The sequence below is a fragment of the Mixophyes fleayi genome, chromosome 1 (assembly GCF_038048845.1).
Source record: "Mixophyes fleayi isolate aMixFle1 chromosome 1, aMixFle1.hap1, whole genome shotgun sequence".
In the NCBI taxonomy this organism is placed as follows: Eukaryota; Metazoa; Chordata; class Amphibia; order Anura; family Limnodynastidae; genus Mixophyes; species Mixophyes fleayi.
In genome coordinates this window covers 432,274,555-432,396,450 of record NC_134402.1, presented here as the reverse complement: position 1 = coordinate 432,396,450, position 121,896 = coordinate 432,274,555, and the positions used below count along the sequence as shown (strand labels likewise).

The 121,896-nt window shown below is 40.8% G+C and overlaps 1 protein-coding gene across 1 annotated transcript; it reads left to right on the top strand.

The window, feature by feature from the left end:
• Window positions 1-274: 274 nt before the first annotated feature.
• On the top strand, window positions 275-84,989 carry SLC1A3 (solute carrier family 1 member 3). Its single transcript, XM_075184245.1, has 10 exons — window positions 275-414; window positions 2,815-3,083; window positions 20,646-20,783; window positions 60,822-61,026; window positions 62,921-62,963; window positions 69,904-70,196; window positions 73,231-73,464; window positions 77,531-77,725; window positions 79,241-79,375; window positions 81,838-84,989. The coding sequence occupies exons 2-10, from the start codon at window positions 2,903-2,905 to the stop codon at window positions 82,037-82,039; spliced, it is 1,626 nt and encodes a 541-aa protein (XP_075040346.1). The 5' UTR covers window positions 275-414; window positions 2,815-2,902; the 3' UTR covers window positions 82,040-84,989.
• The last annotated feature ends 36,907 nt before the right edge of the window (window positions 84,990-121,896 follow it).

Sequence of the window (121,896 nt, the reverse complement as noted above, 5' to 3'; positions counted from 1 at the left end):
TACTCATAGGTTTCAGATTTCAATCTAATTTTCTGAATTCCAGAGTTCTTCAGCAGGACTTAAACTGCAGGTTTTCTGAAATTCCCAGGGAAAAAGTTTTGCCTTCCATGTAAATCAGGACTGACAAAGCGTGAAACTGGTCTAAGGATTAGAAAGAAAACAGGGATAAGACTGATCAATATTCTGTAGGCGATCAGTCTGGTTTCAGCTGGCACTTTCTCTCTAACATACTGTCTTTCTGTACTGCATGGTCTCCGCCCCCTGTCTTAAGTCATAGAGCCACAGTTGGTTGTTGTATGAGGGAGCACATGCTCGTTACCATAAGTTCTCTGTGTCCTGTGTGTGTGTGTCTCTGTCTTCTGTGTTCTCTCTGAAACCTCTTTATCGCATCTCCAGACTCCTAAACCAGCAAAGGTGAGTGCAGGGTCCGGTTTATCTGCATGTCCATCTCTCCAGAGCCTTCTACAAAACTTTAAGAGCAATGACAGAGATCTGTTTCAGAGCAAAAAGAGAGTTGTGTAATGTCATGCATGCTGGTGTATTAAAAGTTCCTGATTTATATAACAATCTGGGATTGTTTAGACTGCTGCAGAATCTTTGTATCTGTTTTATATTTTCCTTTTTTGCAACACAAAGCCACCTATTTACCTTACTCAAAATGAATTATTTATGCTACTGTGCAAAACTTTCATCTGCGAGTCAGATGAATCACGTTTTAGTTGTTTTTTTTAAAATAAACAAAACACATTTTGTTTTAAATCTGCTACTAATTCCCAAACAATCTGCCCTCTGTTGCTGACTGACACTGATGGGACAGGAAACTTTGTAGTTGATAATGTTGCTAGTGGTAAATGTATCACAGGAATAAATTGACTTGTGTTTGTGATCTGTAGCATAGAGTTATCTAACTTGTACTTGAGCAAAAGTTACACATCTTTATAGAATGTGCTTAGTACAAGCAGTGCTTGAAAGCAAAGATGTATCTGTAGGTTCCATACTCTATGTATATATGCTGACATTGTTTATTTTTATGGAAATAGGAATTTGAGATGTTTAGTAAGATAATACCACAGATTGACAGATGTTTGACAGAGACTCTTTAGTTAATGCATAAAAAGATTTAAGCGAAGAATGAACAATGTACAGTGTATGATTACTGTTCAATTAATTTTATGGTATTTATTGCACTTGGATTATTTTGACTGATGAAATGTTACAGCAAGGGAATCTTTAAGTGAAAGGAAAATAAGATTAAATTCCATGTGAGTGGCATACATTGGATACTCTACAAGACTTTATGTGAATCGGAAGCGATCTAATCATACCTACTTAATTTTTTGTAGTGATTTTTGGAGCAGATGTAAAAAAAATTTAAATAAAGTAGCGTATTTTCAGCAGCTTGTAAGGTGGGAAAAAGTGTGATATTATACATTATCTACAACACTAGTTAAAATGAAGTTATTCTGCCAACAAACTAAAAACTCTATCAATGACTGTTAATTTTGATTGCAGCTTTATTTATTTATTTATTTTACAATTAAAATTCTTAGAAAATTTACTAGCAAAGTTTAAAATTGCAGTATCTTAACTTTAATTGTCTTACTTTCACTAAATCAATCAACATGAATGGTTGATTGGTTTGCCAAAGATAACGGAGCTTTTGCAGTCTTATCTCTTATTAAATAGCCCTCTCTGTAGATTATCCGCATATCTAGTATATTTGAAAGTGCATAGGATCAGATATTGATTTCAGTTACTTAAACATACAAATTGTGAGATAGTGAAGTCATTTGTCTGTAGATTTATGGTCACAGAGGATGAATAGAAAGTCCAATTTGCAAGGTTGTAGTAGCTTAATCTGATTTTTGTTTCACAGAGAATTGGTCTAATAGATTGGGACATATATATTTTTGTTAATAATGATCTTTATTTTTGTTACAATGTATTTTCATAATAAAATGATTCTTCCAGTGCATTATTTAACCTTTAGAAGGTGCTAAAATGGAATGTTGTCAAACAAAATAAGAAAATAAATGTATTGCTTCATTATCAATCTGTTGCTAGTTTGACATGATAGAAACTAGTACTATATTCATATATTATCAACCCAATGGATGGATCATGGAAGAACTGAGGCTGGCTGAAATATTTGTCCAGAACAGTAGGATTTAGGGTAAAAAATGTTATTCTGAATAAGTGGCTTCTCTAGTAATGATAACGTAGAAGTGACTATATTTGTTTAATATGTTACCAATCCCACTAATACAGAAACCTATGATTGTTTGTATAAGTTGGAAGATGGTTGGCATTTAATTATCTACTTCACATAGCAGAAGAGTTAAGATCACTCTGGTTCACCCACCAATGTATTGGACCCTCTATAATGTAACTGTGGCCCCTCAATTGTAAGCACATAACAGATTGTTGGCAAAATGACTTATAGCACAGGAGAGCTCCCTCCATGGGAATGTAGACAGCACTGATGATACAAGGTTCAGGAACTTGGTTCAAACCTATATCTTGTTTTTTTTACCTTTATCATATATATGTAAGCTAAAATATCTTTTATTGTATTTATTTGATACATTTTGCATTGTGGCCCCTGCAGCATCTGTTCAATTTAGTGCAAGGTTATTGTATTTTTGTGTGATGATTTTTCTATTCACCATAAATTATTCATCTGTATTCTCTTGATTTCTCCTGATTTCATGTAGATAGAAACGATCCTGTAAGGTCGATATGTGGCATTAGATTGAAAGACTCTGACTTTGTGTCTGGATATTTATAATAGGTTATTCACATCTTGTATTACAGTTCTGCTTCGGCCGTTCTGCTGCCTTTGATCACCCGCTGGAAGTTCCAGCCATTATATTGAAAGGAGAGACATCGCTGACCTGTAAAAATGACTAAAAGCAACGGGGAAGACCCAAGATCTGGGAACAGAATGGAACGCTTCCAGCAAGGTGTGCGCCAACGCTCTATGAATGCGAAGAAGAAGATGCAGAATATAACGAAGGATGATGTCAAAGGTTTCTTCAAACGGAATGGATTTGTCCTTTTTACTGTATTTGCTGTTATTGTCGGTAAGACGTGTTTATTTCACTTGTTACTGTTTTACCATTTGTATAGTGTCATGCATGGATAACATACCCCAGAATATATAGTAATGGTAATATCCATCATCTGTCATGTTTGTAGCTGGAGCCCTATAATCTGGTCATAACTGTCTTCTTCTCGTGCATGTGTAAATGGAAGGAACACGTGTATGCAATATTGTAAATCATAAATATTTAAAGGCTCATCTACACAAATATGTTTTGGTGTATTTTGCTTGGTGCATGCGGAAGACATTGAAAACAACATATGAGAGTCATTTTCATTTTGATAACTTTCCCATGGCATCCATGGGTGAAACTACATACACTCACAAAGGGAAATATTCAGCATATTCAGTGAAACACCCCTACAGTATATGTGAAGCAAAAAAAAAGGGTACATGGTTACCATGGTAAACAACCAAATAACCATAATAATTGCATTGTAGATTGGTTGTCTGCCATGGTAATAATTTGCCCTTTTACGGAGGATTAGTCAAATTGTAAACTAATTGTTCCTGGTTAATTTTATGGTGTTTCTTGCCCCTAACAATCAGGTAAAAACACACATGTGTGTGTGTGGGGGGGGGGGGGGGGGTTAGGGGTTTACTAAAGCTTCTAAAAAGAAAAAGTGGAGGTGTTGTCCATAGCAACCAATCAGATTCTACCTATCATTAATCTAGTACATTTTGGAATGTGATAGCTGGAATCTGATTGGTTGCAATGGGTTACACCTTTGTTTTTCCTTTTTAGAAGCTTTAGTGAATCTACCCCCAGGTGTCAATTGTTTTTTCTCTGAGACTAGGAAAGACTACAACAGGGCCATACAAATCCCCGAAGCCAGTGTGCCTAAAACAAATATTATTGGTGCCTAATGTCTTGGAATATTTTTCATTGAAGTCAGTGGATGCACGTCTTCCCTGGTTTCTGTTGGCTCCTAGATTTGACTGAGTGGCCCCAGATCAGTGATGGGTCCCCTCTCATTCTTCAACGGCTACTTTCAAGGAGGCCGCACAGAGGAAGGAGGGACAGCACAATGCAATCCCTCGTCTCCTTCCCCACCTCCATTATGCAGCCTGACTTTCCTGCATTGTGCAGAGGAAGTCACGTGACGTGGCACTGCAGAGGAAGCCATGTGACGTGGCAGTGCAGAGGAGGTCACGTGATGTTGCAGTGCAGAGGAGGTCATGTGACGTGGCAGTGCAGAGGAGGTCACGTGAAACCAGAGATTAAGGTTGGGAGCAGTTACCTTAGGTGGCGGCTGGCGAAGGTCCTGCAGCCTGCCTGTTGCCCATCACTGCCCTAGATACTACATTATATTGTCCTTCACCTAGATTATTAATTGGAAACAATATTTTCTTCTTAGAAATGGCTTTGATTTAGGGGCATTTTATGAATGGAGTGGACCTGTGTGCAAGAGGGGTGAGGGCAAAGTGATTTTTGGGCTCCTAGAAGCTGGAAATCACCAGTATTATGCCTGCCTGGTTGTGTCTCTATGGGGCCAAGGTGCCCACAAATCAAGAGGAAGTAGTGGAGCACTTTTGATTCATGGGCCTGAGTGCACTACACACCATGCCCCCATGATAACTACAACAGTGCACCCTATACAACCAGTCATTGCTAACTATACAACAACAGGAGGAGTAAATTGCCAAACGAGTTTTCCACACCTGCCGAATAGTTTGAAGATTAGTTTTCCAGTAAATATAGCAATGCAGCAGGGGCGGCTGCATTCACAAGCAAAGATAAATCCATTATAATAAATTATTATCACATTTTCTATCATCTCCCCTAAACCAAGCAGATACTTTGTGAACGCTGGCATAGAGGAAGGAGGCTGGAAAAGAAGAGACGTAGGTCTGTCTGCATAACTCAGAGCTATGAGCCTCCTACAACGGCCTCCCTCCTTTACATCAGCGATTCCAGAGATCCTTAATGCTTTAGACATAGTGGTGGTGCTATGCGCTAGAGGACCAGGGCATTGCCAAGTGATTAGTAGCTGTGCACATTGGCATAGAAGGATCACCAGTAGTTATGGAGCCTCCTATAAAACTTTTGTGTCAGTTAAATGGCTCAGACCATTAGTTGGGGAGCATGTGTTCCCTAAAACATTATCCAAGGTGGAAGAAGTGAATCAGCATTTAAACTTTGTACATATCTGCCATTTGGTTTATTTGGATCTGCTCATATATATCTTGTCGTATTGTAACTAGTTTAACTTCTAAAGTTAATGATATAAGTTATAAAAAATAAAAAATAATCAAAAATAGAATATTTGAACATAAGAATTGAAATGAGCTGTGATGTACTGTGAATCACAACTCAGTTTTCTTGGTATAACTGGTATCACTGAGTGGCTTACTTGCATATGGAGAGATCAGCTGTCTTGGAAACAAGGAGGGTGTAATATGTAATGATTTCCTTACTTCCTGACCACCCAAGAAGCACATGGGTAAGCCGTTCTGACCAGGAGCACAATCTTATCCACTTATACACATACATGAAAGGACATTTTTTACACTTTGCTGGTGGAAATCATAATACCAATTCTTATATTCCTATCATTTATATTCAATTTGTTTCTTATTTTTAGTATGAAGAACTTTTCAATGAGAACAACAAAATTTATTTAAAGATGTTACATTTAATGTTTAACTGGTTTTCTGTAGATGACACCAGTAATGGTCCCTCATCCACAGTACTGCTATGTCAAGCCAGATGTCACCACACTCCTCAATCATTTGCAGGAGGAAGTGCAATGTGGCTAACAATCACCTGGACTTCATCCTGCAGTCAGTGCATGAGGAGAGTGGCTGACAGTGAAAGTAGTGTACTCATAGTAGAGGTAGTATAGTTATTTTTCTTACCTAGTACCTCAGCTTGTGCTTTCAGTCTCTGCATACTGGATACAGTGACTGCAGTAGGAAATGCAGGTGATTGGTCAGGGAGGCAGGGAAGATTTGTTGGAGAGTAGGCAGGGGAGATTTGTTGGAGAGGAGGCAGGGAAGATTTGTTGAAGAGGAGGCAAGGGAGATTTGTTGGAGAGTAGGCAGGGGAGATTTGTTGTTGAAGAGGAGGCAGGGAAGATTTGTTGAAGAGGAGGCAGGGAAGATTTGTTGAAGAGGCGGCAGGGGAGATTTGTTGAAGAGGAGGCGTAAGAGGTTTGTTTTAGAGGAGGCAGGGGAAATTTGTTGTAGAGGAGACATGGGAAGTATGTTGTAGAGGAGACATGGGGAGTATGTTGTAGAGGAGACATGGGGAGTATGTTGTAAAGGAGACATGGGAAGCATGCCACAACGGAAGAGGTTCATGGTAGACATGGCAAGTATGTTGTAGAGGAGGCATGGCAGGTATGTTGTAGAGGAGGCATGGCAGGTATGTGGTAGAGGAGGCATGGAAGGTAGTTGTAGAGGAGATGTGAGAGATATGTTGGGGAGGCGGCATGGGAGGTGTGTTGGAGAGGAGGCATGGCAGGTATGTTGGAGAGGAGGCATAGTAGGTATGTTGGAGAGGAGGTATGTTGGAGAGGTGCAGGGGAGTTATACTAGAGAGGAGGCATAGGAGGTATACTTAAGAGGAGGCAGGGGGGTATGCTAGAAGTATTCTATGGAGGAGGCATGGGAGGTATGCTAGAGAGGAGGCATGTGAGGAATACTGGAGACCTTCCCCAGAATTATGCCACAAGGGAAGAGGTTCATCCACTATGGTAGCAATAACATTCCCACATCCAAAGTCAATGACTTGAGTAAAGAAAATGCTCAGTAAGCAACAATGCATCACAATATTTTTATATATTTCCAAAACATATTAAACATATTAAAAGCATATACAATGAAAGCAAATGATTTCCACTATCATTGATCTATATACTACTTATTCTGATTATACAGAAATTCTACTCTGGGGAGAGTACCACAGGCTATTCCACATTAAAGGCTCTCTGCCTTCCCTTACTTTTATATTACTGGAGTCTATAGAGATATCAGTTCCTCTGTGTCAGCTCCGGGCCATGTGTTCTGGTTTCCGCATTGTGTCCCTTTGGGATTTTCTTTAGATACAGACAAGAACAAGACATATGCCTTTATTCCCACCAATTATATAACTGTTCCACTAGACATTACTGTAATTTGATTATAGTCTATTATAACAACTCTATTATACTCTATATGATCATAGGATACTACACCCGAACAGGACCTGACCCTGGGCATAATTATAATACAATTCAATTATACTCTATACAAGACAATACACCTTTCCAGAATGAACTGAATACTGGTTATTATCATAATACAACTTTATTACATTCTGTACAGACATCACACAGTACACCTACCCAACATGACCTGACCATTGAACATAGTCCTAATACAACTCTATTGCATTCTATACTGACATTGGACACTACAACCCCAACATAATCTGACATCTGGACATAATTATAATACAATTCTATTACACTCTATACAAACAAAGGACAGTACATTGATTCATTAATGTATTCCATCATCTCACCCTACAACCTGTCCCCTCGATCCTATTCCCTCCCAACTTCCCCGCTCCCTCTCTTCCAATGCATGCCCACCTCTATCTCACCTTTTCAACCTGTCTCTCTCCACAGGCACATTTCCATCCTCCTTTAACCATGTGCTCATCTCACCAATTCTGAAGAAACCATCTCTCGATCCAGCCTCTCTCTCCAACTACCGCCCTATGTCTCTCTATTCCCCTTTGGCTTCAAACTACTTGAGTGATTAGTGTACAAACGCCTGTCTCACTTTCTATCTTCTCATTCCATTCTCGACTCCCTGCAATCAGGCTTCTGCCCCCAACATTCCACTGAAACTGCTCTCACAAAAGAGATCAATGATCTACTTACTGCAAAATCTAAGGTTCATGTCTCTATACTCATTCTCCTGGACTTCTCTGCTGCTTTTAATGCTGTTCATCACCCTCTACTCCTACACCCCATTCACGCCACTGGCCGTCATGACACAGTTGTTTCCTGGTTCACTTCCTACTTAACGAACTGATCATTTAGCGTTTCTACCTCTGCCACATTCTTCCCACCACTCCCACTATCTGTTGGGGTCCCACAAGGCTCTGTTCCTGGTCCTTTACTTTTTTCATTGTACACCTCTTCTCTTGGGGCACTAGTTCACTCATTCGGCCTCCAATAACACCTCTACGCTGATGACACCCAAATATACTTCTCTTCCCCTGACTTCTCTCCTTCTGTACTATGTTGTGTAACAAACTGTCTTTCTGCTATCTCCACATGGATGTCCCAACACTACCCAACTCTCAACATGTCCAAAACAGAGCTTATTTTCTTCCCTCATGCCAGAGTCACCACCTGTCCTCAAATCTCCTTTACTGTCAATAACACCACAGTATCCTCAGTCTCCCAAGCCCGCTGTCATGGTGTCACACTCGACTCCACCCTCTGCTTTATTCCTCACATCAAGACTCTTTCCCATTCCTGTTGACTCCACCTTAAAACATGTCAGAGTATGCCCTTTTCTTACTCAGCATGCTACCAGAACCCTTATCAATTCTCTCATCATCTCCCATCTTGACTGTTGCCACCTCCTCTGGCATTTCTGACACCCATATATCCACACTTCAATCGATCCTAACGGCTGCTGTAATACTATTTTCCTCTCTCACCGCACCACATGGGCTGCACCACTTTGCAAATCCCCACATTTGCTCCCTATGTCCTCCAGAATCAAATTCAAATTACGCTCCCTTACCTACAAAGCCCTCAGTAACACTACCCCTGCATACATCTCAAATCTCATATCAAAAAACTCTGCCTCTGGCACTGTTAGATCTATCTCTGACCTGCGCCTTGTCTCGTCTCTAGTAACCACCTCTCATTCCCGCCTACAATACTTCTCCCGTGCTGCTCCCACTTATGGAATTCCCTACCACTTTCAATCAGACTCTCCCACAGCCTTCAAATCTTTAGATGCTCTTTGAAAACCCATCTCTCTTTTAGAGGTGACCTTACCCCCTATAACACTATTGTCACTCACCGAACTGTGAGTGCTTCTTCCCGGACTATTAGGAACCGTGGACGTCCTCTATCCTGAGGGACTGCGCATGCGCAGCCCTTTCCAAACCTTCAGTGTATGTTCCTTTAACTTAATTGGCAGATCAGGCAACCTCCCTATATTAAGCACCTGTGGTCATCACCACATTGCCTGATCTTGGAGTCTCATTCCCCATGAGTCTCTGAAGGTGTTCCTGTGTTTCCTCGTTTATTCAGCCCAGCTGATTCCTGTGGTTTCCAAACCACTTCTACCTCTGTGGTTTCCAAACCACTTCTACTACTGTGGTTCCCATACCACTTCTACCATCTACTGTATCATCGTGACTGTGAGCTGATTCCTATCCGCTGCCTCCGTGCACTACAGTCTTCTAACCACTTCTACTCTACCATTTATTATTGGGACTGTTAGCTGATTCCTATCCGCTGCCTCCGTGCACTACAGTCTTCAACCTGCAACTCGTCTGTGTTTCATCATCGTGACTGCTAGCTGATTCCTATCCGCTGCCTCCGTGCACTACAGTCTTCAACCTGCAACCCGTCTGTGTTTCATCGTGACTGTTTGGCTGATTCCTATCCGCTGCCTCTGTGCGCTTCAGTCTTCAGTCCTTGTCAACGCTCCCGTGTTTCCTTGAGTCTGCCTCCACTATTGCTACCCGCTATTCTCCGTGATCAACAGTGCCTGTTCAACTCTGCTCTCCCGTGTCCCATCGTTACTGCACCTGCTGGTTGCTATTGGCTACCTCCGTGTTCCCGCAGAGACCCGCTGCTGCTACTCCTCAGCACTACTCATCCATCTACTGCTGATCCGCTCTCCACGCTTTCCTGTGTTCCCTGCTGGTCTACCTACCCGTGCGCTGCACCTACTAGACCACCGCTTCACCCATCCAGGGACTTCGCATCCTGCCGGCCTCCTGCCGTTCAGGTATCTCTGCACTCCTGTCTGACTGCCTCCTGAACCACGGTATGCATACTTCTCATTGACTGTGCTGTGTATTGCATACCTTGCTGGACTGTGTTGGTTCTCCTCTGGAGTGTGCTATCCGCTGAGTCTATTGCCATCATTGACTGTGTTATCTTATGCTGGACTACTTCAAGAGACTTTCTATATTGGCATTGTTGTTCAGTCATTTATACATTTATATTGTGCATATTACTGTGGATCAAAGTCAAGGTGCCGTGTATATATTGTGTTGCAGTCTCTCCCCGTGCACCTCCTCACATATATATTCAGTGGTACAACTTGCTAGTGGCAGACCACTGACCCCTGTTTACAGTTTCACCTGTTCCAGTATCCTCTCACATAGCAGTGGTACAACTTGCTAACGCAGACCACTGACTTCCCGGATACCTCCACTTGGATTCCATTCCTTCACTCAGACAGCGGTACAACTTGCTATCCGCAGACCGCTGACTCTCATCACCTCCTCGTTTCTGTTGGACATTCCTCCTCACTATAGCAGTGGTACAACTTGCTACCGCAGACCACTGATTACCTTCACGTGTCCTTTGTCCATACAGTTCCTCGTGTATTACTACCTCCATATTGCCAGTGCTGCTAGTCATAGACTTTCCTGAGCATCTCATCATCTGCTATTTCCTGTTCCGTGATCACCCTGCTACCAGAGTACCATATTACCACCTATACTGCTCTGGTAAGCCTATCACCTGGTGATCCCTGGGTAAAGACTCCTAGTGCCCGTGACAGTAAGATCAGGCCATGACAGACCCAGATACGGAACCTACCGCTAAAGAGATGCTGCAGCATCTGGTCAGCCGTGTGGAGCAACAGGATGCTCGCCAACAGCTGTTACTTCAATGTTACCAATCATTAACCTCCCAAGGAACATCTGGACAGACTGTTACAGCTAATATTGAAGCTCCTGTGCTTTCCTCCGTTTCCCCAGTGCCATCCCAGGTGTCTACAGCTCCTACGCTTCACCTGCCTACTCCGTCAAAATATGACGGGGACCCCAAAACTTGTAGAGGTTTCCTTAACCAATGTTCAGTCCATTTTGAACTCCAACCTCAAAATTTTTCTACCCATCGTTCCAGAGTGGCCTATCTTATCTCATTGTTTTCGGGTCAAGCCCTGGCTTGGGCCTCCCCCCTGTGGGAAAGAAACGATCCAATTCTACAAGATAGTGCCAAATTCATTTCCACGTTCCGAAGTGTGTTCGATGAACCGGGTCGTGTGACCTCCGCTGCTTCCAGCATTCTTCGTTTGCGACAAGGCTCCCATACAGTAGGACAGTATGTCATTCAATTTAGGATCTTAGCCTCTGAACTTCAGTGGAACACTGAAGCATTAGTTGCCGCCTTCTGGCAGGGGCTCTCCGATAAAATTAAAGATGCACTGACTACCCAAGAGCTTCCTTCGTCACTAGAAGATTTGATCTCTCTTTGCCATCGTGTAGATATGAGATTTCGTGAAAGAGAGTCTGAGAAAACAACAGCTGTCAAAGCACCTCTTCGTTTAAACCCTCAATTTCGTCCAGCTCCATCCTCTGTGATTCCCATGGAGATAGGACGTTCCAAATTATCTTCAGAGGAAAGGAAACGAAGAGTAAAGAATAGACTCTGTATCTATTGTGCTGATTCCACGCATATGCTCAGCTCTTGCCCTAAGAGATCGGGAAATGCCAGGCCCTAACTAGTTCTGGAGAGGTGAAGTTAGGGTCCCTGGAGTCCTCTCCATTGTCTATGAAATCTAAAGTCTGCGCTTTTGATGTTACGATTTCCTTTGCTACCAAATCCTTTGAGTCACAGGCATTGATTGATTCCGGAGCAGCAGGAAATTTCATTTCTAAATCACTAGTGAATCAATGGTCCCTACCAGTGTTCACTTTAAAAACACCCATTACTGTGACGGCTATAGATGGATCACGCCTCATCAATGGTCTCATCACCCAGAGTACGTCTCCAGTAACCCTTCAGATTGGTGTACTACACCATGAAGAAATTTCGTTTTTAATTCTTCCTGTTACGACAAGTCCGATTGTCTTAGGCCTTCCATGGCTTCAGTGTCACTCTCCCCAGATTGACTGGCGCACCCCTCAAGTTACGTCTTGGGGGTCTGAATGTCACCATCGTTGTCTCTCTCAAGTTATTCCTCTTAAAGTACAGCGATCTTCCATCTCATCTTCCTCCCCGGGACTCCCTCCTCAGTATGCTTCATTTGCCGATGTGTTTGATAAAGCTCAGTCTGAACGTCTTCCTCCTCATCGTTCTTGGGATTGTCCGATCGACCTTCTACCTGGCAAGACTCCTCCCAGGGGTCGGGTCTATCCTCTCTCGTTACCTGAAACTCAAGCCACATCTGAGTACATACAGGAGAATCTCCAGCGTGGGTTCATTCGACCTTCCACCTCTCCCGCTGGAGCTGGGTTCTTCTTCGTCAAAAAGAAGGATGGATCATTACGCCCTTGTATAGATTTTCGTGGACTCAACGCCATTACTATCAAGAATCGGTATCCCATTCCGCTGATCACTGAGCTATTTGATCGCATCAAGGGAGCTCGGATATTTACTAAGTTGGATCTTCGTGGTGCCTACAATTTAATTAGAATCCGTTCCGGTGACGAATGGAAGACCGCGTTTAACACCAGAGATGGGCATTACGAATATTTAGTAATGCCCTTCGGGCTGTGTAATGCCCCCGCTGTTTTCCAGGGTTTCATCAATGAGATCTTTCGGGACTTATTATATGTATGTGTCGTTGTCTACCTAGACGACATATTGATCTTCTCACAGGACCTGTCGTCTCATCACCAACATGTGGCAGAGGTCCTCTCCAGACTACGGAAAAACTCGTTGTTCTGTAAATTGGAAAAATGTTCATTCGAGTTACCCCAGATTCCATTCTTGGGGTATATAGTTTCCGGAGTTGGCCTGAAGATGGATCCAGACAAAGTAAATGCTGTACTACATTGGCCTCAGCCAACTACTCTTCGTGCCATCCAGCGTTTTTTAGGTTTTGCCAATTACTATAGACGCTTCATTCAAGACTTTTCATCCATTGCATCTCCCATTGTGGCCCTAACTCGGAAAGGGGCTAATACTAAGCAATGGTCATCTGAGGCTCTCCAAGCCTTTCAAATCCTCAAAGAGGCCTTCTCGTCTGCTCCCATTCTGCGACAGCCTGATGTGACACTCCCCTTCTTCCTAGAAGTAGATGCCTCTAATGTGGGCTTAGGAGCTATTCTCTCCCAACGCTCGGAGCAACAAAAATTACATCCTTGTGCCTTCTACTCTCGGGGTCTTCTGCCCGCAGAGAAAAATTATACTATCGGGGACAAGGAGTTGCTGGCCATCAAAGCTGCATTAGAGGAATGGAGATACTTGTTGGAAGGAGCTCGCCATCCGGTGACGATCTTCACGGATCATAAGAACTTGTCATATTTGCAATCTGCTCAATGCTTGAACCCTCGTCAAGCAAGATGGTCTCTTTTCTTTTCCCGTTTTGAATTAATTATAACCTTCAAACCAGCCGCTAAGAACAAGAAAGCTGACGCTCTATCTCGAGCTTTTGTGACGTCCTCTGATGTAGAAGAGGTTCCCAACCATGCTATTCTAGACCCCAAATGTATTTCTCTGGCTGCTTCATCCACCAAAATGCTACCATTTGGGAAGACCCTCGTGCCTCCTACTCTGAGGAGGAAAATCCTTTCGTGGTTCCATGCCTCTCGTTTTTCTGGACACGCCGGTGAACACAAGACCTTTGAGATTCTCTCTCGTAGTTACTGGTGGCCTTCAATGAGGAGAGACGTCAAAGAGTTTATTGCTTCCTGTGATTTATGTTCTCAGTTCAAATCCTCCCGCAGAACTCCAGCAGGGTTGCTGCGACCACTACCCATTCCGTCCAAGCCTTGGACCCATATTAGTATGGATTTCGTTACTGATTTGCCACCAAGTAAGAATCACAATACTATTTGGGTAGTGGTAGACAGATTTTCGAAGATGGCCCATTTCGTCCCTCTGTCCGGTTTACCTTCCTCGTCTACTCTGGCTGAACATTTCATTAAAGAAATCTTCCGCATCCATGGATGTCCGTCTGAGATTGTGTCGGATAGAGGAGTACAATTCGTTTCCAGATTCTGGCGGGCCCTTTGTAAAACCTTGGGCATACGATTAGCACTCTCATCGTCTTACCATCCGCAATCTAACGGACAAACGGAACGAGTCAATCAAGATCTTGAGACTTTTATTAGGATGTTCTCTTCAGCCAACCAAGACAACTGGGTAGAATTGCTCCCTTGGGCTGAATTCGCCCATAACAACATGTACCATGAGTCATCATCCAAAACTCCATTCTTTGTGGTCTACGGTCACCATCCGTCTTTTCCGGAATTTCCTGCCCTCCCGCCCACCCAAGTTCCTGCTGTGGAGACTGCTTGTCAAACCTTCAAAAATATCTGGTCTCAGGTCAAAACCTGTTTAAAGAAGACATCTAATAAATATAAGTCTTTCGCAGATAAGAAGAGGCGGGCTATTCCACCACTAAAAATTGGAGATCGTGTCTGGTTATCTACCAAAAATATTCGTTTGAAGGTTCCATCTATGAAATTCGCCCCTCGTTTTATTGGTCCATATAGGATCATCCAAGTTATCAATCCAGTATGTGTTAAACTTCTTCTTCCTAAGAATCTTCGGATTTCCAATGCCTTCCATGTGTCCTTGCTCAAACCTCTCATCATCAACCGTTTCTCGACTCCTCCCTCAGCACCGCAGCCAGTTCAAGTTCATCAGGAGGAGGATTTCGAGATTACTGAGGTATTGGATGCAAAAATTTCGCGAGGAGTCCTCCGTTTCCTCGTTCATTGGAAGGGCTTTGGTCCTGAAGAGCGTTCATGGATCAAAGCTGAAGATCTTAATGCTCCTGCCCTTCTGAAGAAGTTTTATTCCAAAAATCCGGACAAGCCCGGTTCCAGGCGTTCTGTGCCCACCTTTAAAAGGGGGGGTACTGTCACTCACCGAACTGTGAGTGCTTCTTCCCGGACTATTAGGAACCGTGGACGTCCTCTATCCTGAGGGACTGCGCATGCGCAGCCCTTTCCAAACCTTCAGTGTATGTTCCTTTAACTTAATTGGCAGATCAGGCAACCTCCCTATATTAAGCACCTGTGGTCATCACCACATTGCCTGATCTTGGAGTCTCATTCCCCATGAGTCTCTGAAGGTGTTCCTGTGTTTCCTCGTTTATTCAGCCCAGCTGATTCCTGTGGTTTCCAAACCACTTCTACCTCTGTGGTTTCCAAACCACTTCTACTACTGTGGTTCCCATACCACTTCTACCATCTACTGTATCATCGTGACTGTGAGCTGATTCCTATCCGCTGCCTCCGTGCACTACAGTCTTCTAACCACTTCTACTCTACCATTTATTATTGGGACTGTTAGCTGATTCCTATCCGCTGCCTCCGTGCACTACAGTCTTCAACCTGCAACTCGTCTGTGTTTCATCATCGTGACTGCTAGCTGATTCCTATCCGCTGCCTCCGTGCACTACAGTCTTCAACCTGCAACCCGTCTGTGTTTCATCGTGACTGTTTGGCTGATTCCTATCCGCTGCCTCTGTGCGCTTCAGTCTTCAGTCCTTGTCAACGCTCCCGTGTTTCCTTGAGTCTGCCTCCACTATTGCTACCCGCTATTCTCCGTGATCAACAGTGCCTGTTCAACTCTGCTCTCCCGTGTCCCATCGTTACTGCACCTGCTGGTTGCTATTGGCTACCTCCGTGTTCCCGCAGAGACCCGCTGCTGCTACTCCTCAGCACTACTCATCCATCTACTGCTGATCCGCTCTCCACGCTTTCCTGTGTTCCCTGCTGGTCTACCTACCCGTGCGCTGCACCTACTAGACCACCGCTTCACCCATCCAGGGACTTCGCATCCTGCCGGCCTCCTGCCGTTCAGGTATCTCTGCACTCCTGTCTGACTGCCTCCTGAACCACGGTATGCATACTTCTCATTGACTGTGCTGTGTATTGCATACCTTGCTGGACTGTGTTGGTTCTCCTCTGGAGTGTGCTATCCGCTGAGTCTATTGCCATCATTGACTGTGTTATCTTATGCTGGACTACTTCAAGAGACTTTCTATATTGGCATTGTTGTTCAGTCATTTATACATTTATATTGTGCATATTACTGTGGATCAAAGTCAAGGTGCCGTGTATATATTGTGTTGCAGTCTCTCCCCGTGCACCTCCTCACATATATATTCAGTGGTACAACTTGCTAGTGGCAGACCACTGACCCCTGTTTACAGTTTCACCTGTTCCAGTATCCTCTCACATAGCAGTGGTACAACTTGCTAACGCAGACCACTGACTTCCCGGATACCTCCACTTGGATTCCATTCCTTCACTCAGACAGCGGTACAACTTGCTATCCGCAGACCGCTGACTCTCATCACCTCCTCGTTTCTGTTGGACATTCCTCCTCACTATAGCAGTGGTACAACTTGCTACCGCAGACCACTGATTACCTTCACGTGTCCTTTGTCCATACAGTTCCTCGTGTATTACTACCTCCATATTGCCAGTGCTGCTAGTCATAGACTTTCCTGAGCATCTCATCATCTGCTATTTCCTGTTCCGTGATCACCCTGCTACCAGAGTACCATATTACCACCTATACTGCTCTGGTAAGCCTATCACCTGGTGATCCCTGGGTAAAGACTCCTAGTGCCCGTGACAACTATTCACACTAATGCACCCTCACAACTGTTCCAATCTCCACTCTGAACCACATTTGCTCGTCTTGTTTCTGCTGTGCCCACTTACACTTATAATGTATAATCTAATAACTTATAATAAAAACTCTCTAATGAGCAGGGTCCTTCATACCCTTTGTTTTCATGTCTGCGTTTATTCTGTCTACCTTGTATGTACTGTTCTCCCTAATGTACTGAACTGCAGAGCACTGTGGCATCTTACAAAAGTAGGATAATAATTATTCTGTTACACTCTATATAGACATAGCACAGTACTCCTAGCCAACATGACTTGCCCACTGCCCATCATCATTACACTGTATACAGACATAGGGCAGTATGTCTACCCAAGATGATCTGACCACTGACCATGATCATAATACATATTTATTACTCTACACAGGTATAGGACAGCACACATAGCCAATATGACATGACCACTGAGTATATTTATAATACTATTCTATTACACTCTCAAAATGACCCTACCATTATTTTACAGCATTTTAGGGTGTATTTGACAAGGGTCAAAGCACATTTTTGTTAATATTCCTGCCCCTTCATGTATCCGTAGAATCGATATGGGAAGACATAGAACAGTATGTAGCCAATTAGTTATATATTATTTGTTGATGAAGTCATTTATTTATTTATTTATTTATTATTATTATTATTATTATTAATTTTTATTTATAAGGCGTCACTAGGTGTCCGTAGCGCCGTACAGGGACAGACAAAGTTACAATACAAGGTGAGACAGCACAGTACAGTAAACAATAAGCACAGTAACTCGGTGAGCTCGAAGCACAGCTAGAGGGGCGGGGGAGGGGAGAGGGGAAGGTCCTGCATACGGCTGAGCCCGAGAGGGAGGGCCCGGATGACAGGGAAACCCCCAGAGGGGAGAGGAAGGAGCGAGAGGGGAGAAGAGGGTCCTCGAGGAGGAGGGCTAGGTAGCTGGAGAGCCGAGTTAAGAGTGGTGAGGACAGGAGGAGAGATGACCCTGCTCAGAGGAGCGTACAATCTAAGGGGTGGGGTAGACAGACAGAGAGACACAGGGGAGAGAGGGAGAGATAAGGATAAGGGAAGGGGAATGAAGGGGAAGAGGTAGAAGAAAAGGTAGGAAATTAAGTGGGAGACTGGAAGGCTTTAAGAAAAAGGTGGGTTTTTAGAGCCCGTTTGAAACTGGACAGATTAGGGGAAGTTCTAATAGAGGGAGGGAGCTTGTTCCAGTGGAGGGGGGCAGCGCGTGCGAAGTCTTGGATACGCGCATGGGAGGAGGTGATCAGGGGGGAAGAGAGGCGACGGTCATTGGCAGATCGGAGAGGGCGGGATGGAGCATGAATAGAGAGGAGGGTGGAGATGTAGGGTGCAGTGGAGTTGGCGAGGGCCTTGTATGTAAGAGTGAGGAGCTTGAAGAGGATTCTGTAGGGGAAGGGGAGCCAATGAAGGGATAGGTAGAGGGGGGAGACAGATGAGGAGTGGCGAGAAAGGAAGATAAGCCTAGCGGCCGCATTGAGGACAGATCGAAGGGGAGCGAGATGAGAGTGGGGAAGGCCAGTAAGGAGGAGGTTACAGTAGTCCAAGCGGGAGATGATCAGAGAGTGGATAAGGCATTTGGTGACATCTTGGGAGAGGAAGGGCCGGATGCGAGCGATGTTACGCAGCTGGAAGCGGCAGGATTTAGCGAGAGAGAGGATATGGGGGCCAAAGGAGAGAGAGGAATCGAGGATGACACCGAGGCAGCGAAGTTGGGGGACAGGGGAGATAGAGGTGTTGTCGACAGTGATTTAGAGTGCTCTCAGCAGTACAAAGCATTTCAGGAGATGAGAGTAATGATATTGCGGGAGGCAGTGACCTGGTAACTCATGTGATTAGTGAGGACAGGACTGCATGTGACAGGGACAGTATAATGATGTGAGAGGTGGAATGGAGACCAGTGTGAAGCTACAGACTGAGTGTTAGGTAGTGGAAGAGCAGGATCCCCCAACAGCACAATTTTGAAGATATGAACACAAGTGGGCAGTGATCTTCCCACTTGTATGCTTGTGTGAATGAGTGCTGAGCTGCATCGTGAATTGAGAAGGGGATTGGTGACAAGTGGGACGCCACAGACTGAGAATTTGATAGGGAAAGGAGCAGGCTCCTCGACCACAACAGTAGATCAGTAATGTGAGGCTGCTGTAAAACTTATGTTGGAAGATTGTGGGGTGAAATGCACCTTTATATAAAGAATCCAGCTTGTTTATGTTAGCATTAAGTTTTATTTTGTGTAATCATATATACACATGCAACAATGGAGTTTTGCAGATTTTTTCCCCTATCTTTCTCAAATTAATACCAAATATACAATTTCATTTTGACAAAACATGTTTATGCTTTTCCTATAAGTAGCACAACACACAGAAACCGGCCGGAATAACAAGTTTCAAAAGACATCAAATTTGACACTTAAATGACAACTGGAAATAACGATCATTTAAATGCAAAAAACTTGAACCGACATGTAAGAAACAGAGTGGAATTCAGAAATTGTATTTTAACAAATATTTTAGGAATCTGTTCTTAAAGTTGAACTCACAAACAACTAATACATTACTGACATTATAATTTCATAATGAAAAAGTTGACAAAATAAGCAACTATTAATTCATGTTTTAGGGAATATTTTATTAATTTAAATTTTTTTCTCAATTATTTTACTTTTTTAAATGTAAATGTTTTGTTTTAATTCATAATACATTTTTTAAATTAAATTGAAATGAACACACTTCTAACAAACCGTAAGCCAGCAATTAATTCACTAAAATTACTCGTTGATAATGATCAATTACAACTCTTTTACATTTCAGTGTAAATAATGAATCATTAAAATACAGAGTAAATAAATTAGTGAATATCATGGTAATAAAAAGATTTAGGAAGATATTTGAGCATTCTTTAGGAAGAGTCATTTATGAATTTCCAAAAGCCTCTTCCTATGAATATTATCTTAAAAACTTCTTATCAATATGACAGAGATACTTACACTGTCTTGCAAATTAAACATTATTACCATGGAAAGTTTAAAAGTCAATGTAGAAATTTTATCACTATTAACTAGTAATGCTAGTGAACTAATTGGTAGATTAAAAAAATAGTCCTATAAAATAAATTAATGTGTAAAATTAACCCATTTAATAAAGATCACTTTTAACGAAAGGAAGTGTACCTTGTTTATTTGGGATGTAAATAAAGAAATTTTGGACAGCCTACTGACGAAAATACTGGTTACATATGTCTGCAGTTCGGCCATGGCCTCTTCTAGCATGTACCTTGGTAAACTGACATTTATGTTGGAAACACTTCATTGAATTGTGAATCCTCTGTTTCAGGCAAACCTGTTTGAACATATATTAAAACAGATGTAATCGCTCTGTGATCTCATTAGGGGCCATTCATAAACCGTCACAAAAAATGTGGACCAACCTACTACAACTTTAGAACCACCCCAGTAATTTAAATTTAAATGCTCTGTTTAGTTTTATTTATATCTTAAATTAACCATGAGCATAGGGGACTTCAGGACCGTCTTTACCACATGTGACACTTGTATGTGCTTCAATGGGGGCAAATGGAAAGTTAAAAATAGACTTCTGTTTCCGGCACCACTACCCAACCAGATAAGTCCTCCTGCAGAGAGGAAAAGGCTGTGCACCCACCTGTATGACAGGGACAACTCTGCTGTTGCTGGGATATTATATGGATCAATTGTCCCTATATGACTCTTCCTATGGTTTTCCTACAGGCATCATCCTGGGATTTTCTGTCCGGTCGTATAAAATGACCTTCCGGGAGATCAAGTACTTCTCCTTTCCAGGAGAGCTGCTGATGAGAATGCTGCAGATGCTGGTGCTTCCTCTTATCGTATCCAGTTTAGTTACAGGTAAGGGGAACAATATCATTCTTCTTATTAAATATCCCTTTATTAACCTCCCCCCACGTTTATACATATCATTATATCAAATAAAAAAAAAAACATTGGTGTCAGATCATTGAATCCAGTCCACACAGCTCCAGGTGAATATCATTAGTCCAGATGTAATTCCAATCCAGGGGCCAATGAAGTGTGCATGTCCCATCATAGGGTTCATATTATATGAGTATAAATTTATTTATTCCCAACCAGGGACAAAGTAAAGACTTAGGGGTATATTTACTAAACTGCGGGTTTGAAAAGTGGAGATGTTGCCTACAGCAACCAATCAGATTCTAGCTGTCATTATGTAGAATGTACTAAACAAATGACAGTTAGAATCTGATTGGTTGCTATAGGCAACATCTCCACTTTTTCAAACCTGCAGTTTAGTAAATATACCACTTAATCTCTTTCTGGTATCAGGTCAGAGCTCCAATGTAACAGATAAGAGGTAAGCGGTAATCTTCTGTGCAGAGTAAAATAAACCTTGTGCCAACCATGGGAGTATATTTACTAAACTGTGGGTTTGAAAAAGTGGAGATGTTGCCTATAGCAACCAATCAGATTCTAGCTATCATTCTGTAGAATATACTAAATAAATGATAACTAGAATCTGATTGGTTGCAGTTGCTATAGGCAACAGCCCCATTTTTTTCAAACCTGCAATTTAACAACTATACCCCTGGAGCTAAAACATTATGGGGTCTATTTATGAATAGATGAAAGATTTTCTATTTTCTTTAGCACAATTTCACAAGAATATTTGGCCGGGGAGCAGCGAGCAGGGAGCCAGGGAACGGATGCCTGTCAGCAATGTTGCACTGCCCTGCGGCACGCACATTTTATGTGGATCTGGGGCACTGGACATTGGGCATATAGCAAGTGACTGCTGTGCCCCCTTTGGCCTTGCTCCTTTGGCGGCTGAACCATCTACACCGCCCTCATTACAGCCCAAAGCTACTAATTATTACCTGCATGCATTGCTCTGTTCTGCAAAAGGAAATTGGAATTAGTTAAGACTATTTTGGGGAAACAAATCTACAAAATGTCAAAGATTGCTCAGTCTGTAAAAAACATAACTCAGGTTGGTTGCCAAATAAGGTTGAAGTTATAGGAATCTATTTCCACTTAAACTGGTTAATTAATGTGCATTGCACATCAAAAATATGGCAAAATTTATATTGTGAGTTAAAGAATTCCATTGGAAAAAGGGGAGAGTTCTGGGGAAACTGGGACACAAGGGAAACATCTGTAATCACAGTGGCTGGAGAGGTAATTTTGTAGTTAAAATGAGATTGACTATCATTACAATGAAGGTAGTTAAAGCTACACTACCACCGAGTATATACATTTTACTAACGTGGTGATTTCCCCCGGGTGCTGCTCCGTGCAGCTGTTTCTCCTGGGGGCGCCATGGTTTTCTCACAGTTCCAACTAAAAACCAGAGCTGTGTGATGCTGTGTTGCGAGATATGAGGAGAAAGACCAATCACGAGTTGCAGTCAAGAGATTGCTGCATTTGATTGGTCCTCCTGCTGAAACCCATCCTCCTCAGCCATTTGAAAATACTGAATGAAATAGAATTGCCTTCTATTGACAGAATCCTAGTGTGTATTTTGTAATCCAGCCCAGTGATTGATTTTACATTGAACAGTTTTGATTTGGCCTGCTGTTTTTTTTAATTGGATAGCAATGGAATCTCTCCTTATATAAAATTACAAACCCTTTCATAAACACCAATAATTTTACAGACTATTTAAAATTTTCAGATTTCTCTTGGGCAATTGTAACCAACGGTTTTATTCAGACATTCATATTTCTACCAGTTATTTCATGCTATTGTAGATTGTAACCAAATACCTTTATTTGAGCAGCTTTTATTTAGAAATTCTGATTGTTCAACAGCACTTTCAAATCAGCACTTCAATTTCTTTGAAACAAATATATATTAAACCCTGCTACACCTTCCCAGGATAGTTTCAAGTTGGTATAAAGTATGCCGCCAGGGTTTAATCTCAAATATTACACTTAAAAGAGAACAAGAATATGTGTAGTGGGGCGCTCATGGGGCAAGAAACATATGAATAATTCAAATAAAAAGTTTAAATCTTTATTCAATATCAATGTAATTAGCAAAATAATGAGACCACAAGTAAAGAAATTGAACCAGTTAATCGAATACTGTTAAAACTAGCAATTAAATGCTAGACTTTTCTGTGCATGCTGTTCTCACCAGTGCTAATCTCTGTCCATCATCCTATTTATGCAAAATGATTTTAGTGTACAGGCAGCTGTTTTTCTGTGGTTCAGATATTTGTATCTCCCAATCTAGGAGTATGTGCTCCATGCATTATACCGCAGGCATTAACGTTTAAAGATTATGTTTAGGGGCTCTATTCCGAAAGTGTCTGATTATCAGTAACATTTTCACGCAACGCTTATGCCTGCGGTATTGGGCTCTAATTTGTGAGGTGTCAGTTCATTATAACTGACACTATCATAAACATCAGGGCGGCCTAGTCTGGGAGAGTCTGATCTTTAACACTATATTACGATACTCATACTAGGAATAGAAGATTACAATATCCGTTTTTATAAATGGAGGCTATTCTCTAGCATGTCACATTAGCTACCTTGACTCACAGCAGGTTATACTACACTGCTCAACAATAAAATACAAATAAAAGGGGGGGATATTGTTTATTATTGGATATGGACAGAATTAACTGGCATTTAAAAAGTTTAATCTAACAATAAAACCATACTTGCCTACACTCCTGGAATTCCTGGGAGGCTTCCTGGAAGAGTAGGCAAAGCTCCCGCATTTTCCGAAATTCACGGCAGTGAATGGAGGGGCGGGGCTTAATCATGTCATTGAGGCCCCCCCCTCCATTCAATGCCGTGAATTTTGGCTTTTTATAGGGGGGACGGGGCTATGGTGACGCAACAAGGGTGACGACCTCCTCCTACCACATGACTTCTCCCCCGGATCTCTTAAGAGTTGGCATGAATGAATAAAACCGAAACCGGATAAAAGCAATGTTTAAATATTTATTCATATCAACAGCGGCACAGTCTAGCATTTAATTGCTAGTTTTAACAGTTTTCGATTAACTGGTTCAATTTCTTTCCTTGTGGTCTCATTATTTCGCTAATTGCTAATTACATTGATATTGAATAAAGATTTACACTTTTTATTTGAATAATCCATATGTTTCTTGCCCCATGAGTGCCCCACTACACATATTCTTTTTCTTTTTTAAGTGTTATACTGCATTACATGTGAGGGTGCACCTTTCCCAGTGAAAAAGAACTAATAGAAAAATATATAACAAAATCATATGATATTGATGATGAAAGAGAAAATACACCACTAGGTCAGTGGGCTCACCCAGTGCGGTACACGTTTGTTTAGTATTAATCTCAAATATTGTCAGGTTCCGTTCTTTAAATGTGGTGTAACAAGTCTAAGACACGGAGTAGGTTTAGTCATTTGCTTCACTAAGGGGAACTGATGTTGGTAACGGGAAATCTGGATGTCTCTCACTACAGTAGTCAGGTTCAGTCCGCGGGGCTCAGTTTCATCACTGCACAGTGTAGAAAACAGAAGAGTTTTTGTTTTAGTTAATTGCTTTGTAAAAATGGTGTCACCATAGACAATTGGGGCTTCTACTTTGCTTCAATTATGACCCCAGTATCTTCTGCTGGGAGCATGTTTGTAGTTTTGAGTTTGAGTAAAAGCCTATGAACACAATATTTATTTAAGAAATCTCTTTATTGTGAAAAATATAATAAGAAATACAGCAGTCCAAGAGCAAGGAATAATTTACATATCCACATGGTGAACATATACATATCTGTATTGAATGAGGAATTGGAGTAGGGAGGAGGGTAAATGTAGGTGTAACATATCATCATCATCACCATTTATTTATATAGCGCCACTGATTCCGCAGCGCTGTACAGAGAACTCATTCACATCAGTCCCTGCCCCATTTGAGCTTACAGTCTAAATCCCCTAACATACACACAGACACAGACAGAGACTAGGGTCAATTTGATAGCAGCCATTTAATCTACTAATATGTTTTTGGAGTGTGGGAGGAAACCAGAGCACCCGGAAGAAACCCACGCAAACACAGGGAGAACATACAAACTCCTCACAGACAAGGTCATGGTCGGGAATTGAACTCATGACCCCAGTGCTGTAAGGCAGAAGTGCTAACCAGTGAGCCACCATGCTGCTTATATATTTTAGGTAGGGATAACAGGAAAGAAGTGGATGATGAGTGCTGATATATATATATATATATATATATATATATATATATATATATATATATATATATATATGTGTGTGGCCAAGGATGAAGCTCTTAAGGTTGACAATCTTCCGGTGATGACCCACTTATGGAATAACCCAGCCTTCCTATCCAGAAGGGATCACTACACATTTGCCGTTTGGTCCCAGCACAATATAAGATTTCTGCCTGATATTGACCATCTGAGCTTCAAATTCTGAGTTTGCAGACATTCAAGGTTTCACTATTTTAGCAATTGGCCATATTACTTATAATGGTATTTTACTAAAAGTTTTTATACAAGAGCTCTTGTGACATGTATATTATATGTAAATTTGTGAATAAATTCAGTAATTTAATCTTTTATCCACGGATAAAAGAGTGTTATATTTGTATAGTTCTATAGAATTATTTTAATTACTATCTAGTGGTTCTTGTGCGCTGTTGAAAACTGTCTCTACATAGGCCAGATTGGAATCTGGAAACCTGCAACAGCATATTAACAAATAAGTAAGAAGATACATAGTATAAAGAAGATGAGTTAGCGAACACAATTAATGGAAAGATATTTTATTTGAGGACAAAATATCGTTCAAGATAAAACCTGTGGTATTGTAGTAGATATGGTAGAACTTAAGTAATTGAACTAATGATAGTTTGGATATTAAGTATTAAATTCAAGTAAGCTTATTTAAATACATAATGATTACGTGATAAATCATCATCATCATCACCATTTATTTATATATAGCGACACTGATTCCACAGCGCTGTACAGAGAACTCACTCACATCAGTCCCTGCCCCATTGAAGCTTACAGTCTAAATTCCCTAACATACACACACACGCACACAGACAGACAGGGAGACTAGGCTCAATTTTGATAGCAGCCAATTAACCTACCAGTATGTTTTTGGAGTCAAGAAAAATGTAGATTAATGAGTTGATAGTGTAATGGACAATGGGCAATGCAGTTGTTTGTAATATAATCTTTGGATATATATTTAAAACTGTAATCTTCTAAAGAGTTGACTTACAATAAAAATAAAATGTATGTTTATCATGGTGGCTTAGTGGTTAGCAAATCTGTCTCTCAGCACTGACGTCATGAGTTCGATTCCCAACCATGACCTTATCTGTGTGGAGTTTGTATGTTCTCCCTGTGTTTGCCTGGGTTTCCTTCGGGTGCTACGGTTTCCTCCCATGCTCCAAAAACATACTAGTAGGTTAAATGGCTGCTATCAAATTGACCTTAGTCTTTGTTAGGGTGTGTATGTTAGGGGATTTAGACTGTAAGCTCCAATGGGGCAGCGACTGATGTGAGTGAGTTCTCTGTACAGCGCTGCGGAATTAGTGGCGCTATATAAATAGCTGATGATAATAATGTTTGAAAAAACTGTGCCCTTCCCCCATCGTCTCCTGCTTCCTGCTATAGCTTAGACATTATTTAAGTTCACTGGTAATATGGCTTTCCATAAGGATCATGTGATACTGGTAACTCATGTGATCATTCAGAACCTGTGTCACAAGTTGAATGACTTCCTACAGCTTGTCTATACCACGGCTCTAAGAAGCAATGTAATGATGTTACTGCCAGTGGGATGTTCATCTCATGAATATCTATCTATACCTGTCAAGATGATGTCTCTGGTCACTGATCTTCATGTAGCTGTGTATAAAGCTGACTTTAGAAGATATTATATTGCTGTAACAAAAAGTAAAAATACCATTTGTGTATTTATAAGTTCAGTTTACTGTGTAGTTGTGTAGAAGACATGATTCATCTTAACAACATTTCCCCTTTCTCCTTGTTTCATTCCCTGTATCTCCTATAGAATTATTATTATTATTATTATTATTATTATTATTATTATTACCATTTATATAGCTCCACTGATTACGCAGCGCTGTACAGAGAACTCACTCACATCAGTCCTTGCCCCATTGGGGCTTACAGTCTAAATTGCCTCTAGGCTTCATGGTTCTCGAACCTTTTCTATAAATGTTTGTAAAATAAATTGAAACACATAAAAAAAAAAAAATATTCAAAACAAATGATAAACGTTTCATTGGGACGAATGAAAATGTAGCTCTAAATTATTATTTGTTAATAATACAGTCCAACCATCCATATAATGAGCACAATAACCTTTTGTAAAATTCATTTTCGGGAAATGAAGTAACAAAAACTCAAAAGTTACATAAGAGCTGCAATGTCGTGGCCATTCATTGACACACACCAATCATGGCTGGGTGAAATCAGTCCAGTGGAAACACCTTCAATGGATGAACCATTATTGGCAGTGACTCATTCAGCAATTCTCATTGTCCTGTTTTTTTTTTTCCTCTCAAGGCTCACTAGAACCAGTCATTTAGACCGTGTGAATTATTTCATACCTTCCTGAAAGAGAGGGTGGACAAATAGAAGAGCAGACATAACCTTCCTCCTTCTCTGTCCAGCCATAGAAACGTCTATTGATTGTAGTTCGTGTTCCTAAAGCATAAAAAGTTAAAGCATGGAAGCTGGTGGCAGAGACTGGGAAGAAAAAAAAAAGCCAGTTCAATAGCTTGGTTTCAATTCCCTTATTCCAAAACTGAGCCAACCAGAAGTCATTAATACATAGATTATAGCCTCCGCGCGTGCCTTCACTTTACATGGGACTGCAGTTAAACAATAATATGGTCTGTGGGGCCAGTAAAAAATTGAATGAAATATTAGCTTTGGCTTGTTTTACTGTTGGGGCTTTGTCATCTTAAGGCTGGGGAAAGATTTTTTGCTATTTTTGAGGGATTTCCTTTTATTTCGCAAATAAGATTGGGTCAAGAAATTTGTTTTAAAGACTACAGTTCCGTCTTTGAAACAAACATTTGTCTTCACATGACTCCAGGTGATTTTAAAGAAGGTTTCTTAGAACCTCTCCTTCCCAGGCTCCACTACTAGGTAGTCTGGTACTATGCCCAATGTCCCAATAGGCCCAGGGCAAATGCCCATTTTGCTCATTTATTAAAACAGTCATGAATGTGTCTATAACTTTACTGCAACACATATGTATGCTAAAATACAGTTTGAATGTGCTTAGGTAGAAACTAAGAAAACGTTAATACTTTATTAATTCAGGGCCTGATTAAGGGTTCGGTCCACCTTAGGTTAATATGTTCGTAGCGCTCCCTCACCTTAAACGCCAATCTGATACCTGGTAGGTAAAAATGAACAAGTCCTTAAATTAAAATCCAGCTTCCTATACCCACTCTCACTAATGTTTATGTTCCTATGTTTTCCAAACTCAGCTCCACTTGGCTTTTTAAAAGGGTTAGGGCAATCTTTGTCACTAATTAATATCAAAACTGTATAGCAGAACTGAGGCATGAACGAGTGCTAATGAGGGTGAAGAGATGAAGTTTCACTATCACACCTGTACCTGTCGATAATCCTGGTCTCTCCTGCTCAGTTACCCTCAAGCGCCCACCCAATGATAGCTCATTGTCTTTATGGCAATACGTCAAGTTGAAAACCTTACTATATTTTTCTTTAATGTTTCCTTTTTACTTTGGAGAAAAACTATTCTCTTATATTAAAATTAATATCAGTTTATCCCTCTCCCTGTCACATTTTGCACCGCCAAATTCCCGCCCCCCCAAAAAGTCTTTCGCCCTAGGGTGCAGTCTGGTCAGCCTATTGGATAATCAGGCCCTGTATTTATTAGAGTAAAATAGTACACAATTTCAGTTTAGTCTTTATTTAGTATCACAAATGTGAATAAAAGATATAAACCAGACATCGCTTGCTGAATGCCGGTACAGTTGCTGTTTTGAGTATTCCGAAAAAGACTTTGCTGCTGTCTGATTTGATATTGTTGCTTCCCTCATACATATTGAGACCAACAATCCATCTTACTCTATTGTCAGGACAGCAAATGTTATATTAAAAAATAGCAAAAAAAACAGGGTTTCAGCAAAATTATGTAAAGAAAAATGTATTTAAATATAATTTAATTTGCTAATGTTTGGGTTGGTGTTTGTGACATTTTTATCTAATACAAAAGTTATTCAGTTATTGTTGAAAAATTAATAGATCAACAATAGTAGGACTTGAAGCCGACACCCACACATGCTGGTATCTTGCATACATTGATGATATCAGGAAGCATGTGGAACAAGAAAACTGTTATTCAGAAATTTATAATGCCTGGAGAATAACTTGCAATGAGTGTGTCTTGTTGAAATGACTTATTAGTAGAATATTAGACTTAAATTTTGAAAACATTCTACTTTTTTACATCCGTTCCAGAGATGTATTAAACTCATTCCTTTATCGCTGCCATTTGGGGTCAATTCGGCTTAACATTTGCAAATGTTTTGCAAAATTTGTGTCAATTGTTGACTCACGTTGTCCAATTTTTATTTCAGGACTTCTTGACAATTACTGTACAACTGAGCAGTGCAGCAAGGAGCAGTAGTGAGAGTTTGAGAGTAAGGGGTAGATTTATCAGACGCTCTAAAAAAGAAAAGTGGAAGTGTGGCCCATAGCATCCAATCATAATGTAGCTATCATTTATCTAGTACATATTTGAAAATTATAGCTAGAATCCGATTGGTTGCAACACCTCCCCTTTTTCTTCTTAGGTTTGATAAATCTACTCCTAAGGTTGGAGACAGGCAGGAACTTTTAATCCTAGTGCTTCACAAAAGATTATACACCAATATTGTTTAATGGTGGAAATAACAGGTGCAAACAGAAAATTATGTTTTGTACCAGTCTATGTGTGGAACAAAAAAAAAAAACAGCATTTGCCTATGTATTGCCTTGGTATTATACCAATTGGGGGTGGGGTGGGGGGGGCATTTTGACAAAAATATTTCATTTCTACATTTCAGTTTATGAAGTTAAAGTAAATTTCCACAGTTTTCCCCCCGTATTATATTTTACTGGTCAATTTTGGCAGTAAATGACCCTGTCTAACTTAATTATTGGTAAGATACACCCTCTAAAATTATGTATATAATGGTACCTTGACAGGATGAATCCTGACTTGATGGACACACCAGACACATACATAGGACTAAATGTTCACATTAAAATACTGTTTTGTTAACACTCTTCTAAAGAATATATTAGAAATTAGTTAGGCAGGGACTTCTGATTGCAGAATTGAACACTTTGGTCTGCTCTAAGTAATTTAGGGACACAAATAGTCCACAAAGATAGCTATTTTCTTCAATTGAAATCAAATCCCATACAAGTTGATTGGGCTTTGAGTTTTGATGCTAGTTTGGGGCATGCTACATTGTTGAGCTATTTTAGTGAAAAGTTTCCAAAATTGGCTGACTGGATTTTAGAATTTATGGCTAGTTTGTGAAAAGAGTCCCGTTCTCCATTACATATATTTCTTCCTTAATATCTCCAGTAGGGTTGAAGCTCAGCCAGTCATTGTGCACAGAAGGAATGGGAGACAATGACTCCTGGGGGATGTAGTTCACAGCTTAAGCACAGAAGTTTGCCCATCTCTGATTTAAAGATTAACTTAAAACAAACCTAAAAATTTAGTTCTGGGTTGGTTGTAGAATAAACAGTTTTACGTAACTTGGGGTTCGGTGTCCTTCCGCCCTCCCTGATCTTGTGGGTGCTCCCCAAGGCTTCCCTATGGTCAAGCGACACTCTCCTCTCTGCTACTATTGGTTGTCTATTCCAAATAGGCAGCAGTGTTGTTGATGCCCGTTATCCATGAGCTTCCCATATCAATGAGTAGTTCAGGATGATGTCAACAGTGCATCAACAACATTTTGGTGTGTTGAATAAAGCCTATAATAGGAAGAGAGAGGGGAGCATTCCTGGACCATTGTAGCCTTCTCTGGATTTTTATTAAATTCCACCCAAAACTAAATCTTACGTTTTGGGTGGTGTCATTATTTAAAATAGATATAATTAGCCTAGGTTAAACATAGGCGCACAGCATTTAAATTGTCAAAATCTTTTTATAGTTGACTATGCTGCTGCTTAGTATTTTTTCTTACTACCATAAGATCCATCCATTAATTTTTGTAACTTGTATTTTGCTAACTCAGAACACATGTAAACGCATATGAAATATCGATGCAAGTAAAAGAAAAACTTCCAGGTGGAATATAAAATTCTTTGTTTGTTTTTTTTTTGAGGGAGAGGGAGAATTTTTTGTGCTATTCGGGATTTAAAAATGTTGCACTACTAATTTCTCCTTTTAATACATACAGTTATTCCTAAGTGCAATAAACATAGTGGACATTAATGCAAATATAGTTAAATGCAGTTTAATATCCCCCAATTGTCCCATCTATGGACATACATTGCAAACATTTTGTTATTTGAGATTTTTGTTGCATTTGTTATTTTATCAGAGGTTAATGTACAGACGTCTAATAGTTTCTATAATGTTAAAAGCTTTGACACAGGCAGAGTTAACTAAATAATGTCACCAGCTGCTTGATGGGGTCATTCGGTGGTATATATTTATCTATAGTACACACAGGGAACCCTGGATCAGTTACAGCATCAGCTGTTAGTCAGGTTACACTGCAGTAACTTTGCCAAATATGTCAAAATATAGACGATGCATATTATGTTGCAATTGTAAAACGATGCGAGTAGTTTATGGTATGTGCTATATCAAATATCTGTGAATGGGGAATCCTTAAAATAACTTTTGAACATTGTTCCTCAATTGCACTAAACTATATAAAAATACTTTTTTAACATGTGACATTACATGTAATCTGTAACTTCTTACTCATTTTTGCATCAGTGAACCTGTTTAGTCAGGGGGCACATGGGTCTATGGGCCAAAATAGCGGGGTCTGGCTGTTTTTTTGCTAATTGTGTGCACCTACAAATTATATTGTATGGCTCATTTATTTAAATAAGATTTAAGGGGCTGAAAAGGCAGATTTTGGGAGAAAAGTCCTTCAGGTAGCTACTAATTTAAAATGAAAAAGTCTGAATATTTTCCTTTCATTTACATCACTCCATTATTACTGCCAGTTAATTCCTATAAGTATGTTGCCATAAAGACACCAGGACAAGGGGGAAATTGAATTCTATACCTACCTGAACAGGGGCAAACGCAGGATTTGAGGAGGGGGGTTTCAACGGCACACCACCAGTGGGTGTGACCAGCATGCTTGGGGGTGTGGCTTTAATTTTAGACAGTGCTAAGTAGCTCTCCAACTCTTCCAATCCCCCTTTAAATATACGAGCAGTGCTGCATTCATTACTACTGTTAGGGCATGCAGCTCCCCCTTCATGAGTAGAGCAGTGTGAAGCGGGACATACCTCCCAACTGTCCCTGTAGTCGGGACAAAGTCCTGACTGAGTGGGTCAGTCCAAAAACTCAGGACTGCCCCACCAGAATCAGGGCAGTAGGCAGACTGTCCTGCTCTCTCCTACCTGTTCTTCCCACTTTCAATAATTGTTGCTGCTGCTTGTGTCCTAAGCTCAGTTATGCTTGTCTGGATCCTGGAATTTGGGGTCCCTGTTTGGAAATAGAGTAGATGAGATATAGAAATACCAATGGGCCTCCCTCCCTCTATGCAGTCTGACATTAAATCAAAATAACTCATGTTTTATTATTAGTGCCCATTTCTTGTAACCAGCCAGACTGTAAAATAATTTTATTCACCTTTAATAAAAATACCTATTTCCCCCAAACAAGCCCAGCATTAAATTAATACTAATCACATTTACTAAATAAACCTATTTCCTACCATACAGTAAATAACTTGCATTCACTTTAAAGAAATAGCAATCCTTTTTCCAAAACTCTGCCACACATTTAATTAATAGCGCCCAAACCACCCCAACATTAAATGAATCATCCCACCCTACATTAATAAGTCTGCACCAACCCCACTATTAAATTAAATTGCCCCACCATCACCCCACAAACAAAATAACACCCATTAATTAGCCACTACCTACCTCACACACTACATTGCCACAAATCCCCTATGCCATCACACACACTACATTGGCACAAGCCCCCTCTCCCATCACACACACTACATTGCCACAAGCCCCCTGTGCCATCACACACACTACATTGCCACAAGCCCCCTGTGCCATCACACACGCTACATTGTCACAAGCCCCTTGTGCCATCTCACACACACACTATATTGCCACAAGCTCCCTGTGCCATCACACACACTACACTGCCACAGCCCCCTTGTCAACACACAGACACACAACATTGACATCACTCACGCACCTCCCCCTCTGCTGCCCTCACACACAACACTGACATCAACACCCCTCACTTTCCTTTAGGTGCCCTTCTGCTGCATCACTCCTCGCTGCTCAGACAGGAAGTGAAGTGTGCACTTCCTGTCTGAGGGGAATCAGCAACAGGCAGCCTCACGATTGTCTGCCTGTTGCTGCCACTGACCACCAATAATTTGATCGTCGCCACCCCCCTCTCGCGGTATGACCGGGTTACTCATCTACTCTATCTGTATGTCCAGGTTACTCATCTACTCTATCTGTATGCCCAGGTTACTCATCTGCTCCACCTGTATGACTATGTTACTCATCGGCTCCACCTGTATGACTATGCTACTCATCTGCTCCACCTGTATGTCCAGGTTACTCATCTATTCCACCTGTATGACTAGGTTACTCATCTGCTCCATCTGTATGTCCAGGTTACTCATCTGCTCCATTTGTATGGCCATGTTACTCATCTTCTCTATCTGTATGATTGTATTACTCATCTGCTCCATCTGTATGATCATGTTACTTATCTGCTCCATCTGTATGTCCAGGTTACTCATCTGCTCCATTTGTATGGCCATGTTACTCATCTTCTCCATCTGTATGATTGTATTACTCATCTGCTCCATCTGTATGATCATGTTACTCATCTGCTCCATCTGTATGATCATGTTACTCATCTGCTCCATCTGTATGATCATGTTACTCATCTGGTCCATCTGTATGTCCAAGTTACTCATCTGCTCCACCTGTATGTCCAGGTTACTCATCTACAAGGAATCCCCTATGGATAATTATAAAATGTACCCCCATTGTTCAATAATTGCCCCCATTGGTCAGTCTGTGGTGCGCTTCATATCCCAATCCCCAGTTACTCCCCATGTGCATTTGTACTGGGCACCAATGTCTTATGTCCTTCGCTATAGCAGTGACAACATCTCTCCACAATTACAAACAGTACTGTATATTTAATATAGCAGCACTGCTTCCTTTTTATTACAATGTACCTCTCCTTTCCACTTGTTGATTGGTTCATATGCTTGCAGACAGATATGCAGAACAGCCAATCATTAAGATGTAAGGAGAGGTATCCTGGAGTGTGGAAATAACCAACAGCTCAAATTGGTTTCTAGTTCTGGGAACAAAGGAGACACTGGAGCAAACAACAGACACGGATCTATAACCCTAAAAATGTCTAGTTCTAAACCAGACAGGTGGTAACCCTCGTTGAGAGCGCCCTATTCAATAGAAATACATTTAACACAGCACTAAGGAAACACAATATAGTATAAAAGCTCAGTATGCAGAATTTAGCTGTAATAAGAACTGGATACTGGAACTGGAAACTCATAAAAAAAAACATTTATTTATAAAACATGCACATGAAACACATCTAAAAACATAAACCATATGGCTGTCAATCAAGCTGAAAATATTTGTATTTATCTTTCTTCTTGAAAATGTTTATCACTTGCAATAATTACTACCTCTGTATTCCTATACTCCACATTAGATTTAGCAATTCATAGGCAAACCAATGTGAAAGCTCTGTTCGCTGATGCACTAACAGGACTATATTTTTACTAAGTCACTAACACTGCATACAGGCATAAATGATAATGAATCTACATTATCTTCCTTACTGTCGTCCCCATTCCTATATACAGTAGCACACAGGAGCTTCACATCAACTTGTTTTATGATTCCTAGAGAGCATTCATTGTTTCATACAATTACCTGTCTAACAGCAAACCTGTTCTACGCTTTTGTGGTCCGTGGGTATTACATCTCTGCTGTACAATAGTGAAATACCTTCTGTTTAAGCAAGCTAAAATCTCTCCCATACAATGTGCAGTATATTTTATTTCAGTGAACTAAAGTCGCCCCAACACGATCATTTATTCCTTTCTGTTCAGATAAGATCTTCTCCCTTGGGACGGCAGAGCGTGAGATGCGGCTCTTTACCTGCACAGCGCATTTTTAAAAACATTTTTATCAGCAAAAGAATAATTAACAGAGGGAATGAAAAAAAAAAATAATGTGAGGAGGGGATAGTGTAACTATATCCTGCCCTGTGATAAGACATTAACATCTAGAGAATGCTGTGTGTAAAAGAGGCATGGCTGGTAGATGGGGCGGGGCTTAAAGTGTCTAGGGTTGTGTACCTACAGACTGCAATGTCAATCACACCTTGAAATATAGCAGTTCTTGCATTATCAGTTCTTGTCTAATGCTTTTCTAGCAACAATAGTAACAGCCACATTGGACTATCGCAATGTGTCAGTAGCATGGCAGATACTATGAAAAAAAAAAACATAGTTCCCTCCTCTCCTTTAATGTCTGGAAGACTCCCAAATTTTTGAGAGCTCTCCCAGACTCCCGGGAGAGCAAGGCCAGGGCTGCCAAGAGGAATTCAGGGCCCCGGTACAACAAATTCATGGGGACCCCCTCATAGCTGAGCCTGGCAAAAAAAATTTTGGGGGTTGTGGTCGTGCATTTGGGGGTGTGGCAAATTCGCCATTGGGGCGTGGCTAACACATCAAAATAACTTGGCTCTCAATTCGCACGAGCGTCACATATGTCCAAGCACTCCTGGCTTTCAGGACATCTAGCACCAAAGTGTAGTATAGAAAAAATGCAGTGTGTAAACAAAGAGTTCAGTCTTGGCCTCCACCTTACATTGGGCACAACACTCACCAAAAATTGACATTGCCCCTACTAGAATCACAACATTTCACATACTGTCCTGCTCTCTCCTACCTGTTCTTCTCACTTTCACCACCTGTTGCTGCGTGTTTCTTTAGTTGCGGCTTGTCTGGATCCTGGAATGCTGGGGGCCCTATTTGGAAAAAAATAGCTACATTTAGATAATTCCAAACAACCCTGGCGTTAAATCAATACCATCCACGATTAATAATTAGGCTTTCCTCCAGCTCCAATATTACAATAATGTGCCCCTTCATCATCGCCATGCCTTATGATCACACTGCGCCCTCTATGCTGCTTTTGCCCCCTTCATCTGGCTCCCCTTCATCACACTATACTATGCTGCTCCCCCCCCCTTTTTTAATCCCACTGTGCCATGCCTCCCCCCTTTTTAACCCCACACTGCCATGCTGCCCACCATTTTTTAACCCCACTGTGCCCCCCCTCGTTTTTTAACCCCTGTCATGCTGCCCCCCTCCTCATTTTTTAACTTCTCTGTCATGCTGCCCCTCTCTCCATTTTTAACCCCTCTATGCCCCCCTCATTTTTTAACCCCTGTCATGCTGCCTCCTCCCTAATTTTTTAACTTCTCTGTCATGCTGCACCCCCCCCCCCCCCCCCCCGTTTTTAACCCCTCTATGCCCCCCTCGTTTTTTAACCCCTGTCATGCTGCCCCCTCCCTCATTTTTTAACTTCTCTGTCATGCTACCACCCCCCCCCCTGTTTTTAACCGCTCTATGCCCCCCCTCATTTTTTAACCCCTGTCATGCTGCCTCCCCATTTTTTAACTCCTCCGTGCCCCCCCTCGTTTTTCTCCCTGCTCTGTGCTCCATTGCTCCAGACTGACTGAATGCTGGGCATGACATGATGACATCACACCCGGCATTCAGACAGTCTGAATGGAGCACAGAGCAGCAGAGAGGAGGGATGCCGGCTCCGCGATCAGGTGAGTATGTTTTTGGTTTTTTTTAAACTAGCCTGCTCCCCCCACCAACGACCGAGCCCCCCCCCTTGCAAAAAAAAAAGAAAAAAAAAAACGTTTAAAAAAAAAAAAAAAGCAGCAGCGCAAGGGCCCAGGCCGGGCCCCCTGACATGATCGGGCCCGGGTAATTAGTATCTGCTCCCCCCCCCCTTTAGGCGGCCCTGAGCAGGGCAACCTCCCGAATACTGACCCCTTCATTGGTGAAGTGGGTGCAGGCTAATTACTTCATCCTAGCACTGCCCCCTGCTTTAATAGTCCAAAATTGGTATTATATAGCAGGAGGCGGGGCCTAACATCACAGTTAGCATAGCCACACCCCCATAACACGGCCAACTTTGGAGATCTCCCAGAGGGGTGATCTCCAAAGTTGGCAAGTATGAATGGAACAACTTCACATTCGGACGGGTGAAGCTAAACTAAAGCTTAATTAATTTTGCTGCATGCGTACCCTGGTTAACCATGCCGTTAGGGTCCTCTTCCTCTACAACCATAATACAATACTGAGCTATGGCAACATGGTCTACCCAATCAGCTTGAAGGAAACAAGGGTGAGCTAGCTTTATATTGGGTGGGCTAAACACAGTTTTCGCTACTTACTTTGCTTGCTTCTACTCTTCAAGAGTCCTAAGATCAAATCTAACATCCGTGCTGTTAAAAAAAATGGAAAAGGCCCTGGAGTAAATTAGGTCAGCAGGACCACATATCGCAAAGAAACCCACAGCGCCATAGTTTTACAGTTAGTACAGTATGACTGTGTGTTGGCCATTAGCACCTTAATGAAAAGAATATTGTATACCTTAATTGTAAAGATGAGCAAAAAGTTGAAAACCCCACCACTTCAGTCAAGCTTATAATATTCCTCAACCACCCTCTTAATCTCCCTAGGTTACCCTATTAACACCCTCTACACAGCTAACACAAGACAACCACCCTCTGGCCAACATTGCTGTGTGACTGATTATACAGCCCACTAAATAATTTTTACCTTTGTATTCTAGCTGGACCAATGTGCAATATGATGTAGCACTTACCCTTGTGTATCAGACTCCCATTGTCCCATAGATTGTAAGCTTACGAGCAGGGCCCTCTTACCTCTCTGTATGTATTACCCAGTATTGTTTTACTATTGTTTGTTCCCAATTTTGTAAAGCAACACGGAATTTGTTGGCGCTATATAAATAAATGATGATGATGATGATGATGAAAACTATTCAGCTAAGTATTCAACTTGTTCCTCACTTGACTGTCTTATTTCATGGGTTTCGCTAGAGGAATTTGGTCTTAAGTATTCCTAGTCCTACCCCACCCACAACACACAGCAGAACGACTGTCCTTAGCCTAGATCTATTCATAGTCTATAAATTCTGTAAAATTCAAATAAACAAATACAGTGCGGAATAGTGAAGGAACAGTAGAACTTGAAGATTGTATCAAATTTCACAGCAATTTTGCTTATCTTGGCTTATTTGCTAACTTTCATGTTTCATGTCAACATTAGATGTGTTACTTTATCTGGGAGTACATGATTTTATTTTATAGTCTGCTCTGTATTCCTTTTATTATGTTTTGGAATAAATTTATATATATAATATATATATAAATTTATGATATATATATATATGAAATATATAATATATATATTCCATGTGCATAGGAAATTCAAGGAAAATGGGGATAAAACCACATGTCTCTACTCTTCTAGAATGTCCACAAGACTCAGATTTGGTGTCGTCCTCCCAGACTCCTGGGAGACTGGGCTACCATTCCAGACCTAGACCCTGCTGCTGCTCGATGACATGAATTGAGTCATTGCACAGTGTGTGTGTCTGTGCAGGGCCACCATTCCCCCTGATGGCGGCCCTTGTACTGGGCCCGGGCTCACCAGGGGGCCCAGCGGCACACTCTTACCATGGGGCCCGCTATCTTCAGCCTGCCAGACTGAAGACAACAGTGAAGACGCCAGCCTTAAATTCCGCAGTGGAACGCATCCACCAACAGGAAGTTCCAAATGCCGAACTTCCTGTTGGTATGCGTTCCACCGCGGGACTTAAGGTCTGAAGTGTTTCTTTCCCTCCCTCTCCCCTAATACTAAAATATATATATATATATATATATAATCACTGTTTACACACACACACACTATATATATATATATATATATATATAGGGCCCCCCTTAACTTACCTTTCAATCGAGTCTGACCCCCTTCATGGAAGAGAGGACCAGGGAGGGATCCAGATCGTGACCACAAAATGTAAGTTGGTTTTTTTTTTTCATTTTTTTTTCTACAGTATATTTTTTTTCATTGCCTTGGGCCCCCTTTCCCCCTGGGCCCCCAGGCACCTTCCCATCGTGCCCAGTCGGAAAGATGGCCCTGGGGTGGGGGGGGTCATCGGGGGGGGGGGGGGGGGCCCTGTCTGTTTCATTGTACTGGGCCCTACGATTTCTGATGGCGGCCCTGTGTCTGTGTGTGTGGGGGGGGGGTGGGAAGTGGTGATGCAAATTGTGTACTCGCATCTCCTCGCACTTGCCTCCAGCCCCCCCCCTCCCCTTCAGGATCTCCCAGAGGGGAGATGTATGGATAAAACACATTTTCCATTATGCTTCTCACGATTACATTGAACATTTAGAACAACCCTTGAAATTATCCAAAAAATTTACTCTGCTTTTTCCTCCAAGTATTGGGATAATAATTGTGTACTTTATACAAACTCTGATTAAGTTATAGGGCGACGGACAAAAGTAACTACTTTAATAATGTTTTAACTCTTTTTTTTAATGCAATAAAAACTGCTCCAATTTTTACCCCTCAACTACTGGAACGTTGGGAGGTAAGATCTGCTCACTGCCGCTGTGATTTAACTGCGCTATCCCATCTCTGACGGCAATTCTGTAAGTGGTTGCACAAATTATTCACATGGTATGCACTTCCCAAAAGCTGGATGTGTACACGCACCTATGTATGAACACTGCAGTAAAATAGATTAATTTGCACACGATTAAATGTGTTGCTTTCTGCACAGTTTGCAGTCATTTCCAAAATCATGTACAAACATTTTTATTTTTTTTTACAAACTACTGTATATAAATTAGTACTGCTACCGTAGAGTCAGCTGCTATGTTGATAAGGGAACTATTGATTTTAAGCAGGATGTATGCTTAAATAAGATTGAAAAGTCCAGTACATTTACACATATTATATCACATAGCAAGCTGCTATTAGTACATCTATGATTATTTTAGCATGCATTGAAAGGCCTGTTTGGCCTGCAGGTTATGTTATTTCTATTTAAGGACACTACTGTAAAATCAGCATGTAAAATGTTCTTTCTGATCATTTGCAACACATGCAAATCCAAATTACTGTGCTTGCTTCACTCCTAAGACGTGTGCCTATGGGCTGTTATTTGTCAAAGTTAGACTAGACCGATCTCCTGTGAAACGGGTGTTTGCGCCAGAGGCGGGGCTTCTCCATATTTATCAATGGGTGAACACTGGCAACGGCACTGCTACCCCCTGCAATGATAAGAATTGCCGGCTTTCTCCAGTGATGGCATGTACCACCAAAATCCTTTTTCTGCTATCTCAGGATTGCAATAGCAAATATGAAAAACGTAAATAAAGCATTTTTTTGTGTGGAATCTTTCAATATTATTTTTTTTTCTTTTCCGCTTTTAAAACATTTTTTTTTTCTATTTATTTAATACGAACTGAAAGCCCAAGTGCACGCGCATATCCCTGGAAACTGCGCCCGCCAAAGCGGTATTTTAAGTATTACTCTTCCTGGCCAGTATCACCAGGCAGCTGAGCCCTGGCGATATTTTATTAGTAAATTAAAGCTACAGTAGTTTTTCTCTCTTTGCAATAATTGGTGATAGAAAACTGTCCCTATCGCATAGAGAGCGATGCTTACAAACATGCATAGATCTGGGCTTTGCAATGTGTGGTCCTTGATAGGCAACAGGCATTGAGGCATTAGGAGCTTTGCACTGGCTGTGTGCCCGGCACAGCACAAATCGGTAAGACTGATAATAAAGATGTGAGAGTTTGATGTTTAAATTAAAGAGGAACTGAATTGGGAAAAATTTGGAAATTCAATGGATAGGATTGGATGTGCACATATTGCAATTTCCTAACATTTATCTACACCAAATAAACATTCATTCAATTCTGTAATACACACATCTGACACTTAAATATGTTTACACTTGTACAAGATTTGCAAATCATTCCACATATAGAATACCTATAGGCTCTCATCATAACACCATCAGACCTAAGTCCACCCATGTTCGCTGACCTCCTTGTATTTCACAAAATGCAAACATGTTTTGTGCTGTCATGCATATGACACAAAGAGAGATCGGAGATATCTTTCGCAGTACCAGTCTCTTCAATTGCAAATGTGGTCCCCATAGGTGTCTATGGGGACTGTGAAAATACCCTATTTCAGACCTTGACCCTGACAACTAACGCCATCTCAAGACGGCGTTAGCTCTTCTATCCTATGGGGAGAGCATTGTGGGAAAGGGACCTTCGGATCCCTTCCCTTTGCAGCAATAAAACAAGACTGGGTATTATCAAACAGACAAGCTTACACTATATAGGTAAATAGGAGTTTGATACATGAGGCTAAATGTCACATATCGCATATAGGTTCATATAACTGTTTCACTGCGTTCGCCATTCAAAAGGCAGCAAGGGGGGAATTTTATAGGTTTCTTAAGACATAGTTGCCCCAGTTTTCTGTTTCAAAATTTTGAAACCTTAAACATATAGCAAAAAAAAAGATGGTTTATCAGCTGTTGAATATATATCATACTTACCAACTTTTGAAAGTTGGCTTCCGGTAGCCTGCCGGGGAAGGTGGGCGTGATGGAGGGTGGGGCTCCAAAATGCGCATCACCTCATTTTACAGCAGGGGGCGATTCCCTGTGAATCGCAGCATTTTGGACCTAATTCTGCCCACTTCACTAGGAAGTGGGCAGATGCGGGAGATTGCCACAATCCGTAGGACTCTCGCGAAATGTGGGATTCTCCCGGACATTCCGGGAGAGTTGGCAAGTATGATATATATCAGGTGAAATAAATAAATTGTCAGTGGTACAATGCACATAACCTTTACTATCTCATCAAATAGCATACCTCCCAACTGTCAAGATTTCGGCAGGACAGTCCCTATTGGAAGGGATTGTCTTGCTGTCCTGCTGGGGCCGGAAGCCATTATGTGATACCCTCGGATTGTCCCTCAGACTGTCTCTCACACAACAACCGATATTAAGGTGGGAGGGGGATATTAGGGTTAGCGGATGGGATATATTATGTTTCTTATCTTTCTGGTGAATATATAATTAATTTGTACCACACATACAACGGGTAGAGTCTGTTAGGTTATATTTATATGGTAAATATGAGTATTCAGTGGCTGAGGACATATCTCCCACCTGTCCCTATGCACCTCAAAAGGGGCGGGGCCTTATGCGAAAGTGGGGAGTGTTTCACAACAGTTTAACTAAACATATGTCTGCAAACATAAATGCTTAGAGATCACCTCCATGGCATCAAATAATCAACACTAAAGCTGGGTACACACTACAGAAATTTCGACCAACTTTTTATGCCGAGCGATTTTACATGCGACCGATGTTCCGATCGCTCGGTCCATGGACTGCATACACACTAGCCTTGTTTAGGACGATAAAGGGAAGAGCGGACGTCCCGTTAGCGACTTTTTACAGCCATGTTGTCGTGAGCAATGACTGTAATTTCGTACTCACTGTTGTGGATCGGTCGGCAGTTTATACACACTACACAGCGGAAACGAGATTGGAAGGAAAATATTAAACGGTACGACCAACCAAATGAGGCGAGAATCGTCCATTTGGGCAGACTTTCGACCATCGTGTAACTGCACACACTGACCCGACTTTTGAACGAGCGGTCGTATGACGGCTGTTTGAGCCGATTATTGGACAAAAACAGTGTAGTGTGTACCTAGCTTAAGGCATGACATGGGTTCTGAGGTGGAATCAGACGTTATAGCAATAGATTTCTACCACACTTTCATGTTTTTTTTAGTATTTGGAGATCTATTTATGTAAGGTTGAAAAGCCCAAAATCCAGTAAAAAAATGGGTGTCACTTTATTTAACATTGTTTCACCCTATTTAACACTACTTCTACAGAAGCCTATTTAATAAGGCTTCCATGGGGGCAGGAATGGAAAAATGCTTTTTTAGTAATATTTTTTTCCTATTTTTTTTTTTTTATTTTTTTTTTGTTAACAAACTTTACCTACTTTTATTTTTTATTTTTTGTTGAATCTGGAACTGAAAGCCCAAGTCCAGGTTTCCAGTTCCAGTGCACATGCACAAGCCGGCCTGTCAGCTCACGCATGCGCAGAGTCTCCCTTGATTGGCTGGGGAGGCGATAAGAGTCTTTCTACCGTTGGCTTATCGCCAAAGAGCTCAACGCTGCCCCGGTGACTCTTTTACGTTAAATTGGCTCAACAAAAATATTTGCTATTTCATAAATAGAACCCTTGGTTTAAATTGTTTAAAAATACTGGACCTCTTTACTCAATTGTAAAGTTTAGCATTCATTTTAATAAACTGAATGAATCATTTCAGAAATATACAGTAGTTGACATCTTCTCTATAGTATGCTTTTTATACAGCACACATTGTAATATATAGTCCAACATAGTTATTTTCTAACTTGTCATATATGAGACTGACAGGAGAGAGGTTTACCGCAGGCCAAAGCAGAATGTACATGAAATCAGGGCCGTCTCTTCCATTGGGCACAATGGGCAGGTGCCCGGGGGCCCTGCAAACAAGGGGGGCCCGTCCGAATCCTAAAAAAAAAAATAAAAAATTTTATTTTCTTTTTAAATACTTACCTTGCGGTCACATCAGCAGTGATCCGGCTCCCTCCCTGGTCCCCTTTTCCATGCTGTGCTCGCAGTGAATGCAACCACAGCACGGAAGAGGGCAGAAGAGACTCAGCGGCGCGGAAAAAAGAAGAGGATCGGACTTAAGGTAAGTTAAGGGGGCCCCTATATATATATATATATATATGTATTTATTTTTTTAGGGGCCCGGTACACTGCATTGCCCGGGGGCCCATAAAGTTGTTAAGGTGGCCCTGCATGAAATATCAAGTACGGCACAGTGCATGTTTTATAGTGGTGTGGATGGGAAGTGCTGTGTAATATCCATAATGCTTTCATCTTATATAACTTTACTGCCATTCGATTCACTGAAGCAAAGCTTGGTAAAGATATGACAACAATAAGCTCATTGAGGAGGCAGAGAAGACTAATCGGCACCATGACCTCCATTAATAGCATTAAAGCTGAATGTATGGAGGTCAGGAAGTTAGGTATATAGAGAGAAACATCCAATTTTAGTTTTTTTCCGTATCTTTTACATTATAAACACTTCTAATACTAGAAGCCCCATTCATCAAACCTGTCCAAGCACATGGGCTAAGTCACACTTAGTTCAGGTGCGTTTGTTGATTGTATGCGTAACAATTCTAAATATTCATCTGAATCAGAAAAGCACTGAAGAAAGTGGATGTATTCAGGAAATCGTACAAAGTCTGAAAGCTCTTTTTACAAATTTGATATTTTGGGAAACAGGAGAACAGAAGGGAACTGTTATCCCAATTTTTTTTGTACCAAACTCACGCTGTTTCTTTCGATTGCTGCAGATTGTGGGATTTTCCATTAGCGTGAGTAGGCATCATATATGATGCATTTCTGTAACTAAAATCCCTGACATTTTAAAAATAAATATATATCATAGAGATTAGCTAGTTTTTTTCAGTATATTATCTTACACAAATTGTAGTGTTTTGTGACCAGTGAATCACATCACGAATTTTGCGTGTGAAAAAAAAATGGATTTCTGAACAAAGTTGACTTTTTTTTAAATGTTTTTTTTTGTTTTGTTTTTTACAAGATGTCTTTAAAAGGGGCCATTTTTGAAACAACAACACATTCTCAAAAAAAAGTCAAAAATAATCACAAGTTGTAAATTTTATACCCTTAACAGTGCTTCCTAAAAAAAAAAAGGGTCTGAACCAGTAATAAACTATTATTGAATCTGTTGCATGAAAATAAGATTCTTTCATTGCAAATCGCTACACAAACCTAACCAAGAGAGAGTCACTCATTTTATACTCATTTAGATACTAATAAAATTCATAATAATATTATATCGTAATTGCGTCATTAAAATAGTATGCTTCATAGCTGCCAATTTAAGTTACCCCTTTCTTCCTCTTTTTTGTGACCCATCACTCATAAGAGGTTTCTACTTCAATGTTTCCCAAGAATTATTATTGGTTCAGTGTAATAATATACAGCTTGTCTATCTTTTAGTGTTTTTTCATGTTTATGTCATTGTATGGTATTTGATTTCATCCTGAACTGTGTCACACATTGGCACAGGTGTGCTTTTGTATTATGAAGCAAAAGTGATTCTAATAACACTGATCTATCTAATATTACAGGATAGTAACACCTCAATATCCGTGTACTTGCTGATTCCGGAGAGAGGTCAGGTGACAAGTACAATTGCGTCACTGTGGTCCCAGCCCTGCAAGGAACTACCAAAATTCATGGCATTACATAGGGTTGGGATAACTCCATCTCTTTAACAATCCCACCGACACCAGCATAGCACTTAATTTGGGGTCCGCCCCTCGGAATCCCCACTGTTACTAGAAAAGAACATCTGCATTGTGCAGTTCTAGAGCAGGGAGAGCAGACACGGTTCAGTGCGGAGGACCACCCTTGTTATTCTGCGGTATTGCACTGAATGCGGCCTTTTTAGAACATAATTGATTTGTCAATATGATAACTGGTAGCACTTTTTCTAAGATGTTCTGCAGCATCTCAGGTGTTGAGTTGATTGCATTGATCTGGCTAATCAATAACAGGGAAGTGTCTGTGTTATCAGAAGGACCTCTTTTAAGCTATCGAGTATCAAATACTTGATAGCTTATTTGTACACTGACATTTAAAGTTGATATTTGTGTGCTACATGAAAAAAAAGTCAGCATTTAACTTATGTGCAAAACAGAATACTAATTTGCACCCCTTGCATTGTAACATGGTTTTGTCCAGGAGACTTTAATAAGAAGTTTCTTAAGTTAAGATCCTTAATGAATCAGGCCCGTAGTTATTATGTATATTTTTACTGTTGGCGTGTGTTCCTCAGGTGATCAGACAGCCATCTACACCATAGACTTAATTCACCATTGGGGGGGACAGGGGGTGTAAATGACACCTTCCTAAAATGAAGACAAGCTTGAAAAGTAATATCAGATAATCTGTTGCCCATTATCCCACAGTCGCCATCTGCATCCTTCATCCTCATATAAAAGATAGATACATTCCTTTTATTTCATACTAACTAAGAAGTACAGTATACGCAAACATAATATATCTATTCACCACTGGTTTCCATGGCCCCAGGAAAGTCTTCACACTGTATCCTATGTAGTGTGAATAGCTTAACATAAAAAGGTATCATTTGGGGATGCCATTGTTCAGGTACCGGTGGTATCTAGTTACAGGAATTTGCGCTTCTATTTCTTTGTGTGTGTGTGTGTGTGTGTGTGTGTGTGTTCCTGGACTTCTAATTCTTGGCTTGGGGACAGTCGGTCCTTTGTATTCCATGATTCCAATGAGGTAACCAAAGAAAAAGAGTCTTAGCCTGCGACTGTCAGCTGTTACTAATCACTGCTCCGTGGCTCTCTGAGAATCCCCTGCTCGCTTCTCGCTCCTGCTCTGCTTCACACACTTAAAGGGAATAAGTAACTCTCTGCTGCCCTCCTCCCCTCCGAGAGAACATTGTTGGCACATTCCGACACAGCAAAGCATGAGACGGGATAGTGTAAAGAGTTAAGATGGGTACCGAATAGAGTAACAGCATGACCCCTACACTGGTAAATCGTTGGTTTCAGGAAATGCTTTGCACACAAAGGAACGAATGCGCCTCCTTTTACAACAACAATGGCTTTATAACTGGCAGTCGAGGGCAACATAGCTGTTATGAAATGATTAATGGCCCATTGACAACGATGTCTTTTCCATTTCTCACGCTGAGCTATTATCTTCGGTGAAAACAGTTTTTTAATACATTTTAACATTTCAAATGTTAACATTTCATCTGACAGGATCTCAATCGCTGGCGAAAATTTCCGCACGCCTCGTTGCATCCGTTTACAGTAATGTAATGTGGCAGTCATGCTTTTAATTAAAGACTTTGGGATCAGTTCAAGAGGAAGCGTTGGGTAGACCGGTGGCTTACCCTGACAAACTCCATCATTACCTCCGTGTTTATGTTGATAGAGGAATTTTATTTTTTGTGAAGTAGTTTTACTGGCAGGTTAAAATTATTTTTTTTAATGTCTGATGGTAATATTATAACAGTATGATACTTAAGTGTTTATTGAGCTATAATTAATACTTGTTATTATAACCTATGAGGATAAAAACCCCAGGGGGGTATATTTACTGAAAAAGTAGAGATGTTGCTTATAGCAACCAATCAGATTCTAACTGTCATTTTGTTTAATGTACTTAATAAATGATAGCTAGAATCTGATTGGTTGCTATGGGCAACAGCTCCACTTTTTCAAACCTGTAGTTTAGTAAATATATTCCCAAGCTTTGGATTGACATCATACATTTCATAGTAGTCAACATTTTCAAATAGCTTCTAGAGATACTTTGTTGCTTAGCCCACAGATTATTATTATTATTATTATTATTATTATTATTATTATTATTATTAATATTATATATTTATATAGCACCCAATTACACAGCACTTTACAGAGAACGTGTACTCACTCACATCAGTCCCTGCCCCAATGGAGCTTACATTCTATATCCCCTACCACACACACAGGCATGCACAGACACTCCCAATGCACCCGTAGGAAACCCAGGCAAAGAGCATACAAACTCCACTCATTCTCAGTGCTACCTCAGAAAACTTTGGTGCACTAAAATTGTCTTTCGCGCCACAATCCTTATTTCGCTTTCGCCATCTCAGGATGACAGTAACGGAGGATGTTAATAAAGAAAAAAATGCTTTATTTATTTATTTAAAGAAAAGCATTATTTCTATAAGGAATCAGGGGGAAAATGGATTTATTTATTTTATTTTATTTTATATATAGTTTTTCATAGCGATTTGCGTGACCCACCTTGTCACACCTGCGCAGTGGAACTGGAAGCCTTTACTTGGCAAGGCGGGTGATGCATGCCCATATGCCCCAAGTCTGGCTGGCGAGGCAGTACGTCTTATCTTACAGCTGCCAGCAGTATTGCTGGGTAGTTGGTTATCATTCAGCCACTCCGGCGATATTTTCTTGGCAAACCGTGGCGATAGACTTTCTATTGCTGACATAAACGGTGATCAGCCCTAATGTCACGTAATAGTAAATAAACCCTCTCGAGTTTACGCCTTGATATTCTTCCTCAATTCTTTTTTCTCAAACAAATTCTTATCAAGAATCCTAATTTTCTACTTCCTCATTTCCTTTTGATTATTTTAGTCTTTTTTTACAGCCACACTTGCAATTATAACAAATATTAAAATTAAAAATAATATTTTATTATTTAGGCATTTCCTGCTTAATTGTAATTTGCAGATGAGAGCCTGGAACTGGTTTGGTGTTTAGATGAAACCTTTGTAAAAGAACTCGGTATTCCATCTACACCTTACATATGGATATAGCACATCCTTAATCGTTGCCACTGGTTTACTTGTGTCTATCATACATCTACTTAGCCCAGTATTTGTAAAATGTATACTTTAAAGATGTAAAGAGAATGCTTAAAATACCCCATGCACAGAAGGTCAAATATTTATTTAGATGAAAAATATCTCTCCTGAGGCTCCTGACATTATGTGAAAATTATCTCAACAAGACGAATTGCAATTAGAAAGCTTCAGGCACTTTTTAATTTTGGATGACTGGACACAAACACATGACAAGGGACAATTAGATATTTTTGGACCTGGTTATTTTTGGCATTATGGCCACTGCTTATCAGAGCAATTTGTGTATAGTCCTCTTTGTGTATAGCGTATACATGAGAGTAATACTTAGAGACCAGCGTTTATTGTAGTGTTTATTGGATTTGAGAATACGGTTTAAATGTTTTGTTAGCCACATTTATTAGAATTTCCACAGCACAAACGTTTATAGTAAAATTAATTAGTAAAAGAACATCACATGTCTAATATTTGCATTTATTTTCATCAGTGTTGCCAACCCTTCTGCAAAACACTTATGTGGACAATTTTATAAACTTTTACTGATAACTAGTATTTTAACTGGCACATTATAATAAGATAAAAAATGTTTCCAGAACTGAAAGTAAAAGCGGCTTCTACAGCAAAAAGGGGGCCTTGGTCTGTAAATGATTCACAATCCTGCACAATTGCACCAACATACATCTCCTCATTTGTATCAAAATATCTCCCAACTCGACACCTCCGTTCTGCATAAGATCTGGGCTCTGGTGGACGCCACAGAATGAAAATTACTTTAAAACTGTGCGGCGACCGCTGACCATACCTTTCACGGCCCCCGCACAGCTTCAGATAAATCCACAGGGAGGGGGGAAGGGGCTATTGATCATCACCACCGCCGCCTCTCTGCTCCGTCTCCTCCCCTCCACTCACTGACTGTTGGGCATGACATCATCATCACGGCCCGACAGTGTCAATGAGTGGAGGGGAGGAGGCGGAGCAGAGAGGAGGCAAGTCAAGGTAAGAAAAGACGTGGGGAGCGCAGATTTTGTAAGTGTGCCGGGTGGGGGCGCAGATTTTGACTGTGCTGGGTGGGGGCGCCGATTTTTACAGTGTGCCGGGTGGGGGCGCCGATTTTGAAAGTATGCTGGGAGGGCGTCGATTTTGTCAGTGTGCCGGGTGGGGGCGCAGATTTTGACAGTGTGCCGGGTGGGGGCGCCGATTTTGACAGTGTGCCGCGTGGGGTGCCAATTTTGAAAATGTGCCGGGGGGGCGCCGATTTTGAAAGTGTGCCTAGGGCGCCAAGGACCCTAGCACCGGCCCTGGATCTGGGTCTCTCTTCCACTCTCATCACATCCTCTCATTCCCGTTTACAGGAATTTTTAGGGCTGCATCCACTTTGTGGAATTCCCTCCCTCGCACAATAAGACTTTCCTCTAGTCTTCAAACCTTCAAGCATTCTCTGAAAACCCACTTCTTCAGACAAGCTTATAATATTCCTCAACCACCCTCTTAATCTCCCTAGGTTACCTTATTACCACCCTTTACACAGCTAACAAAAGACAACAACCCTCTGACCAGCATTGTTGTGTGACTCATCAAATATCCCACTAAATACTTTTTATCTTTGTATTCTAGCTGGACCAATGTGCATTATTCTGTAGCACTTATCCTTGTGTATGAAACTCCCATTGTCCCATAGATTGTAAGCTTGCGAGCAGTGTTCTCTTACCTCTCTGTCTGTATGTATTACCCAGTATTGTTTTATTAATGTTTCTTCCCAGTTGTAAAGTGCTACGGAATTTGCTGGCGCTATATAAATAAATGTTGATAATGAATCTCAAAATCATTGATGCCACACTTATGTGTATTATTGTAGTATCAGGAGATGCCCACTTCTTACTGGTCTTCACTTTGTCTCCTACATATAGGAGAAAATGTTGTTCCTTATCTACTAGATGTCAGTAAATTTACTGATGATTGGCAAACCTATTTATCATGAGTGTGTGCTGCCCTATTTCATGAGCAGTCCTTATTAAATGAAATATTACCAAAGGCTGCAAAGAAACTATGCCCATAGGAGAATTTGGGTAGGGTTCCTGTGATTCTATTCTTATGTCTAGACCAGAGGGGGGGCCTTGTCTGAGCATGTACCACTCAGAAGATGCCTCTGCATTGCCGGGACCCCCTCACCTCCGGAGCCTTGCAGCCGGCGTACCCCTTATGGTTACGTTGCTGCCTATTGGCAATAAAATGGTAGAAAGCAACAACTTTTCACTAAAGCACATTTTATATTAAAAAAAACAATTCAAATACTCAAAAGTGATGTAATAAGTATCGTTAATTTAAGACATAAATGAGACTGGAATATGCAATGTTTACCATATCATTTAATTCAGTGAATGCGATGGTGGCAGTCAGGACTTTGCTGTATTCACTATTTTTACCATGAGCATATCTATCCGATCATGCAAAGATAGGCTCATCCCCCTGTTCTGGGGTCTACTAGGCATTAAAAACCATTGCACTTTTTGAAATGACCTTTCCCATGTTTAGTCATGCAATGCAGCTTTGTGTAAGCGTTGTCATTGTCAGTTTGATAGGGGTGGGTCCAGAGAATGCCCACTTGACTGTTTTGATTGTTGCGCAGTTAAGCTTAAGAAGGAGCATTGGGTCTGGTTAGAGATGTTCACTGACCCCCGTGTTCTAGTTTTGGTTTTGGTTCTGGATTAACTTCGTGTTTTGGTTTTGGCAAAACCGCTCTTGCGTGTTTCGGTTTTGGTTTTGGATCCCTATTTTTTAATAAAAGCCCTATTTTTTCTGCTAAAATCACATAATTTTGCTTTTTTTCCCGCTACATTATTATTAACCTCAATAACACTAATTTCAAGTCATTTGCAGTGAATTTTGACCACCTCACAGGTCACAATATTATTTTCATACACTTTCAAACAAAGACTGCAGCGACCTGGCTGGATGCTAAGCAACAGAACAATGACTCAAACACACGGAAGTTCATAGCACATCTAGGAAACATTGCCACACAGCAGTGGCAGAAAAGAAAAGTGGTGCAAAATGGAATTGTCCTTGGATCATGAAATCAGTTGCAGTTCATTTGATCTTTCCACCCGTTCCTTGGATAACTGTGGTAATTCTACAGGTAATACATGGTGACAATGAGCGCTGACCCTTCCCCCCCGGGATGCGTGCTTTTATCAGACCCAGACCAATCCAGGGTGCCAGACATTGCACTAAAACGAGCCATTGTAATTCACAGCAAAAAGCAAGTTCATCACTGAGCTTCGAATCAGCCCCAATCCCCCAAAAATTATAATATAGTTAGGTACCTTTGACGTAAAGTGCAGATTGCAAACACTTTGTGCAATACTGATGAAACAGCAGTAAAGTGGAAGGGAATACATATACACGTCTATTTAGACATCCATGCTTACATTACTATGGCTTTACAAATAGCTAGACAACTGTTGTCAGGGTTTGAGTAAAAATAATTCCACACATAAGAGGTGAATTTTTTGGTCTTTTGCCCAGGCATGAAAATGGCCTTCTTCTTATCACATGCAAGTACTGCTTCCACTGGTGTAGGACTTACACAAACAACATCATCTTCATCAACATCCTCATTAGCGACCTTGTCAGCTAAACAAATATTCCCCTCATCCTGTTGCAATTCCAAAGTGGCATCCTCAATTTGTGTATCACCGGCTACACTTGGGCTGTTCATTCACACATTTGCAGAAATGCTGAAAGGGGCCTTCTTTATGGGTACACTATCAGACAAGTCAGGATGCCTCAGTGACAGTTGCAGAACTAGCACTAACATTGCCACTGTGCATGTAGAATGGCATGTTGGAAAAAAAATAAATTTCTGCAGATAACTTTGCCTGGATTACAGGTCTTTTTTTCTTGACCAAGGTAAAGAGTGTTTTTTAAATTTTTGTTTCCCTGACTTAAAAACACTATGCACTTTAACATAAGCTTTAACAGATGACGTAGAGGGATTACTATCATCATGACTGGTGCCAGCAGCTGCTTTGTGCTCCTGGTCTTCTGTGTACTGCTGTGAATCCATTTTGATAACACCATACAATGTGACTACAGATTAAGAACAACACTGCTAGCCCTATTATTTCTATTTCAGCAATGACAATTAGCAATGGAGTAATGGAGCTCACCTCTTTGTGTTTTACCTATATAACACAGTACAATGTGACTGCAGATTTAGAAGACCAAGCCTGCCAGACCTATTATTGGTATTTCAGCAATGACAATTAGCAATGTAGCAATGGAGTTCTCCTGAATGTCCCTGGAGACTTTGAAGAACACTGCTACCCCTCCTCTTTCTGTTCTACCTATGACGCTGCCCAACTGCACTAGAAACTGTCAAGAACTGTGCTACCCCTTCTGTGTCCCTCTGTGAAATGGCGCTGGATCGGCGTGCAGGGCGGTACTTATGGAATCCAAAACTCACGAGACCCGACAACGTAACAATGACATTTTGCCTCGTTTTCAATTCCGAGGGCACGCGAAAGTACCGAGCCGGCTTGGCTCGATATTCGGATCTGCTCATTTCGGGTGTGCTCGGTTCTTGGGGAACCGAGTCTGGGCATCTCTAGTTCTGGTTCACTGGCAGACCGAAAGATTTATCCCTGATATTTTTACTTCTTTAAAATTAATTTAGGAAAAAGAGGGGATGCTAATTCCCTCTGCAAGCATTCATATAATGTAGGGATGCTGGAGGTGTAAAGACAGTTCCCAGAAATCCTGCTGCTCATTGGTCCCACTAGACCCTCGTTGCCTGCTATTGGCAAAATAATGTTGGATATCTGACTTTAAAGCGCTGCAACTTTGACTTGAGGAGGATCTCTGTTGCTCAAGTCAAATTCTGTTAATCAGACAGGGGAGGGAATATATATATATATATATATATATATATATATATATATATATATATATATATATATATTCTATTTTATTATTATTATTATTATTATAATAATTTTTTGCAAGATGTGGAACTGAAAGGTCAAGTCCAGGCTTTCAGTTCCACTGCACAACATAAGTGAGCCATGTAGCCAGGTCACACATGTGCATATCCCTGGGAATCGTGAAGATAAGCCTTACTGCTCCCGAACAGTATATTCGGGAAGTTGAGTATCACTTAGCTGCTTGGACGATATTTTCTTAGTATATTGCGCCAGTAATTGATTTTCTGTTGCTGGGATAAGAGGCAATCAGAAAAAAGCAGTCTTATCACCAAAGATCATTAAAGAGGGACTTCAATATTTCAATCTTAAATTTTGTATACCTGTTTTATTTACATTATATACATGTGTTTATTCATATCATCATTTTATTCATAATATATATTTATGCATATTTATTCAGTAGTTCACAAAAGTTAAAGCTAACATTAGTATTTCCGGACTAAGCCTTTGTACTATTGTGTTGGGTTTTTTTTTGCTTGTTTGGTTGTTTGTGCTTTGTGGCTTTTGTGACAATATACTTTATGACAAGTTTAGACAACTTATAGCTCTACATCCTTGTTATCCATGCTAGGATTTGTCATTTCATAACAACTAAAAGAGCCACGGGTCACTTATTTGTGCACTATGTTGTCTATAACATGGTTGGATATTTTGCTAGCCTTACTTTACACTAATATTTGGCTGTCTGAAATATTGTGACATATTGAAAATAAACTGGACCCTTAATATCCAGCATTCTAAATGAAGCAATAGACAAGTTACATCGACTGCGCTGTATAAACGTGTTATCACACAAACTATAGAGTTGCGTGGGGATGGTGACTGGCCAGGACTGTTTGTACCCGATGCTGAGTGTTGATAAATGAGGTAGTAAGCGCTGCCATTACTGAATAGGAACCTGACGTCGACAGTTGATGGAGGAGTAGAAAAGTTAGTTCTGCATCCTTCACGTGATATAGGTTTTGTATTGAGCATTTTCTCTTTCACAAGCAACTAGCAAAATCTTCCATTGTTGTGAGTAGATGTATGTTCTCTTTTAATCCTAAGCCAAGCTCTCTCTCACATCCCTTATATTGCATTCATCGCCAGGCTTGGTGGGCCCCCTCTTCTCCGGTCTGTGTCGGGCCCTGGGAAACTTGCAGCACTAATGGGCTCGACAAACAAGGATGCCTCTCTTGTTGCCAAGGCAACTCCAAGTGTAGCCCGGGCGATTCGTCTCTCTGGGCTTACTCACACACACTCAAATTGTGAAAGGAATGACGTTAGGGACAAACAGAACCTGGAAACAAGAAAAGTATCCCTCAATCCCTTCTTTCTACTGGGCTGGCCCCTTTCTCCTTAAGCGAGTGTGAAACGGTCACACTGAGCCGACATAAAGGCATAAGAAGCCCTTCTGTGGATTGCATGGGAGAGAGAAAAAAAATCCAGTTTCACTCTACATCAGTTCTGAACAAAGGCTGAGGAAATGGGAGCTGGACAGAATGTTTCCATCTGAGGGTAGCTGCAAATTCCTCACTTAAGAGTTCTCAGGTCTTGAATCTTTGTCCCTATTGGGTAAATGGGCAAAGATTGAATGCAGTAAGCCAGTTTTACAATGTGCAAACAGATACATGCGTTACTAAATATCCTTACACCTCTTTTGCTCCATCATAATACATTTATCATACCTTCAGGTGTACACCTACAAAATATATAGATGAGCCCTATACTTGTAGAGTGCTAGCTTTGCAATCTGAAGGCAAGTGCCTCCCATGTGTACCTATGCAATATGTAGAAGATGAGAAGCACACTTATTATACTGCAATACAGACCCATCAGAGCATTATATTCAGAGCTATCAGTCCTCAGTCCCTGCCTCAATGGAGCTTACAGTCTAATTTCCCTACGACAGACAGTGAAACACACCAAAAGCGGTAGGTCACTACAGGTAGCGGTAAGCCTTCTAACATGAGGAAAATAACTTTATCAAACCCAAATATTTCAAACTGTTATAGAACAGATAAAACTCACTATAGATGAGTTCTCCCAGGCTTACATAACAGTTAATAGTCCAAGGACAAATAGAGTAGATAGTGCAGCACACCTATAACTTATAAGTAGTGTTAGTAAATATCTGCAGGAGAAAAGTTAGGTAGTATAAGATTGTACACTATGGAGCTTGCATGTGCTTTTAGACTTTTGTTGTTGTTCAGATTTTAAATAAAGCGATTTATTTGTGATCTTTGTGCTCTGCTGTCTGCTTTATGTTTTTGGCCCATGCACAGGTGAAAGTCTTTGCGTTGCCTACCTGACCTGGCCCTTTCCCCCCTCACATTGAACCACTACCTTGCAGCATGTTTTACTGCTCACTTTGCTATTCGACCCTGTGCGGTTTTAATTCATGCTGTTTGACATCTGGTTTTGCATTCGACACATTGCATGGTTTGGATTGGTTTGCAACGCATGAAAAATGGAAGTTTGACCAAATCAAACTTTGACACATCCCGGCCCAGACGTAAAAAAAAATAAATGTAAATATCAAGTGTGTGCGGCCAACATCTTGGTCCTTCACTGTGGTAGGGCCACAATTGTGCTTAGCCACTAGCCGCTAGTCATGCATACAGACCTCCAATCACTCCCAGATGCTATATTATTATACTTGACAACTTTATATAAAGCCGATCCTGGAGGGGAGGGCAAGTGGAAACTGCCATGGGAGGCGTGTTGCTGCAATATGTGTCCTTTTGGCCCTGCCCCCGGGCAATTATTGACGCACCCCATCCTCCCCACTTCACTAGAAAATAGACAGGATGCAGAAGGATAGCCCGCTGTCCCCCAAGTTTGGGAGCACTACCCGAAGTTATGGCTGAATGCCTTGATAAAGAAGTAAAAGGGATCAACAATACTTGCAAGATAATATTGTTATTATTATGTTCTGTTTAATGCAGTATGTCAATTTTAACCATGGTCAGCTCATAAACTATGTCATTAAAAGGTATCTCTGAAAGCATTGCCATTATTTGTTTATAAGGTGTCACAAGGATCAATAGCTACGGCCAAGCCAAACTTCTGAAGCTTGAAATCCCTACCTAAAAGCAAACTATTATTAATCATTCTACATTAAACTTGTTTTAGCACATTTACTTCTGATTTTTCCAGCAGTTGCCATCTTTATTGTCAAGACGGATTGCACCTGAATGAGGAGGGGGGTGCTGTGCTAGGGGAGAGGATAGTTGTAAGGTTGAAGGAGATTTTAAACTAGGCTTCGGAGGGGAGGGGCAAGCAAGTATTTACAGGATAGACATTGGGCCTGATTCATTAGTGATCTTATCTGCCGTTTTTTGCTTATCTTAAGCAAATCTACTCTGAGCATGCTCAGAAAAGGGAGATAAGATGCAAAATCCACTGTGTAAGTGAAGAATTTCTTAAGTTAAGATGAAAATCCATCTTAACTTCACTCTTATCTCCCCGTTTCTTCTTAAAAAGAAGCATCTTAACTTTTGCACAAGATAAGATCACTAATGAATCAGGCCCATTGAGAGTAGTAAGGGGGAATTTAACAAAAGTCAAGTGGGTGGAGAGGTGGGAAAGGGAAGCGTATACATTAGGGAGAGGCCCTTGTTAAAGCCAAACAGTCATATCAAAGCTAAAACGAATATCAAAGGGAACAAATGGACTTAAGTGTATGCTTGCAAATGCAAGAAGCCTGACCGATAAAATGGGGGAGTTAGAACTAGTAGCAATGAGCGAGGGATATGATATTATAGCTATTACTGAGACATGGTGGGATGATACACATGACTGGGCAGTCAACTTGGAGGGCTATACTCTCTACAGAAGAGATAGGGTAAATAAAAAGGGAGGAGGAGTATGTCTTTATATTAAGGCAGTGCTAAAACCAAGTATACAGGAAGTTATTTACGAGTATATTGGTGATAATATAGAGGCATTGTGGGTGGAAATATCCAGTCGAGGAAAAAGTTCAGAGTAGTTGCTGATAGGGAATTTCTATAAACCGCCAGATATTACTATGGTTGAGGAAGCTCAACTTCTACAGCAAATTGAAAAGGCTACACAACTAGGTCAAATTATAATTATGGGGGATTTTAATTATCCGGACATTGATTGGAGTACTGAGACCTGCGGTACAGCTAGGGACAAGAGGTTTCTGAGCACGCTAAAAGATTACATGTCCCAAATAGTAGAGGAACCACCCGGACTATACTGGACCTAGTAATAACTTATAATGTAAAAGTAATATGAAATATTCAAGTAAGGGAGCACTTGGGAAACAGTGATCATAATATGGTCTTATTTGAAATTAGTTTCCAGAAGCAGCAGTATAAGGGGTCAACTAGGACATTAAACTTTAGAAAGGAAAGTTTTAATATGCTAAAGTAGTCTAAAAAGTGCATAGACTGGGACGCAGCTTTTGAAGGAAAAAATACAGAAGAAAAGGGGGCTGTCTTTAAAAAGTTGTTACATGTGTAAGTTCATTCCTATTGGCAACAAACGTAAAAGAATTAAGTCTAAATCAATGTGGCCAAATAAAAAGGTAAGGTAAGAAATGCAGAGGAAGAGGCGTGCATTTAAACTGTTTAAGTCTGGGGGGACTGAGGAATCCTTCCGTATCTACAAGGAATGTAATAAATCATGCAAAAAGGAAATTAGATTGGCTAAATTAGAAAATGAAAAACAAGTTGCAAAACAAAGAAAGACAAAAAAAGTTTTTTAAGTATATAAATAGCAAAAAGGATTAAAAAAAGACAATATAGGACCCATAAGAAGTGAAATGGGTGGATGATTAATGATAAGGAGGAAAAAGCAGAGGTATTAAACACTTTCTTTTCTTCAGTATTTACTAGAGAGGAAAAAAAATGGAAGGAATAATACATACAAATGGAAATGCATCATACCATTATTTAATACTTGGCTTACAAAGAAAGAAGTCCAAAGATGAAAATAAGTAAAATTAAGATAAATAAAGCTCCAAGTACAGATGGCATACACCCAAGGGTTATTATGGAGCTAAACTCAGAAATAGGTTGGCTGCTATTTTTGATTTTCTTAGATACAATTTCATCTGGCTCAGTACCAAGGGACTGGTGAATAGCAGATGTGGTGCCATTGTTTAAAAAGGGAATGAGATCACAATCATGGAATTATAGACCTGTAAGCCTGACATCAATATTGGGGAAACTACTGAAAGGTATATATATATATATATATATATATATATATATATATATTTCAAGGATTACTTGGTGCGCAATAAGATTATTAGTGGGACATGGATTTGTGAGGGATAGGTCATGTCAAACTAATCTAATTAGGAAGTTAGTGGGAGCTTAGACCATGGTGTTACAGTAGATGTGGCATACTTAGATTTTGCAAAGGCCTTTGATACAGTGCCACACAAGAGGTTGGTTTACTGGGTCTAGGAGACAACATTTGTACTTGGGTCGAAAACTGGTTGGAGAATTGGGAACAGAGAGCTGTGTTAAATGGAACATTTTCTAATTGGTCAAATGTTTTAAGTGGTGTACTCCAAGGTTCCATGCTGGGGCCATTCCTTTTTAATATATTTGGTGATGGTTTAGAGAGCAAAGTTTACATTATGCAGATGACACCAAACTTTGCAAGATAATGAAATCAGAGCAAGACATACTTTCTCTGCAGAGGGACTTGGAGGATTGGGCGGCCAAATGGAAGATGACGTTTAACATAGATAAATGTAATGTTAGGCATTTAGGGATCAAAAACCAGCACACAATCTATAAATGAAATGGAATAAATTTAGGGGAATCTATAATAGAGAATTATTTGGAAGTGCTCGTACACAGTAGACTTAGCAATAGCGCTGCAAGGGCCAATAAAGTATTGGCTTGCATAAAAAGGGGCATAGATGCAAGGGAAGACAGTGTCTTATAAATTGTTGGTAAGACCTCATCTTAAATACAGAGTACGGATCTGGGCACCACTCTATAAAAAATACATTTTGGAACTAGAAAGGGTTCAGAGAAGGGCTACAAAATTGATAAAGGGTACGGAGTCATTAAGTTATGAGGAAAGGTTAGCCAGTTTAGGCATGTTTACTTTAGAAAAGAGGCATCTAAGAGGGGTTATGATTACTATGTACAAATACATTAAGGGTCAATACAGAAAACTTTCATGGGAATCTTTTACCCCAAGGACTATACACAGGACACGCGGTCACCCCCTAAGGTTAGAGGAGAATAAGTTTCACAACAAGCAAAGGAATTGATTCTTTACAGTAAGGGCAGTCAAGATATGGAATTCACTGCCAGGGAAGGTTGTGATGGCAGATTCAACTGATATGTTTAAGAAAGGGTTAGACAAATTTTTAGCAGACAAGAGAATCATGGGTTATGACCATTATTTAAAATTAAGGATAGTGGTGGATCCAGGAAGAAATAGGACTGCAATATTGGGTCAGGAAGGACTTTTCCCGATTGAAACAGATTGGCTGTTGCTTCATCTGGATCAATGTCAAATATAAGAGAGGGATCGCAGGAGATCCAAAATAGATCGATGGACTGGTATCTTTTTTCTACCTCTTCAACTATGTTACTAAATTATTTGCTAGGGAGAAAGAAAGAGATTGACCCTAACTGATTTGTATGCATTTCACAACTGGAGAAAAATACAAGAATATATAAATTTCTCTCTTTCATTGATATGTAGCAGGATATACTGTGTATGACACTGTTATATAGACATCACCACACACAATATTTTACAATTCCACTTACAATTCAGTGTTGGCAGACATTAAATGCATACAAATTGTTATGATGTTCTTTCCACATCTATATTCCATTACCTATGGTACTTAGGTAAAAAATTAAAACAAAACTTGATCGATCTGCATTACCCCGTGTTGCTGTTGTTTTTCTCATGATCTTAAGTATGTGGTTGCCACAGTTAAATAAAAAAGAATAATAAATAATAAAAAAGAAATAATAATTATAATCTGTTGTATTTAACTAGGTATGGCTGCTTTGGATAGTAAGGCCTCAGGGAAGATGGGGATAAGAGCTGTTGTTTATTATATGACAACGACCATCATTGCTGTGTTCATCGGAATTATCATTGTCATCATCGTCCACCCCGGAAAAGGAACCAAAGAAAAAATGCACCGGGAGGGGAAAATTGAGCCGGTCCAAGCGGCTGACGCGTTCCTTGATTTAATAAGGTAATAATGTAGTAAGACTTAATAATTTACTTAATCTAAACGACGAGAGTCAACTTTTAGTTTCTGTGTTGTACCCTCGTTATTGCCACGTACATTATCATTGCACTCTTATTTTTAGGGGTGGTACCAGTTTTAGAGATATCTCCTTAGTTAGCCTCAGTCCTTTAGTCCTCCAGTTAGATGTAGCACCGATCGGCCGGTTCATTTTTGTGAACACAAAGTCCTCAGCTCATTTCCTTACTACAGCTTCTCCTGAAACACAAAAGTACCAGATGGTAGAAACATACCTTTTGCCAGAAAATACTTTTTGTTGACTGTGGCCAAGACGTAAGTTCCAAACATCCAGACTTGTTGTTTGACCCAAAAAGATATACCCCTATCACAGAACCAGTTTTGTAGAAGCTCATGAAGATGTACAAAAGTCTAGGCACATAGATATAAAAAATCTACAGAAAAAGAACTGAGAAGGAATAGAAACAACCTGGGTAATATCTCATGTTGGTAATAAAAAGACCAAGTAATAATCAGACAAAAACAAAGTAATAAATTCTCAAAATGATTTAGAGCAGGGATACCCCTGAAAGGGGCCGCACGTTACCCTTAATCTCAGTAATGAGTTAAAAAATGCATTTAATTAAAGAAAAATACACCTATCTGTATTAACATATCAGCAGGTATTTTAAACAAGTGTTAAAAGCTAAAACAATCAAAATCTGACAATAAAGTAGGAAGGAGCTGGGGGCTGCAGGTCAAGGCTTGGAGGGCTGCATAGGGCACTATGGCCGTCTGTTGCCCAGTGCTTTAGAGGACAAAACTGCAAACCAAACACCAAAGTAGTTCATGACCCAGTGATATAACTGGTACCTCGTCACTGATAAATCCACAAAATAATTGCCTCCATTGTGTGTATGCTATACGTAATGCATCTTATATTACATGCACTGCCTGAGGCCAATAGTTTATTCACTTAGAACTCATCAGTTTAGGTCCTAGGTTGTATTATCTATATACAAAGCTGTAATAAAGTCAGTTTCCTGTCTTAGTAGGCTAAGGGGCCTCCACTTCCCTGTGAGGCCCCCACCGCCCCAAGCGCTTACCTATTTCTTTCACTTGTCACTGTAGTCCTTTCGCGGCGCGCTGTAAGCTCCTTACTGATGATGAGATCTTGTGAGAGTGAGACTCTCAGTCTCACTCTCACGAGATCTCAGTAAAGAGATTACTGAGAGCCACGGAAGGACTACAGTGACAGGCTCAGCAGCATTGATCGGGTCGGGGGGCACCCCCACCCCCGCAATAATGCCGCTGAGCACTTTCAAGGGCCCCCTGGATGCCCGAGGCCCCTAGGCTGTAGCCCAGTTAGACCTCGGGTTAATCCGGCCCTGAGAATGACTATGATGTGCCAAACACCACCAGTTACACCAGCACAGAGAGGGTTTCTTTAGCTTTTTAAAATACGCTGTTAATAAAAAAATAACTCCATAGTAAATACCAGTGAATACAAGAAACTAATACAACAGGTATAACGGGTATTGCTAGGTTCTCAAAAGTTGCAGCACTCAAACTAAAACCAACTTCCCTGCATTTGTATCTAATCTAAACCTACAGTAGACACTAATATAGGAAGATATTTCAGTTTACTACAGATATACTTGTGTTGGAGTCACTCCACAAATAAGTTGCTATAAAACAGTTTTTTTTAAATAAAAATGTTAATTCTAGAAATGATGCAAGGAACTGAGCTTAGGACCGGGATCTAGTGATCCGCCTATTGAGGATCTACAGGATTGTATAAGAAAATAACAATTTATTATGTTATATACATTGATGTGCCCTGACAGGTTTTAGTAAATATATTCTGATATTTGACAATGTTTTATCTTCTTTCTTCTGACAGAAATATGTTCCCTCCCAACATGGTGGAAGCCTGCTTTAAACAGGTAGAGTACACTGGTGAAGAATAATGTAGTATTATCTGTGTGATAGACAAGCCATATTTCAGCAGCAGTTAATAGCAGATGTGCAGGGCAGCCAAAAGGAACCTCAGGACCCGGTTTCGCTGCTTCTCGGGCCCCGTCCCAGGTTGTTGTGTCACCGTGGACTCCCCTAGGCTGCAAAATCTTGCAAAAGCCGATGCAGTGGAGTCTAACCACACGGACCAATAGGAAGCTATTAGTCCACACAGTCATTATTTCCAGCCTATAGTCCGGCTCAGATGGGGATAGGTGGATGGGACTGGAGCAATGAGCCTGGCTGGTCCCAACTTCAGCCTCCTTGCAGCTATAGGGGACATGACAGGGACAAGAATACACACACACCAAGACCATGCAGATCTTTGCCCATTGTATGTTGATATAAATATGCACTGACCTTCATACTTTATAGCCTGAATAGTAAAGAGAACCTGACTAAAAAGCTGGACCTGTTTATGTCTTTATTGAACACACTGATACACAAGCTACAAACTTTGGTTTTCAGAAGTAAATTTTGATCAATGGAGATTTCTGAGGACACCAAAAAAAAAAGACTTGTCAATGCTCATGTAGCTGGAACTGGCTACAAAACTGCTGATAAAGACTTTGCCTCAGACTCATCCACAATCAGGCAGTTAGTGTACAACTCGAGTAAATTCAACACATATTGTTGACAATTGAGACAAGATAAATTTTCAAAACGGTTCTGTAAAAAATTGGCCTCATTCCACATATTGACGCTGAATTCTCCATTCCTATCTAACACTCTATATATAGATGATACATTATGTGGAATTTACATTACAGTTCAAAGTGGCAAAGCAAAAACGGAATTTGAAGATCATTTCACTGGAACTTGGCATCTCTGCTGAATGGTCTGCTTCACCGCAGAATCCAAATCACTCGTGATTCCACCTTAACGTCATTAATTTCTTCCTTAAGTTTGCCACATACCAACTGGATTTTGTGAAAGTCTATTGGAGGAATAGAGGGCTTGTGGACAATTAATTGAAAGCGGAATCATTTATTAGTAGAACCTCAGCTGTGAAGCATAACGGTAGAAGATAACGGTAGAAGATCATGGTTTTGGCCAGTTTTGCAGCCTCTGTTCCGGGCAGCTCAGAACTGCTCAGAGCCCAATGAATTCTGGACATCAAATCTACAGGGAAGTGTCAGGTTATCCTTCCAGGTGTGGTTCATTTTACACATCAATTATTCTAAACAGGTGGGGTACGGAATAATGATGATCATTATTCCGACAAGACTTACCCCGACATCTTCACAGGGAACGGTTCCTTCCCAACCACACTCCAGGACGACTGATGTGACCAACAACTGCAAGGCATCGTGACGAACGAAGAAGCCGGCGAGAGTTGATGACATCACTGGCGACTGCGACGCTGTTATCGGTGCTGTTAAGGGGATAATGTAAGTATTTGTGCATGAACAATGTACTTTGCAAAGTATTGTACATTGTCCATAACCGCATACTTACATTACCCCCTTAACAACACTGATAACAACGTCGTGGTCGCCAGTGATGTCATCAACTCTCGCCGGCTTCTTCATTCTTCGCGATGCCTTGCAGTTGTTGGTGACATCAGTCGTCCTGGAGCCTGATCGGGAAGGAGCCGTTCGCTGTGAAGACATCGGGGTAAGTCTTGTCGGGGTAGTCAGCATCGATCTGCTGACTACCACCATTCTAAACACCCTTGTAAATTTATAGCAGAATGGCTGAAACCGACACATTTTCACATTTTTTGATTGCCAAAGTCAAAATGCTGGCGTTTACCCAATCAAATTATGTGGCATGACCTGAACAGAGCAGTTCGTACAAGCCAACCCAAAAATATAAATAGTTGTAAGCAGTTCTGTAAACAAGAATGGGCTAAAATATGTCTAAAAATCATTGAATGTATTATTTGAATGAAGTTAGTGCTGGTGAAGGTGTCACTGAATCTCAAGGCCCTGAAATTCATTCCTGATTAGTATATATCTATAACCGGTATCTATAATATGTATAAATATCACATAATCTCTATATACATTGTATATACTGCCATGGAAAGGTCTACAAATCACAGTAACCTGCATTTAGGACAGAGTCCTAGTGCTTATGGATTCTAGAAAAGGCTGTAAAAGACCATGTTGGATTTGAATATGTAGCATCTGTAGATGTATGCTATGTGCGGTTGGCGGAAGTGACATCATTCAGGAAGTGCTGTCTGACAGGAAATACCTGGCAGCCATCTTCAGTTCTCAGTATATATCACACAGTAGAGTCATGTTCTCACAGTTCTCCAGCCACTTCTTCTTGATTTGAACTCAGACAGTTCTACATGGTGTTAGAAGGTTGGCTGTGATGGCACAAGGTCTCCGATGCATAGAATCCCTTGTTTTTGACAATGCCATCGCGGATGCATGGTTTAAATTAAAAAAGTAATGGCGTGTATACTGCTGCGCTGGACCCTCAGACAAATCAAGAAAAGTACAGGCATACACCCTGCTCAATTTAGCAGACACACTAATAAAAAAATTTATGAGATATGTTTACCAGTGAAATATGTCAAAATTCGACAGACATACATTTAACACTGCTGTGCAGAGCCCCTCTGAAAGCATCCAGTCATATGCTGCCAGATTGAAGCTATAAGCAAAGAAATGTGAATATGGTGACTTATCAAGTGAGCTTATCAGGGAGAGAATCACATGTGTCTTGATGAGACTGTTCCTCCTACAGTGTGTGTCCCTAGAAGGGTGCCTTTGGCCATGAAAGATAAGGTGATAGGGTAAATAATTTGTATGATAGCATTAGGTGTCATTGCTCCAGTGGTAGAAGCCACCCCATGGGTGTCGGCCATGGTTGCTGCAGTTAAAAAGGATGGTTCAGTACGCATCTGTATTGGCCCTGTGCATCTGACTAAAGTTCTGATGAGCCTGCATCACCACCTCAGAACCATGAAGCAAATCATGGCCGGCATGCAAAGATATTCACCACCCTGGATGCCAAGTACGGGTTCTGGCAGATCATATTGGACAAGAAATCATCCTTACTCACTACATTTATGACACCTCTGGGCAGGAACGCATTCCTCCGACTGGCCTATGGCAACTGTACTGGAAGTGCAGTGTTCCAACGCAGCATGGAACACCTCTTTGAGGGGTACACTTGTGAAATCATCAATTTCTGCCTCACTAATGTGATGTCACAGCTCCGCTCCGGCAGTTTTTGCACAATGACATTGAATGGTGTTGGATGGGCTGTCATGCAAATGCCATTGCTCGCCTCAAGGTTATGATCACTTCTAGCCCAGTGCTCCAGTTCTTTGATGTGCATGTTCCTGTGGTCATCTCTGCTGATGCTTTCCAGCGTGGTCTTGGTGCTGTCTGTTTGCAGCTCAACAAACCCATCAGTTTTGCGTCCAGAGCCATTACAGATACTGAGTCACGATACGCTCAGATTGAAAAGGAACTGCTTGCTCTTGTGTTTACCTGTCATAAGTTCCATGAGTTCATCTATGGACATCAGCGGCAGTTGAAACAGATCACCAACCACTAATCACTATTCTCCGCAAACCTATACACACTGCTTCGGAACGTATCCAATGGTTCATTCTCAAGCTCCAAAGGTACCATCTTGATGTGGTGTACAAGCGTGGAAAGGACCTCCACTAGGCTGATGCTTTATCACGTGCTCACCGCCGGACTAAGGTGTCCCTGATGTTGACGATGACATGGATGTTATAGTGTTTGATGTCCTCTCCTCCCAGCGCATGGAAGAGCTGCGTGATGTTACACTCAGGGATGACCTTTGCCAATGGTTGTTGCATGTCGTCCGGCATGGTTGACCGTCTTCCTCTATGGAATTGCCTTGTGACCTCAAGTCATTCTTTGCTTTCCTGGACGAGTTAAGAAGACATCCTCCTGCGTAGTCAACGGTTTGTAATCCCATATGCTCTCCAAGGCTTTTATGCCCAACAGGCCTACCAGGGGCACCCTGGGTGAGAGGCCACTTTGCGATGGGCTAAGGATACATTGTATTGGCCCTATATTACTGCTGACATTGAGCGGGTAGTCTCTGCTTATGCCCCCGCAATACTCTATGGCCCATTCATGGCAAAGAACTCCTCTCCATGAGGTACCTGACCTCCCTTGGTCTATCATTGCTGGAGATCTTTTCGTGTGTAGGTGGAAAGAGCAACTTGTGTTAGTGAACTCATATTCCAGTTGGTTCGAGATAGACTATTTTCCTAAACTGACGAGTATCACAGTCATTAACAAAATGAAAAGACACTTCTCTACCCATGGCATACCACGCAAGTTGCTCACTAACAACGTCATGCAGTTCATGAGTGTTGAGTTCTAGTCCTTCACCAATGAATGGGACATGTCACTAGCATTCTCCGATATCCTCAATCTAATGGACTAGCAGAAAGGGCAGTACATTCTGCAAAACACCTGTTAAACAAATGCTACAGAGATGGTTTAGACGTATTCATGGCGCTCTTTAAATTGAGAACTACCCGAAGGGATGAGCTCCCTTCTCCTTCTCAACACCTTCTGTCCAGACGCACTCGCACTATCATTCCTACCACCAAAAACAAGCTTACACCAACCATTGAGACCAATGTGCAGAGTGCTATGGAGAAGTCCAGGTTACAGCTCAAGCTAATCATGACAAAACCTCTCATGAGCTGAGACCGAAGTCTCCAGGGCAGACCGTCCACATCCAGACCCCAGTCGGCTTTGACAGAGTTGGGACTGTGCAAGGATCCTCCAACAGCCCCAACAGCTATGTGGTGCATTCCGACGGTGCTTTGTATGAGCGCAACAAACAACACCTCTTAGGGGTGTCTCAGTCAGCACCCTCACTCCACGGAATACCGCCTGAGGGTGTCAGAACACCTATCAATGTGGACAATGGGTCCTCTGAAGAAGTATCTTTTGCAGTGCAGCACAGTCCTATACCCCTGACCAAAAGTGAGTCCTGTTCAACACAGGACACATCACTACTCCCTTTCTTCATCACGAGGTCTGGTAGAATCTCCAGGCCTAATACTAAATTCCAAGACTTTGTTATGTAACTTTCGGTATTACCAGTTCATGTGTATTTTCACTTGCGGACTCTTCCCACATCCAACACCTGTCACACTGTCTCGCACCCACACACCTGTTGATTGTTACTTTGTTCTAAAAAATGGAGGATGTAGATGTGTGGTTGGCGTAAGTGACATCACTGCCATCCACTTGCTATCCGGGAAGTGCTGGTCTGACAGGAAATACCTGGCAGCCATCTTCAGTTCTCGGTATATACCACACAGTAAAGACATGTTCTCACATTTTCTCATAGTTCTCCAGCCTCTTCTTCTTGATTTGAACTCAGACAGTTCTACAGCATCCACCAACAAATCCAGTTAAAAGTGTACACAGTAAAGCTAAAACTGGTACATTTCTTGTATCGCATATTTAAATACCCTAAATACACATTCATTTACAGTACACAACTGTTTGTTTAATATTTTTACTACAACAACGTCACATAAAGTCACATTGTGTCAAACATGATCGAGGGGACCATTGGTGGATTCCCTACTAAGGCTAATCTCAGTGTATTACAAAAACTTCTTTTCTTCATGTATGTCAGCATTTCTGGTTTAGACGGTTATTACAGACATGTGAAAACTTTGTGGTATTGTTAGTAATATAGAACAGTCAGAAGAACCTTGGGAAGGTTCAGTTAAAGCTCCCATCTGAAATTCACCATGATTCAAACTTCCTTATAAGACAATGATGAGTAGATGGGATAATATAATGTGAATATTTTATAAACACTGGTGCACAGGTAATGGTGTAACCCATAGCAACCAATCAGATGTTTGTTCTCATATTTTAAACTACATTTAAACAATGACATGATCTGATTAGTTATTTTGGGTCACAGCCGATACATATCTCTCAATGTGTTTCTCTTTCTCTTTACATCCTTACCAAAATATTTTATTTTGTAATCCGTTAAATTGTGTTTGCAAACTCGATATTTTGGGAGAATTCAATATGTAAAGGTTCTTTTATTTGTTTAACAACTGTAAAATAAAATTTCTTTCATTTGCCAATAAAGCCTCAGCAGAAATTTGTCCGCAGGTCATTTCTCTGTAATTATTTAAGTACACAAATAAACAACACATCTAGTTGTGCTGAGTGCTCAACAGAGGGACTAGTTTTCTCTTAATGCGTGTATTTCCTGAAGTCACATTGTTTATAAATAGTGATGTATGTTTCAATTATCTCTAAATGTATGTGTTTTCATTCATAACAGTAATGCAGTCTCCAGCACTAGAGGAATAAACATTCATTTTTCAGAATGCCATTGTAAAACATGCAGATTTAATATGCCAGATAAACATTCTCATGTTAGGTTTAAATCACAGCTTTAAATGCAATGTAATATCAAACGTTGTTTTTCAAAGCAAGCGCTTGTAAAAGTAGAATTTAGGAACTTGCTATTCTGGATTTTAAAAATGAGCAAATACATTTAAATGTGTACATCAATCAATTTACAATTTTATTTGTGTGCTACATGAAAAAACAGTCAGTATTTAACTTATGTGTGAAACAGAAAACTAATTTGCACCCCTTGCATTGTAACATGGTTTTGTCCAGGAGACTGAAATAAGAAGTTTCTCAAGTTAAGATCCTTAATGAATCAGGCCCAGTGTCTCCAAAAGCCGATAATGTGATAAACTCCTTACGGCAATATTGCTTTCTCTTTACCCGTATATAGTGCATGTTCTTTTATACCATATAAATAAAACCTAATTACAGGGTATATTTATGTTTCTCATTTGGTTAGGGCAAAGCAACTAATGTATTATATTACTAAACTGTACTTTTTTTCCCCCCCATTTAGTTCAAGACAAACTATGAAAAGAAACAATTTAAGGTCCCTCTGCCTGAAAATGAAACATTGATGTCTGCAGTAATGAACAATGTATCAGATGCTCTGGAGTCTCTATACAAATTCCGCGAGGAGATTGTGCCGGTCCCTGGGGCGGTGAATGGGGTTAATGCCTTAGGACTTGTGGTCTTCTCGATGTGCTTTGGTCTGGTGATAGGAAACATGAAAGAACAAGGGAAACCCTTAAAAGAGTTCTTTGACTGCCTCAATGAGGCTATTATGAGATTAGTTGCAGTGATTATGTGGTAGGTATTAATTTGCACTATAGACCATGACGCGTTTAATTGTCAAATGTAACACATTTAAAAGTTCTTGAAGCAGAATACGTTTAAAATTAAATATGTTTTTGAAAATGTCACAAACTATGTATGTAGGGATAACCAGTGATGTAACTACCAGGGTAGCAGGTACAGCGGCTGCAGGGGGCACCAACTGTGAGGGCCTGAGAAGGTACTCTGGGTCCTGCTCTTCTCAGCGGGTTCCGTGGCCAACAGGGAGCTTAATGAGCGCCGTGCATGTGACTGTCAGCGCCACAAGGGACTAACTCTTCTCATACGGACTCAAAAAATGGTGGAGAGCTGGTACCAGATAAAAAAAAAATACATATTGTTTTAATTAAAATATAAATTTAGAAATACAAGATACGAATTAAATATTGGAACGAGCTCATGATACTGCTCCTTATCCTATGAGTCCCATTTATCCTGCTTTCCTCCCTGGAGATATTGTTTCAGGAGTTTACTCTTTACATCTAATAATAAGCTATACCGGATGGACTTTATACCACCATGTATATTTGTCTGTGATTTTTTAAGTGTTATTATACCAGTATTATGAGCTCTTTCCAATATTTAATTGTATTTCTTGTATTTCTAAATTGATATTTTAATTGAAACAAACTGTGGTTCCAGCCCTCCACCATTTGCTGTGTTAGATCCCGTGGGTCCAGATCCCCTATTGGTTAGAGCTCCGGTCCACATTATTGCAGTGTCTTTTGGTCCCTTTAGTTTGTTCTTCTTCTCATAAGGGAATAGAACTCTGGTGTTCCCTCCTTCTGCGCAGGAATGGAAGTGCAGAGTGGGCGCAACTGTGAAGAAGAGGAGAGGATACATTCTTTAAACCGTGGGGGCCTCTTTAAAATTTTGCTGTGAGATCCCCAAAGGTCTTGTTACGCTCTTGGGAGCAGCTTAAATTAAAATATTGTTTTCTTTTTTAGCTTTAACTCTTTAAGCAAAATTGTGTATAGTGTCTGTTTATGGTTAGCCAAAAATGAGCCGCCAGCCAAGGATCCGATAAGAACAGGACACGTCCAGGCATCACTGGACATGGTCCATCAATGACCGGGCTGTGTAATTTAGTACATTAAAGCACAGTACATTTTAAGCCTACTGCAGTTTTCATCTTAAAGTGTAAGCTGTTTGACAAGGATTCTCATTAATTTTGTGTCTCCATGTTTATGTAAATATTACAATGATGTAATTGTTGTAATCCCTGTATGTACTAATTACTGTGCACAGCGATGCATGAGAAGTTGCTGCATAATATAATATACTATTATTTATAAAAACAATAATACTTGACACCTACACACAGCAGTACACACAGCAGAGGCAGGACTTTGTGGGTTGGTCTTCAGACTATCAACCCATTATGACATAACTGTGTGAATTCACTTAGACCATGAATCCTCAGTGACGTCACTAGTTTCTAGTATATTGAAAGGCTGCATTCTCTTGAATATTGGTTCAGCTCACAAATCAGCTACTGCAGAACGTTCAGTGTAGAACTCTGCAGGCAAATGACAGCTCCCCCTCTTTCTCTTTTTGCCTCTCCCCAAATTCTTTGTGAGCTCATCACCAGGGTTTTCATAGGAGGGAGAGCCCAGAGACATGCTTTGGACCCTGCCCTAGAGACAGCATGGGTCATACTGCTCTAATGTCATCTTAGATATCACTGGCATGCGTACAAAGACAATATTTATTCTATTTTTTTATTTTTTTTTATTGAAGCCCGAGGTACGGTTCTCCAAATCACCCTGCCGTGAAAAAACAGTGCTGGGGCCTTGGGCCTTTGGACTCTCCCAAGAGGGAAAGGGCCCTGTTCCTCTCCATCCCCTGGAGCCAAAAGGCCCGTTGGGAATATAAAGGTCTTTGGACCCCCCTTCGCTAGGGGAGGCCCCTTTATTTCCCCGACCCCGGCAGCCAAAGGGCCCCTTAGGGGGCAGGGGTCTTCGGGACTACCTCCGCCACAAGGCTCGGGCAGTCCCCTTTACCCCAAGGTCGGTCACAGCCCCTGTGGACTGGATCTTCAGCTTCCACCATAAAGAGGGAGCCTCCGACAAGGGAGAGAGCAGCCCATAAGGGTTATGCCCAAACCCAAAATGTGCAACCGAAAATCAAACAAACTGAAATCTGTGCATAAATAAGTACTTTGTGTCATAAGTGCTCATGTTGAATAAATCAAAAATAAAAAATGTGCCTATAGGCCCCAGTCTCATGGCCGGAGGGTATAAACATTTTTCTGGTCCAGCCAAAAGGCCAGGACCAAGAAATAAAAAAGGGTTATTCAAAGTGCATTGTGCAAAAAGTGAAGGTGCCACCAGTGCATTTTTGGGTCACCTCCGGACCATGGTCCCTGGAGCCACAAACACCACAAGCTTCCAAGTCACAACCAACCTTCTGGCATCAGACCACGTTTTCCATGGTCCTTTCAGGGGGAGCAATAACCCCTTACTCAGACAGGTACTCATTTGATCTTAGCCAGAAGCGATATTGTGTCTCCTATAAACTAAGGTGTCAACATCTGTTGTATTTGATATCTGGAATGTCTTCATTATTTTATGCTTTTCATGTGCAGAAACAAATGAATAGAGTCTTACTCAGCTCATCAAAACTGCAGTTCTTGTAGTTCCATTTAACATGTCAAACTAGGCAAAAACTTCCCACGTGGTATTGATACACTGAGCATTACTCCATTAAGTTAATTGTTTGGTCTCCTGCAAGTGCTACCCTCCACCTCTCGTCCTTCCATCATTGCACAAAGAGACACATTTCTAGCACACCCTCTATATCTCACAAAGTTATTATATCCTACTTGTTTTTTTTCTTTCCTTTTTATTATTATGTATTATTACTGCAGACCTAAAATTGTCATAGTGTGTCACTCTCTCAGGCCACGTGCGGACCTCTATGACAATGACCTGCATCTACTAGAATCTTCCATGTTTGTCATTGTATGTTTCTGAATCATACACATAAACCATGATTGTTTCATTTTCAGGTATGCCCCTGTTGGTATCCTTTTCCTCATTGCTGGGAAGATCGCAGAGATGGAGGATATGGGGGTGGTCGGAGGACAGCTTGGCATGTACACAATCACAGTTATCATAGGGCTACTTATCCACGCTATATTTGTTCTGCCCATGCTTTACTTCCTGGTAACACGTAAGAACCCCTGGGTGTTCATCGGAGGGCTGCTGCAAGCCTTAATCACAGCACTGGGTACTTCCTCTAGGTAAGATCCTATTCATTATAGTGTTACTAATACTGTAGGTGATCATTGTAGGCCTTTATAATGGATAGAGGATAGATGCTCTTCTCTACTACACACTGAATTCTTCTCAGCTTGTCCAGTCCTCTGATTATTGATGTGCAAGTAGACTAACACCATCTGGGATAGAGGTGGTCTTCCCTTTCATATGCCTCATGTAATATTTTTATTTAAGCAGTGAGACCTCTGATCTAGTCCTTCAATCACTTCCACTTCTGCTCCATCAATATGTATTACCTTTAGAATTAAAGTCTCAGTCAAATAATTAAACATTTTAAGGAGATTTGGGGGACCCCTTAGTGACTAATATGCAAATAAGCTACCCCATTTCTGAATGTGAATGAGCACTAAAGAAATATATAATCATCTATGAAGCAATATATATGTATATACCATAGCTATGCCCATATAGCACATAGTTGCCAACCTTTAACAACTGGCCTCCGGGATTCTCAGTGAAGAGGTGGGTGAGGGGCAGGGCTTCGTGAATCGCTGCTTTTTGGTCCCGCCCCCTGTGACGTCATTTAAGCACGAGGGGGGGGCAAAATGACGTGGTTCCCGGAGATTCGCATCATGGAGACTTCAAATCTGTCCACTTTGCTAGGAAGTGGGCAGATGCGGGAGAATTGTCAGCTCTCCCGGGAGTCCGGGAGACCTAGCCGGAACTCGGGCGTCTCCCGGGTATTCTGGGAGAGTTGGCAAGTATGATGTAGCAATATCTACATTTGTCATTTTTTGCAAACTATATCCATCTACAATTTTTTATTTTAATTCAACAAATTAGGATAGATTGATTCAGACTACCAGGGTCTACAGGGCTGCAGGAGGTCATTACAACACAGAGTCCAGTTAGGATTTTTTTAAATTTAAAGACAGAAATGTCTTTAATTACCACATTAATTTGGAATGTAAGCTCTCATATGCAAGGCCCTCTCTCCTAGTGCTGTCGTTATGTAATTATGCCATTTTACAGGTTGTAATTATGTATATTTTCTCTTTGTTTTGTTTCATTTTGTTATCTTTGTGATTACGTAATTATGTAATTTTGTTGTATGTTCTATTCCCTTATGTATGGCACCGAGGGACCTTTTGTGGTATGTTATATATAAAATATAATAATAATAATTATCTTTTATTTATAAGGCACCACAAAAGTTCTGCAGTGCTGTATATGACATATACAGAAAGCTGTGATCCATAACACATAACATGATACTTGGAAAACAAAATAGAAAGACCAGACATACTTAATAAACAAATAATATACAGATAACACGGGAATGCAGATCAAATTATTACAAGACAGTGAGTGAAAGTGATGGTAGTAACCAGCAAGTAGGCTTGAGCTCAAGAAAATAGGGCTAGGGAAGCAGATCAAGAGGTACAGAGGGTGATGGAATATTAGAAGAAGAACACAAGGAAAGAGGGCCCTGTTCATGAGAGCTTACATCATAAAGGGAAGGGGGAGACACAACTAGGGTGGTACTGACTGGGGGAAAGCTAAGACAAGGGAGTTAGGAGGAGGGCTGATTGGCTCGAATAACGAAGTGATTCTTAAGGGCACGCTTGAAGCCTGTGAGAGTAGAGGCTAACCTCGAAGATTGTTCCACAGCCGGGGGAGCAGGTTGGGCATAGTCCTGGAGGCGGGAGTAGGAAGAGGTAATTAGTAATTAGTGAGACGGCAGTCACTGGCAGAGCGGAGGGGGTAGCAAGCAGTGTGAGAAGAGGTTGGAGATGTAGGGGGAGGAATGCTTGAGAGCTTTTATTAATAACAAGTTAACCCGTGCATGATACTCATGCATTCTAGTCAAATCAAGCTACTTAAGGTCTTCAAAGGGTTCTTGTCATGCATTTGGGCCTAGCCCAGGCCTCCTCAGGGGAAGAGTGTTACTTCCCGACGCAAGTGCCCTTTTTAATGTGTGTTCATGAGGTAAAATTACCTCACGAAAATGAGTTTGACCCCTCAACTCGTAAATTTAGCCTTTACTACCCCTCCCACGGGGGGAAGGGGGGATGATGGAAGTTAACTGACTTCACTATTGTAATTTTTTTCTCAAATAATGTCAGTATACCAAATTTCAGGTCAATTGGAAGAGCCCTTTCTGAGAAAATAGTTTTTTCCTCACACACACACACTAACACACGCCGCTACACATGTGTGTTTATGAGGTAAAATTACCTCACGAAAATGAGTTTGAGCCCTCAACTCATAAATTTAGCCTTTACTACCCCTCCCACGGGGGGAAGGGGGGATGATGGAAGTTAACGGACTTCACTATTCTATTTTTTTTGTTAAGTAATGTCAGTATACCAAATTTCAGGTCAATTGGATGAGCCCTTTCTGAGAAAATAGTTTTTTCCTCACACACACTAACACACGCCGCTAGGCTTTTACTTTTATACAAGTTAACCCGTGCATGATACTCATGCATTCTAGTCAAATCAAGCTACTTAAGGTTTTCAAAAGGTTCTTGTCATGCATTTGGGCCTAGCCCAGGTCTCCTCAGGGGAAGAGTGTTACTTCCCGACGCAAGTGCCCTTTTTAATGTGTATTCATGAGGTAAAATTACCTCACGAAAATAGTTTGAGCCCTCAACTTGTAAATTTAGCCTTTACTACCCCTCCCACGGGGGGAAGGGGGGATGATGGAAGTTAACTGACTTCACTATTCTAATTTTTTTGTCAAATAATGTCAGTATACCAAATTTCAGGTCAATTGGATGAGCCCTTTCTGAGAAAATAGGTTTTTCCACACACACTAACACACGCCGCTACACATGTGTGTTTATGAGGTAAAATTACCTCACGAAAATGAGTTTGAGCCCTCAACTCATAAATTTAGCCTTTACTACCCCTCCCACGGAGGGAAGGGGGGATGATGGAAGTTAACTGACTTCACTATTCTAATTTTTTTGTCAAGTAATGTCAGTATACCAAATTTCAGGTCAATTGGATGAGCCCTTTCTGAGAAAAGTTTTTTCCACACACACACTAACACACGCCGCTAGGCTTTTACTTTTATACAAGTTAACCCGTGCATGATACTCATGCATTCTAGTCAAATCAAGCTACTTAAGGTTTTCAAAAGGTTCTTGTCATGCATTTGGGCCTAGCCCAGGTCTCCTCAGGGGAAGAGTGTTACTTCCCGATGCAAGTGCCCTTTTTAATGTGTGTTCATGAGGTAAAATTACCTCACGAAAATGAGTTTGACCCCTCAACTCGTAAATTTAGCCTTTACTACCCCTCCCACGGGGGGAAGGGGGGATGATGGAAGTTAACTGACTTCACTATTGTAATTTTTTTCTCAAATAATGTCAGTATACCAAATTTCAGGTCAATTGGATGAGCCCTTTCTGAGAAAATAGGTTTTTCCACACACACACTAACACACGCCGCTAGGCTTTTACTTTTATACAAGTTAACCCGTGCATGATACTCATGCATTCTAGTCAAATCAAGCTACTTAAGGTGTTAAAAAGGTTCTTGTCATGCATTTGGGCCATAGCCCAGGCCTCAACCACCAACCACTCCCCACTGTCACCCCCGGCAACTACCAACCACTCCCAACTGTCACTTCTCCTTCAAGAAATATATATATATATTTTTTAAATCTTTATAAACACTTTTAACAATTAACAAATTAAATTAACAAATTAAAAACATATTTGTATACCAAATTTCAGCCCTTTCTAAAAAAAATTTCCACACACACTAAGAATTTAGTAGGTCAGTGTATAACTCCGCCCAGCAGGTGGCGCTGCAGCTTGGTTTTATTTTTTCCACACACACACAGACAGACTAACACACGCCACTAGACATTTATATTATAGATATTAGATAATGCTAAGAATTTAGTAGGTCAGTGTATAACTCCGCCCAGCAGCTTGTTGTTTTTTTTTTCACACACATACTAACACACTCCACTAGGCTTTTATATTATAGATAATAATCTAACAATGCTTCCTCTATAATCATTTGGTTTGTTTGTCAATATCATGCTGCTGCATTAATCATGTGTCACTATTTCTAGCTCTGCAACTCTACCAATCACATTTAAATGTCTGGAAGAGAACAATAAGGTGGATAAGAGGGTGACACGATTCGTTCTACCAGTGGGTGCGACAATCAATATGGATGGCACAGCTCTCTATGAAGCCCTGGCTGCTATTTTCATTGCTCAAGTCAACAATTATGACCTCAATTTCGGACAAATTATTACAATCAGGTAAGAAAAAACAAGGCAGGGTATATTTACTAAAAAGTGGAGGTGTTGCCCATAGCAACCAATCATATCCTAACTATCATTTTGTAGCATGTACTAAATAAATGATAGATAGAATCTGATTGGTTGCTATGGGCAACACCTCCACTTTCCCTTTTTAGTAGTTTTAGTAAATCTACCCCTGAAGGTTAAATGAGTATATGATTTATTTTTCAAACCTGACCCTTTATGTCCATCATGCTCCCCCGAGCTGGTCCCATAGTGGTCTACCTCGGGCAGGTCACTGGGCCACTTGTAATTTTTTTCTTGAAAATGTTTCTGCTGAGCCAAGTCTTCCCCCCTGGGCTAATATTTGCCAGCCCTTCCATGGAGAGATGTGACATGTGATTCGTTTTTAAAGCAAATTATTTAAAGCACTGATAACTATGATACCAGAGTCATTAAAGGAGGTGGAAACCGTGGCCGAATTGCAATATTTATCACGATTATCATGATTGGCTGCGATACTTGGCAACAGTGGGGCAAGACCTGTCTGTGGAAGGAATACTGGGACTAGGTATGAGCATCACACGATAATCTCACATTCTACTCCCTCTTCCGGCCAAGTGCACCTCGCTGAGCCTCACCGCCAATAGCGAAAAATATTATGATTCGACCAGGTTCTTTGTTCCTCTTTTGTCAATCAGAGCACAATACCAACCATTCAGTCTGCAACTTGGAAGCTCTAGAATGAATGAATCATTCAAATACAGTGAGCACTGTATTCCAGAAAGACAAATATAAAAGAAAATGGGCAGCACAGTGGCCTAGTGGTTGCACTTCTGCCTTACAGCACTGGGATCATGCGTTCAATTCCCGACCATGGCCTTATCTGTGTGGAGTTTGTATGTTATCCCCGTGCTTGCGTGGGTCTCCTCCGGGTGCTCCGGTTTCCTCCCACACTCCAAAAACATACTAGTAGGTTAATAGGCTGCTATCAAAATTGACCCTAGTCTCTCTGTCTGTCTGTGTGTATGTTAGGTAATTTAGACTGTAAGCTCCAATGGGGCAGGGACTGATGTGAGTGAGTTCTCTGTACAGCGCTGCGGAATCAGTGGCGCTATATAAATAAATAGTGGTGATGATGATGATGATGAATGTAACTTAGTCTATTGGAAGGTTCTTATGTCAAAACAAATCCAAATACATAATTGCATTGCTGTGATTTGTTTCTTTCTTGCTTAGAAAGTATATGTCTTTATTTAGATAGTTCTTATTTTTTTACATATACTATAAATTAATTAAGTGTATATATTCATGTTATTGCTTCCATCTGCCCAATATTCTGGCCATTTTACTTATAGATTTATTACCCCTGTAGTTAGTTCAAGTCTTCCACGTATTGCCCCGTTACATTAATCTTGAGTTTGGCCGCTTTGACATTAATACACACAAGGAATTTGACTTTGTGCATGTCTATCACAAGTATATGTAGTTCAGTTCAATATTCTAAAGACTTCCGTTCTTCTCTACATGTAGCATCACAGCTACAGCTGCAAGTATTGGAGCGGCAGGTATCCCACAGGCCGGCCTCGTCACCATGGTTATCGTGCTGACATCGGTCGGATTGCCCACAGAGGACATCACGTTGATTATTGCAGTTGATTGGTTTTTGTAAGTATTTAGAACAAATACAGCTGGTACATAAATTGTCTGAATATTTACGTAGATTGGTCTTAGGATGGTGACACTGACATTTTAGTCTTGTCTACAGTACGGCTGTCACTTTTTTTATAATCACTACTCTTAATCTAAATCTAATCAGAATGGGCAATAAAGGCGTTTGTCCAGGGTCTTACAGCACAGTACGCCCACAAATAGAGAAAGCTGGATGCAAGGGTGAGCTGGAAACCTTTGGGATGGAGTGCAAATATAAGCATGTGGCTGTTCTACCAGTGCAATGCAATGGAAAATTACTGTATGTGTGAGGAAAGTCACGTGGGTGTGGTTTGTCTGATGTGGGTGTGGTTTGTCAGATGTGGGTGTGGTTTGTCTGATGTGGGTGTGGTTTGTATAGCCAATGAAATATACAAAAACTGTCACGTCGAAGAGATATAATCAAATGCAACACCTATCAGCCCCATTCAGCGCAGAGACTATGCTAGTGACCTTTATACAATACAAAGAGTATTCTAGTAATATCTGTACAATACAGAGACTATGCTAGTGACCTCTATACAATACAAAGAGCATTCTAGTACTATCTGTACAATACAGAGACTATGCTAGTGACCTCTATACAATACAAAGAGCATTCTAGTACTATCTGTACAATACAGAGACTATGCTAATGACCTTTATACAATACAAAGAGTATTCTAGTAATATCTGTACAATACAGAGACTATGCTAGTGACCTCTATACAATACAAAGAGCATTCTAGTACTATCTGTACAATACAGAGACTATGCTAGTGACCTCTATACAATACAAAGAGCATTCTAGTACTATCTGTACAATACAGAGACTATGCTAGTGACCTCTATACAATACAAAGAGCATTCTAGTAATATCTGTACAATACAGAGACTATGCTAGTGACCTCTATACAATACAAAGAGCATTCTAGTAATATCTGTACAATACAGAGAGTATTCTAGTGACCCATATAGAACACAGACAGCATTCTAATTACTGATATATAAGACACAGAGCATTATAGTGATCATTAAAAAATACACATAACATTCTAGTAACAACTATACAATAGTGATCATTCTAGTAACCTCTACACAATATAGAGAGCATTCTAGTGATATTGATACAATACAGAGAACATCTTATTAAACTATATACATTACAGAGAACATTCTAGTGACCTCTATATACAATACAGAGGTTATCTTTTCAATTCACAATACAGTGGGCATCATAATGACAGATATAAAATAGAGTATTTTAATATATAATATACATACATACAGACATAGAAGGTTTTAGTGATCTCTGTAAATTACAAAGAGCATGTTCTTGACTACTTTAAGGACCTAATGCATTCTGGTGTTTACTATTCAATGCCAACCATGTTCTGGAGCCCATTATGAAATGCATATCGTCAAATCTCTGGTGGATTTACAATGGAGATCCCATTTAGCTCTGGTCCCTAAAATCTATCAATCTAAAAGATTGATAATGAGGACCACCCTAGGTCTCTAATGGCCTTAAAATACAGTTGCCAAACCTATGGTGGCTTCACTAGACCCAAGACTGTGGTGGCTTTATAATGCAGAGCTCCAATCTCTTAATTAGTTTCCTCTCCTGTAGTCCTAAAGTGTCCCCTGCAATGCTGAGGGGGACAGTGTGGGACTTCACTGGGAGCATCCACCAATCAACAGGCTAGTAGCCATCTGCTGGGCAAGACAGCATACTTAGTCACTTGATCAGCTGAGGGCCATTTTTATAATGGGACAGAATTGCAATGGGATATGATTGTACCAGCCTGAGGACAGATGACCCTCTGACCAGCCCCCAGATGGTGAAAGCTCTAGAAGAACCTCACAGACAAATGCTCATTTAAAAATGGTCAATTGTGTTTCTTGACCTTAGATCACCTGCATCAAAGTTAAAAAAAAAAAAAGTACAATAATGAAAGGTAACTTCACATTTAGGCTCTTCCCCAAAGCAATCAGTCACCAGTAATGGAAGGAGAATAGTGGCCGGCAGTGGGCAAATTTTAATATATTTTACAATAATTTTGCAACTATTCCCATTATTTTCTATTAACCACCATCACTATTCTCTTCATACGCTGACTGCAGGAGGAAACACATGGTGCTTGGGCTGTGTGTGACTCAATAAATAAAATACCTCCTCTGCAAAATAAACATAACAATAATTCAAATCGAAAAATATATGATGGTTCTGGTAGCTGTGTGATGAGGTGTGCAAGAGGAGCGGAGGAAGGCAGGGGGGCCGCCAGCAACCTATGAGGTCAAATTGCACCTTAGACAAATTGCATTTACTATATGCACCTGACGACCTACCTATACTTAATCATCACTTGTCTATCATTTGTGTAAGATCAGACACAATATTAGGTTCACCTTATATAATGCACTTGTCTGTGTTCTTGCAGGGACCGCCTCCGTACCACCACAAACGTGCTGGGTGACTCTCTCGGTGCCGGTATAGTGGAGCATTTGTCCAGGCATGAGCTGAGACAAGGCGATGCAGAGATGGGGAACTCCGTGATTGAGGAAAACGAAAAGAAACCCTACCAGCTGATTTCCCAGGAACATGAAACTGATAAACCTTTAGACAGCGAAACCAAGATGTAGACAGCCATAGGTGTCTTGTTTTACTGACCAGAAACACGTTCATTCCATTTCTTTTTTGCTTTCAAACATCTGGTTTGGATCATCGGGGAGTAATCCACAATTTGCAGGGGCCACCATGCCCGTTTCTGTACAATATAAAACAAAATTTTGCCAATGTGGCCCTGTCCAGTTTGTTATAACCAGGTGGAAACATTTCCATAGTTGTACATTTTTTTTGTGTGGTTTTCTCTCTCTTTCTTTTTAAGAACTGGAAACCACGGTAGCTGAACGGGTCTCTATGACCATTGCAAATTATTACATTTTTACTTTTGTTGATGAAAAAAATTGTTATGTAATAACTGCAAGGCACACAAAAAGAAACAAATGACTACTTGCTTGGATTGGTTAAATTATCTACATTTTTATGGGAGGTCTTTTCCCATTTACCCGTGGAACATTATGTTTGGCCCATTACCATACCAGAGGCAACTCACACTTTACTTTTTACTAAATACTGCACACAAAATGGTGACATAGAAAATTTATAATAAGCTTCTATAATACAAAACAATTTGGGGGTATTAGCTTAGTTCATATAGATGTACGTCTACCACCACAGTCTTACAGCATCAGTTTAATATGAGCCTCACTCATCCGAACCCTCAGTTTCGCAACTTCCCACGTGCTTCTGTTCCCCTCCTCACATCAGGACACTGCTGTTGTCTCAGTCCGTCTTGTCCTCACACAATCACACGAGTGGACAGACCACTGCCTCCATTAACAATAGCTCACTCGTATTCTGAAATTCTCTGCCCACTAATGATCTGATTGGCTACAGGTTGTCTTGTCCCTGCCCATTTTAAAACAGGTTACACACAGATAAATAGAAGTTAAACATTGGTAACAAAAAAAGGATGCTCTACTCCCATTTTTACGATCTCCACAAGGCTCTGAAATGAGAACACGACATTAGATGTTGTCACTGTTGGCCCACAGGACAAATCGGGTTCAGCTTACTTGAGATCTTAGTAAATCCAGCTGTTACTAAATTATTATTATTAAAGTTTATTTATAAGGAGCCACAAAACTCTGCAACGCCGTACAGAGCAATAGTACAAAAAGGGTAGTCACAATTCAGGTATACAAACATAGTACAAGTGCCAGAGAAGCAACGAAGGTAACCTAAAATAAGTAGTAAGACAAAAACAAGGATAACAAATGTGAGAATTATTACAAAAAGCAAATTGCAAGGATAACATGGGTAGTAGAGTGGAAGGAGCATTGTCGGATAAAGATATAGCGGAGGACATAATATAAGCGAAATAAAGTAAAAGTTGGTAACTAGAGGAGGGTAAAGGCTGGAGGAAGAAGCAAGGTAGGAAACAAGAAGGGAAGAGAGGGAATGAGAAGTAAGAGGAAGGAGGGCCCTGCTCGTGAAAGCTTACATTTTACACGGGAGGAATAGGGTTTCACGGTGAAGGGTAGGGAGGGGTTATACAAGGGTCTGGTAGGATTTAGTGAACAAGTGAGTTTTGAGGGAGCATTTGAAGCATTGGTGGCTGTAGGGGAGTCTGGTAGAGAGAGGTGAGGAGCAGCATGAGAGAAGTCTTGGAGGCAGGAGTGACTGGTGGTTATCAGAGGGCAGGAGAGGCAGTGGGAGGGAGTGTAGATAGAAATTAGGTAGATAAATTATAACACCTATCTTTTAGACTAACTTATGGCTGCAGTTGTGGTTTAGAGCTGAAAGGTGGAGAGCTGAAAGGTGTCTTAACAAGGTTAATTTGTAGACCACTGGTGGGCCATTGAGTGGTGGACTTTTAATTTTGATACCGCAACATGTCCAGGAGGCTGATTTAAAGATTGTAAATTAATATCTATGGAACATTACGGAATAAAATGCTGTATGATAAAATCTCTGGCATCATTCTATAATCTGCAACAGTTCTTGGCCCCTAAAATCTGAAATGCATAATGTTTCTACCACTGAGACTATTGATTAAATAACTTGTGTACGGTGTCAACAAAAGCCTAAATTAACACCCAAGATATATTTGATGTTCCCCTTGCTAAACTTCAAATAAAGGAACTGTAAAATCTGCACATTTAAAAAAAGCATATGCCCAATGGATAATTAAAAAAAATGTTTAATCATAGTCTGGAAAAATAAGCATATATTGAAGCTATTTGTACATGTCAGCTGGAGATTTCAACTGACCAGTATGAAGTGAATTTCAAAATATAGTAGTGTGAAACAATGTTATTACTTACTATCAAGCAGTTAAATTTTAGCACTGCATAAAAATTAACAACAATGCAATATTATCGGGGCATATACGTTAAGACACCTAAAATCAAAGTAGAACCCTAACATTTTTTTTTTCAGATGTTATATACTCACCAGACATTGAATCCAAATGTATTTTCATCTTATTTTTTTAAGGATATGTAATACCTGTTCTGTATATAAAGTGTGAGAGATAAGAGGGGTTTTTTTTAAGCGCAGAATGTGTACTATGGCAGAAATATCTCTATATTCTAGAATGTTAAACTGGGAACCTTGTAAAGAAATACAGGCATTACACAAGTCGAAGATATATAGTACAATATAAATGTTTTATTTTGCTAATATGAATAGAGAAAAACAGATCTTATGAAATGAAATGTAAGTAGGAATATTTTTATAATAGATAAAAAGTTTATGTGTGTACAAAAGTTAACTTTAGCCAGTAACTGTGTCTTTTTCTTGACATCTGTAAAAATGATGACAAAGTTCTAATGTCAAAGTTTAAAAAAAAAAAAAAAAAATACATCTGTTTTGTATGTGATTTAACTAACTTTTTCAAGAATATCGGGAACAATAGAGTTTTCTTTCCACATTTACTGGTTCTGTTTTCATGTACCCAGCGTGGACTGAAAAACTGTACTTTGTAGGTGTATTTTCAATAAAAAGAAATATATAGATTAAAAACAATATTGTGCAGAATTTTTTTTTGCTTGTTTGAGGTGATGCGTTTGGCTTGTACTGATTCTAGTCTCCCATGTCACAGTTTGTAGCTTGTAGGATCGATCAGCTGCCCTAGTGACATTTCTGTAATAAATTGCGCGTGAAAAGATTTTCTATTGCTGTGATACACAACGATAGAAAATCTATTCCTCCTGGGACCAGGGCCGGTGCTAGCGTCCTTGGCGCCCTAGGCACATTTTCAAAATCAGCGCCCCCCCCCCCCCCCTGTCTTTTCTTACCTTAACTTGCCTCCTCTCTGCTCCGTCTGCTCCCCTCCACTCACTGACACTGTCGGGCCGTGATGATGATGTCACAGCCCGAAAGTCAGTGAGGGGAGGAGACGGAGCAGAGAGGCGGCGGTGGTGGTGAGCAATAGTCCCTCCCCCCCTCCCTGTAGATGTATCTGAAGCTGTGCGGCGGCCGTGAAAGGTATGGTCAGCGGTCGCCGCACAGTTTTAAAGAAATTTTTAATCTGTGGCGCCCTCCAGGCGCCCTCCAGAGCCCGGCGCCCTAGGCAACTGCCTAACCTTGCCTAATGGGAGCGCCGGGCCTGCCTGGGACTCTTAATAAATAGATCTCTGAATATGATCACATTGCGATCGTTGCATGGATGAGAAGCTATATGTGTGCCTACATGCTTCAGCGATAAAAGTACAGCTCCACCACGTTCTTTTCCTAATTGGTTATATTTAAAAAGACCTGGCAAGACAAAGACATATTGTTTCAAAAATGCTACTCATCTAGTGAAAATATTCCTAATTACCTAATCTACTTTATAATTAATCATCATCATCGACAACATTTATTTATATAGCACCAGCAAATTCCGTAGCGCTTTAATAAACAAACATTAATGAAACAATACTGGGTAATACAGACAGACAGAGAGGTAGGAGGGCCCTGCCTGCAAGCTTACAATCTATGGCACAATGGGAGTTTGATACACAAGGGTAAATGCTACATCATATTGCATATTGGTCCAACTAAAATACAAAGTTAAAAAGTATTGAGTGGGCTGTGTGATCAGTCACACTGTAATGTTGTTCAGAAGGTTGTTGTCTTGTGTTAGCTGTGTAGAGGGTGGTGTGTCCCTCAGCTCTCTGGTGGACAACACCTTGTGGTGTAATCGCTGAGTGTATGAATATTAATTAGCCCCACATGATCCCAACCTCGTGCAGATTCACCGTTATCACTAACCCAGAATCTCTTGGATGGTAAAACTTCAAATGCCTGTAGATGTGCAATGGTACTGCAAAGATAGAAAGGTAAATCAAAAATGTATAGAGTAATACTATACTAGATAGTTATGGCTATTTTTTTTATTGAACAAATATGAATTGAATAAATGGTCCAAAAAAAACACAATAGGCATTATTTTTCTCGGAAAAACGCACCACAAAACTGAACATTGAAGACTCGGGGCTTCTGCTGCAATTATGTGTGTATCATATTTCTTATACAAATGACATATTTACACCCTAGGTGTACAAATCCAAGTTTCAATGAATGGGTGCTTCAATAAAAGAAAAATATATTGGTTTTATATTAATAACAAATATAATAATAATAATAATAATAATAATAATAATAATAATAATAACAATTAATAATAATTTTATTGATAGCGGGTGTCTTTCAAAGTAGCAGAAGCTAAAGCAACACAGGCAGAATATGTGAAAAATTGAAACATCAATAAAACAGGCATGCTGAGCATTGCTATGGGCTCTTGTCCTTCAGTGTTTATGGGCACAAGCTTAGAATGTCTTGTTATAAATCTATATATTGAACTAATGTAGTTTGCTGTGGAGAGTTCTTCAAGCTTCTCAGGTCCATGGACATTTCCTCTATCTCACCTTTTAAAATAAATCTCTATGCAAATACCATACATATGTACAATACAATATGTACAATAGTTTACATTATAAAGCAGTGTGTTCATTTTTCTCTTATTCTGACACTGACCGTTCTGCCTGTGTTTTCTTCTATTAACCACTGAATATTTTGCCTTCGTATTACCATGTTAGTCACTCTGTTGTTCTTATGATCATGTTACTGTATCCTATCTTGCTTTTTCAGTAACTATCTGTTTGTCTCTAGCTTTCTGTCTGGCACTCTTATTTGCCTTTATTGAGTTCCAAGAACTTTGTTATGTAAGACATGGGGGGGTTCTGAGAACTTAAGAGCTCACCCTGAAGTCCAAGGTGTAAACTGTGCACATGGATGTTAGATTGATGGTTCCCTGTTAATTTGTTTTGGGTGTCAGAAATACCTTCTCCCATCCCTAGTTTAGTGCACATTTTATTTATTGTTTTAATGTCTGTTCCTACTAAAGTTTTCCAGTTCTCCTCCAAAGCAAATCTATGCTGGCAAGATTTTAAGACGTCAGTCACCCATTGTCACAGTAGGTCAAAAAGTTAAATTGATCAGTGAATGTGAGCACAATACCGAGAGCGACTAATGGGGAATGGAATAGTACTATTTAAAAACAGAGGTATTTGAAAAGAGTGTGAAGAATACCAAAGAGGATTGTGAAGAAAGGAGCTATATACCTTGAGAAGAGCAAAACGGTGCAAGAAAATTATTTTGAATACTACAATTTACTGGATATCTCCTTATCCTTGAAATAGTCTATGAACTGCACTATTTAGTTCATGATTACAGAGATTTCTAGGGATAGTCAGTCAGTAACAATGTGTCAAATTGGCAGCGGTGCATTTGAGGTCAACAGTCAATTTCAAGCATTAAGATTTTAATTAGACAAAATAATTTTTTAGTGGCAGTACCTATAAGAAAGGCTGGTGTAATAGATAGGTCCCTGGGATCAGTGGTGAGAATAGAACTGTAAGTAGCCAGTGAGATATATTTTATCTGGAATATAACAGTACCACATTCCTTGATGTCAGCCTCCATTTATGGGTATATATAGTATACAAAATTAATAAATACAGGTTAATGTCTCTTTACATTTTATTGAATTGTTGGTAATTATGGAAGGTTATCTCCTCTCCTCTGTAGGGTTACAGGTAAAACCTTGTTTTTACGCTATTTGTTGTCCACCTATTCTGTACAGAGCAGAATTATTTAAAGGGAATGAGCTGACCTCTTGGATAAGTGGAGAAAACCTGACTCCTTCTATTAATCTTCATTCACCTCTCTATTCACCATTACCCAGAACGGAGGCTGCTGCACAGCAATGTACAATGAACCAGTCAAAGGGTCGGGCTCTACCCACATCTGTAATACCAATTTCTAGATTTCCATAAACATATTCTTGTTATCATATCAGACGTAGCTATAAAAATGGAAAAGAGATGCTACGTAAATTGAGTAGGAATATACAAATAGTTCAGACTTTGTAGGTGGTACATTCTGATAATTCGGTTGCACAATGTAACAATAACTTACTATCAATATATTTGTTTTACATTCTGGGAAATTTCACCCACTGCTACATTTCTGGTAATGTTATAACTCATTGTGACCTATATGATTGCCTCACAGTTAGAGGTCGCTGGGAAGAATTTGCAACAATGTAGTTTCCTTTATTTTACCAAAAGAACATTAGGCTATGGTCTGAAACCATGTGTTAAGGTCCAGACAACTTGGCATGTAAATGGAAACACCAGTGGCTTATTTTTATGCCAGGATGTTTATGGATCCAGCCCAATCTGCCATTCAAACATCCACCATCCACCTATCAGCCTTTAATCATCTGTCCACTCACACATCTCACACATGACCAGTTCTATCTCTTTCTCAATTCAATTTCTATCTCATCCGTAATCATCCGAACGCAGCTTGTAACCTCTGTCCAGAATGCTTAACTATTTCCTAAGTCACAAATTCCCTAATAGCCGTTTGTAAAATAAGTAGTAATGTGTAATTATACCACTGTTTTCATACATCAGAGACTCAAAAAACAAATTACTGAAGCAGTGAAAGATGCAACTGTTTATGGGAACATTTATGGGAGATACTGACCGACCAGGGGATCAAGCGCTTCTAGCAGCAATTTGTCAACAAACTCAATTCTATCCGGAAGCAATAAAGCAAAGTGCACGACCACAACAGAAAGAAAAGTGCAAATGGTCGCATGGAGTGGTCATGTTATGATTTGTGCAATGTTGTATTTGGCAACTCAGCTCTATCCAACCCCATTCACCTTTCTTCTTCAAGCTGTGCTAACAGTAATCTAACCCCTGATAGCAGTCGCTCTGGCTCGCCCTTGTCACAGATGGTGGCTGAAGAGACGGCATATAATAACAAATATGATTCATCTATTAATGAAGACCTAGGAAGTAGTATAGAAAAAGCAGTGCACCAGACTGATACACAGCCGTTGCGTTCAAACAGTACGTTAACTCCCTTCGGGGCCTATGTGTTAATAATTGCTTCATTGCTGCTCCTATTTGCGATACTTTTTGAACTGGATATTTTCAATCATAATGAAAATATCCACTTTATATAGTGTTACTTATCAGCGTTAGCAACTGTCCCTGCAAGTTACGTCCCTCGCATCTTGTAGGGCTGGAATCTGACTCTGCACATGCCTCCCTAGCCTTATTCTGGATTTCTATGTGTTTTTAATATTAATATTACTTTTATTTTCATTTTTTATAATCCATAATGTTTCACCAAGAAGAACACAAAGATGGAACAAGCCGCTAAAGCCGTGTCCACCATATTGGTGTAGCAGCTGAGGGAGATGGATGCAGCTATGCAGGGGCCTAGAAGTGGTTAGCCCTTCTGTCTCACAGCACTGGGGTCATAAGTTCGATTCCCGACCATGACCTTATCTGTGTGGAGTTTGTATGTTCTCCCCATGTTTGCGTGGGTTTCTTGCGGGTGCTCCAGCTTCCTCCCACACTCCAAATACATACTGGCTGCTATTAAAATTGACCCTAGTCTGTCTCTGTATGTGTGTTTATGTTAGGGAATTTAGACTGTAAGCTCCAATGGGGCAGAGACTGATGTGAATGAGTTCTCTGAACAGCGCTACGGAATTAGTGGCGCTATATAAATAACTGATGATGATGATCCACACCCTTTCCAACACTATTCTACAGGAAGTTATTCCAATTATGATGGAGGTCTTAAGTTATTTTGAACCCAGCACAATGGACACTCCTCCCAATTCTGATGTACGGGCAGTTGCAATAGTTTTATTGTTTTTTTCGGTTACAATTGTGTTTTTTTTAAATACTGTTGGTTTTTATTGCTAAAATCATTACAAATGTTTTGTTGTATAAAAAGTTTCTTTATTTGAAACACGAGTTACACATATCGTTGCATTTTTCAGAGGCGGGCTACTCTGTGTATCACCGGCTTTACTAAGATACATAGGGCTGACAACCTATTAGAAAAACTAAGGGATGTCAATGCAACATGGTTTGCCCCGCTTGAGCTCTCCTCAGTATATGTGATTTCTGATAACGACACCAATATTTTTAGAGCATTACAGCTGGGTGAACTCCATCACATTCCCTGTTTTGCTCACACTGTCAACGTGGTGATACAAAGCTTTTTAAAAAAAATGCAAGGTACATGCAGGAGATGCTCTCTGTGGCCCGAAAATTTTCGGGACATTTTCAGCATTCTGCAACAACATGTAGGAGATTGCAGCAGCTGCAAGAACAATTTAATTTTGCCCTGCCACCAACTGAAGCAAGTGGTGGCAACAAGGTGGAATTTCATCCTTTATATGCTTCAGAGGGTGGAGGAACAGTGAAAAGTCATCCACGCTTACTCAACATGCCATGATATTGGGAAAGGAGGGGGAATGTACTTTAATCAATGGCAGTGGAGAATACTTTTCGTATTGTGCAAGGTGCTGAAACAATTCGAAGTAGTCACCTGTAAAGTGATTTCAGACACTGCGAGCTTGAGTCAAGTGATTCTCCTAATTAGACTTTTGGAAAAGCAGCTTGAGAAATTGAAGGAGGAGATGAAACAAAGCAATTATGCTAAGTATGTTAGACTTGTAGATCAAGTACTTTATTCGCTTCGCCAGAATCCAGGAGTTATCAACATCTTGAAATCGGATCACTACTGTCACGGGCACTAGGAGTCTTTGCCCAGGATATCACCAGATGATGGACTTACCAGAGAAATAGAGTTGGTGCTATGGTTCTCTGGTAGCAGGGTGACAACGGAACAGGAGAAACAGCAGATGGTGAGAGAATGCTCGAGGAAAGTCTATGACTAGCAGCAGCTGGTAATGAGTAGATGAATGTACACGAGGAACCAGATGGACAAGGGAACGTGAGGAAAGTCAGTGGTCTGCGTATAGCAAGTTGTACCACTGCTATAGTGAGGAGGAATGTCCAGGAGTAGCGAGGAGGTAGTGAGAGTCAGCGGTCTGCGTATAGCAAGTTGTACCGCTGTCTATAGTGAAGGAATGGAATCCAGGTGAAGGTAGGTAACGGGGAAGTCAGTGGTCTGCGTATAGCAAGTTGTACCACTGCTTATGTGAGAGGATACTTGAAACTGGTGTCACAGGGAACAGGAGTCAGTGGTCTGCGTCAGCAAGTTGTACCACTGCTATATATATGTGAGGAGGGGCATGAGGAGATTAATGTAAAGCAGAGTATACACGGGGCACACAGAACTTGATCCCACAATGATATCCACAATACAACGATAACTGACAAGCACTGCTTGAGGTATACAAAGTCACAATAACTATCCGGGCAATAGGAAACAAAGTCAATAGTAACAATAGCTTCAGTGGATAGGAGGCTCCGGAGGAGAACACAACTCAGTCCAGATGGATATGCAATACACAAGCAAAGTCAATTGAAAGTATGCATACCGCGGTTCAGGAGAGCAGGCTGTCAGAGAGACGTGCAGGGATACCTGAACGGCTGAAGGCCGGCAGGAGAAGAGACCACTGGAGGGTGGAAGCGGTAATCAGGTTGGTGCAGCGCACGGCAGGTAATCCAGAATCCACGAAGCAATACTCAGGAAGCAGTAGTAAGTGGAACTAGAAACATGAAGAACACGGGAGAGTTGAGGCTGTCTGGTATCCAGTAGTAGAGGTGGAGGCAGCGGAGAGCTGACACGATCAAACCCAGGAGAGTTGAGACGATCAGGAACTCTGTAGCAGTAATGGAGGCAGTGGATAGGAATCAGCTGCGTGCAGGCACGATGAACACAGGAGAGTTGAAGTGAGCAGGAACTCTGTAGAAGTAACGGAGGCAGCGGATAGGAATCAGCTGCGTGCAGGCACGATGAACACAGGAGAGTTGAAGTGAACAGGAACTCTGTAGAAGTAATGGAGGCAGCGGATAGGAATCAGCTGAGTGCAGGTACGATGAACACAGGAGAGTTGAAGTGAACTGGAACTCTGTAGAAGTAATGGAGGCAGCGGATAGGAATCAGCTGCGTGCAGACACGAGGAACACAGGAACACCTTCAGAGGCTCATGGGGATTTTTGATTGTAATATCTAAGAAATTCACCTTTTTCAAACTCATCTCATAGGTTAGTCTTAGACTGTTCTCATTAGTATTCAAACTCTTGATGAATACTTCAAATTCCAAAGCACTCCCCCTCCAAAGGATGAGGATGTCATCAATATAATGAGCCTAAGTTATTATATGATCAGAAAATTTCTTTAACTCTTCACCAAAAACAGTTTCTTTCTCCCATTGGCCCAAATTAAGGTTGGCGAAGGTTGGCGCACATGCCGCCCCCATCGCCGTTCCTCGGATTTCCAGGTAAAATTGATCATCAAATACAAAAAAGTTTTTGGTTAAAATGAATTTCAGTAACTCTATCAATAAATTACTAAAGGGTATATCTTAACTAGTCTGTAAAAAATATCTTACAACCTGAATCCCTGTCGTGTGACAATAAACCCTCTACATCGCATGTAATTAACCATATATCAGAATCAATTATAATGCCATCTAATAATTTCAAGACATCCATAGTGTCCTTAACATATGAGGCTACTGAATTAACGTATTGCCTTAGATGTACGTCAAGGAATACACTCGCCTCTTCGGTCAAACTACCCATCCCGGACACAATCGGTCTACCTGGCGGAGTCTTGCTATTCTTATGTATTTTTGGCAAAAGATATATGTTTGGGATTCTCGGGTTGGTTATTTCTAGGAATTCATATTCAGTTTTATTCATAACCTGTGATTCAAAGGCATTTTTAATGATGATATTATATGATACTAGGAAATCTTCAAGAGGATTGGAAAAAAGGCGACGATAGCATTTTGTATCTTTGAATTGGCGATGCATTTCTTGTTTGTACATAGCTGTAGGCCAAATGACCACATTACCGCCTTTATCTGACGGTTTGATCACCACATCGTTCCAAGCCTGCATTTCCTTCAAGCAATTGTGTTCCTCTCTAGTCAAATTATGGTTATAAATCTTAGAACAGTTGATTGTCAAATTATCCAGATCCTGTGACACTAATTTTTCAAACACCATAATTTCTGGACAATTGACATCCTTAGGAAAAAAGGTTGATTTTCTTGTACAAATTGGTCTATTATTGAGACTATATGGTTCAGATACCGGTTCATCCATCAATTGTTCTAGAATGTTAACTGCTTCCATTTCCTCCCGACTAGTAAGTGAAGAGATGGATGCATTCATACTCTTATCACAATCCAAGGTATCTGATACATTTTTGTCATAAAATATGGATAACTTTAATTTTCTAATGAACAGATGTAAATTCTTCTCCCAGCTAAAGCGATCAAAGTTCTTCACTGGGGAAAAGGACAGAGATTTAAATGTGTTTCAGTTAGAATTTTATCTGAAAGATTGATAATTTGGAGTGATTTCTCCCCAACTTGCCCCTCCATTGCCATTGGTTGAATTTGCGGTTGTCCTCCAACCCCACCGGCTTCTGTCCCTTAGATTTCTTACTACCTCTCCTGGTGGTCTTGGACCAGACCCTCCTTCGTCTCTCGATCTGTGAGTATTCTCTAAAAAATTATCTCTGTTGGAGAAGTAACTTCTGCCTCGACTACGGGATCTACTGCTGCTCACCTCATTATCTAAGGTTTCTAGTTCGGATGAATCATAACTATTGATAGGATCCTTCTTGTTCATATTGACTAGATTGTGGGACTAGAATATACATATGCCCACTATATATCTCATGATTATATGATCGATAATAGATCGGTTAAACGGGATGTTGAATGGGATTATTAGACATTTTGCTCATAAGTCTTTTCAAGAGCAATTAGTTTGGTTTCTTCCATTGAGTGGACAGCGATGGTAAAGAAAGATGCTTAGGGATTAATATGCTCTTACATCATAATGTAATTCAATGAATCCTAAATCTCTGTGGGATTTACAATAATTTTCAAATGAATATATTCAGTATTTGATAACCATGATGATATCTATCCCCTGTGAATATTTCCACTCAAACACCATCTAATGGTCACCTTAGAGAATATTATAAGTAGGTCTCCATACATATATATTGGAGGGTGATTTGGCGTTCAATTTATTGCTTTCTTTGTTCCTAGAGGGAAGTCAATTTAGCCCCTTTTTTCCTTAAAAATACATATAGGAAGGAATATATGACACATAATCATCATCGCCAACAAGAGTGATTATTACCGATCTTTATTTGTCATTTTTATTATTATAAATATTGGGAGACAATAGGATCATGCTATGATTAATGTCCATGTTGTCATTTGGTTAATCCCATTCACTGGCTCCATATTCCGTGGTCGATTCTTTTAATATACTTCTTTATTTTTCTGGTCACTTCTTTCTTTATTATCTTTTATATATTTCACTTCTAAGGAATGAGGCTATAGAGATATGTTTTTAATTAAATATAATTTAATAAAGGTATTGTCACGGTTTGGTAATCTGGATTCGTGGGTCTGCCTAACTTGGTGCTACTCCCAGCAGGGCGCGGAGTCTAACGGACGGATGGTCTTCACCAGTGACCACCGCAAGGTGATTTGGACTTAGCAGCCCTTACCAGGAGTGTCAGGCGAGACCCTAGAGGAGCAGAGAGTGCAGATGTTACAGGGAGACACAGTGAAGGCAAATGGAGCATGAGCTCTTCGGACAGCGGGCAAATCGAGACAATAGAGCGTAAGCTCTTCGGCCCAATGGCAGAGTAAAGACAGATATATGGTGGGCAATTCAGCCAGCAGGGTAATGAAGACAAGTGCAGCTTGAACAGTGCAAGCCGTAGTGAAGTGACACAATGAAGATAAGCGCAGCTTGAGCAATTCAGTCCGTAGTACAGCAGCGCTACAGGGATAGGTGCAGCAAGAACAGTCCATCAAGCACGGTAACGGAGGCAGGTGCAGCTTGAGCAGTTAAGCCCGTAGTATAGCAGCACAGTGGAGACAGGTGCAGCGTTAACAGACCAGCCAGCCAGGTAACGGAGACAGGTGCAGCTTGAGCGTTGAGCCCGTAGTATAGCCGCACAGTGGAGACAGGTGCAGCGTGAACAGCCCAGCCAGCTAGGCAATGGAGACAGGTGCAGCTTGAGCAGTTGAGCCCGTAGTATAGCCGCACAGTGGAGACAGGTGCAGCGTGAACAGTCCAGCTAGCAAAGTAACTGATGCAAGTGCAGCTTGAGTTGTTCAGCCCGTAGTATAGCCGCACAGCGGTGACAGGTGCAGCATGAACGGTCCAGCCAGCAGGGTAACGGAGGCAGGTACAGCTTGAGCAGTTGAGCCCGTAGTACAGCTGCACAGCGGAGACAGGTGCAACGTGGATTATCCAGCCAACAAGGTAACGGATGCAGATGCAACTTCAGCAGCTGAGCCCGTAGTACAGCCGCACAGCAGAGACAGGTGCAGCGTGAACAGTCCAGCCAGCAAGGTAACGGATGCAGATGCAGCTTGAGCAGTTGAGCCCGTAGTACAGCCGCACACCAGAGACAGGTGCAGCGTGAACAGTCCAGCCAGCAAGGTATTGGATGCAGATGCAGCTTGAGCGGTGAGCCCGTAGTACAGCCGCACACCGGAGACAGGTGCAGTGTGAACAGTCCAGCCAGCAAGGTATCGGATGCAGATGCAGCTTGAGCAGTGAGCCCGTAGAATAGCTGCACAGCAGAGACAGTTGCAGCGTGAACAGTCCAGCCAGCAAGGTATCGGATGCAGATGCAGCTTGAGCAGTGAGCCCGTAGAATAGCTGCACAGCAGAGACAGTTGCAGCGTGAACAGTCCAGCCAACAAGGTAACGGGGAACAAGGAGGCGCTGAGGATCCAAAATAAACGCATATGAGACAGACGAAGTCTAATCAGGCAGGTAACTTGATCAACAGGCACTGAGGAGAAGGGGAAGTGCCGTTTCAAGTTTGGAGCCAAAGCTGGTAGCCAATAGGAAACATATAGAGAACACTAAGGTTAACATCTGCGCATGCGCCTAACCAAATCCAAAACGCCAGCAGCTGAAGCATGAGTAAATAAGGAACAGGTTAGCGTGTTGGTCTTCATTTATGGAAGCCGAATGAGCGCCGTGTGACAGGTATTGACCCATAATAATTTTTATTTCTAACATTGTAACAGGATAGGAGTGCTCTATTAGTCCATTGCTCTGCTTTCCTTTCTTTCACCCACTATCAGCATCCAAAGGATGTTGTAGGATTATTTTAATGACAACGTACAAATAGACACATCAGACAGTCCTTTTACATACTGGGAGGATAAAAAGGCAATTTGGAGACCTATGTACCAACTCACTTTGCAATACATAAGCTGCCCACCCTCCAGTGTGTACTCAGAAAGAGTTTTCAGCACAGTTGGGAACCATGTCAGCGATTGGCATAGGAGGCTATTTCCTCATAATATGGAAAAGTTCATCCAAATGAACTACAAATTCCACAAGGAAGGCCTTTACCACCAATTATAGCAAAGTACAGAGATTTCTGTAATGGTGGATTCCAGCGGGATGAATTAATATAGTGTGAGGATGATGTACACATTGATGAGTGTGAGGATGAGGGTAAGGGGAGCTTAGTTGCCTTAAGCCCATTGTTAGCTTGTTTTGTGAGGGCCCAAACAAACCAAGCACTTCAGTCACAAAAGTGACAATCCTTGTCGCTGAAGTGCTTGGTTTGTTAAACTGTACATGTCCTTTTTAATATCCAACATAAGGGTGGGTGCAGGGCCCAAGGACAATTCCATCTTGCAGAACTTTTCTTTTCTGCCTTTGCTGTGTGGCAATGTTTCATAGATGTTCTATAAACTGCTGTGTGTTTGTGCCGTTGCTCTGTTGCTTAGTAACCAGCCAGCTCACTGCAGTCTTTTGCCTAAACTGGATGAAAATATTATTGTGACCTGTGAGGTGGTCAAAGTGACTGGAAATGACTGGAAACTAATGTTATTGAGATTAATAATAAAGTAGGAATAAAAAAAAGAGGAAAATTATGTAATTTTAGCATTTTTTGTAAAAGAATTCAGATCCAAGACCAAAAACCAAAGCACGTGAGAGCGGTTTTGCCAAAACCTAAACCAAAACACAAAGTTATTACAGATCCAAAACCAAAACACGGAGGCCAGTGAACATCTCTATGTAAAATGCAACATGCAGCAACTACAGGCGTTAGGTTGATGTCAATGTCATTCCTCTTTAACAAACAACTCCAACGTCCTTTTAGTCTTACAAATGCATTTTGAACCACCTAAGAGTATGGGTGAAGCGAATCTGGTCAGGCGAAAGTTGATGATGTTGGGTGTATACCTTCATTAACTATCACCTCAATGGATACGCAGCATTGACAATAATGTGGACTGGAAACTCCACTCCTTGGACCGTCTTGGATTTCTGAAAAGCGATAAATCAGTTTGAATAAAACAGTAAAGTAGGTACAAATATGGGAATATATTTGTCCAATATATTCAATGGAAAACACTGCATTATCTGCGTGCACAATTATTATTAGCCGTGGCGTAAAAAATAAACTCTTACCTCTCTGGGGAAAATCAAGCCATCGTTTTGCTCCTCTGCAATGTGGTAGAGGTCAGAACTGGACCGCACTCTGGTATCGTGTGCAGGACCAGGCCAGTCAATGTAAACCTCTGTGAAACTGAAAAGGTTACGTTTTAGGTAGTATACATATATAACAGTAAAGGAGCTATATTACGTATTAGCTATTTTTTAACCAAAACATCAAGAACATATTAGGCTTACCAGAAAGTGTGGTCAACTACAGCCTGTAGAATAACTGAACGCCAGCCTTTTCGGTTGTAGTAGTTTGCCGGGTTGTCTCTTGGTGCAAGAATTGAGATGTGTGTCCCATCCATGGCTCCAGCACACTGTGGATATCCACGTTGTTTGAATGGTGTCATCTAGGCGCAGTCCATGTGACATGCAGATGAAACAATGGTACAATAGTAATGGTTTTCATGCACTTGAGCTCGTATTGTGCGATATTCTCCCTACTTGGTTCAATGGGATTTCTGTAGTTTGTCATTTGTTTTGCTAGAGCTGAGGTTATGAGTTCTAGCAAGTTGTCAAATGTTGCACACAACATGCGAAAGAGTGCCATACCCTGCTCGTCATCAAAACCTTCCACAGCGGACCAGAAAGCTTGTCTGTGACGTCGTTCTCTGGCTCACATTCTTCTGTTTGTCCCAGTACTGATGTTGACTGGTGATAATTGTGGACAACATAAAGGCTCTCCTCCTGTGTAAGTATTGGCATCGACTTTTAGCCCTCTCAGCCAAAGATTCCGTCCTTCTCCTCCGGAAATAACACTGGGCCAGATTACAGACTGTAACCAGCTGCATGAAGATGTCATTTACATCCATAAACAGCAGGAATCCACAATAACACAGGACCTCCATACTGCACAATAGCTGCTGATATCTCTCGTCAGACATGATTACATCAATGCAGTCACTGCCCACTTTTTATGACTCACCTATATGAGCCTCTGCAATGCCATCTATATGGGCCTCTGCTGTCCACTTTTAATGACCCAACTTGATAATGCAGGGCAGACATGGGTCCAGTGTGAAAGGCGGCGACACGAGATAGACCCGGGACCCAAGTGAAGAGATGCAGCAGGGGTTAAAACCGTGTTCATTATCCTGTGTCTGACCCAGAATAAAGGGGTATAAGTGACTCAGATTGAGCTGAGCAGGCATCTGCACAGTGGCGGATCCAGGGGGAGGCGATCGGGGCATTCGCCCCCCCTAGCAGCAAAAAAGCTAGGTCCCAGCCGCCGATCAAAACGGGAGGGGTGGGGCTAAGCGCAAGCAGGGGGGGGCAGGGCTAAATGTGGGCCAGCCAATCAGAGTGGTCCCAGCCGGCGATCAGAACGGGAGGGGACGGGACCAATCCCGGGCGGAAGGCGGGGTTTAATGCGGGCCAGCCAATCAGAGCAAAGGAGGGGCGTGATTATGCAAAATCGTCCCACCTAAACATAAAGTCTAGATCCGCCCCTGCATCTGCATCTAACAATAAATAACGTGACCTCAGATAAGGCCAGCTGGAATAAACCTTTATGGGCGGGTTATGTAGTAAGAACTTGCAACAGACCAGTATTATGCCTAGTATGCTGAGGTTTGTAGTTCCACAACAGCTGGTCCTTACTTGGGGTGTTCTCTTTGGACACGTGAAAATCAGCAAGAGTGAATAAATAGAGCGGTATTGTGGAAAGGTACAAGGGGATGCCACAGGAGGGGTATTTTGGCACGGCACATCAAAGCAGTGGAAGGCAAACCAGTATCTTGCCTGAGGTCACATGGAGTCTTAATTTTGCTCTAAGTCATGGTAAATAAAGACCAATTTGCTCATTTTGTCAATCTCAGTTAATTCTTACTCACAGTAATCTTGTTAAATCGAAGAAAAATTATTGGGTTTTTTATTCTAACATCTGCGGGAAGTTTCTTCCGTGCTCCTATGACTTTTTGACACATGAATCTTTTTCTTGATATGATGCAAATATTGTATCAAGATGACACAAGCAACTGATAAACCCTATGGCAATCTATATAATTTAATGACCATAGATATTCCCTATTAAGCTACATACTCGCATCTCACACTATGTATCTAGCCAATGCTAATGTTAGATAACATGTGAGGGTAAGACATTACACACATATATGTGATATATGTCCGTGTAATTTCATTTTTTCTTGCAGAGTGTCACATGAATCCTGTGTCAGTCAGTCACAGGACACAACATGATATAATGGCTACCTGCTGAGCACATTTACACAGACTTTGTGCTGGGATCCAGCTCCTTTATACAAGTCCCACTTTTCCCACGATGAGATGACCTCATACATTCCTTTTAAAGAGATTCTATCATCATTGTTTTACTTTTCCTGTGCTACAGTGTCTCCCTCTAGAGGATGTGAGTGAAAGTACAGCCTCATCTTCTATTAATTATTCCTGCAAGGATTGCTTGAGTACTTTAAGCTGCTACCACCATGTGCTAACTCAGAGTGGACATAGCGTTCAGTGGTCAGCTATGAATGATGAGAGACTTCAGAGATGGAACAGTGATCTAGCTGTGCGTTCTCAGAAACATCATAGCAACTGTTTATGGATATATGCCTCATGTTATCAGGTGGGAATAATGTTACTATTCATCAAACAATGCAATAAATTCCATAAATGGTAAAATCACAATTTAAATAAAGGATATCCGATATAATAGAAGGTACTGAATAAATAATATGTACTTAAGATACAGTTCCTAGCTGATTTTCTGTATTATTGCAAACTTTTCACAGTGAATTTAGTCAGCTATAAGAGAGAGTATGAAAAAAACTATTGCCCCCACCTAGAGAACTTACCAAATCATCATGTTATTTAAGGCCAGGATGTATCACAATCAGAGTTATATTATCCAAATGGTAAAAGTTTGGGGCATCAGCCAATCTCCCTGTTGGTGAACAGACGTCTTGCAAAGTAAAGATGCAAAACTGTCCAAGAAGTCACCAGGAATCCTAAAATTACACCTATGAAGCGCAGATCTCTTTTGCCACGGCTAAGGTCAGTGTTGGCGACTCCACCCTCAGCAAGACAAAAATGTGATCAAGGTGAAAACCATTGTGCACTAATAGAAACATGAGTGTTCATCCCGAGTTTGTGGGGGAAAAAAGATATTCCGGCACATACATAAATAGGAGAATTTTGTGCACAAAAATAGTAATTGTACACATGTGTATCCAATAATCGGGTTTGGATGCAAGTATAAGATAAGCCTCTTATGGGAGTAAGTCGTTTCCATGTGCACTGTGACAAATTTGTACAGAAATCCATTTTCATGTGGCACAAATGGGTTTACGTCAGACCCCTGGAGTTGAGGAAGAGTTTAGTCAAAGTCCAGATGTAAACCCCACTGAGATGTTGTGGTCGATCCTGTAAAGAGTCGCTCATGCTCAAAATCCTACCAGTGGCCTCAATTTCCTCTGTGACAGATCAATAATTGCAGGAAATGTCTGGTTGCAGTTAGTAAGTTCAAGGGGGCAACTTACTTATTCACACTGTGCATTTTCTGTTGCAGAACTTAATTAACAAATTAGGTGTCAACATTGTGTGTTATTTGTCTATTTAAAATAATAATATTAGGTTGTAGTTAAAGATCTGATAATATTTACTATGAATAATATCCAATAGTGCAGGAAATCAGACCGGGGGGCAAATAGTTTTTCACAGCACCGTATATAGTAAGAAGATATAAAACACAACTTACATTATCAATTGAAAGTTATTAAGGACATTAATGCGCATGTGAAAACAGGTTTTACACACTCTTCCCTCCAACTAGCAGTCAGGGGTTTTCAGGACCCTGGAAGCTAATAAGCTTCTCAGTGTTTGGTGATTTATTAACGATTACAATCTCCTGCTACACCAGCCTGAGCACTCTCAACATCTCACTGCTCTTTCCTGCAGAGAACTCTCAATGGATGCTGCCGGCCATTCAATTCGTTCAACACAAGAGATGAGCAGAACACAGAGGACCAATCAGTGGGAGACAATGACACAGGACCTTTGCTACTACAGATACTGAAATACAGTGTAGTTTGTAGCAAAAGTGTCTAATAAAATGATAGGAATATATACAACAGGGATCATAGCTAAAACAAAGGAAGGATTGAGTTTTCTAAGAAGCAATTTTTGGTGGATAGTCATAACAACCAAAGGTCTACAATCTTTGTTTTACTATTGTTGAATATAGATCCCACAACGTTCATAATGCTCAGAGTTCGTTAGTACCAGGTCAGATATTATAGACGTTTAATAAATGAAGATGATAGTTGACCTGTAGACCAGAAAGTTGAATGTATGAATTGATTTTCATATAGAGGTGTGACTGACACAGAAATCTTCCTGCATCAATGTGATAGGTGCCTCACATCACTACTCTGTGCTGGTGGGGGACCCTGCTCCTTCCAGTATCTAACTCTCAGTCTGTGGCTTCCAGCTTTCCCTCCTCATGTCATAATACAGCCTCTGTCACCAGGAGACCTGTCTTCACCGTCACATCACTTATCTCCAAATATGGACTACATTTGACTTGATTTTACTTCCAGCAATAAGCTACATCTGCCACAGCCTATGTCTGCATTACTTGTTTATCTATATGGAACACTGCAAAGAGGTAATTCTTTAAAATCCCTTACTTTTTGCTTTAACTCCTTTTATCACAATGTTTAACAAATTGCTTTTCTTAGTCTCATTTCATGGCATGATCTTTAGTACTGTGTCATCTTTCGCCCCTCCAGCAACACACAAACTTGTTCATATTGCACCTGCATTACTCCACTCACCTCTAGTTAACACCCATGAACTGTTGTCCTATTTATTATCTCTAACAAGTACAGCCTCCACCTGTCGCCAGAAAATAAAAAGTCACACTCTGCTTCTATTAGCTGGTGATATATCACCTAATCCAGGTCCCCCACACACCTCACACACACATACATCAGAGCACTACTGCTCTATAGCAAACCTCAAACACATCACCTGTATCCCCTCTCTTCCAAAGTCCTTTAAATGTGCCCTTTGTAATGCACGCTCTGTTTGTAACAAACTTACCTCCATTCATGATCTCTTCCTCTCAAAAAACCTCGACCTTCTGGCAATAACTGAAACATGGCTCATGCAATCAGACACTGCCTCACCTGCAGCACTTTCACATGGTGGCCTCCATCTCACCCACACCTCCAGACCTGAAGGCAGACAAGGAGGTGGGGTTGGACTACTTCTCTCCCCACAGTGCACGTTTACAGTTCTACCAAATGTCCCATCACTCACGTTCACATCTTTTGAAGTACATGCTATTCGCATTTTTAATCCATTCTCTCTACGTGTTGCAGTGATCTATCGTCCCCCTGGAGCACACCAACAATTTATTGAGGATTTCTCTGCATGTCTCCCTCACTTCTTATCTTCAGACATCCCCACCATCATCATGGGTGACTTCAACATCCCCATTGATAACCCACCTTCCAAAGCTGCTTCCAAACTACTCTCTCTAACCTCCTCACTTGACCTCTCCCAGTGGATTGAATCATAAGGATGGCCACTGCCTTGATCTTGTTTTCTCTAGACTATGCTCAGTTTCTAATTTTATTAACACACCCTTCGCCCTCTCCGATCATCACCTTATCAGCTACACTCTCACCCCCACTGCTCTAACCTCTCTACTGTCTAACTCTACCAAGCCTCCTCATACTCGCAGAAATCTTAAATCTATTAATCTTCAACAATTTTCCACCTCTCTCCAACAACTTCTCTCCACTATCTCTACATTCTCATCCCCTGAGATGGCAGTACCTCATTTTCACCTAACCTTAGCAACGGCCCTTGATCAAGTGGCTCCAGCGACACTACATACTACACGTCGACTTCGATGTCAACCGTGGCACACCAAAGCAACACGAAATCTTCAAAAATTGTCCCGTAAAGCAGAACGTCACTGGCGTAAATCTCGAAGCTCTAATGACTTCTTCACATATACTTCTGTCTACCGCTCCTATCGAAATGCTCTGGACACTGCAAAACAAACATACTTCCAATCTCTTTTCAATACATTTAAACATCTTCTGAATCCTCCCACCCCGAACCCTCCATCTACTATCAGTGCTCAGGATCTTGCTTCCTACTTCAAGGACAAGATTGATAAGATCAGACTAGAAATGGTATCCTTTTTCTCGACAAGCAATCGGCTCAATTCCTTCCCACTACCCTCTGACACCCTCTCTTCATTTGACCCCACAAATGAAGAGGAGATTTCTACTCTCTTCTTATCTTCCTACTCTACCTCCTGTCCTCTTGATCCTATTCCCTCGCAAATTGGTAGATCCCAGTCTCCTGTACTCATTTCACCTCTAACTCAAATCTGTAATCTCTCACTCTCTACTGGCATCTTTCCATCACTATACAAGCATGCAGTGATTACTCCTATTCTAAAAAAAACAAAACTCCGACCCAAACTCTCTCTCAAATTACCGTCCCATCTCTCAGCTCCCTTGCCCCTCCAAGCTTCTAGAGAGACTTGCCTACACTCGCCTCACACGCTTTCTTTCCGCAAACAACCTGTTGGATCCTCTTCAGTCTGGCTTTCGTTCTCAACACTCCACAGAGACTGCGCTGACCAAGGTTGTCAATGATCTGATCACTGCTAAAACTGAGCACCATTACTCTCTCCTAATTCTCCTGGATCTCTCGGCTGCATTTGACACCGTTGACCACTCTCTTCTCATATAAACGCTGCAATCCCTAGGTCTTCAAGACACTGTTCTATCCTGGTTCTCATCCTACCTCTCTAATCTTTCACTGTTAATTTCTCTGGAGCCACCTCTGCTCCGCTTCCCCTATCAGTTGGAGTACCACAAGGCTCAGTGCTAGGTCCTCTGCTGTTGTCTATCTATACCGCTTATCTTGGAAATCGAATAAGTTCCTTTGGCTTTCAGTATCATCTGTATGCGGATGATACCCAAATCTATCTATCCTCTCCTGATCTCTCGACATCTGTGTTGTCTCGTGTAACTGACTGTCTTTCTGCCATATCATCTTGGATGTCCTCTCGCCAACTCAAACTATCTACATTTCTATCTCTGTTGATAACATGACCATAAATCCCACCCCACAAGCTTGATGCCTAGGTGTAATCCTTGATTCACACCTATCCTTTGTTCCTCACATTGACTCTATATCTAAATCATGTTACATACATCTAAAGAACATTTCCAGAATCCGCGCATATCTCACGCAAGACACTGCTGAAACCTTAATTCATGCACTTATCATCTCCCGCATTGACTATTGCAATTCCCTCCTTACTGGTCTTCCCAAAAACAGACTCAAACCCCTACAATCTATTTTGCATGCTGCGGCAAGACTGATTTTCCTTGCAAATCGCTATTCCTCTGTTGAATCACTCTGTATGTCTCTACACTTGCTGCCTGTCTTCTACCGAATCCAATATAAAATACTTTTACTAACCTACAAGGCCATCAACAAAGCTGCACCAACATACATCTCCTCTCTTGTCTCAAAATATCTCCCAACTCGGCAACTCCATTCTGCAAAATATCTGCGTCTCTCATCCACCCTCATTACATCCTCCCATTCCCGGTTACAGGACTTTTTTCGGGCTGCACCCACTCTATGGAACTCTCTCCCTCGCACAATAAGACTCTTCTCTGGTCTACAAACTTTCAAGCGTTCTCTGAAAACCTACCTATTCAGACAAGCTTATAATATTCCTCAACCACCCTCTTAACCTCACTACCTTTAGCCTGTTACCGCCTGTTACACAATTTCACACAAGACAACTACCCCCTGACCAACATTGTTGTGTGACAGGATCATTTAGCTTATGAGTCACTTTTACCTTTGCAGTCTGGCTGGGCCAAGATGCAAAATGTATACTTAACCTCATGTGTCAATCTCCCATTGTCCCATAGATTGTAAGCTTGCGAGCAGGGCCTTCTCACCTCTCTGTCTGTTTTACCCAGTTTGTTTATTAGTTTATTATGTTTGTCCCCAATTGTAAAGCGCTACGGAATATGTTGGCGCTATATAAATAAATGATGATGATGATGATGATGATATGCTCTGTGCTGCTGGAGACCCTGCTCCTTCCGATATCTAACTCTCTGTATGTGGCTTCCTGCTTTCCCTTCTCGTGTCATGTGGACAGGTCACTACCTCCCAGAAGATGAGCTCACTCACCTTCTGAAATACTCTGTGCTGTTGTGAACATTCCAGTGATCTCAGTGGCTACAGGTTGTTCTATACCCAACAACCTCAAAACTGGGAATATTAAATACCAACAGAAGACTCTAGTTAAATTTACCTTACAAGTTGCCCTATTATTATCCTTATACCAACTGAGAGCAATAACTGAGCACAGTAATGCTTAATTGAATCTGAATTATATGGAATTTATAGGGATACAAATATATGCTGTGTTCCCGAAATACATAACACTGCTTTAAATATTAGTCACTTAGAATAAGCTTTATTTTCTTGATCAGGACTGCCATCTGGTGGTAAAAATGTAGAAACATTAAAATAATTGTTGTAATGCAGCATTAAAAAGGAGATTTTTAGTTGCATGATCTCAAGAGATTAATCTCATGCCAGAGATGTATCGTTTTATAACTTATTATTTCCTATGTGCTCTGCTACACGTGCAGTTTTTAATCGCTTTGTAATGTGTTCTCCTTCTGTCACTCAATGTTGCAATTTAATGGCCTTGCAGGAACTCCAGGCGATTAGTCTCCTCTACCGAGTTTAATGGGTTCCTCATTCTGAAGATATTAGGAGATTCTGAGCAGAAAATGCTCATTGCAATAGAGACTATAGGAGGGTTTGTTTGTTGTTTTTTTCTGCAACTATTCTCATGAGATTAATCACATAAAATCATGTAAAATTGCTTTGTGTTTTCCTAAGTGATTAACCTCATGAGATGTAATCGCTTAGACTGAAAATTGCATATGTAGCCCAAGGCTTAGGCTGGGTACACACTACAGAAAATTTCTCCCAATGCAATATTGTTAATGATTTTACCAATGTCTGAAAGTCCCGATTCCTGTGTACACACTATACACGTTTTACAAGATTTACCTTCAGATCTGTGCTCTTCATCTGTCATTAGATCTGAAAAAATGTAAACTCTATGGAGGCCTACACTGCTGGTCCTGAGTACAGACACCCTGCAGAATTTGAAGGACATTGTTACATCGTTTATAGAGATTTTTTGTCAGTTTATTAAATCAAATGTAATTGATCCTATGAAATCATCAAGCCATTTTAGGCCTATGTACAATGCACCTCACTTATTAAATATCATATTGTGCAGGCAAGTAATGAAAGTTTTTTTTGTAACAGGATATATTCATCATCATTTATTTATATAGCGTCAACATTTATTTATATAGCGCAACTGATTCCGCAGCGCTGTACAGAGAACTCATTCTTATCAGTTCCTGCCCCATTGGCGCTTACAGTCTAAATCCCCTAACATACACACACAGACAGACTAGGGTCAATTTTGATAGCAGCCAATTAACCTACCAGTATGTTTTTGGAGTGTGGGAGGAAACCAGAGCACCCAGAGGAAACCCACACAAACACAGGGAGAACATACAAACTCCTCACAGATAAGACCATGGTTGGGATTTGAACTCATGACCCCAGCGCTGTGAGGCAGAAGTGCTAAACACTGAGCCACTGTGGATTCGGTTGCAATTTCCTCAAATCTAAAATCCTCACAAATGGATTAGTCCAAATCCTTAATCGAATTCTAAAATGGGGTTCCTCCATGACCCAGCTCACCTGAGAAAGGACATTACTACAGCACTCTCTATGCTCGATCCAACAACAGAGCTGGGAGGTATAGAGGAAGCAGACCCAGAGGAGAGTATATTGGGTTTAGCTAATACCGACAGTATGACTAGGCTTCCGCTGAGAGCTATCAGCTAAAAGTACTCTATATAATCTGCTCTCTCCCTGTTTTTTTATAATTGCATAATGCACAAGGCACTATGTTATAAGCAAGTAAAAAGCCAATTTAGAACCTATTGGTTCTTTTAAAAGTTATAAAAACTCTCATTGCACAGAAAACCACTAGGCGCTGCCATATGTCTGCAAAAGTCCATACCGAATACCTAGTTAGTAACATTGATCAATAAATAAATGTAACAGCAACTGTGTCTAATTCCCAGGATCAGCCCCAGTTTTTACCAAATTGCCTCTTGAAATTCTCATCCTTAACAATTGTTCATGTCCATATGTTTTTAAGCAATCTGTGCAGTACTATTCTTCTTGTTCTGTACGGCCTCGTACACACAGGAATTATTTTAAAATTTTCAACGTTCGTTCTCATAGACAACTAAACCCAATTTGGTTCTGAAGGTACAAAAAAACAATGCAAGCTAATGGACCTGTACACACATCTTTCTTACAAGTGTTCACTTGCATCAATTTCAACGTCCCCTGATGCATTAACACTCAGCAAATGTGCAGCTATAAGGGACAGTGATTTTGTACATAGTACATTATGCTGCAGGGAAACTTTCAGTCATGGTAACAAGGTTTTGTCTACACTTTATTATGGTTTTTCAACACCCTAATGTCCATAATCTATTCTTCTTCTCTAGGCTTTAAAAGGAAAATGTATAGAAAGTGAATTTAAAATTGTCATGCCTCAATGGAAATCACAGCTATGGAGCCTGGGATGTGAGGAAAGCATAAGGTGTTTATTGAGCAGGTTTGAATCAGAAAATACAGGAAATAGTACAAACCAAATATTGCTGATACAGCACAGGTATTTCTGAGTAAAGTTGAATACTGGTAGCAAAGGAAAACAGCGGGTGCAGGTAGCATGTCAGCAACAACAAGTGAAAGTCCCAGAGAACAGGAGAACACAACCATAAGAACTAGCAACAGAACAACAATGACCAGCACAGGTAATAGTGAGAGGCAAATATAAATAGAGAACCACCACGTGCAGGAGATAATTAGTCCAACAGGTTATCCCCTAGTAGTGAGAAGGATAAAAGCACAATAGCAGCACCTCTGGTAAATTAGAGGTACTGCCAGATAATACATACAATGAAACACAATAATAAAGTCCAATCTAATCCCAGAGGCAGGAGCTGCTGAGATGAAGCAGTATTCTGAGGTGACGCTGCAGAAGAAGCGAGGCGGCACCTGACAAAAATACAATATAATTATATATTACTCCTATATAGAAACATGACATGATAAGGATTGTAGTTACCCAGGGTGCACCAAGAACGCATAGTACGAGAGGCAATTAAATACACCATTGTTGCAGTCAAGTGTCGCTCAAAATTATATTCAGTTGCTAACTTTTCTGTCGTTACCTGTTACCATCTCACAATGAGGGCAAATTATTTCCATTATCATAACATTTTCTCAGATCCCACTATATATACAACATATTGCCACTAGTGTCTATCTGGAATGCCCATGACCTATCAGAGAAATTGAGATTAAGTATTCTCATCATTGTCATTCATGCAAACACCATTTGTTGTCCATCAATCTAATATATAAAAAAAGCTATATTCATTATACTATCTCGCAACCATCAATTATTACTTACTTTGAAGTACTTTGTAAAATGTTATTATATAATGTATATTTTAGACAAGATTATTTCTTGAATAATTAAAAAAATGAGAGTTTTCCATATTGTAATATAATTCATTCAAAATCTTGGGTTATGGGATATCAGAAATGGCTTCAGGCACTTAATTTTTTTAATAACAATATTTTTATTTCAGACAATACAATGAACAGGTCCAGCATTTAAATTTGGGGATAGCATACAAAATAAAGAACATCTTCAAATTAATTTGTATTACTTCTATAATGACTTGATTTACCAGGTTACTTAAAGTTAAAGATTAATATTTTTTTGTAAGTATGGGGAAAGAAAAGTTTAGGGATATAGGGAACAGTTAGGAAGCAACACGGTGCCTGAAAAAGTATAAAGTATCAACAGTATAATACATGAAACAATAAAGAGGAGAGAGTCATTATTTAAAGATAACGGGCCTGATTCATTAAGGTGTCGAAGTCATCAAATTGGATAAAGTAATTTCAATTAAAATCGAGCAAACTTGGTTGTCTTTGTTTGAAAAGATGCGTACGGTACGCTACGGCGTGAAAGGGCGTACGCAGCTGCAACACGTGGCAACAACAGTATTTAGTCTTTTACATACATTCGCACAAACACGCACACTTGTAAAATAGTACACATTAATGGTAGTTGCAACACATAGTCATTTATGTCGAAATATAGTAGTATTTATGTGTAATATTATAAGTTATATGCATATCAGTAAAACATATGGTACACGTTGAAGGAATCATGTCATATGTGGTATCATACTAATCCTCTTCGCATTTGCGACTGTCCGGTTCACTCTGCGAAGGCATCGCAGAGTGCATACGCAAGTTATTAATGTTAAGGAATTATGGACTATTATGATTAGAAATCTTGGCGGGAAGATCAGAGCTCATCCCCTGGAGAGATGACTCCCTCCTTTGGATTCCTGAGCTTAAACTAGCCTATGATCTGCAACCCCCTGGACCCTCCTGATGCCTGGACCAATAGAAGCCGGCCGCACCTTTGCATTGTTTTACTGTATCTCTGTTTGCATATAAGCAGCAGCTCCTCATCTAGTGTTCAGTCACCTAGACCACAGACTTCAGGACTGAATGACTGTACACTGGATCCAGAGCGCCTGCGATAAGTAACGGCTGTACTTACTATTATTTCGCTTGAATATATTCTGCTACTTTTTGAGAATAAATCTTTGTGCGTTGGAAACACAAATCGATATTCGATAGCGATAAAACGCTCATAACAAAGGAATTTAAATTAAGAAGTTTCTTATTTAAGTCTCTTGGACAAAACCATGTTACAATGCAAGGGGTGAAAATTAGTTTTCTACTGTTAAATACTGACTGTTTTTTCATGTACCACACAAATATCAACTTTAAATTTCAGTGTACAAATAAGCTATCAAGTATTTGTGTGCTACATGAAAAAACAGTCAGTATTTAACTTATGTCCAAAACAGAAAACTAACTGTGGCATTACAAACACTACAACTGGCTAGGCAACTGTTGTCGAGTTAGGGACCTTAAAAATCTAGGAACCTCATCCATTTTACACAATTTGGAGCGTGTTCATGGCAAGCTGTTGGGAAAATCTGAAACTTATGCTAAAAAAAATAACAACAAGCAGTCCAGCATGAGCTAGCTTCCTTCTCTTACCTAGATCCTGATACCTGCAATCTACACCTACAACCCCTTCATCATCAATATCCTCAGTAGCGATCGGAGTTAGTCCAGCACCCAAGTTGCCAAGGCTAGATGACTCCTGCACTATCCTGGATTCCTCAGAAGAATTCCTGAGCGTTAGTCCCACTGCTGCCGCTGCTGGGGGTGGTTCTTCATCCCAAGAGCAGACCAAGAAGAAGACTACTAGTAGTTTACAACAATTGATTATTAATAAATCCTTTGCAAGAGGAAGCAAGTGTGAAAGCTGCCACCCAGTCGCAAAGCAGATCACAGACACCATGGTGACTATGCTAGTATTAGATCTGCATCCAATAACCATTATAAATGAAGCTGGTTTTAGACAGTTAATTGAGGTCTTGTGTTCCCGTTACCAAATTCCATCACAACACCATTTTACTAGAAATGTTATTCCTCACCTGTACAACAAGGTTCGTAAAAATGAAATTATTGGGCTACAAAATGCCATTCTACCCATTGTACACTTAACCACAGATATGTGGACAAGCGGAACTGGGCAAACTAGAGATTATATGACTGTGACAGCCCATTGGGTTGGTGATTCGCCATCACCAGCAGTAACAGCAGCAGCAAGTACCCAACTACGTCACATTTTCAGGGGCAGGCTACTCTGTGTATCACCAGCTTCAGTAAGAGGCATACAGCTGACAATCTGTTACAAAACTAAGGGATGTCATTGCCACATGGCTTATCCCGCTTGGACTCTCCTCAGCATATGTCATTTCTGATAATGCCACCAATATTGTGAGAGCATTACAGCTGGGTGAATTCCATCCCATTCCCTGTTTTGCTCTCAAAATCAACTTGGTGGTGCAGAGCTTCTTAAAAATGAGAGGGACGTCCAGAAAATGCTGTCTGTAGCCCATAAAATATCTGAACATTTCCGGCATTCGGCAACAGCATGTAGGAGATTGCAGCAGCTACAAGAACAATTTAATTTACCCTGTCACAAACTGAAGGAAGAGGTGGTAACAAGGTGGAATTCCACCTTGTATATGCTTCTGAGGATGGAGGAACACCGAAAAGCCATCCATACTTACTCCACAAGCCATGACATTGGGAAAGGAGAGGAAATGTATTTTACTCAAGCGCAGTTGAGAATACTTTCCGTCTTGTGCAAGGTGCTGAAACCATTTGAAGTAGTCACCTGTGAATTGAGTTCAGGTACTGCTTGCTTGAGCCAAGTCATTCCCTTAATTAGACTTTTGGAAAAGCAGCTTGAGGAACTAAAGGAGGAGATGAAATAAAGCAATTACGCAAAGTATGTCAGACTTGTAGATCAAGTACTTTATTCACTTCGTAAATATACAAGAGTTATAAAAATCTTGAAATTGAATCACTACATTTTGCATTTTGTGACTGTACTTGATCCTAGGTTTAAGAGCTATGTCTTCTCTTTGTTTCCAACTGACTCAGAATTAAAGCGATGCAATGAGCTCCTGGTGAGCAAGATGACAGCCCAAGTGTTACGTCTCCTCTTTCAGTTTCTCAGTCAACTGCTACTAGGAAAAAACTTAGTTTTCCCAAGAGACCCAGGGATGATGCAGATGACTCAGCAGAACATTTTGACATCTGGTCTGGTCTAAAAGAATTTACCAAAAACCCTGGCACCTCTGCCATAACTCCACCTGATCCTACTATCAACATGCAAAGGATGGTGGAGAATTATTTTAACAATAGCATACAGACAGTCTCTTTACATACTGGGAGGAAAAAAAGGGAATTTGGAGACCCATGTACCAACTCGCTTTGCAATACCTAAGCTGCCCGCCCTTCAGTGTATGCTCGGATAGAGTCTTCAGCACAGCCAGGAACCTTGTCAGCGATCGGCGTAGGAGGCTACTTCCTCAAAATGAACTACAATTTACAGTTACAACACGAGGAAGGCCTTTTACCACCAATTACATCAAATTGTAATTGGTGGATTCCAGCGGGGATGAATTAATAATGAGTGAGAAGGATGTACACACTGATGAGGGTGAGGATGAGGCTAAAGATGATGACAACAACATCTTGCCACAGTAGAGTTCATTAACAGCAGTGTTAGATTAGGTGCCTTAAGCCCATTGTTAGCTTTGTGGGAGCCCAAACAAACCAAGCACTTCAGCCACATAAGTGACACTTTTTGTCGCTGAAGTGCTTGGTTTGTTAAAGTGTGCATGTTCTTTTTAAGATCCAATATAAGGGTGGGTGGAAGGGGTGCAAGAGGACAATTCCATCATTTATAAAACGATTTTCTATATGTAAAAGTTTAAATTAGTTGAATTTACCCTGTTGGTATATCCAATAACGCTTTAAATTACAACATTTGTATGTTATATGCATAAAAATTAGGGATGTGCACCGGCGACTTTTGAGGTCTCGTGTTTTGTGTTTTGGATCCGGATTTTCGTTATTTTTGAGGTTCGGATTTGTCTCGCAAAACACTTGACGAAAGGTCTCGGTTCGGATTTAAGGTATTGGATTCGGATTTTTTGTGAAAAAAACATAAAAAGTTTAAAAATCAAGTTTTTGGCCTTATTTTCACTCCTAGGCTATTATTAACCTCAATAACATTCAATAACAAGCATTTCCACTAATTTACAGTGTATTCTGAACACCTCACAATATAGTTATTAGTCCAAAACGTTGCAAAAAGGTATCTTTCTGGACTGCGTAGAGGAGTGGGTCACCACAATATCTTAAAAACCCTGAACTTTTATGATTCGCACCAATAATTGTACCTGGACTGCGTAGAGGAGTGGGTCACCACAATATATTAAAAACCCTGAACTTTTATGAATCGCACCAATAAATGTACCTGGACTGCGTAGAGGAGTGGGTCACCACAATATATTAAAAACCCTGAACTTTTATGAATCGCACCAATAAATGTACCTGGACTGCGTAGAGGAGTGGGTCACCACAATATATTAAAAACCCTGAACTTTTATGAATCGCACCAATAAATGTACCTGGACTGCGTAGAGGAGTGGGTCACCACAATATATATAATAAGAAAACCATCAACTTGTTTGATTCGCACCAATAAATGTACCTGGACTGCGTAGAGGAGTGGGTCACCACAATATATTAAAAACCCTGAACTTTTATGAATCGCACCAATAATTGTACCTGGACTGCGTAGAGGAGTGGGCACTGGGCACCACAATAAAATATATAAAAAACCTTCAACAGGTCTGCATTACACTACACATACGGCTGCTCCTCCATCCTCTCCATCATATACATGTTGGAGTTTTAGCGTGTGACAACCTCTTGTTTTTGATAATGTCAGTGCATTTTGAATATTTTTCAATTTGCCCCACACCACTGAATGTACTTTATCTATGATACGCATCTATCTATCTTGACTGCGTAGTGTGGTGGCCCCGGTACACAATTTGGTACCGAGGCCACAATATAATTAAAAAACCCTCCACGTGTCAGAATTCCACCAAACAAGTATCTGGACTGCGTAGTGGGGTGGCCCCGGTACCCAACTTGATACCGGGGCCACAATAAAATAAATACACCCTCCACGTGTCAGAATTCCACCAAACAAGTATCTGGACTGCGTAGTGGGGTGGCCCCGGTACCCAATTTGATACCGGGGCCACAATACCTCCTCAAAACATGCTCCAGACAATTCGTCATTGACAGACCCCAGACAGACAGGGTCGTAGTGTTATTGTTTGACTTTGTAAACCCAAAAAAATGTCCCTGTTGCACTTGCACATAGTCGTGCAATGAAGACTGACTTTTTCATTTAAAGGCACGATCTTTCAAGTGTAGTGTTTGTAAGTCTAAGTCATATTATACTTTTGGTAAAATTGGTTTTTTTTGTTCCTCTTTATGGTAATTAATTAGTAATAGAATTAAAGTAGGAAATAGAATTAAATAGAATTAAAGTAGGAAATAGAGTGGTATAGAGTTGTAGTGTGGTATAGATAGAGTGGTCCACACAATATAATAATAAAACCCTCAACTGGTCTGAATTCCACCAAACAAGTATCTTGACTGCGTAGTGTGGTGGCCCCGGTACACAATTTGGTACCGAGGCCACAATATAATTTAAAAACCCTCCACGTGTCGGAATTCCACCAAACAAGTATCTGGACTGCATAGTGGGGTGGCCCCGGTACCCAATTTGATACCGGGGCCACAATACCTCCTCAAAACATGCTCCAGACAATTCGTCATTGACAGACCCCAGACAGACAGGGTCGTAGTGTTATTGTTTGACTTTGTAAACCCAAAAAAATGTCCCTGTTGCACTTGCACATAGTCGTGCAATGAAGACTGACTTTTTCATTTAAAGGCACGATCTTTCAAGTGTAGTGTTTGTAAGTCTAAGTCATATTATACTTTTGGTAAAATTGGTTTTTTTTGTTCCTCTTTATGGTAATTAATTAGTAATAGAATTAAAGTAGGAAATAGAATTAAATAGAATTAAAGTAGGAAATAGAGTGGTATAGAGTTGTAGTGTGGTATAGATAGAGTGGTCCACACAATATAATAATAAAACCCTCAACTGGTCTGAATTCCACCAAACAAGTATCTTGACTGCGTAGTGTGGTGGCCCCGGTACACAATTTGGTACCGAGGCCACAATATAATTTAAAAACCCTCCACGTGTCGGAATTCCACCAAACAAGTATCTGGACTGCATAGTGGGGTGGCCCCGGTACCCAATTTGATACCGGGGCCACATTACCTCCTCCAATTTCCAAGTGTAGTGTTTATAACATCTTAACACTACACTAATTCTAGCACGTCAAAACCTCTTGTTTTAAATAATGACAGGGCATTTAACTTTTGATTTAATTTATTGAATTTGTTGGCATTTTCTTTTACTTTTTGAACATGGCAAACGACTGTTGAATGGTCACATAATGCCAAAAAAAAAGGTGCAAGATGGAATTGTCCTTGGGCCCTCCCACCCACCCTTATGTTGTTGAAATAGGACATGCACACTTTAACAAACCAATCATTTCAGCGACAGGGCCTACCAAACAACTGTGGCTGAAATGATTGGTTTGTTTGGGCCCCCACACCAATAAAACAATTCATCTCTCCCTGTACAAACTAAACAGGCTCTACTGAGGAAAGATGTCGTCCTTATCCTCAACCTCTGATTCCTCTCCCCCTACAGTGTGTACTTCCTCCTCCTCACACATTATCAATTCGTCCCCGCTGGACTCCACAACCACAGTCCCTCTGTACTGTCTGGAGGGCAGTGCTGTACTTCATTGAGGAATTGATTATTCATTTTTATAAACATCATTTTTTCAACATTGTGAGGAAGCAACCTCCTTCGCCGCTCACTGACCAGGTTCCCCGCTGCACTAAAAACTCTTTCCGAGTACACACTGGAGGGGGGACAACTCAGTTAAAAAATAGAGCCAGTTTGTACAGGGGCTTCCAAACTGCCTTTTGGAGTTCTACCACGTCACTACCTCTAGTTAATTTAGATTGCAAGGCTTGTAAATATAAATACTTTGAAGATAAAAAAAAGCAGGCTGCACAGACTGTGGAGCTAGAAAGTGAAATTAAATGGACCACGTTACTTTGGTGGCTATCTATGCCCCCCCCCCCCCCCCCCCCGCCCTACACTTGTAGTTGAATATAAATAAAGCAGCCTGCATAGACTGTAGAACTAGCAATTCAAATATACAAAGAAATGGACAAAGGCAGTTTGGTATCTGTCTGCATCAGATCCCCTCTCCACTAGGAGTAAAACAGAAAACTTTTCAGCCGTTATATAATCTAGAATATAAATAGAAATTGAGAAATGCAATTTGGTATCTGTCTGCATCATAATCATCAACATCCTCCTCAGCGCCAGCTACATCAATATCCTCCTCCCAGTGCACAACATTCACACCTTCATTAGCCAAATCTGTAACTGGACTGTGGGTGATCCTTCCAGCATATGCAGAGGGCGTGCTGCAAATGCTGGATGGAGTCACCTCTTCCCGTACAGTGATGGGAAGGTCAGGGTTCACAACCAACAACACCCTTGGACTCGCCTTGGGGATTTGTGATGTCATCTGTTTAGAAGGCAGAGTTCTTTGCTGTTTTGTTGTTGTTGCTGACAGCATAACTCTCTTAAATTTTTTGTAGGGGGGGGGAGGAGGGCTTTGATCCTTGGGTGAAGTTGGACCACTAGTCATGAACACGGGACAGGGCCTAAGCCGTTCCTTGCCACTACTTGTCGTAATTGGCATATTGCCAACTTTACGTTTCTCCTCAGATGATTTTAAGTTTCTTTTTTTGCTGTTTTTTGAGAACTTGGGCTTTTTGGATTTTACATGCCCTGTACTAGGAGATTGGGCATCGTGCTTGCCAGACGACGTTGATGGCATTTCATCGTCTATGTCATGACTAGTGGCAGCAGCTTCAGCATTAGGAGGAAGTGGGTCTTGATCTTTCCCTACTTTATCCTCCAAATTTTTGCTCTCCATTATATGTAGCACAAGATACTGCAGAATGTGTGAACTTGGTAATATTGCAGTACCAATGGACTTATAATGCTGGATTGGTTTTGCAAATTTGGTTATAATTATTATATATTTTTTTTTTTTTTTAATTTTTTATTTTTTTTTACTTTTTTTTTATTTTTTACAAACTTGGGAATAATGGGGAAATAACTATGCCCTTAGAAGCACAGAGCACAGGACACAGCACCACTGGACTGAACAGGACACAGCACAGGACCCAGCAGCACCACTGACCTCAGAAGGACAGAGCACAGCACACAGCACCACTGGACTGATACTGCAGAACACAGCACAGCACAGCACAGCACAGCACAGCACAGCACAGCACAGCACAGCACAGAACTAAACAGCACAGAACTAAACAGCACAGAACTAAACAGCACAGAACTAAACAGCACAGAACTAAACAGCACAGAACTAAACAGCACAGAACTAAACAGCACAGAGGACCACCTAACACACCCTCCCTCTACCCTGATCAATGCCCGAGTGAAGATGGCGGCGACTAGCGGGGAATTTATAGGATCCGAGTATCGCGAGATCCGACAACGGGATTATGAGTCAGAGCCTCAGTTTCACTTTTGAATTTGGCGCCAATACCCGGATCTGTCTCGGATCCGACTCGGATCCGCAACGTTCGGGTGGGCTCGGATTTCAGAAATCCGAGCGCGCTCATCCCTAATAAAAATCATAGTGAAATATTTTCGAATCCGTATATACTCGAGTATAAGCCGAGTTTTTCAGCACATTTTTTGTGCTGAAAAAGCCCCCCTCGGCTTATACTCGAGTGATGCTCGGGGTGAGGTAGATGAGTGGCATCCCTAGTGGGGAGAGAAAGTGCCGTACTTAGTGCAAGGCAGGCTGCAGCAAAGCGGGCAAGGTGGGTGGTGCAGGAAGAGCTGAGCACTCGCTCAGTCGCTGCCCGGCATTAGAATGCGTATGCGCAGAAGTTCTCCCAGGTCCCGTTGCAGACTGCTGTTCCTGATCGTCTGCGTCTTGGGCTCCGGGTGCTGCTGGGAAATGTCCACCTTTCACTGCAACTGCGGCTTCCAGATAGACCCAAAAGGTGAGTGCAGTGCCTGGGACACATCATCCTCTAGTCCCCAAGCACGGAGCGCTTACTTATTAGGGGGGGTTGGTTTAACAAACTTTATTCACTCACACTTTTATTTGGATTCATACTTTGCAATTGAAAACAGATAAGGGACTGCAATGTATGGATTTACATTACCATTTACTCTAGAGATGGTTCTCTCTCAGTATAACTAAACTTAGGAAGACACTTTATAAAGGAATTACAGAACAATTCCTGTGTTCTCATAATAACGTCCCCTCTTTATGTATGATGTCCAGACACTATTAAGGGCAGAATTCTGTAAGCTGTCATGGAGACATTTATCAGGTGTAGAGAACTTGTAGCACCTGTTGTACAAGTTTCAGCCTGTGGCAGCTGCTTATGGTCCAGAAGAACTGGAGAGCTGAAGGTTGCTCAAACCTGGAACATAGGCTACAGCTCATTGATTAGCAAATTGGCATAATAATGGTGTACCAGGTAGCCATTAGCCTAATGTGGTGCAATCTAGGTAAAGTTAAACAGTATGAAAACATCTATAAAAAGTCATCAAAATGGAACTGTTAATTCTATTTTTATTTTTGAAATTTACCAGTAGCTGCTGCATTTCCCACCCTAAGCTTATACGTCAATACGTTTTCCCAGTTTTTTTAGGTAAAATTAGGTGCCTCGGCTTATATTCGGGTCGAGTTATACTCGAGTATATACGGTACTTTATGTAACCAATAAGAAGAGTGCGATTTCAGTTCTCGCCTCCGACAGCAGACTTGCTGGAAACAGCCCTGTGTTCCACTATATAATAGGCTGAGATTTGTGGCAGGGTTCACTGCTACATTGGAACTTTATTCAATTCTATTATACAGAACCCTTGCAAGCGTGCAACCTGATTTATTTCCACAGTTTGATTATATTATTTTCCAATTGGGACAACTTAGACTGGATTAACAAGACATCATTTTTATCATCATTATTTAAAAATAACTGGACAATAAACTGAAAGCAGCCTGTACTTAAAATGTGTAAAAACAGTGAGGTTGGCAAGTCTAATCTATGAAATGTTGAGATATGTTGTATGACAGCACCATCTTGTGGACAAAGTGTGAACTTTATGCAATCTGTGCTTAAAGTGAAATTAAACCCATACATTAATTATCTCCATCTTTTTTATGTGGTGTATGGGACAGTTTGTAAAAATATGTATTTCTCAGGTCAGCCTGTCATGGTCGTAGTTAATCTGTTTCTTGTTTTTAAAGTAAATAGCTATCGTAGGTAAAGAAGTAAGCCTAGTTAGAGGTCCCTGGGCCCCACTATAATATCTGGTTTGGGGGCCCCATAACCTGCCTTCACTCCCATTGTTGCCCAGTTCATTATACAGCCTCAACCTGAGGCCAGTGGCAGAACTATTGTCAGTGGAGACCTATGCGGATGATATGGGACCTTGGGCCACAAGGCTTGTGGTGAGAGAGGGAGGGCAGCAATGTGGGTCACTCTATTATGGAATCCCCAGCTATGATCTTCTGAGTATGAAGATCGATGAAGCCTCTTTTGGACTTTTAGTTCCAGATCAGCACCTAATTTAACAATAGGGCCCAGTAACTGCGGCTTCACTTAGAATCAGCTAAAGATGAGATTCATACAAATTTTTGTAATTTCAAACTGCTTAAATTTGATAATCAGACCTGATACGGATGTTATCGGATGAATAAAGCCCAATTACAGTAAAGTTTGCAGAAATGAGCAAATAGCAACAGAACAGTCACCATCATTCTATGAGAGAAGAAAGTTTGGGCAGCACAGTGGCCTAGTGATTAGCACTTCTGCCTCACAGCACTGGGGTCATGAGTTTGATTCCTGACCATGGCCTTATCTGTGTGGCGTTTGTATGTTCTCCTCGTGTGTGTGGGTTTCTTCCAGGTGCTCCGGTTTCCTCCCACACTCCAAATGGGGCAGGGTCTGATGTGAGTTCTCTGTACAGCGCTGCGGAATTAGTGGCGCTATACATATAAATAAATAGATGATGATGATGATCTGTTGGTCACTTTATAGTGACTGTTCACTGTCCATAAATCCATAACCACTAGCACTGAACAGCCCAGGCTAGTTCCAACTACAATGGGGGAGAAAGAAATGAACTTGGAGTCCCTCCACCACAGTGCAAACCAGCACCAGGTTAGACAGGTGGTCACAGTGTAACAGGGTAACCCTCATCATGGGCTCCTCCTGCCATAATGTGACCCAACATCATCCTGGTCAGCACAGGGCTGCAACCTTTAAGTGAGCTTCCAGAGACCACCAGCCCTGCTCAGACCAGCACTGGGGCTCTTACCCTAGGCTGCAGGTAATTGTAAAAACAATTGGGAACTTGGAGTGGCAATTATACTAATTATACTATACAGGCAGAGGGTCGCAACAGGAGATCAGACAGCAGCAAAGCGAAGCTGGAACAGAGATAAACAAGAGACCAGCAGCAGCCAGATATAAATGATGAACTGCACAGTACACAGAATGAGACCGGTACATGAAGCTGTGAGACAGGTGCTGGTACTAATCAGGTAAGGAGATTAACTCCTACAGGCAAGGTATAAAGTTTAGGGGCAAAACAGCAGCACCTCTGGTGGAATTGAGGTACTGCAGCCACATACAAAATACAAGCAGAGTCCTAACACAGACTAAACAGGTTGGGCTGGTCAATTTATAACAGGAAAACCTGCAGTGCGGGGTCAATCTGTCATAATGTGAACCAGCGTGTGCCTGATGCTTATATGGGGCCAATTGATTGCGAAGGTCAATAGACGCTCACATGTTTTCACATGCTAGCCGCTTGTGATTGGCTGAGGGGCTATTGACCCTTCCAGTCATGTAAGACTGACGTTTGTTGCAGGGAGTGAGCAGTCGTTGTCGTGTATAATGTTTTTTTTCATTATTTTCCCACTGGATTACTAAGAAAGAAGGTTCCCATTGCACTATGCCATGGAAGAAGATGTTTTAATAAATTGGTAAAAGAAGTGTTCAGGGGGGTATTTTCTTTA

Excerpts from the sequence above, each read along its gene's own strand:
- SLC1A3 (XM_075184245.1), top strand. The coding sequence starts at position 2,903 with ATGACTAAAAGCAACGGGGAAGACCCAAGATCTGGGAACAGAATGGAA. Across the intron at positions 20,784-60,821 it reads CGTATCCAGTTTAGTTACAG|GTATGGCTGCTTTGGATAGT; the intron begins GTAAGGGGAACA and ends GTATTTAACTAG. Across the intron at positions 73,465-77,530 it reads GCACTGGGTACTTCCTCTAG|CTCTGCAACTCTACCAATCA; the intron begins GTAAGATCCTAT and ends CACTATTTCTAG.